This window comes from Pavona decussata, unplaced genomic scaffold (genome assembly GCF_977016875.1).
Source record: "Pavona decussata unplaced genomic scaffold, jaPavDecu1.1 SCAFFOLD_53, whole genome shotgun sequence".
Lineage (NCBI taxonomy): Eukaryota > Metazoa > Cnidaria > Anthozoa > Scleractinia > Agariciidae > Pavona > Pavona decussata.
Window position 1 is genome coordinate 4,961,850 of NW_028145475.1, and position 111,267 is coordinate 5,073,116.

At 38.1% G+C, this 111,267-nt stretch overlaps 11 protein-coding genes across 11 annotated transcripts in view; 7 read left to right on the forward strand and 4 right to left on the reverse strand.

Moving 5' to 3' along the window:
* LOC146480653 (exosome complex component RRP42-like) overlaps window positions 1–10,819 on the forward strand; it is a 14,855-nt gene extending 4,036 nt beyond the window's left edge. The window contains exons 2-8 of the mRNA XM_085109832.1: window positions 2,668–2,841; window positions 6,015–6,109; window positions 7,453–7,618; window positions 8,376–8,446; window positions 8,517–8,637; window positions 9,481–9,636; window positions 10,041–10,819. Of these exons, the coding sequence (XP_084965958.1) occupies window positions 2,683–2,841; window positions 6,015–6,109; window positions 7,453–7,618; window positions 8,376–8,446; window positions 8,517–8,637; window positions 9,481–9,636; window positions 10,041–10,148 (876 nt within the window). The 5' untranslated portion in view covers window positions 2,668–2,682 and the 3' untranslated portion in view covers window positions 10,149–10,819. The remainder of the gene's footprint in view (window positions 1–2,667; window positions 2,842–6,014; window positions 6,110–7,452; window positions 7,619–8,375; window positions 8,447–8,516; window positions 8,638–9,480; window positions 9,637–10,040) is intronic.
* A 2,524-nt stretch (window positions 10,820–13,343) lies between these two features.
* On the forward strand, window positions 13,344–22,608 carry LOC146480654 (putative tRNA N6-adenosine threonylcarbamoyltransferase). Its single transcript, XM_085109812.1, has 13 exons — window positions 13,344–13,556; window positions 13,673–13,733; window positions 15,830–15,888; window positions 16,349–16,620; window positions 16,955–17,004; window positions 17,159–17,237; window positions 17,924–17,989; window positions 18,524–18,557; window positions 19,053–19,109; window positions 19,903–19,929; window positions 20,074–20,122; window positions 20,559–20,657; window positions 21,477–22,608. The coding sequence occupies exons 1-13, from the start codon at window positions 13,442–13,444 to the stop codon at window positions 21,520–21,522; spliced, it is 1,014 nt and encodes a 337-aa protein (XP_084965938.1). The 5' UTR covers window positions 13,344–13,441; the 3' UTR covers window positions 21,523–22,608.
* A 4,360-nt stretch (window positions 22,609–26,968) lies between these two features.
* On the reverse strand, window positions 26,969–37,627 carry LOC146480655 (uncharacterized). Its single transcript, XM_085109811.1, has 10 exons — window positions 37,201–37,627; window positions 37,015–37,085; window positions 34,931–35,183; window positions 34,515–34,639; window positions 33,215–33,340; window positions 33,037–33,112; window positions 32,613–32,724; window positions 29,772–29,880; window positions 28,133–28,997; window positions 26,969–27,407 (listed from the first exon to the last, which is right to left on the reverse strand). Exons 1-10 carry the CDS (start codon window positions 37,436–37,438, stop codon window positions 27,112–27,114), a joined length of 2,271 nt encoding a protein of 756 aa, XP_084965937.1. The 5' UTR covers window positions 37,439–37,627; the 3' UTR covers window positions 26,969–27,111.
* A 6,741-nt stretch (window positions 37,628–44,368) lies between these two features.
* On the forward strand, window positions 44,369–45,734 carry LOC146480656 (histamine N-methyltransferase-like). Its single transcript, XM_085109814.1, has one exon. It carries the CDS (start codon window positions 44,400–44,402, stop codon window positions 45,294–45,296), a length of 897 nt encoding a protein of 298 aa, XP_084965940.1. The 5' UTR covers window positions 44,369–44,399; the 3' UTR covers window positions 45,297–45,734.
* A 3,744-nt stretch (window positions 45,735–49,478) lies between these two features.
* On the forward strand, window positions 49,479–55,778 carry LOC146480657 (SH3 and PX domain-containing protein 2B-like). Its single transcript, XM_085109871.1, has 2 exons — window positions 49,479–49,817; window positions 52,374–55,778. Exons 1-2 carry the CDS (start codon window positions 49,487–49,489, stop codon window positions 52,730–52,732), a joined length of 690 nt encoding a protein of 229 aa, XP_084965997.1. The 5' UTR covers window positions 49,479–49,486; the 3' UTR covers window positions 52,733–55,778.
* A 65-nt stretch (window positions 55,779–55,843) lies between these two features.
* LOC146480658 (ubiquitin-conjugating enzyme E2Q-like protein 1) lies at window positions 55,844–56,999 on the reverse strand. Its single transcript, XM_085109862.1, has one exon. The coding sequence runs from the start codon at window positions 56,784–56,786 to the stop codon at window positions 56,040–56,042; it is 747 nt and encodes a 248-aa protein (XP_084965988.1). The 5' UTR covers window positions 56,787–56,999; the 3' UTR covers window positions 55,844–56,039.
* A 137-nt stretch (window positions 57,000–57,136) lies between these two features.
* On the forward strand, window positions 57,137–85,243 carry LOC146480659 (tonsoku-like protein). Its single transcript, XM_085109815.1, has 22 exons — window positions 57,137–57,421; window positions 58,311–58,406; window positions 59,600–59,763; window positions 61,249–61,556; window positions 62,503–62,674; window positions 63,062–63,179; window positions 64,033–64,178; window positions 64,520–64,675; window positions 70,016–70,141; window positions 70,879–71,092; window positions 72,030–72,112; window positions 72,773–72,862; window positions 73,655–73,727; window positions 75,010–75,173; window positions 76,411–77,586; window positions 78,229–78,427; window positions 78,840–79,001; window positions 81,703–81,857; window positions 82,394–82,577; window positions 82,907–83,076; window positions 83,739–83,896; window positions 84,417–85,243. The coding sequence occupies exons 1-22, from the start codon at window positions 57,391–57,393 to the stop codon at window positions 84,760–84,762; spliced, it is 4,491 nt and encodes a 1,496-aa protein (XP_084965941.1). The 5' UTR covers window positions 57,137–57,390; the 3' UTR covers window positions 84,763–85,243.
* Window positions 84,775–89,242, reverse strand: LOC146480660 (proteasome assembly chaperone 4-like). Its single transcript, XM_085109886.1, has 3 exons — window positions 88,996–89,242; window positions 88,130–88,205; window positions 84,775–86,056 (listed from the first exon to the last, which is right to left on the reverse strand). The coding sequence occupies exons 1-3, from the start codon at window positions 89,221–89,223 to the stop codon at window positions 85,938–85,940; spliced, it is 423 nt and encodes a 140-aa protein (XP_084966012.1). The 5' UTR covers window positions 89,224–89,242; the 3' UTR covers window positions 84,775–85,937.
* Window positions 89,243–89,338: 96 nt separating this feature from the next.
* LOC146480661 (uncharacterized) lies at window positions 89,339–94,450 on the forward strand. Its single transcript, XM_085109818.1, has 2 exons — window positions 89,339–90,984; window positions 93,025–94,450. Exons 1-2 carry the CDS (start codon window positions 89,553–89,555, stop codon window positions 93,453–93,455), a joined length of 1,863 nt encoding a protein of 620 aa, XP_084965944.1. The 5' UTR covers window positions 89,339–89,552; the 3' UTR covers window positions 93,456–94,450.
* A 3,617-nt stretch (window positions 94,451–98,067) lies between these two features.
* Window positions 98,068–99,967, reverse strand: LOC146480662 (ATP synthase F(1) complex subunit epsilon, mitochondrial-like). The gene is made up of 3 exons (XM_085109890.1): window positions 99,848–99,967; window positions 98,315–98,454; window positions 98,068–98,217 (listed from the first exon to the last, which is right to left on the reverse strand). The coding sequence occupies exons 1-3, from the start codon at window positions 99,877–99,879 to the stop codon at window positions 98,195–98,197; spliced, it is 195 nt and encodes a 64-aa protein (XP_084966016.1). The 5' UTR covers window positions 99,880–99,967; the 3' UTR covers window positions 98,068–98,194.
* LOC146480663 (nuclear envelope phosphatase-regulatory subunit 1-like) lies at window positions 99,950–105,973 on the forward strand. The gene is made up of 6 exons (XM_085109887.1): window positions 99,950–100,036; window positions 100,131–100,202; window positions 101,526–101,593; window positions 102,947–103,059; window positions 103,672–103,726; window positions 104,312–105,973. Exons 1-6 carry the CDS (start codon window positions 99,976–99,978, stop codon window positions 104,345–104,347), a joined length of 405 nt encoding a protein of 134 aa, XP_084966013.1. The 5' UTR covers window positions 99,950–99,975; the 3' UTR covers window positions 104,348–105,973.
* The last annotated feature ends 5,294 nt before the right edge of the window (window positions 105,974–111,267 follow it).

Below are 111,267 nucleotides of genomic sequence, written 5' to 3' on the forward strand. Positions count from 1 at the left end.
CTACACATGGCTATACATGGCAATAAATGGTAATACACGGCTATACATGGCTATACACGGCTATACGTGGCTATCCATGGAAATATATGGCTATCCATTGCTATCAATGGCAATACATGGCAATGTACGGCTATACACGGCTATAAACGGCTATACATGGCTATACATGTCAATACATGGCTATACATGGCTACACATGGCTATACATGGCAATAAATGGTAATACACGGCTATCTATGGCTATACACGACTATACATGGCTATCCATGAAAATACATGGCTATCCATTGCTATCCATGGCTATGCATGTCTATACACGGCTACACATAATAATACATAGCTGTAAGTCGCTATACACGGCTATATATGGCTATACATGGCAATACATGGCTATACATGGCAATACATGGCTTTACACGGCTATACATAGCTATACACGGCTATACATGGCAATACATGGCTATACATGGCTACACATGGCTATACATGGCAATACAGGGCTATACATGGCTATACATGACAATATATGGCAATACATGGGTATACATGGCTATACACGTCCTGATACGCGGCTATACATGGGAATACTTGGCAATACATGACTATATGCGGCTCTACATGGCTATACATGTCATTACATGGCTATACATGGCAATAAATGGTAATACACGGCTGTACATGGCTATACACGGCTATAAATGGCTATACATGGCCATATATGGCTATACATGGCAATACATGGCAGTACACGGCTATACACTGCAATACATGGCTATACACATCTATACATGGCTATATTGCTACACATGTCAATACATGGCTATACATGGCTACACATGGCTCTACATGACAATACATGTCAATAGATGGCTATACATGGCTATACACGGCTATACGCGGCTATACATGGCAATACATAGCAATACATGGCTATACATGGCTATACATGGCAATACACGGCTATACATGGCTATACATGGCAATACTTGGCAATACATGGCTATACACGGCTATACACGGTTATACATGGCTATACATGGCTATACATGGCAATACACGGCTATACATGGCTATACATGGCAATACATGGCTATACATGGCAATACTTGGCAATACATGGCTATACACGGCTACACATGGCTATACATGGCAATACATGTCAATACATGGCTATATATGGCTATAAATGACAATACATGGCAATACACGGCTATACACGTCTATACGCGGCTATACATGGCCATTCATGGCTATACACGGCTATACATAGCTATACACGGCTATACATGGCTATATATGGCTATACACGTCCTGATACGCGGCTATACATGGCTATACATGGCTATACACCGCTATACATGGCAATACATGGCTATACATGGGAATACTTGGCAATACATGGCTATACATGGCTACACATGGCTATACATGGCTATACACGGCTATACGCGGCAAAACATGGCAATACATGGCTATACACGGCTTTACATGGCTATACATGGCTATACATGGCAATACACGGCTATACATGGCTATACATGGCAATACTTGGATATACATGGCTATACATGGCAATACATGGCAATACACGGCCATACATGGCTATACACGGTTATTCATGGCAATACATGGCTATATGCGGCTCTACATGGCTATACATGTCATTACATGGCTATACATGGCTACACATGGCTATACATGGCAATAAATGGTAATACACGGCTATACAGGCTATACACGGCTATACATGGCAATACATGGCAGTACACGGCTATACACGGCAATACATGGCTATACACTTCTATACATGGCTATATTGCTATACATGTCAATACATGGCTATACATGGCTACACATGGCTATGCATGGCAATAAATGGTAATACACGGCTATACATGGCTATACACGGCTATACACGGCTATACACGGCTATACATGGCTATCCATAGCTATACATTGCTATTTACGGCCATACATGATAATATATGGCTATAAATCGTTATATACGGTTATATATGGCTATACATGGCAATACATGGCTATACATGGCAATACACGGCTATACATGGCAATACATGTCAATGCATGGCTATACATGGCTGCACATGGCTATACATGGCAATACATGGCAATACACGGTTATACATCGCTATACGCGGGTTTACATGGCAATACATGGCTATACACGGCTATACATGGCTATACATGGCTATACATGGCTATACATGCCAATACATGGCTATACATGGCTCTACGTGGCTATACATGGCTATACATGGCAATATATGGCAATACACGGCTATACATGGCTATACATGGCTATACACGGCTATACATGGCAATACATGGCGAAACACGGCTCTACATGGCTATACATGGCTATACATGACAATACTTGGCAATACATCTCAATACATGGCTATATATGGCTATACATGACAATACACGGCAATACACGGCTATACATGGCTATACATGGCTATACACGGCTATACACGTCTATACTAGGCTATACATGGCAATGCATGGCTAATTACGGCTATAAATGTTTATACATGGCTATTCATGGCTATACACTTTTAGCTGTATTTCATTACCATTATGATACACTTTGCTATTTTATTATAATTATGATACACTTTAATGACCCTACTTAAAGTACCTACCAAAGTTTCAATCAACATGGCGGACGCCATGCGCTCTGTGTTTGAGCGAACGTTTATAGCTGGTGGAATTGAACAAGATTTCCGTTCAGATGGAAGGTCATGTCAGGATTATAGACATTTTGAGGTAGAAACTGGAATCGTGTCAAACACGAGTGGATCTGCGAGACTTCGCTTGGTATGAGACATGAAATTCACATATTTTTCAGCTGTATTATATAAATGCATGAGCTGTAAGCCAGGCTGTATTTTATGTAGGTTACGCCGAAGATCTTTGAGGTAGTGACGGGCGTAGAAAAATGACCTTGGCTTTTGAAAACTTATGCCTTTCAAATGAGTGTTTTTGAGTATTCCACTTAGCACATAATAATTGCATTGTATTAACATTCATTTTGTAAATGAATATATTAATAAAGAGAAGGTGGGGGGGGGGGGGGGGCACATCTAGGTTAACTAATATTGTGCCCCTTACTACAATATTGTTGTTATTATGGTAAACTGGAAGAATAGTCAATTTTTATACATATCCATAAGGAAGAAGATACACTAGTAGATAATGAAATGTTGTTGTGCAAAAAAATCCAGGATCATCTCTCCCAGTGAATACAGGTAAGGGAGCGGGGAGACTGGGGGGATGAGCTTGTGATGGCGGTCTGCACATCATTTCCCTGGCATAGGCACTTTGGTGGATACTTGGCGTAGAAGTTCGAAACTCTTTGCGTATCTTTGGCATGGGACGTACAGGGAATACGCCCTGGGCTGTAAGATAGCCTCCCATGCAGTCGTTTTTAGAGGATTCTTATTACCCTTCTCCCCACAAATACCTGCTTACTGGAGTTCAGCATTCCTTTGCCATCGCTTAGCCAATCACATTTTACCTACCAAAGTCTAAGTAAGATCTTCACTTTATGTTAATGGCCTCCCACACAATCGTTTTTAGGGGAGTCATATTACCCTTATGCCTACAAGCGTCTGTTTGTTAGAAGCCTGTGTTCCTTTGCTGCCCCTTGGCCAATCAATTTTACCTTCCAAAAAAAATTTAATGGGTATCTTCAGTATTCACACTCCCATATAACAGACAGGTCACATGGCTCCAGGGACTAAAATTTGTGTAAACTGGCTCCCATCACTAAAGAGACTTTTATAACCCCTTCACCTCCTTACTTAGCCAGCTCTCTTGGGGATGGGGGCGGGAGGGGGAAAGTAGGAGAGAGCTTGCAACGATGTCTTAGGAATTTTCATTTCTGCGTTGAATTTTTCAACGCAAAATGCTGATTGGTGGATATTGAATTTGGTGCTTACGTCATTGCTCTTCGCGTGCATCGTGTTGACAACACAAAAATGGTGGCGGAGTTTCTATTTGTGAAAGTTGCGAGAATTTCTCTAAATAACTTAGGTTTTCTCTGGAATTAAAACCTGAGCAAAGTCAAGCTGCCAATGCTTTACTTCAAAGTAGCGATGTTCTTGCAGTTTTACCTACGAGATTTGGGACAAGTTTGATATTTCAACCTTTTGCAGCAATTGAAAGTCTAAAGTCTAACATCAAACAATGTTAGTTGTTTGCTCATTGCAAAGTATCATTATCGATTACTTGATCGCAGAAGCAAGAAGAATGGGGATGCCTTCCGCTTCGATTGCCGATATTTCAGATGGAGAGTCAAGGTCGGCCAAATTTAAGCTTTTGTTTGGGGTTTGGCTCAGCCGAAAAAAATATGAACATCTTTCAGCTTATGCCACAAATTAAAGCTTTCTGAATATATTGCCTCAATTCCAAGTGCTTCGGTACGGCGTTCGCAGCGAACTGCCAGTTTTTTCAGAGCAACGTTCTTTAGAAGCGCAATGATTTCCTTTTGATCTGGCACTGTCACGTCTGCTTTGCTACTCGTTCACAACATCACAAATTTCACACGAGTTGAGTGTTCCAATGAAACCACATTGTCGATATTGAGAATTGCGTCCTCATTCTCAGAGACCCGGCTGCAAAATTGAGATCCTTCCGATTTCCTTGCACTGCTTCTTTTTTCCCTGGCCGGACTGTGTCAAGTTTTCGACATTTTTTTATGTCCAGTAGTTTTGTGGCGTTGACACTGCAGTCGGCAAGATTTGCTTGACCCTTGGGACGACATTTGTGACCTCAACCTTTTGGTCAATCGGCTTTTAGTGTACTCAAAATTAAGGACGGTGCCTACTATTGTTACTGCGCATACGTTCTGCGCATCTCAAGATACTCGGGTTTCCTATGTGTGGGGCCTACTAATACAGGAATATTTTTGCGCGGCTTAAAAGTACATGGAGAAAGCAGAACTTAGCAAATGCTTTTGGTATCTCAAAAGAAAATTGGGGGTAACCATGCATTTTTCAGAGATAATCAAGCTTCAATTTAGGAAAAAATCCCATACATTGCTTCATATTTTGGCGCTTTTTAGCAATATTGTTGCTTAATTATCTCTGAAAAATGCGTGGTTTCCCCCAATTTTCTTTTTGGATTCCAGTAAGCCTTGCAAAGATCTGCTTTTCCCGCATAGTTATAAACCACACAAAAATACTTCGGTATTAGTAGGCACCGTCCTTAAGTAAAATCCTTCACTAAATTTTCTGATTTTTGTCTCACTCGGTAGGCATACTCGATCAGAGAAACTATAGTTTTTGTCAGCAAGGATTTACTTCTTTCGAGGTGTATCTGATAACATTGTACCTTTCACATTTGTTTACGTTGGCTATCGTTCCCGGTTTGCGCTGATTGGCCAAATTCTGACAGCTAGGACAGCAGGGAGCTGCGGGAGTATTGGGGGCGGCATTTAAATTCCTGAGACATCGTTGCAAGCTCTCTCCTCTTTCCCCCTCCCGCCCCCACCCCCAAGAGAGCTTGCTCGCAGGCTACAACTTACTATAGTCAGTTCATTTGGTATTAGAGCCTCCACAGATGAGCAAACTGTTATCTATAGCTTTTTAGTTGTTGATAACAAAATGTTATCAATGATAAAACATCTCTCGTGTGAATCAAGTGTGTGGAAACGCATTCCCGAACACTAATAGTTGTCAATTCAATTAACTTGTCAATTGAAAATAGTCGTCAAAAACAATTTGCCTTTTCTGTGGAGGCCCTTAGAGAGCCCACAATTCACATCAACACGGCCACTGTAATGTAGGCACCTTCATATATATTTAACAATGATGTACAGTGTATGACACAGTCTGTCTTCCATGTCTATTTTAAAGAGGATGGTGTGAATCCCTGTTTCGTGGTCAAACATAACATTACCCACTTTTGTGATGAGTAATTAAATTACTGCTATCTGATTGATACAATCCTGGTTGATTGACCAAGATACTTTTGGTTTTATTTTCAAGTCCAAAACAGATATTTTGGTTGGAGTCAAAGCAGAAATAGGAGAACCTCGTCTGCAGACACCAAACCAGGGATACATTGAATTCTTTGTTGACTGGTATGACATTTTGCTCTTTGAGACCACTTTAATTTATAATTTTTTTATATACATATAATGGTAATTTTTAAAGAGACAGTTTAAAAACTGTCTCTTTTTTATGGGTTCATATTACAGAGACTTCTCAATAATGGGTAATTTACATGGTTTGAGAGGGAGCAAAATTGAAGGGCTTTGTGCATAACCCATCTGTGGTGCATTTCAGATTGTTTTTTTATTGTTTTACCTCAATTTTGCATGTGGCCATGAATCTCCTTCAGGAAATGACTGTTTTCCAGTGTTTTATCCACTGCTTTGCACTTCGTTTTGTGATTAAAATTGAAATCTTGCCCATGGATAATCATAGGTTTTTATTGCAAATGAAGTGCAAAGCAGTGGATAAAACATTGGAGGAACATATCCTTATTGTAAAGGCAGTAGGGCTTTTTGTCCTGGCGTAAAATCACTCTCCTGGGCGTCTGGATCGGGTAGTGCATGCATAAATAATTATTTTCAACATCCAATCCAAGATAGCATGACAATCACAAATTTGTTTATTTAAGGACGGTGCCTACTAATACCGAAGTATTTTTGTGCGGTTTAAGACTATGCGGGAAAAGCAGATCTTAGGAAGGCCTATAGGAATCCAAAACGAAAATTGGGGGTAGCCACCCATTTTTCAGAGAAAATTGAGCAATAATATCTCTAAAAAGCGCCAAAATATGAAGCAATGTATGGGATTTTTTCCTAAATTGAAGCTTAATTATCTCTGAAAAATGCATGGCTACCCCCAATTTTCTTTCGAGATGCCAAAAGCGTTTGCTAAGTTCTGCTTTCTCCGCATAGTTTTAAACCGCGCAAAAATATTCCTGTATTAGCAGGCACCACCCATAGGAAACCCGAGTATCTCGAGATGCACAGAACGTATGCGCAGTAACAATAGTAGACACCGTCCTTAAACACGTTATCCGGCATGAAGTGTCTCTTCAATCATGTAAACATGGAATGGAATCTCATCCCTTCGTGTAAATATATCATACAGGTATGAAACTTGCACCCATGCAAGTTTTCACATGTAAACACTCCCTTACTCTATCCTGTTATGCAGTTAAGGTGAAGTCAAACTTGAAAGTTGAATTTTTCCTTGTAACCAGGGTCTATCACTGGCACTCATAATGCCACTATGCTTGAGCAATCTCATCTGACTTGGCATAAAATTTACCTTATTGGACAAACCAATTAATTCAATCAAGTAGGTTTTTGTTCAAAGAAGTGACCATTGGGTGTGTTATTCTGTACAATTACTATAACATAATTATTGTGAGTGAACATTGAATTCATTTTTTGCGATGTTCTTTCCTCAGCTCAGCAAATGCTTCTCCTGAGTTTGAGGGGAGAGGAGGAGAAGAACTGGGATCCATGCTGGCAAAGACATTAGAAAGAGCCTATAATCACAAGTCTGCCGTTGATCTGGAGTCTCTGAGTATTCTCCCTGGAAAGCAGTGCTGGGTTTTATATATTGATGCTTTGGTAAGGCAATCTGTAGGATCCTACTTTATCCAGTAAGATTTTGTAGGAGCCTGTTAGAACTGCATGCATCATCATTCAATTAGGGCTGATGTGGCATGTAATGGCTTTTCTGAACCATCTGGATCAGTTCACAGGTTGTTGTACCTTGCTAGCAGAGGCCTCTTTTCCATTTTAATCGCTGAGGGGCGCAAGGAAAAGGGACGTCTGTCTGCCCTGGGTCAAAACGGACTATGCTGAGCACTTGCCACGGTTACCTAGCAACCAAACTGTCATGTGATGCCATGTTACTATGTGGGCTCACTAAATGACAGCGGAGTAACTGTAAATGAATGCAAGAGAGACAATGGGCTCAAGTCACAGTCAGCAAACAATACAGCCGGGAGCATGCATTTTGTAAGCGTCATCCATGACTACAGACGTCGGTTGAATCAAAGTCCGTTTCGATCCAGGACAGAGGTCTCTTTTCCTCGCGCCTGTCAGTTCAGTGAATACAACGGAAAAGAGACCTCCGCAAGCAGGGAAAGGTTGTTGGTTTCTGGTATTTTACTCTTAGAATCACTGATAGTCTTCTTACATGTATGTGAAGGTTCACTAATTAAAACTGTTTTTCATATTTAACAAAATGAATCCTCATCCTCTTGCTTCTTACTTGATAGAAAGGGTATGGTATTTAATAAGTATCACCTTTATTATTATTGTTTTCATCAACCTGTTTGTTGTGAAATGTTGTGCTAAATTGAGAGTTTTGTTCTGTTAGGTGTTGGAGTGTGGAGGAAACTTGTTTGATTCATTGTCTCTGGCAGTTAAAGCAGCTCTTTTCAACACCAGGTACTCTTTTTTACTGAAACAAACGGTTCAAGTCATTTAATCAAACTCACTCAAACATTTTTTTTCTTAGAATTCCAAATGTTACAGTTTCAACAGATGAAGGAGATGTGGAACTAGAGATATCAGATGACCCACATGACTGCAGAAGGCTGGACGTGACTTCACTTCCTGTAACTGTCACTTTGAGCAAGGTATAGAGTAAAGGGTCTGTGTATAGAGTCATTATCATAACAATCAGATTCCCAATCTCAAGCTTAAGTGTCAATCACAGCCTCTTAAAATGTTTTGTAGTTTTAGGCAACGTAATAGCAGTATACCGAGATAATAAATAAAATAATTGTTTGTCTCACAATATTGTCTCATTTAAGTTGTAGATCGCGGCATTTCCACTACTTACTGCTAGTCTTCATCAGACAGCGAGGTCGACTGATCATGCTTTAGCATTTATATCACTAAGGTTGGCTGTGATTGGCTGATTTCAATCCTCACTGTTCAGGAAGAAACTATCTCCTCATCTGTCCACAATAATGCTCCGATCTCCTGTTGTGTTTCTTGATTGTTAGTATTCAGTTATCCGTAATTTCTATTCTATTATCCTAGCCCTGTAGCCAGTGGTTTTCTTGCAGTGTGGTGGCCCGCGACAAAGCCTTGAGAACAGTCAGAACTGTTCTTCTTGCAGCTTTGCTGCTCATTTTCGAAACTCTGATGCTGGCCACCGAACCCCAACAAAACCACCAGCTATGCAGGCTACGTTATCCCTGTTGATGTTGTTAGTGTGTAGCCTGATGTGGATGACTTCCTTGACCCTGCATGTGTACCAATGTAAGTCTCAATCAATAAACTTCATCTCATTCCAAAGTGGCCAGTCTTATTGGTGTGCTCTGAAATGGCAGGCTTCTGGGTGGAGGCAAGTCATATATCCCTCTTGTGCGCTTTTGATTGGATAATTAAGAATATTATATTAATGTTGTTATCATCATCATCATCATCATCATCATCATCATTATTATTATTATACTTTTTTTTGGTTTCAGATTGGTCATCGTCATGTGGTGGACGCCAGTCGTCAAGAGGACGCCTGCAGTGTGGCTCAGCTGCTGGTATCAGTGAATGGTGACAACAAGATCTGTGCAATGCAGAAGGTTGGCAGTGGGGCCCTGGATCCAGATTCTATATTTGAGATGATTGAGGTTGGAGCAGTAATTTTATTTGCCTTTAATAAGTCAATATCACTAATTTTGTATTTCGCATTTTTAACGGTTTATTAGCATATGATAAGAATTCCATGTTGACTATATGATTATTAAATAACATTGTTGTCCTTGCCATTGTCAACCTCATTTTTCAAGCCAGCAAGTCTATGTATGTCTTGTTGGTGGTCAGACCTGAGGGATAATAAGTTGATGGTTGTGTTTAACGTGGTGATAGATTTGGTCATCATTGTTGTTGTACAATCCGTCAAAACATGTTTCTTTCTGCTTTTGAGTATTTGTTGTAACCTTATAAAAACCCCTGAATTTGTTCCTATGGAAGGCGAATGCTGATTTTAACTTTTTGTTCTAAATAAAATTGTTTTTATCTTGTTCTTCGCCAGACTGCGCGTGATGTTGGAAAAGAATTGAACAAAGAACTCTTGAAGGTTCTAAAAAAAGAGGAATCGGCATCTAGTTCAAATAAGGAGAAAGTTGGTTTTCTCTTATAGCGGAAAAAGTCAACAAAAACCTCAAGAAAAAGAACTCCAAATCTTTGGCGACCTTCAGCGACCATCAGATAATAGAGGTGTGCCAGGACCTCAACACCTACGGTGTGAGGAAGCCTTTGGTGTGAGGTTTGGACGCCTTAGATCCAGAGGGCCTGAAAATGATAAAATCCTCGCATTTGCAGAGGATGTCTTCGCTCAGTGTGTTCAGCAACCGGGTCAACAAGGAGAACTGTCTTCACGGTGTTTAGCAAGTAACTTCAAGAAACAGACAGTAGTTTGTGTCGTCACAAATTTTCTCGTCATGACAATGTTGCTATTTGAAGAAAGACCACAAAATTGTCATTTCTTCTCTGGTTACAGTAATTCTGTGCCTAAGAAAGGGAAAACTTTTAAGAACACCCGAAATAGTTCTTCGTGGTTGAAATTTAGTTCACTTTAATCGATTTTCCTACTTGTTTTGAAAACTAGAAATGCAATGTCGTACGCAGTGGTTTTAGGTGTTTGTAGTTTTTTCGAAAAAAAAAACCACAGACAATAATTATTAAAGCTGTTTAAGTCAACGCGACATTATAATTTAAAAATTATATAAAAGAAAGCATATTGTAAACGTTGTTTAATAGAATTTGTAGGATCAAAAGCCGCCTGGGTAAACAACCTTTAAGAGTGAACTGAGGGTATCTTTAACACGTTTGATAGGTACAAAGTCCAGTTATGATCATTCAGGTAATTTTGGATGGCGACCTCCAAATCACATCGCAGTGATCTCGCGGCAAATATAAAGTTGGATTCATGCCAAATCACAGCTCACAACTGTTATGCGGAGCCAGGAGCCCAGTTGCTCCCTTCCCCAACTACTTAACAGACCCAGAGGACCATTTCTCTCCTCCTCCTCCGCTCCCCTCTCCTCTGCACGTTGCCATATCCACGTTTCGCGAGGAGATATCAAATTAGACAACAATATACTTCAGGTACGCTTTCTGTTACTGTGAGGCTTCATCAGTCCCCGATGTTGATTAGGTTCTGAACACCTTCCCACCTTCCGTTTTAGTAATAAGCTAGTTTAGAGGCCAGGTGTGACAATAGAGGGTCTGGATGGGGTACTGGAATCTCGGCCATCAGTTAAACTTCCGGCCCTTTCTCAGCTATCAATTAACCCCATCTACACCCTCACAATAAGGCGACCTGTACTGTTTACAATGTCTTACATGGTCGGTCGAGAAGACAAAAGAACGAACAATACTCCTTGCCCTAAAAAACAATGCAGCCGAATGTTATCAGGATCCAATGGGGGAAAAAAAGCTTTTGAAGGGTGCAGATCTACTGCTGTTTCACGGTGGTAGATAGTGACAGTAATGTCTTACCCTATCGATTTTTTACAATAACTGTCCAAATTCCCGCGCGCTGATTGCCTCGTAGCTATTGTCTATAAGAGTACAGCCAATAAAAATGACCTCAGATGTAACGCACGCGCTTTCTCAACGAAAAAAAATAGCCAATTCCGCTCGTACTTTTTCCATGTTATTGTAAACGACAAATCGACGGCAGTTTTCTATGGTCTATACACTCATAGACCATAAAATGACGCCATAAATTGTCCAAAACTTGGCAGTGAACCCACTCGCCTGCGGCTCGTGGTTCCACTTGAGTTTTGAACATTTTTTACGTCATTTTATGGTCTATAAGAGTATAGACCATAGAAAACTGCCGTCAATTTGTTAAATCCTTTAACAGGTATGTGTAAACAGGGACCCAACTTTGAAGGAAATCTCAAAATTCTATAATTTTTGCCCGATCCTCTAAACCAGTCATGCTGGGTCAGCACGTGGTAAGGGTGCATTCACACTAAACAAAAGAGAAGAAGAAAAACAATGGAAAGAAAAACTGAACGAAAACGAACAGGAAATGAAAACAGTTTAAAAAAGAAACTGGTAAACCGAAGACTGAGTGAGAAGAGATCGGGGAAATGAAATAAGAAAAGAAACCTGACAAAACAAAAGATAAAGGAAAGTACGAGAAACAAGGAAAGACAACGAAAAAGAAGAAAAACGAAGGGAAAGTACAAAAACTAATATAAATCAATATAATGCGATATGGACTATGTTGGTGATACCAAACGACATATCGACATCTGTATCAACGTATTGTCCGACACCACACCAACACCGAGTGGATAAACTATCTTCGACTTCGACAGTATCGATATAAATTCGACTGGCTGCGTGTGTAAGATATGATAAAGAAACTAGGCCATCTATGGACGTGCAATCAGATTTAATTCGCCGAATTATTTCAAATAACTTTCCTCGCATTAGAATGCCTCTATAAAGTTCTTAATCTTATTCATACTCAACGTCATCTCAACATTTTTATTTGTTTTACTAATGATGTTAGTGCATAAATGTTGTTCTTGGAAGGAAGAAAAGTAGAAATGAAAGTAAATGAAGAGAATAAAGAAAAAAGAAAGAAGAGAAAAGAAGAGAAAAGAGGAGGAACAGAAAGACTTAAAGGAGAAGAGAATTAGGAAAAAAAGAGAAACTGAAAATGTTTCAGTAAAAAAGAAACGTACGGAGCAAACTATTTTCAGTCACCGTTTATGCCAACAGACCAGGGACACCCATTTAATAGGGACCAAATTTTGAAAAGGAGTGTACTTTTGAAAAGTGGTTCTGTGTTTGGAAGGACCACCGTGACAACGGACTCCCTGTAGTAAACGATCTAATCAGCAACAAATTGTAGAACAAATCTGAATGCAAAAAAGAGCAAGGCTGATTTATCGGTCAGGGAAATTTATTTTTCCAATGATATTTCGAAAGGTGTGGCCTTTCTTCTTCAGGGTATTTTACTGAACTGACCCTATGGCAAAAAACGTTACAATTTAAAACACAAGGGGATGCAACTGGATACGGCCGTAATAACATAAAGCTAAAGCAACAACTGAACAAAAGGTTGCAATTTGAAATTTGAAAGAGTAACTTGCCTATAGGCGTCAACAAAATAGCTAATGTTACAACGTAGAAAACGAAAGCGTAAAACGTAAAAATAAGAAATTTGAGAAGCAACATGGCATTGGTCTGGAGAATGAAAAGAAGGAAAAGACGGGAAAAATCATTTTTCCCGTCTTTTCCTATCCATTCTTTCTTTTTTTCAATGTGAGTTACCCGAGTTACCCATATTCCATTGCGCAGGGATGGAAAAAAGACTGGGCACTGGTGGAAAAACAAGATGGCGGTTTGAGAGTGATTGGAAAGCTTTTGGATATTTTCTGCTTCATCTTTCAATTTTGAAGTCTCACCATGACAATTGCCATTGGATTTGAAGGTAGCGCAAACAAACTAGGCATTGGTATAATCAAAGATGGCGTTGTTCTTTCCAATGTGCGAACTACGTACATCACACCACCCGGGCAAGGTCAGTGCGCGTGGGCAAATTTGCGACAAAACAACTATTTCTACGGCTTGTAATTTCAAGTGGAAGACATTATTGTACTCTTCGAGTTAATTTATCTATGGGAAATCTCGTTGTAGGGTTCTTACCAAGAGACACTGCAAAACATCACCGTGAAAACATCATTGATATTTTGAGAAGGTAAGTCTTATGTACTATACCTGGGTACCGGCATGAAAGGAAGAGGACTTTGAAAAGTTCCCATTTGCCCCTCTTGGAGGGGGACATAGAGTAATCGAAGTTGAGAAATTGCGAGAGAGTCATCACAAATAAAAACGGCACTAAGGTTACCCTATACCTTCAGAGGTGTTCCGCATCCAAGCGATGTAGCGCGTCCAATTTAAACTGTAGGTACCTGAACCCCTATATCAAATTAAAGCTTATAGAGCTGGCTACCAAACTATAACAAGAATTTTGAAATAAAATAAATTGTCGAATTTTTCACGACCTCTAAATGCGAGCGTCCGAATCACCTTTTTACAGCGGTTACCAATAACACGCGACCTACGGCATTCAAAAGAGTCGGATAAAGTTGCGTTTGGTGGACGTCAATCAAAGAAAAGCCGTTGAAATTATTTTGAATTCTGACAAGATTCCAAGGTAACCATGCAAGAAACTAAGAATTTTATCTCGCAGAGAAGGTAAACTTAACATATTTAAATTGATTTTCCAGCCCGATCAAGCGCAAATAAAAGGTTTCAAAAATTTCGATTTTCACTGCACGTGATAATTTGCTCACTTGTACGCATCGCTGATTTAATTGTCAGGTGTAGCGATTTCAAATGTTTCATAAAAAAATACGACTTCGTCTAAACAATGCGCATTTTTTAGATAATCTGTCTTGGAAATCAACTTTCATAAAGTTTACCATCCGTCAGTGGATAAAACTTTCAATTTCTTCGTTCTGTTGCCTTGAAATTTTCTCGGAATTCAAAACAATTTCAACGGCTTTTCTTTGATTGACGTCCACCAAAACGCAACTTTATCGGAGTCTTTTGAAGACGATAGGTCGCGTGTCATTGGTAACCGCTGTAAAGCTACAAGTCAAAGCGAATTATGTTTTTTGCTAATTTAATCTTCTCCTCAGTTTCCGGACCCAAAGCTCTAAAAAAACGTGTCTGTAGAACATTTTCGAGATAGGCTGAAAAAAATAACATATAGAGTGATCGTACAAAAATCGCTCTTGGAGAAAAAAATTTCGGAAGAAGAAATTCGAAGAAACCTTTTTTGTTGTTTATATGTTAAACTAGCTACTGTCCAAATTTGAAGGCAAACGAACAAATTCCCTTTGAGTTTTAGCTCTTTGAAGTGGCTCCTCTAAGTGAAAAAAATTGATTCCAGAAAACAGCGCTAAAAATTTGGCAATTCATTTTATTTCAAAATTCTTGGTTTAGTTTGATTGTCAGCTCTTCAAGCTTTAATTTGATATAGGGGTGTAAGTGTCTACAGTTTAAACTGGACGCGCTACATCACTTGGACGCGAGATACCTCCGAAGACACCTCTGAAGGTGTAAGGTAACCTTAACAGCCAGGCCATTTGACGTGTGCAGTTAACTCTTGCATAATGGACACCCTGCTATTAAGGACAGGAGCTTAATCCCTAGCTGAAGCTACAAAGAAATGTAAGGAAATAGTCCTCCTGCTATTACGGACTCCCACTACTACAGAAATGTGGACTCTTCATGTGGTCCCAAACTAACATTTTTATTGTTTTACTTTTGCCATGTATATTATTCCCCTTAATATGGTGGCATTTGTCGTATTATCAATGAGAAAACTTTAGAACTGGATTCTTATGTCACAATTTTTGCTTTGGTGAACAGGATGTGAGAAGGGACTGAGGGAGATGAAGGAAAGAAATTATGCATTATCATAATCAACCTTTATCACAGTAATTTAAAACTTTGATGTGGGCCAGGTAACAGAAAACCACTGAAACTGCTGGAAAGAGCAGCTTAAAATTTGCAAAAGGTCAAGTTTGAGGGACAGTCAAGATTGTCTTTTAAAATAGTGAAGATGTAGTTCCACCAATTCAGGGATTTTTGCATCTACATTTGTATGAAGAAGGACAGGCAAACTTTGCCTGTTTCCTTACAAATGTCCATCAAATGTTCAGTCTTAATGAAACTATTAATATCTTCGCTATTTTAAAAGACAAGACTCTCAAATTTGGCAAAATTACCTGGCCAACATCATAATTTTAAATTTTCCTAATGAAGAATGATTTCTTCTTTTAGATCTTTGAAAGAGGCAAACATTACACCCCAGGAGATTGATTGTGTCTGCTACACTAAAGGTAAATATTACATTGTTGTCAATTTAATCAAGTCTGAGATCAGCCCATGAAATAATGGTAGTGACACCCAGGCTTTTCTCCATAGTCATGTGTCTTTGCTCCATTAGAACATTAAGATGAATTCCAGAAAATCCAATATTAACATCTTGATATTAATCATAAACATGGGGAAAACCAGTAAGGAGAGAAGTCTGTAGCCAGCAAGCAGACATAATATTATTTGGCAACTAACTACAGTGAAGGTGACTGGTTGCCCAAAGTTGTCAAAAGACGGCAGATATGAGAGACCTTTTAATTTTACAACAGGCCATTTTCCTTCAAGAGCAGGCTTCATTAACACCTATACCTCATACACCTATCTCCAAATCTCAAACTCTGATTGTCCTCTCAGAAAATAATGTCTGCTTTAATATTTAATGTATGCTGTATTAATTTATAAGAGCTTGTTTGTTATCCCAAGGTCCTGGTATGGGAGCCCCTCTAGTGTCTGTAGCAGTTGTCGCCAGGACAGTTGCTCAACTATGGAAGAAGCCTATAGTGGCTGTCAATCATTGTATTGGACACATTGAGATGGGTCGACTTGTGACGGGTGCAGTTAACCCTACTGTCCTGTATGTGAGTGGCGGAAACACCCAGGTCATAGCATACTTGCAGCGACGCTATCGTATATTTGGAGAGACTATTGATATTGCTGTTGGCAACTGTCTGGATAGATTTGCAAGAGTGCTTAAGGTACTGTTAAAGACAATAATTAAGTTTGCATCTTTAATCTTTTTAATTTGTGGACTTAAAGGTTTTCTTGATGGTCTGTGGCATTCATCACCATGCAAACTTTGAAGCTCCAAACTCAAGTAATGAAATTGCATTTTTCATTATCATCATTCGTTGCGGGAGACTTCTTAGAGAAGCTGCAAGTTTAATTCAACAGGATGTTAAGTTATTAAGGTTTCACTAATTTAAACAATTTGTATTTTATGCTAAATTTTGTTGGTGGTGATTGTGTTGCCCAGTTTTTTATTCATTTTTTGCTTGTCATTAATTCTATGTGTTTACTTTGTGTACTTAGCTTTCAAATGATCCAAGTCCTGGATATAACATAGAACAAATGGCTAAAAGGTACAAAATATTAAACAAATGAGTCAATCAATAAGTAAATAGATAATTTTTCTATTGTCCCAATATTATTGTATGCATTTTATAATTCTTGCAGTTTGACGTAATAGGGAATAAAATGTTAAGTTCTGGTTTATTTTGACATATTTTTTCGCAGGGGAAAGAAGCTTATTGAATTGCCTTATACAGTAAAAGGAATGGATGTGTCATTTTCAGGAATTCTGTCATACATTGAAGTAAGGATTTAGCTATGATTATCTGATTAAGATTTCTAATTCAAGTAGTTGATTATCACTGAAATGCCAACAGTTTTAACTCAGCAGTGCACATTACCTACTGTCATTATTATTCAGACTTTCAAAAATGCAGAAGTTTCAGGGAGAGAGTTGATAAGATTGCCATTGAGAAAAGGATTTGTGATTACTTATTTCCTCCTCTCATAGAGAGGAATAGAGCTAGAGATTAGATGCCTCCATTTCACTTAGTGCTTTTCAGTCCTTTTCCAAGACTGGTGCAGTGCACCGAGGTAAAACAGAAGGGGTTGTGGCTTTTGAAAGAGTTAGCCTGATATTTTGTTATAAAGCAGCTGTCGATTGATTTAATAATCAACCCATCCTGTTGTTTGGCCACAGTGCTTCTCCATCGTACTATAGGCTCCCCTATGTTGCGTAAATTCCTGTCAGGTGTCTATGGGTTCTAAACGATCACAGTAAAACTAACCTTACAACTGGCAATCAGTGGTTTTGACTTAATAACCAAACATAGACCTTTCAGAAGTCTGGGATCTCAGATTACTTCATTTTTGTGTAATCTGCATTTTGATTACCAATCGTAAACTGCTGTACAGTGTATCATATTGTCAAGATCTGTTCATTGAAAATAATAATATTTAAATAAGTTATGGTGTTGTTTCATTTGTCAGAGCATGGCTCCTAAACTGCTGGCCTCTGGAGAGTGCACACCAGAGGATTTATGTTTTTCTCTTCAGGTAAGAAGTGTTTGCTAAAATCATGGCCATGTTTAAAATAACAATGAGGTACAAAAGATCCTTGAGATTAGGGTGGCACATAGGAGATAAAGTAATTGAGAGCATTAGATTTCCCCACTGAATGTGTTATGGTTTCAGATCACATACTTGGATATCATGACTGCGTTGATTAGGTAATTACTCAGGGCCTAATGATGAAAACTGAGATATATTCCCTACAGCTTACAGTTTGTTTAAGCACCAAGTGTTGCATAGGATACAAAGGGGGGAGGAAGGTCTGCCTTGATGGCTGATTCTATTTTTAATAATTATTAATAGTTGAAATGTGCTTGACTGTATGCTTATGACAGGTACCTTTTAATCCAAATTGTCACTTTAGGAGACTTGTGTGTTTGTGTCAAAGAGGTGTTAATGTATGGTAGTCAAGGCTATTTGTGGGTCCTTCAGTCTGCCATACTGTAAAATTATTTAAGGTTTGTGTACTGGTCATTTTTCCACTTTAATTGTTTCCATTCTGATAATTTTTGTTCTCAGGAAACAGTTTTTGCTATGCTGATCGAAACAACAGGTACTGAGTTCTTCTTCATGTTTGTTGATTTAGCTTGCCTACAGGAACTAGGTAGCTTTCCCCACACGTTACTACAGACTGCTCCCTGGGGGAGCAGGGATGCCACAGTGGTAAGAGCACTCACCTCCTACAAATGAGGCCTTGGTTCGATTCCTGGACTCAGCGTCATGTGGGTTGAGTTTGTTGTTGGTTGTCATTCTTGCTCCACAAGGCTTTCCTTCGGCTACTCCAGTTTTCCCCTCTCCTCAAAAATTTCCAAATTCCAAATATTTGACCTAGAGAGTGTCCTCAACTAGTGCTCTGTGCTAAAGACATTCATTTGACACTTGAATAAAGTGATATGTTTATTATTTTAGGCAGCTATTTTGTCATCATTTTGATGACTGATGGTTAGTAAATAGCCACAGCTTTAGCCAAAGAGAGGTCACTGTTCACAGACTCATGGAGGCTATTTGCACTAAGCTTTATTACTTGACGTATTTTTTTTTGTTGCAGAAAGAGCAATGGCTCACTGTGGTTCAGATGAAGTTCTCATTGTTGGTGGAGTGGGATGTAAGTGAATCCTGTACTCACTGCTAGATGTACCCTTGTTCTATGAATTCATGACTTTAGGAAATTTTGGGGTGTGCAGGTTGTCTAAAAGATCTGATTCAAGTCAAATGGAACCAGGAAAAAGGTTGTTAATTTATTGCATCTTCCAATATCATTGACCAGGACATAATATTGTACTTATACAGGTACTTATAATAGGTTGTTTTGATTTAATGTTCTCAAACTCATTAAAACAAAGGAAATCACTACCGTGAAGGAGGTTTCGAAATGTTATCATAAAATTTTGTGAACTTTTGCTTTGAATTTTTCCAAGAATTATCAATAGTTTGAGAAGCTATATCAAACACTGGAAAGATTTCGAGTGTTTCCTCCTATTTCCAAACGCCTCGAAGTTGGTTAAAAAAAACTCGGCTGCACCTCGTTTTTCCAACCTACTTCTCGGTGTTTGGAAATCAGAGGAAACACTCTTCCTCGTGTTTGATCTATTACCAGAAGCATTGATTCTCAAGTCAAAATAAACTCAGAAAAAACTCTGAGTCCTGCCAATGGGAGTTGTTTGACTGTGTAGTTTGGATGCTTTGCCATCAAGCTATGTGGGTCTTGTGATGAGCGATGCAATACATGTGTATAACTGAGTTCAAATGTGTGACACATGTTCCGCTGAACACCAAGGGTCAAATGCAAGAAAATTTTTTTTAAATTTTATTTTGACTTGAGAATGCTTATTCTTTGATTCATTTATCCAAGTCACCATCTCACTTATTGTGTGTTTTTTGGATTATTTTTTCATTAGGTAACAAGAGATTACAAGAAATGATGGGTAAACTGTTACAATATTATAATATAATTGTTTGAGGCACATGTTTCTTCAAGGAAGACAATAACTATTTAAGTGTTGATTTTTTGTGGTTGTTGTTGTTGTTTTTTCTTTTGTCCATTAATGTATCTTTTTTGGGTGTTGCAGGTATTATGGCAAAAGAGAGAGGAGCCAAACTTTATGCAACTGATGAAAGGTAAATGTAATGCTAGGTGTCAAGGGATATGATTTAGGCTATCCTAAGGCTTTTCTTTGCTACATTTAGAGTGGTCAATTGGTATGTCAGAATTTTTAAAAAAGCTTGAAAAAAACGGAGCTCAGAGCGGTCTGAAACCAGGAGGTGCAGTAACCCAGTGTCATCTTTCATCATGAGCTATGGCCTCAAAACCAAGATTGAATGGCAAAATGATCAATGGTTTGGCCCATGTATTTCTGGCACTCTATACTAAAAGCAAACATGGGTGACTTTGCTTAATCCTGTATTGAAGTATGTAAGACAGTCTTTTTTTTATTAAGACCCCACACAAGGGTATTATGTGAAGTTTTCTAAGTACAGGGTGTTCACTAATACAGAGTGTTTTGCTGTTATGTAGTTCCTTTTAAATATGGGTTAATTTTTGTTGTTTTTTTAGGTTTTGTATAGACAATGGTGTAATGATAGCACAAGCCGGCTGGGAAATGTTCCGATCAGGTTATGTCACTCCCCTGGAGGAAACCACTTGCACACAGAGGTATGCAGAAATTTTCATGCATTTTGGAAGATTTGTAGCCTGTGAACGCAAAGGTGTTTCTGGCTGTCGCTTGACAGCCGGAAACAAACAAACACCAAAGACATCACAGAACACAGGTCACTTGCACTCAAAAATATATAAATAAAATATTGTAGTTAGTTTACAGACATATTAGTGATGCACTACCAATGTCTTTCTCTTCCACAGATAAATACTAAATAATTAAATAATATATAAAATATTATAAGATATTTCAGGGTTGCATTTAACAGCAAGTTTTATGCCTGAATCTATCTTCAGGGGAGCAAGATGTTTTTAGTTATTTTTGACAGAATACATTCAAATAGAAGTGGTTGAAAACTTCATTTTTAGGTCACATTTCAACACAATACACTGTTTAAGCTATGATATTTCATTAAAACATTCTCCAGAGAAGCATGCCCCAGGCACCCCCAGAGGCTTGCACCTTTGGAGCTCACAAGTCAGTTGAGCTGTGGAACAAATTTCAATAATGTTGCATCTGTTATCTCAATAGTACCCACATCCATGTGCGGTGGAGACATGACAGTTGAATGTATAATTTGAAAACTGAATATGTTGAGGAACCTGAGAATTTACACTAGCTAGTCAAGATGTTAATTAAAACTTCTTTGTGGGAAGGCAGCCCATTTCAGCAAAATACTGAACAGTTAGAAACACATTATACTGTTTTGATGTTACCAGTAGTGATTTTTAATAAAAGCTGGCTGGCTTTGGGGGATTTAACTCAGCTTGTTTTTTCAAGTCTTGTACTAAAGATACCTGTCATTCTTTTGACAGATATAGAACAGATGAAGTTGAGGTAACTTGGAGAAGTGACAGTTGATGCTAAGTGCAACATTTGAGAGCAATGTACAGATATTTTGTAGACCTATAAAATTGAAAACAAGTAGCATAATGCACTTCACGCACATACTTGAGATAGACACAAAGTGGCCACTGATATTAAGCATTTGACGTACATCTTTTTGTCTTGAAATCAAAATTACTTCAGGTAACCCCTCTTTTCGCACAGAGACTGGTTATCGTGTAACAAACTTAGTTACAAGTTTAATGTTTGAGCAAAACACTAAATAAACAAGAGTCAGATAGCTAATAAGCTATTTCTTGTTCATTTAGGATTTTGTTCAAAAATTAAACATGCAGCTAAGTTTTAATGTTAAGGCAATAAATGCGCTTACACTAGTCTTGTTGAAAACCCTTCTTTTATTGGCATTTTCTGTCAAGATGTTTTTCAAAATTAATGTATAGAGTATTTTCACATGACGTCACGGCAGCCATGGTGGTGTCCCAAAACAAAGAAATGGCGGCCATGTTGGTGTCCCAAAGTAAACCTCTGGGAGTTGAACTCTATTTTTAGGCAAATACTTTCTTTTGTTTCAGTAAACCAATATGGCCGGTAGTCACGTGAATGAAAACAGTCTATTTTATGCTTATTGGAATTTCTACTGACAAGAACTTAATTAGGTGAATTGTAATAAATTAATTTTGTTAGGTAGTAACAGGAGGTAGTTTTCGAATATTAGCAACATGATACACTGGAATGGTTTATTCCTACAGTCGCTTTAAAACAGAATGTCTGATAGCATTCCAAAAATGAATTAGGATCTAAAAGACTTTGTGGATCATTCATCACAAGATTTTGATTTACTTGAAATGAAATCATCAGTGAGAGGAGAGCTAGAAAAACAAAGCTAGATAAGTGAAGTTCAATCTGTAAAATTCAAACAGTCAAGTCTGTTCTCAGTACTTGTGAAAGGAATCTCTAATCAGGAACAGACAAGCAAGTAGATAGATAAACACAGACCAGGTCCGGGATGATGATCAACCAAATCAACCCTTTTGAAATAGAGAATGATACAGTTACCTGTATTTGCAAGATACACAATTTCTCTTTAAGTTTTCAACTCTCCACACTACGGAAGCTCAGAGTGAGAATTTACACAGGGACCCCACAAAGTGAAATGATGGATTGATACCTCTGCAGAGACCACTCAACTGATCCCTTGAACCTCCAACAACCCGGGCCCAGTTGTTCAAAAGTCATTTAACGCTAATCCCTGATTAAAAATTAACCAATGTTTTCATCTCACTTGTTAAAAATGATTTTAAAAGGTAATGTTAAGCTAATGGTAAAGAAAAGTTTAATTCTAAATTAAGAGACAAAGATCTTTTTGAAGAATCTTTATTGATCAGTAATTAAACTCACGTTAATCCAGGATTAACTTAATCAGGCTTTGAACAGCTGTGCCCAGATGTGTATAAAATCCACCTTATAATGCCCCAGCTCAGCTCACTCTCACAAATGAGTGTACAGCTATCTGTAAGTGAAGTTGATCACCCGAAGAGAAATGCTGGTCACTCAGGTAATGGAATGGGAAATTTTGAAGGCATTGTTCCACAAAATTTTCAAACATAGACATTGTGAAAATGCTATGCGTTACTTGAAGAATTGTAAAGGGCTAATGTACAACCAGGTCTTCAAATTTGCGTATTCCTTCTGCGAACTGTCTGGTCTGTCGGGCCAGTTCTGACAAATGGAAAGCACAGTCTTCTTTCAGACATCTCATGCAATAGAGGGACACTGCCAGTGTTCTGCAAACTGCTCAGTAAATTACAGTCATCTCATAAAATGTTATGATTGTTAGTATCCTAAAGGCTTAAAACTAAAATGTAACCAGTATTGAAATGCAGGATTATTTAATACAATGTCATATTCACAGTCAGGAGTCTTTGTTATTTAAATCTACTTTTATTGAAGTTTTTCTCCTTCTAAATTTAGTAACTAAAAGCACCTGCTTGTACAAAATACTTCACCTTGATAAGCCTGGTATCAACAGGTGAATTCTCCTGTTTGACCTGCATGAATTTCTTCTAAATGATTTGGAAGAATTTGTTTCACCATCAAGGCACTTCAAAACATAAAGACCTCAAGGTTATTTACATTTTTAAAACTAGTCTGATTGAAATTAGTCTTGTCACAAGTATAATCCTACAGTATTTGGTTGTCAACAGTTAATTCTGTGAATCTTTTTTTTGCAAACAAAATACTTTTTTCATGAGGCACTGAGTAAAACGCGAGGTATCGCGAGGTATGTAACCTTACAGTAGGGTACATGTGGATGAAACAGAAATCCTATTCCACATCAAATATTCCCTCTTTGAGTCAAAATTACAAAAATCTATACCAGACCTTTTGAACTGTTTAAGCCCCGATATCAACAGGCATATTCTCCTCACTGTACTGTCTCCATTTCTTATCGTACTAGTTGGGAGAATTTGAATTTGAAGACATTTCATTGCGGTGATCATTTCCATAATTATTCCTCACGACCTGTACGTTCGATGAAGAATTGTTGGTCACTATTGAGGCTTAAACTCAACCAGTGGTTGCATTTTGCACCATTAGCAGAGAAATGACTTTCACTGGCCAAGTTTGGAACTGTTAAAGGCCTGAGCCAGGTTGCATAAAGTATTTTAAGATAAACTTGTGCGAGTTTGCTGCATTCCAAAGGTTTTTCTCTGCTCTTTTGTGTTCCTTATCCCCATTAAACCATCTTTAGCGGAGTGATCCATGATCCAGAAAAGCGCTCAAGAAAATTCTTTGGAATGCAGAGAATGATTGCAGAAATTCCCTCTTACCTTAAGATGCTTTATGCAACCAAACCCTGGCACCTGTTCTAACTTCATAAAAAACAGCAGTCACCCTAAGGTAAGCAGGACTATAAGAACATTCACCAAATTGGAATTCAGAAAGTATTAAAAAAGAAGCATTACTACACTAATTCTTACTAGCTCATACCTAGCTATCCATATTAAAAATTATAAAACTTTAATCATTGTACAAAATATAACTATTCAGCAACAAATAATTTAAGACTGAAGTAAACCTCCATCCAAAATTTGCGCAACAAAATTAAAATCAAGGTAACCTGTTACCTTGGATCAGAGACACTCAGAACACAGCAGAGTGATGTCGTTAATCTATTATACCCTTACAACGCTTCACTATGGGCTCTGAAAACAGCACCTTTCTCATAGCAAATCTTACTTGTTCTTCAAAAGCTCAAAATAGAAATTTCCCTTACTAATGTCCTACATTTAGTTCGTTGATGCGGCTTTGAACATCCTGATCATACTGCTATAGTTAATTACCCACTCCAGAAACTGTGAGAAGACTGGTATAAGTAAGAGATCGTGGGATTGTTTGGGTAGACAGACGGACATGGCACCAACAAATGAGTGCATTATTTGGCATTTTCTCAGGGTAGCATAGCTCTAAATAGTTTTCACCTTAATTAAAGAGTATTTATACAAATGGCAAGGGGGTTAGTTTCTAAAAAAACTGTGATGGTGCATCAGTGGGCAGTAGAAACAAATGGTTGGTTTACAACAGCACTTTAATTTCTTTATGGTGGCCAATTTCCCTTTAGTTATCAACTCCATTGATAAACCAAATATTTATTTCCTATACAACTGACTGCTGAGTTTCTGGTTGGAGTGGGGAATTAAAGGGTACGGGGCAAAAAGGTGTTATTTATGTTTCTGCCCTCAAAACAAATCACTTCAAATTTTCAAACTTGTGAAACAAGTTTGAATGAAAAAAAAAAGCTGTTCTTTTACCATTCCCTTCATTTTCTTATAAAACAATCTTAAGCTAAAAGGAAGAAAAATACATCATTGTGTAAAAATTGTTGAGGGAAAATTTCTTAAAAACTCTTATCGTTCCCATGAAGTTTATGAAGTCCAAAAATGCTAGGTCACTTTTACTCCTTGCTCCATGTGTTTTTTAAAACAAAATTAAAATACCTAGAAGTAAGAAAATACAAAATCTGGGGCCAGGTTCACAAAGCCCATCTATTGTTGGCATAATAATAGGTCACTGTTAAGAAACAATACTTAGTATAGATCATAACCTAGCAGGGCTATGACAATCCCACCCCAGCAAAAGGCCCAGTTGTTCAAAAGCCGATTAACGCTAATCCCCGATTAAAAGTGAACCGAGGTTTCCATCTCACTCGTTAAAAATGTTTTTAAAACCTAATTTTAAGCTAATGGTAAAGACAAGTCCAAAGTCAAAACTGAGGGACAAAATCTTTGGAAGAATCTTTGATGTTTAGTCATTAAACTCAAATCAAACTTCACGTTAATCCAAGATTATCTTAATCGGGCTTTGAACAACTGGGTCCAGGTCTATAATTGGAGCAATTAAAAGCTATCTTGGATATTTACATTAACAAACTGTTAGGCTACCCTGCTCTATCTTTCAAAGTTCATCAAGGCATTTTTTTGTGTGCATTCTGTGCTTCCCACCTCCTCCACAAATTTCTCTGCCCTCTCTTTCTAAATAACTGACAGTTGATTCACTTTTTGTTACTTTTGCATAGTACATGTACCAATGTTCTGGGAAAATAACAAACCATCAAGATCATGGCTGTACTAACTTGCCGCTTGACCTTGGCAGAATTTTGTAACATCCACAAAACCTTCTGTATGGACAACTTTCGTCATGTTTTGTACCACATCCAGCATAAGCTCTCAATTTATTGGTGTTTTAATGGACCACTGCTTTTGCCATCCATTGAAAACAGTTGTCCAGGAATTATGCTTCCCATTCAGATTGTAACAGCTCAGTTCCATCTTCTGCAACTGTGGCAGTTAGATCCATTTGACACTCATTGGTCCTCATGGGACCAGATTCAAGTATTGTCTCTTAACAATAATAATATTGCTTGCTGTTAGTCTAAAAAAAGATTTTTTGATACATAACAATACGTAATAGGATACTTAACTTAGTAAGGCTTCGCCAATCTGGCCCCTGGACAATAACTTCTAGAATTTGTTCTGAAGTCGTTTAGCAAAATGGCAATGAATTTAAACCACCTCTGACACATGTTCACAAGCCACTAGACTTAAAGTTTGCTCCTTTCTTAATGATTTGGTTAGAACTGCTTAAAGGCTGGTTTTCACTAGCGACGGAGTCGGAGTCGTAAGCGGAGTCGTAAGAGCGCTTATGACCTAGTGAAAATCAAAAATCGGAGTCGTAAGCAGAGTCATAAGAGCGACGGAATCGGAGTCAGAAGAATCAGAACGTTTCCATTTTCTTCCGACTCCGCTTAAGACTCCGTCGCTTACGTTCCGGAATCGGAATGCTGTTTTCACTAGATCATACGCTCTACGCTTCTGATTACGACTCCGACTCCGATTCCGACTTCGTCGCTAGTGAAAACCAGCCTTAATTGAGCATCTCCCAGTGATTCCTTAATATTGACTTTTTGCCATTCAAATCCATGACCACTCACACTGACTTGAGTCCTCACACTCTGTCTTGACCTTTCTCTTGTAAACAACAACACTGTACAACACACCACTGACAAAAGATTTCCTGCAGTATGGCAGTTGTCCTATAAACTTCTCACATGAGAGCACAACATGACTTTTTGTGTTGTTCTACAGTGACGTCGTTCGGCTGTGTAAACCTCTTCTTTGGTTCGTCCGCCCACATCACATCATTGTTTTTGTTGTTTGTATCAGACGTTTGTTTAGTGTGAGTCGTCTCATTTGAAACCTCAAGTGTTGCAGGTGTATTATTTGTGCTGCGCTGCGCTGGTTGGGGCGTGGTTGGTTTGGGAGTGTACTTGGCATTGACTGCTTGGGAAGATAGCTTGACATCTTCTGGTGACACAGCCTTTGAAGCCTTGATATCTTTGGCTGTGGTTTAAAATCAATAACATAAAAATAAATATTGATTTATCTGATACTATTGCTACCAAGCCCATCCCAGGTACAACTTTTAATTATTCATTTGTTTTAGTAATACAAGTCCAAACTTGTGCACCAATAATTTTGGTCTTACTAATGTTTTCATGTTGAACTGGAACAAGAGCACTTAAATGGATGACTAAACCCAGCATGCCTGGTACTTACCATTGGTCGTGTCACTTTCAAGTTAAAACAAATGGTTAAAGTTTCATGGTTGAAATCACCTGTAAAGTGGCCACATGATTTCAAAGTTTAGGTAACCAGAGATCAAAATACAATTTTTCCACCAGAACTAAGAAATGCAACAAAAAATGCAGCATTCAAATTTGACTTTATATCTCAGGTTTGAACATACTTTTGACAAGATAACGTTTCAATAAAGTATTACAAAGTGTGTGAGCTGTGAAGAACCCCTAAAATCTGACAGAAATTAAATGAAATTATATTTAGAGTTTAAGTTTAAGTGCTAAAGTGAGGACATACACGTACATCTTTATAGTTTCCCGAGCTTGCTGTCTTGTGTAGGAAAACCAAATTTCCTTCGCAGGGCAGCAAGCCCGGGGAGCTAAAAGGGTGCATGCCTTCACTTCAGCAATCTTCAAATAATTTCATTTACAACTTTTTAATCATCCTTATTCCTGACTAAGAAGGTAGGCACAAGGACAGTGACGTACCCAACTGATTAAGAGCTGCACCAGTTATTTCCTGTGAATCTCTGGACTTCCTTTTAGAAAATGAATCAGGATATCCTGAAGTGTCAGACGGTGGGGCCTGACTCCTCCCACTTGTGCTTCCAGAAGATCTGGGCACTGGTACTGGTGCACTTGTGCTTCCAGATGATCGTGGCAAAGGTACTGGTGGTGCTGCACGCGCCTTGGTTGATTTAGGTGCTGCGACAGGCTGTTGAGTTGTGTTAGCATTGGAACTAAGCTCCGACAAAGGCTTAGCAGCAGGAGTCCTTTGCACATTTTGTTCACTAACTCCTTGAATGGTGTGACTACTTGTGGTATTTTCTTTTGTTGTTTGTTGTAACAATCTTCGTGGTGGATCTGCTGGTAGCTGACGACGACCAGAAGAAGGTGACCGAGGAGGTGGACATGATGGGGGAGTGATTGTCTCTGACAGTTTAGAAGTTGTTGTTTTTTGTTCCACATGCTCTTTAGTAACAATCCTGCTCTTAAACTGATTTGTTGTCTCAGCATCTTGCACCGCTGCTGCAACCTCTCTTCCTCTAGTTGCAGGTTCTCTAGATTTTACATTATTTGTTTCGTCAGCCACAGTTTTGTTCTCCCTTTCCTGACCTCCTGATACCTGCACTTTGACACCTATCACTTTTGTTTCAGTCTTTTCCTTTATCTCAGAAGTTCTTTCGTATTCCCTTGATTTAGACATTTCAGTCACCTTTGTATTACTAGGTAGTGGCGTTTTTTCCTCTTGATGCGTCCTTCCTGGCAAGGAGGCCTCTTCTTTAACTTTTACACTATTTTCAGGTTCTGTATCCACTTGATTTGGTTCCCCATTTGCTGTTTTCTTGTCCTTCTAAAAAGTAAGAAACACAGAACAATTGTTTGCTACTTATCATCATCATTCAACTCTCTGAGGTTGGGGCGCAAGCAGCAACTGTGCTCCAAACTTCACAGTCCGGCATAACGTTCCCAAGATCTGTCCTGTCTATTTATAGTCAGTGTTTGTTGCACATAAACAGTATTTCCGAGAATGAAAAGAACCTTCAAATTCCTCTCTGTAATGTCCAGCAATTAAATGGAATGTTGAACATTTCTCTGGAAATCTTTCCGAAAAAGACAAATTAACTGAACAAAAACAATTAAAGATACTTGGGAAACATTATTATTGTTATTTTTGAAATACTTAATGTTGTATTAGACCATATGCAAAAATGGCTACCCTTAAAATAATCTTTTGTACATATTCAAAATAGCCTCACTAACATCGCTTGGGATAATAAATTCTTTAGAGTTTTGATCTCAAAAACGAGCTTAGTGAGGCTATTTTGCATACGGACAAAAGAACAATTTTAAGACCACCGTTTTTACATACGATCTATATAAAGGAAAATTCATAGCTTTATACCATCAATAAACTAGGAAAATGTCTACAGCAGCTCTGAAATCTTGCTGGCAATGATCAAAACTGACAGAACTGACATGACATACTGAACACTGGGATTAGTAATAAATGTTTAATGTTGACTACGGGGACAAGGGTAATGCAAAACATTTGGTCCCAAAACAACGTGTCACACCCCCTTGGGCAGATTTGTTGTCCAAATGTATTTAGTCTCAGTAGTATTACCGTGATAAGGAAGGCCAGCTCAGGGTGTTGTCGGAGAATTGCCTCCGCCTTTGCCTCATTCTGAGAAATTGAAATCTTCTCCTTGAGGCTTGACCGTTTCACAGACAGCCTAAAATAATAAAAAAAGAGCAAAGAACAAAGGATGTAACTGTCATGGTTTAAAATTTTTCAAACCAATTTAATTTTATTTTCCTTTGTGCAGTATTCAATATAATAACCCAAGACAAAGGGAAATAAAAATCCAACTGGTTTGAAACTTCTCAAACCAAAACAAATTTTTAACCACAGCATAACCATTAGGACAACAATAATGAATGCACTTCACTGTTGCCCCTCAATTTTGATCATGCTTTGGCAAATATCAGATTGGAGCCAGTTTGAAGAGTAGCGCTTTTGACAGTGTAATCTTGTAACACTTGAATTTGGTCAAAAGATTGAAAATCAACAGGAGAATGAAAAAACCACAAATAAAATTACTTCATTTAGAGGAAATGAACTAACTGAATGTAATTCTGTCAACACAACATTAACAGAAAAAATTCTTTAAATTTTTGCAGTTAACATCAAGGTTGCTTTAATTAAATTGTTTAGATACAGAATTAGTAAGTTAAAACTGTACTGTTTTCTCTTTAAACAAAATAGGCAGTCTCAGACTGCATGTGTCTACTGCAGTACTGGTATAGAAATGTGATATAAAAGAATTGAAGAAAAGGGAAATAAGGCTGAAATGAAAACGAAGAGGGAGGAGTGGAAATAGGATAGAGATAAAAAAAAAAATGGTTGTAAAATGTTGCACAGAATACTGGTTAGAAGAGATTAAGCTGGTATCGTTTACCACAAACATTTTGTATGAAGAGAACTGTAACTTTATTCTAACATAAACAATATATTTTTTACAAGAACTGTCCAAATTCTCGCACGCTGATTGGCTCGTAGCTATTGTCTATAAGAGTACAGACAATAAAAATGACGTCAGATGTAACGCGCGCGCTTTCTCCATGTTATTGTAAAAAACAAATCGACGGCAGTTTTCTATGGTCTATACTCTTATAGACCATAAAATGACACCATAAAATGTCCAAAACTTGACAGTGAAACCACTCGCCTGCAGCTCGTGGTTCCACTTGAGTTTTGAACATTTGTTGTCATTTGTTGACGTCATTTTATGGTCTATAAGAGTATAGACCATAGAAAACTGCCGTCGATTTGTTAAATATAATCTTACAACGTGAACCACAACTTTGTACTAAAAGCAATGCAGCAAAGTTCTAAACATAAAGTACTGAAAGCAAAGTTGTAATCTGAAACGTAGGCATAAAATGCAACAGAAACTATTAATTAATCTATACTGAACTTATGAATGGCAAGTATCATTCTTTAACCCTTTGACTCCTGTCGTGTTTCCATAGTTTTTGCATAAATTAACTTTTTCCAAGAGCGGTTTAAACGGAATAAAATGCGCAGTAGATAAATAAATATCGTTGGCTTCCAAAGCTGACGTAAAATAATATGGTTACCTATTAATCATTTGCCGAAAAACACACTTGAACGCAAAAATATTGCCAAAATTCATGGCATGTTGATGAAGACCTTTGGCATATGAAATTTCAACCTGCTTATGCAAATTGTCCTTGATTACGCATTTGTCGCTTCTCAAACGCATATATGAATTGACAAAGACACAAAAATCAACAAAAAGCTTTCTAAAAAAAACATTTTATTGAAATAAACGATGCATTTGCTATTAGAGGCAAAAAACTTTCAGTTTTTATGCGTGCGTGCAAACACGCACGTAAAATTTGAAGGCACTCCGTGTTTGTTCAAAGCGATCACTCGCAGTAAATTCAGGCACGTTTGCGATGAAAATTACAGAAGTTACAGAATTCTGGTTCAAATCATCACTTAAACTATTTGTAAAAAGCAAATCAACATCGAAAAACATCATTTACCGTATTGTTGCCATTGTCCTGATCCGCAAATACAATCGCTTAGATCTCGGTCAGTCGAGGATTAGCGTCGGCTTTCGATAGTATTCAATTTGGGATTCCTGTGGCATTTACACTCTTACACTCTTTCACTCTTTCACTCAACCCGATGACATAGTGTCTACGCTTCTCTAGAAGCCGTAGACACAACAAGGTTGGTGTTTGCTTGACAAGTTGTAGAAAAGAGTGGGGAGTATTCACTCTCAGATGCAAACATTAGTCCATCAACTGATATTACCTTGAAAGTTTGCAGACCATTAAATTGTGACCATTTAACCCAGTTAGTCCAATACTGACCAGCGAACATCTAGTTTCCCCTTTCAAATTATACACTACTTATGCAAAAAAAATGTACTGGACATGGCAATACAGGTTCATGATCACTAAAAACCAAATTCTCCCAACTAGTTCTATAAAAAAATTTATGAAAACAATGGGGAGAATAATTATTATGCAGGTTGATACTGGGGCTTCAAGGCATGAATGACAGCCATTAAGAAATACCTTACTGCACTCAGAAAAAGGCTGTGTTCACTTTTCAGTTTATGGATTAAATCTTAAAGTGCAATGTTACACTTCAATAATAGCTGTTTTAAGAGCAGTACCTAACTGTAGTACTGACTGTTTTATGTGTGGTCACATGGCGGCTATTGTACTTTTGCGGTCTGTGGATGAAATCTCAAGTGCAACCCCCTAAAAGAAAGCTGCCCCTCTCTCTCTCCCTGGGACATGAAAAGGAGAGACCCTGGGAATGAGGTTGAGCTTCCCTATGGCACAGTTCAGTAATATAATTTTGACTATTGAGATACTCTTGGGAACAAAACTTGGCTAGATCTTTAGTCAAAAAATAACTTACGATCTGGAATTGTTTCTCTTTCTTTTGTTGTTCTTGACTTTAAATTTGTTTGTCTTCATTTTGTTCTTTAGGTCGATGATGAACTGTCTTGTGTCAGGATCCTCACATAAATCTAACAAACAGAGAAATATGAATGAATATATGCAATTAATTTTACCAGAGTCCTCAATTCAAGAAAACATTAAGACGGGGGAGAAAATTATCATTGATAAGTATTTCTTTTAAACATGGATCACCATTAACTGCAAAAAATAGAAAACAGTGGGAGGAGGGGGATCTTCCCCAACTTCTTGGGTGGAGTCACCCCTTCTACTTGGGATGGGTCCAAGTGTCCCCCCTCTAGAAAGGTATTATTTTGAATGACCATTCAACAGTCATTCACATACTAAGAACCAGGCTTCTAGCCAGAAGTCTAATTCCATACCTAATGGAGTTTCCCCATAAGGTGTTTTACTATCCAGCTCAGCTCCATGTTCTACAAGTAACTCAATCGCTTTCTCCTGCAGATGTACAAAAAATTAGGCATTATTAAGAATGAGTTCCTGATCAAAAATTCAAATAAAACTGTAAAATTGCTAAATCCAATGTGAAGGTTTTTATACATTTCCCCAGCAAGCTGCTGCATGAATCGGCTTCCAGCCATCCTTATCCTCAACGTCCACTTCAGCATCATTGTCGAGCAAGAACTCCAGTACTTCCACATAGGCATTAGCTGCAGCAATATGCAACTGAAGAGACAATAACAGCAGACAATAATCACTAACTGGCCCCACTCAAGTAATTAATAAGTACCGGTCTCTCTCTCTATCTCTTAGTCCTTTGAGCCCCCAGTGGGGCATAAGTAGCGGTAGTTCTATCATAAATATATATGGCTAGTCCTGAAACAGCAAGACAAAGTCCACTGAAACAGAGTTCATTTTGAAAGCTATTTTCTGATTCTTCTTTCCCTTCTTCATGCTGTTCTTCTGTTATATACTTCAATGCATTTTTCATAAAACATTCACATGCTGTGCACATCAAGCTTTCTCCATTCAGGCCGGTTATCTACAACTTTTCTCCAGTGATCAATAACACCACCAAATTTGAGAGCACTTTCACAGGTGTCTTTGTATCTCAGTTTACGGGAACAACAGGTTCTGCAAATAAAGACCCACCCCCAAAAGTATCAATAAAATCTGATGGCTGTTTTTTAGTACACAAACCCCTTCTGATGGCCAATATATCAAACGATAATGCCTTTGAAATCTTGAGGACAATCTTTCAGCCAAGGGCATAAACATTAAACATTTAACAGTTTACACTTTCTCTTTATTTTATAACCCTCCATTTAATTTTTGAAATGCACACACTTTAAGGTGAAAAAGATAAAATGCGCAAGCTGACTCATTACTGTGACTAGATTAGAACACTTACCGGTATGTGAGGTTCTTTGTTTATTATTATTATCATTATTATTATCATTATTATTATTATTATTATTATTATTATTATTATTATTATTATTATTATTATTATTATTATTATTATTATTATTATTATTATTTCTAAAAAAACGGGCAAAAATTAATCCTGAAGGTAAAAACTGTCCTAATGTAACACCCCAAAACATGACACTCAATTTCTAAAATTGAAAAAAAGATGTATGTGCTTGGTTAGACTAAATACAGGCATGTTACAGTCATTGTATATAAATATATATGTTGTGGTTTAAATTTTTCAAGCCAGTTTAATTTTTATTTTCCTTTCATTACCATAATCTGAGACAAATGGTTTGAAAATTTTTACACCAAAAAAAATTTTGAACCACAATATATACAAAAGTATATGTAAAAGACCACAAGGATAAGTTCAGGGTTTGTGTCATATTTACAGACAGTCAAATATAATAATATTGAAACTTACAGCTGTTGCACCTTCCATATCTTTGATCTCCAGGTCCCTCCTCTTTTCGATGGCATCTTTTATGTCTTCAAGCATCTGCTTTTCCTTCAGCAGGACTAGTTCATCAACTTTACTTTTGTCAAAGCCTGACAGTGTAAAGACAAAATTAATTTACCATTGCTAAATGTCACAGTAATAGTTAATTGCATTTGATGTATCAAGAAAGAACACACTCCTAATACAGATTGGAGTCAAGATTGTATGGGACAACTTTGATTGAATGAATGGCATCCCCTGCAGATTTTGGAGCAGTGGATGACATCATCACCAACTTGGCAAAGGAGCAAGAGCCTGGGATCAAGGTCACCTGGAGCACTCCCTAATCTTCGATTATAATTACTAGTAATAATTATATTAATAACAAAAACAACCATTACCATGTTTATCCATTTCTTCAAACAAGTAGTTTTTCAAATCTTCATCATCATCTACCAAATCTACGGGCAAATCCCCATCTGCATTGATAGCAACAACACTGGCACCATGCTCCACCAAGTATTCTACCATGGGAGCATTTCCACAAGCTGCAGAAGCATGTAAGGGAGTCCACGACTCTCGGTCTCCTGCGTCAATATTGGCTCCATAGTCTATGAGGAGTTCTGCTATGTCATCACACTCATCAATGCACGCCTTTTGAAAAAATGAAACTTAGCTGATTTAAACCACGCCTTTTGAAACAATGAAATTACAAATATCAAAATTTTGCTTTACAAACTAAGTCTTTTCTGTTTCTTGTTTCTCACAGGAATGGTTAACCTAGCCAAACAAAAATATTGCCCGATCACAGGTTATTTCTGGAAGAGCTGAGATCTTTCCCACACCAATCTCCTTGAAACAAGATTTTTTTGTGCTCATACAGAAAGGCTGGCTAGCACAGCTGCTTGGTTTTGCTAACTCAATAACAAGATCCCATTAAAGGGTCTTCAACATATTCCAAATTTCCCCACTTAACATCTACAGGATGTTTAGGTTAGAGCCGCCTTCCCTGTCCTTAATATCCACTGAGAATTTCACTGATTTTGTCTAGCACCACTTAGTAAATTAAATACATGATGTATTATTTAGTAAGTGACACAGGTATACTCGAAAAAAAAAACCAAGTGCTCCTATCAGGAGTCGAACCTAAGACCTTCCTTGAACGTAGTTTAATACATCATTCCCAGGCTTAAAATATTCCATCACATTTATTCCAAATTAAATAGAGTTTGGAAGACTGATACATGCACATGGAAACAAACTATATTATCTGAAATAATATAAAGAAGTGTTCTATGTGATAGAAGCCTGACAGTACCTCCCACCTGCTTTCTGAAACATTTTTGTATTCAAAATTATGTTCAAGCTAATTATTTAGGACTTGCAGTTGCTGGAAATGCCTTTTCTAGCTATTCACAAACTTGTCCTTACTGCCCCCCATCCCTTCTAAAGGTCCAGTGGACACTAAGCAGGGAATTAGTGACTAGATGTGTTGAAGGCTCCTAACCATGTGACAATTGTTTCCCTTTAACATCCATAGTCCACCTAAATAATCACACCACTTTCATCTCAATACAACTGGGTTACATATAAAATTATATGATTGTTGTCTGTTCAGATAGGAAATAATTTCCTATCTAAACAGACAACAATAAAAATTATTTTTTTTCTCCCTCTAATGGTCTAATCTATTTATAGAGTTCACATAAACATTTAAAACCAACAAAACATGACGAATAACATAAGAAAATGCATGCGAGAAGTATGTAGACTGCCATGAATCATATTATTAACCGTGCATTTATCAAGTGCTACCATCCAATATAAGTGAGGTCAGCTGAACATTTCTCATTCAATTCTGAATTGCGAGCTTATTTGCAGTGATTAATTACATGACAACGATGTGTCAGATTTGCAGCAAAACATGCAAAAAATTAATACCGTGGTATAATATATAAGTTGTTACTTTATCGTCCCAACTTCACGATGCAAAAAAATTACACTGTAATAATAATAATAAAACTAGGATGCAGCCGACCGAAAAAACCCGCAAAATATACAAACGCATATGCATGGTTTTCACTTGATCACGGAAGGGTATCAGAATTGGAGAGAATATTTCGTTGATACCAATTCTGTATAAATCAAAGTTATCACAAAAATATTCAGTTCTAACTTGATTATAACCACACAGTAATTTGTTTCAATAACACGACACTGTGAGAAAAGGCATATAAACGTTAGACAGAGCAGAAAAATCCAATCAAAGTGGTTTAATTAGTTTTCTAGTGAAATTGAATTTTATATAATAACGCGATTTGACTCAATAGTAAAACAAACATCAGGAGCTTTGACAGTCAACCTAAACAAACATGGAGTAGTTTGGAAAATAGTTGTCAAAATATGGCACTCTGTCGAGTCTTGGTTGTACAGTAAACGCATCAGATAGACGCAAAGAAAATCGATGAGTTACATGTAAACTCACTTGATGAAGTGCCGTGAGACCATCATCATTCGCTAAGTTTGGATCAACTCCATAATCGAGCATCCTTTTCACTGGATAAGAAACATCAATAATTAAAACCTCAGTTATGAATTAAAAGCCTCAAGACAAAACTACCATTAGACAAATAAACTCCACGAAACGGAGCCCGAACTTTGTCGCACAAACCCTCTTCAACATCGCCTCGCGAAGCTGCCTCAAGAAGGATTATTCTCGGCTCGAACTTCACGGGTCTTGCCCGCACAGGTTTCTTTTTCGGTGGTGGTGGGTCAAATTCTTTATCCTTGTCCCTTTCCCATCGTTTGAGCTGCTGAGATCGGCGCTTTCTTGCGAGTTCTAAGCGGTCTTGTACTGACAATTTCTCGACCTTCGGAATTTCAGCCACAAGTTCCAAGTGATCCGCCATGTTTGAGAGCGTGTAAGACTAGCGAACGACCTTCAAACAGCGGATTTGCTACAGTTTCCTAACGTAACATTTTACCCGTTAGCCTGATGAGTTTAGGACGAATCCGACTACGAAATGCCGCGACCTAAACACAGTGATGTCTGGAAAGATTATGCAAATTTTGTATTTAGTTTAAAGGCGAGCCTAGTATAGTACAATGAATTACCGCTTCCCATATAAGGAGTGGACAAAGGCGAGTCCCATTTACGTTTTACAACTTCCGGTTCATCAGCTCCTGATCTTTGCAATAATTTATTACACGAAAACAGCCCTTCCTTTATTTCCACTAAAGCCTCTTTGTTGTATAGAAAACTAACGTAATAAAATTGTGATTTGGCTTGTCGAAGACACTCTTTTTCATTTCTGTGATTTAAATTAAAAGATCAAACATTTTTGGTAAAAAAATGCACCAATGTAAATAGAAAAAAAACGATAAAAAAGGAACGTGCACGCCTTGATTCTTTAATTCATTCGAAAAATGCACCTTTTTTGGACTAAATTGATATATTGCTTTTTTTATTAAATATCCTCGATTTAGCTTAAATTGACATTTTACATTAACCCTGAGAATCGGCCGCAGAAATTTTCAATACCTAACGGAAAACAATATTGATTCCTTTATCACAAGGAAACAGCTGCGTATGAAAACGGAATTTGCACGGCAGGACGGACAGCAGGTTTTACCGGAAGTCGTCATAAATGTGCCGCGTGACCAGTGGTGCGTGACAGGAACTTGCGACACTTGACAATATTGAAGCACTGACATGCATTAAGTCAAACTCAAAGAAATCATTAACAAACTTTTCCACAGCGAAGAGGACAGAATCGCCATGACTTTGGAGGTATATCACCGACAGATCCCGGTAACTACCGCGCGATCAGACTCCAACAATGAGTGCTAGCTGAGTTGACACAAAGAGCAATAAAAAAGACAATACGCTTTTGTTTTGGGATCGTTCTTAATCTTAACGGTGTCGTGTGGCGGAGCCACCGGCTTTTTGGATTCATTTTCTAGAGAGAGTTCATTTCCTACAAGAGGCTTTGAAAGGATTGGCCAGGATTATACCAAATCTACGAAATAGCGAGCGTCGGGCGAAAGCGCAGCTAGCGCTTTTGTTTCACCCATCAACATTGAAACAGTTGAAAGAACAAGTTGCCTCCCTTCAGTTACATGTATATCCACGCGCTAGAATCCTGTGGGTGGAGGAGTACTTATTTGTTGTTGTTGTTGTTGTTGTTTGTTCGTTGGTTGGTCTTGCTTTTTTTGTTTTTGTTTTGTTTTGTTCTGTTTATTCCAATAGCCGGCAAGGCAATGATTTGCTCAGTTTTCATAAGGTACGCGTTCAACCATTCAATAAACACTTTTACCCGGCCTATGGATGAGGACAGAATGTTTTGTTTTGTTTGGACAACATGAACAACATCATTGTAATTGAAGAGACAACTCGTGAATGCAAAAGAAACCTTGCTGTCCCTCTGTTCAAGGGGTTTCGATGTTAAGGATGTGGATAACAATATACCCGAACGCACGCAAAAGGGCAGAACATATAAAGAAGAGAACGATAATGACGACGACGAGGAACAACTTATCGACATCAGAACACGTGCCAGTCCAACGTTTGTATATCGGCATCGCGCAATCAACAGCAACAACGTTAACAAAACAGAACAAGGACAAACTAACAACTCCGTTTTGTCACAAATGCCGTATTCGATAGGCATGCCTTTTTTCTCAACATTTCCATGGATGATGCGGTGCAATCTCTTTTTTTCAGTAAAACGAAAGGTATGCCGGCGCATAGAATTCCTTTTCTGAGTTTTGCTTTTCGACAACAGGAATTATTTAAACAAACATTTTATTTTTCTCTTTTGCCCATGAGTGGGAACACAGATTGTGTTTTAATAGATTCCCTGATCTCTTGCCTACAGTGATAAATAAATGAATGATGAGCACAGACTTAGTTTGTTCTTTCTAATACAGTGTGAAGAAAAAGAACAGTGCTAAACAAAGTGAATGATACTCATTCCCTGTATGTTTTGGTAAGGAATAGTTGGTTTTACCAACTGCGCTGATAACCTGGTAATTTGGCCACCGAGAACTGACAGAGAACAGAGAATGAGGACACTGATATTTTGCTCTTTTACACTGTAAAGGAAAACCAATGCAAAAGGGAAAAAAGAAATAGAAACTGAGTCTTTTTAGGTAAACTTTCGATACGGGGAAGGCCGCTCTTGTCTTGTTGATCGTGATTACCTATTGCTAAACAAAGTATATTTTCTGGAAGTTATTCAGTACTTCTATGATCACCTCACGCCTCATTTACCTCTATTACAATTATGTTATTTACAACTACAACTTACAAACAAAACAGGCGAACAGAAAAAGTTTTTGCAATGAAATATTTTCATTTTCCACTGACGCTTGGTAAAAATTTTAAGACCTTTTTCGGGTGTTCCCTTTCAGATTCAATGCGCCGCGACGATGTAACCAAACAGTTATATCAAAACAAACTGGACAACAAACAAGAAGTTTGTACAAACAGTTGACAACTTGACACTTGGATGATCGAAAACGCTACTGAAGTATGGACAGGGGAATGGCTTCCCACACAGTCGCTCATGATCACCTAAAAACGACTGCTTTAGGAGACTAACAGAAGAATGGAACACGATTGAAATCTATGTTGAAAAACAAAATTCGAGGGCCAGCTCGATTAGAAAGGCTAGAAAGACATGTTGACCCAAACAACGTTCAATAACTGAACAACAACAAATGACAACAAAAACAATTTATTATAGGAGAAGACTTATTACTTATTAAAAAAACTGAAGTTTTTCTTTCTGCCAGACATGTTGGAAGTAGGATTTACTATTTGAAGTAAATATTCGGTATCTTCACGCGAGTAAGGGACCGATCGTTTATTACGTCCTACCCCCCTAAAAAATCTTTCAAACAAAAGTTTTACCCCCCAACTGCAATGACAGTTTGAAACTTTTACCCCCCCCCCCCCCCCCCCCTCATGGTTGACCTGGTCGTTGAATTGCTGAGAAGGTCCTGGGCACAACGCTTGGTTACATGCGGAAATCGCTAGCTCTCTGACTCTGAACTGGCAAGAGAAACAATCAGAAGTTAGGCGAAATTCAAGTAAGGGAACGTACCTTAGATCATCTCTTTAATGTCTTGATAATAACGATGTTTTGTTATTGCTGGCGTCTCTTATTCAGTCAGAACACAGAATTTCAAAGCAGCTCGGGGTTTGAGAGCAGTACAAGAGCATTTGATGTATGGATGAGGATATATAGATTTTGAAGAAGCCTACCATCTCTATTCATCTTTAAGTCAATTTTTTTGCCCAGATAAACAAGCCTTCAGAGATAAACTTCTTGTTGAAATACACGGTTGGCCTGTCTATGTCATTACTCAACTTATTACGTGCAAGATCTTTGTCGCTCTGAAGAATAGTAGCGATATGGAGAAGTTTCTAGTCGATTTTACCAACTCTATGATTGATAACAAGAATAATTGCCAAATACATTTAGTTGGTACCTTTTGTATGTCTTAAAATTTTAACCCCTCACTTTTCGTACAAGGTAAAAGATTACCCCCCCCCCCCCAAAAAAAAATAGAGCTCGTTTAAAAAAATTACCCCCCTCAAAAACCACCGCTCCCCCCCCCCCCCCCCCCAAGGACGTAATAAACGATCGGTCCCTAAGGGTTTCAGAAGAACAAAGTAGGCTGACTGACAAAAAGGCGAGTTGTCCTTGGTAAAAAAACAAAAAACGTCAAAAGTGTGTTTCAGAACCAGCGGAGCATTTATTATTATTTTCTAGTTTATAGTAGTGGTGAATTTTTATTATATTTTTAAGAAAAAGAAGCAATTTTATTTTCAGTATGGTTTTAATTGAATATTGACCGCTGGTCTAGAGAGACGCGGGCTCTTGGAAAAGCGTCCTTCCGCCGAACTTCCGCCTTCATGAGTTGCTGCAACGCACGAGAAACTATGCGGCTTTATTTGGACGGCAATATCGCCCAATTTGACTCCCTAGCTGAATCAAAGGGGTTTAAGCTGACTCACTACGTTGATGGTCTTACCGGTACAATCTTTGATCGAATCAAAGACTGGCAAAACCTACTTCAAGGTCGTCTGAAGGCCGATGGAAAAAGCCTAATAGAAAAAGCCCGGCATATTGTCGAAGATGTACACTTGACGACAGAATATGAATGGGATGGATACCATTGTTTTATCGGTATCCGAAACAACCATGCTGTACTGTATTTCATACCAATAGAGTCGCATGAGACACACTACAATACAAGTGGCTGGCATCAGTACAGCTCCTCCTTCGAAGTCGATGTTATGCGAATTCATTTGGCCTATTCGGAGGACGATTCCACTCGATATGCTGTTTACATCAATACGCTGACGAGGCAGTTTGAAAATGTTCGTTTGTTCCTCTGCTGTAATATTTTGACTAGCTTCAAAGCGTTGGAAGTTTTGGCGTACGTAACCGCCCTCCAGCTAGGTAACTATCGAGAGTTAAGGCTGGTTTCCATATGATCGCAGATCGCAGATCGCAATATGGTCTGCGATCGTCTGCGATCATATGGAAACTACTTCTGCGATCGTCTGCGATCCTGCGATCGTGATCGCAGAAGATAGAACCATGTTCTATCTAAAGGCTGGTTTCCATATGATCGCGGATCGCAGATCGCAGATCGCAGATCGCAAACAATCGCAATTGATCGCAGACGATCGCAGGAGATAGAACATGGTTCTATCTTCTGCGATCGTCTGCGATCACGATCGCAGGATCGCAGACGATCGCAGAAGTAGTTTCCATATGATCGCAGACGATCGCAGACCTTATTGCGATCTGCGATCTGCGATCTGCGATCCGCGATCATATGGAAACCAGCCTTTAGATAGAACATGGTTCTATCTTCTGCGATCGTCTGCGATCAATTGCGATTGTTTGCGATCTGCGATCTGCGATCTGCGATCCGCGATCATATGGAAACCAGCCTTTAGAATCAGACTGCTTGGAGTTCACAAAAGCAGCTGCCAAATTGGCCGCCCAGCAGTTCGTCACAGAAAGAGAGTTAGCTAAGTCCAAAGTCAAGCTCGAAGTGCAGGTTACAATGGATCTAGATGACCTCACCATCACCAATTTTAAGAGTGAAGCTCTGTCTCGACGCAACCTGGCATCAAGGCTTCCAGTCTTGGTTTCTTTGGTTTCGACGCAGTCTCCCCTGATTCAGGCGTTTCTTGTCTCACTGCTTGTTATGACATTCTACCATTTCTTCATCCGTTACACGATGTAAAACGAGGGGAAAAGTAACGGAGATTTTGACCTTTTCTGGTGAAAATAGTTCAACAGTAATCCCCGAACACTGCCGGCAGAGAGAAAGAAATCAACTGACTTCTTGCAAGGAACAACTCACGATCTGTTCGAGTGCATTTTGGAGACGAAAAGGCGTGAACTTGAAAAAAGCTAGCCTAACTTTTTTCAAGTTGCAATCCATTACTATCCAGACCATCCATGGCCAGACACAGTCATCGACATTTTTAGTACAGTGGGTGGTAATTTATAACGAAGCTGGACGTTCTAGGTTTCTGTCTTAGCCCGAAGAAAAGTTTAAAATAATCATCTATGGCATAGAGAATGAAACACGAGTGTTTTACTGACATCACTCGAAATATTATAATGTTTTAACTTGTATTTAAAGTTGGTCTTGTACACGATGTGTACGCTTGATCTTTGAAACTCTCCTTTTCAGTAACTTGAATTTCTCAGTGAAGAGAATATTCAATTAGTTAGCTAGTTAAAAATTCAAACAAACTCAGCATATCTTTCGCTTCCTCAGAAGAACATTAACGGCATGCCGAGTCAGTTTGCCTTTTGTTCTTCCACTTACATGGTCAGCATTTTCTGATGTCTCACAAATTTTAAACCTAGTTTCCTTTCAAAGGGACTTTCCTTATACTCGGTTCGATTCCTGCACTCGTTGCGAGTTGGTTGTTGGGTCTCGTCTTTGATTTATTTTTATTTACAAGTTTAACAGTGTACCTTAGTCATGGTACTTCTTTCGTTTTAGCGCAGCTGTGCGTAACTTTTTATTAAGAAACCTCTTGTAAAACAAAGAGCTGTTGTACCGGCGCATATAAACAAAATAACTCGAGTTATGATTTGAAGTGAGAATAAACTTGTGGTGGTGAAACGTTTGGCTGTTCTCTGCTGTCAAAGAGTTCAAGTTTTCGTGTACCTCAGAAGTTGTGACGGGCTTCGTTACCGCGCAAGTGAGTCGCTCTTGAAAGAGCGAAATGGTCAAAGCCCATTTATCCAACCCTGTTGAAAATCAGAATGATATCACCATCCTCTCCACTCCCCTCCCCCCTTGCTCTCGGAATTTTAAGGGGTGCACACACCTACGAATTCTCAAAATTTCCCATCTTAGGCTGAAAAGCATAAAAAAGTGTATCTTTAGACCAAATGAATGAAGGGGTTAATTTCGAAAGAAACTGTAGTGCTACCTTGGTGGGGAGTAGAAACAAATGTTTGGTTTATCAACAGAGTTGATAACTAAAGGTAAATTGGCCACTGTAAAAAGATTCAAGTGTTGATGTTACGACCATTAGTCCCTCGTCAGGAGCTAATTCGGTTAGCCTGCATGACAGTTGCTGAAGGAGGAGGGAGAGGGGGGCGAGTGATGAGCACCGAGCGCTTGAGGGACACGGCTCCCCTTCCAGTGCCCCTACTCCTCCCCTTCCAGTCGAGCGAGGAAGAGAGAGGACCCTGGGAACGAGGTTGCAAGGGCGTTGCAGATCACATGATCGAGGGTACAATAATAATTGCGTAACCGATTTTTAATTTCGATCACTGGATGTTGCAGCTCTTTGGCAAGTGTGGGAAAGATAGAACCATGTCGTCGTTTGTTTCCATGGGAGAGTATTATCAGAAAAGTTTTGATGCATTTAAGAGAAAAACCGGCCAATTCTTCAAAAATGTTCAGATCATGCGAGATCACATGCCCTCGATGATTCAAAAGATGTTTCATCTGAAACAAGAGCGCGCCTATTTCAATATCTTGAGCGTTGGAAGTGGAATAGGCGACGTGGATCTGGAAATTTTGAAAATAGTCAAAGATGAGCTACACAAAAGCCAAGGCTGTCATAAAATGAAGATATTCAACCGAGCTATCGATCTTAATAAATATCCTTGCGACCTTTACAAGGCTGCCATCAAAAACCTCAATGATGAACAAACAGTCTTTGATGTTCGGCAGCAGAACTTTGAAGAGTATATAAAACAATTCACCACGGAACAGGCGAAGTTCGATATTATTCATTTCATACACAGTATTTACTACGTAGATATTGAAGCGGCTTTGAACCACTGCATTGAAAACGAACTAAATGACGAAGGACTCTTGGTTTTCATAGTGGCAAGACCGCCGGATCTTATTTGTTCGGTTCGCGAGAAGCAACGCTTTCCAGATTGGCATGGAAATCCAGATGAGAAAAATCCAGAAAGCTACAGTGAAACTGTGGGGAAAATATTCGAGATTGCCGAGAAGCATGGCTGGAAGCATGAAGTCTACACGGTTAATTATTCTATCGACGTTACTGAGATCTTTGATCCGCAATCAACCGAAGGCAATCTGCTGCTCGATTTCATTACTCACACGGAGAATTTTCGCGGCAGAGCAGATAAAAAACTCATGCAAGAAACGCTCGTGCTGATTGAAGATCTCTCAACTCTGAAAGATGGGAAGTGTCTTGGAGAAATTAAGGATTCGGTTGTTTTCATCTACAAGTAATCAAATACATAATCAAATTCTTACTAACGTCATGTATGAGTGAGGTGATTCACTGGCTATGTCTAGGAAGGACAATAATGAGATAGTATTTCCACAGAATGAACTGTCACAGGCACAATAATGAGAAATAAGACTTATCTGAGACTTAATTTAGCCTGAATTAACTTTTCCTAAGTCCTTATTCAGCAGTCAAAGACCCAGACCAATTCGGTAGATCAGTCACTGCAGTTATGTATAGCTCCAACAAACTGAGTCAATCACAGCAGAGAGTCACTGATATGTACTAAAAAAGGACAAACATGGTATAAATATATTTAAGAATTCGGGGAAATACCCACGTTTTGTAGTCAAGCTAGTCCAGCAGATCGTATTGCATACAGTCTCTGAGAACCGGAACAAAATTTTACAGCAAAAATACATTTGAATGGGTTAACGGTGGCAGCCTCAATTCCGTCCAAATGTTACGAGATATATATTTCGCGTTTGGCAAGCGCGTTTCAATTAGATAGCTTTGCATTTTTAACAGAATACATAATCAGGTAGTAACCATAGCTTGTATGTTTTGAAAGGAACATTTGATCGACTTGTATGTAACCACAAGAAGTGAACATTCTCGGTCGCATTTACAAATGTAGTGATTTACCGTTCGATCTGTACGATATATTACTCGTTCTTCGCTTTTGCTGCTTCATATTTAGCTGTTTATCTTATGTAATTTTCGCTTTTAATCGTTCGCTTTCATATTACAAACCAGTATAGCGTTTTCAAACAAAAGCTCTGATTTTAATTTATTCTAATTGGACATAGTTGAAAATGACCCCAGTGCCTCAAATCGATTGCGATTAGATGAAATCAAAGAGAAATTGGAACTATTATATGAAGAAAAGTAAAACGAATCATTGTACGTGCAAGAGCACGCTGGCATGAGTATGGTGAAAGAAGTACAAAATATATTTTTTTTAAATTTAGAAAAGAGAAATCATGCCAAAAAACACATCCGAAAATTGTTAATAAGTGGCTCTCTAACTACTGACCCACATCAGATACTCTCCGAACAAAAGCGCTTCTATCAAAATTTATACAAAACTGATGATTCTGTAGAAACATCAGATGTGACAGAGGATTTCTAAATAGTTTAAACATTCCTCAGCTATCGAAAGAACAAAAGCAATCATGTGAAGGAAGCATCACTATCGAGGAATGTAGAACAGTTCTAGCAACGTTCCAGAACAACAAATCACCAGGAAACGATGGTCTACCTATCGAATTTAACAAAATCTGCTGGGATCTTTTTTGTGAGCCTTTCGTTGACTGCGTTAATGAATCATTTGAGAAAGAAGAAATGTCCAACTCCCATTGGCAAGCGGTAATCACTTTAATAGAAAAGAAAGGAAAAGACCGCACGCTAACAGAAAATTGGAGGCCTGTATCTCTTGTCACTGATGTAGATGCTAAGATAATATCAAAAGTAATTGCCACTAGAATTAAAGATGTATTACCCTTTATAATCCACCATAACCAGACTGGTTATGTTAAAGAGCGCTATATTGGTGAAACGATAAGATCGATTTTTGATATCATGGATTTAACAGACAAAGAAAAGTGCCTGGTCTGCTGATATTTCTTGATTTTGGAAAAGCGTTTGATTCTTTAGAATGAAACTTCTTGTTTAACTGTCTAAATGTCTTTAACTTTGGTCCCAATTTTAAGCGTTGGATTAAAACCTTTAACAAAAATATCACGAAAAGTTGTGTAATAAATAATGGATTGTGTTCGGACTTTTTTGACCTCACACGTGGTGTCAGGCAAGATGATCCTCTTTCTCCGTTTCTCAGTTTCCTTTTGGCTGTTGAAACGTTAGCGATTGCCATTAGAGCAAGTGTGGAAATAAGAGGAATCGTAATCAATCAAGAAGAAACCAAACTTCTTCTTCTAATTTTCTGATGTCTCACAAATTTTAAACCTAGTTTCCTTTCAAAAGGACTTTCCTTGTACTCGGTTCGACACTCGTTGCGAGTTGGTTGTTGGGTCTCGTCCTCGGTACGATAAGTTTTTCTCCAGTACGAAGTTGTTTATTTATTTTATTTATTTCCATTTATAAGTTTAACAGTGTACCTTAGTCACAGTAGTTCTTTCGTTTTAGCACATGCTGTGTGCAACTTTTTATTAACAAACCCCTTGTCAAACAAAGAGCTGTTGTACCGGCGTACATAAGCTACTACTCGAGTTATGTTTTGAAGTGAGAATAAACTTGTGCTGGTGAAATGTTCGGTTGTTCTCTGCTGTCGACGAGTTCCAGTTTTCGTGTACCTCAGAAGTTGTGACGAGCCTCGTTACTGTGCAAGTGAGTCGCTCTTGAAATATGCTTTAACTCCTCGGTTGGTGAAAGTCGCCGAGTTCCGTAAAATTTCCGTTTAATTTCTTGGATGAGGAACGTGTTCTCTGTTTACGGTGGCCAGATTACCTTATCAACTCTTTTGATAAAATTGCCCAAAAATAGGAAAAACTACAAACGTAAAAACGGTCCTCTCTTGGAAGCCGTCTATTTTTTGCCGAAGATGTTAGGAAGAAGTCAACTTATGGCCATCATGGATCGAATGTGGGACATCACATCTTTTAACTTAAGAAATAGAGGGAGTAACTTGCATCTTTCCCTTACCAAATATTTCAAGAGCAGTTCTAGTCATTGCTAGTGAGGTGGTGCTGTGGAGTGTGGAACAGTTTGCCAGAACATCGGACTGACTGACAAGTAACTTCTGAGATTTCACACGGTCATCCCTCGTAAAGCAGGGAGTCTTCTTTTAATCACTCAGTTTTCCTTGGTCAGGTTCTTGCAGTTATTCTTTGCTTTGTTATTATCGTGGTTTGCCTTCTCTTCGGATTGGTAAGATGGTGGCGTGGGTTTTGCTTAGCAATGGTAGAGCAAGGCCGTAGCTAAATCAATCTCGATCAAGTGTAAAATCGGACAGGTATTTTTAGAGCTTACAGCAATATTTCCGAGGTTTTGTTGAGTTGGTACAGATATCTCGGCCTTAGTACAATAAAGAGGTATCGCTAACTAACTGAATTAGTCTATTTCGTGTGTAAAAGTTGTCTTCAGTTGGATTTTTGGTTCAAAGAAACATTTTTCAATCCATTGTAAATTTTCGAGTTAGTCTAGTACCGAACAAAATATATAACTCAGACGGAGCGTAAGGTTCCATCACTTACGCAACTTTTGTTTCATATGATAAATGACCTCAGGGTTAGGAATGTAATCCGTCCCACGATGAATGAGCAGCATCCATAGGACACCTTAATCATTCCTTGTTCATTGTGGAACGGTTCCACAATTTAAGGCGCCTAAGAGCTGATAACGAACGTTCACAACTGATACTTCCCATGAGTGGAGTCAGAAGAATGGCGAGGCTCTTGTGAATGGCTGGAAATGTCTGAGGGTCAGAGGCAGACAAAGCTGAATTTGCATTTGCAGGCCTTTCTTCAAACGGCATGTTTTCATAATTTCTTGGGTCATTAGCGCGCGCTTAGCGTGTGGGCATTGAAAACATAGTCTTTTTTCCTATATGCTGAGCCTAGTCAATTACTTAATGGTTATTTCCTCCTAAACGAGCATGGTGACCTTCTTTTTTATCTCGCTATTTTAACTTACCTATTATCCTCTTTATGTTTAAAAGTTTTTAGAAAAATTTGACGGCAGAAAGATGAGTTATTGCAAGAAATTCGAGCTTGCCCACCACTCGCGTGCATAAAATAGTGACACCAATAGTGACACCGAGGACTCGCACGCAACCGCAAGAAACGTTTTGGGTCGATAATGCTTCATATTTTGCTTCCCCGCCAAGAAATTCACCTTTAGTTGCCAATTATGCTTCATATATTCTATCCTGATAACGTTTTTCTAAGCATGGTAAGTTGTGCATGCCAATAACTGATCAAATAAACTCATTTTGGGAAGCGATTATATGGGGTAAATTGAATGAATCGTAGCTCCTTCGCGGACATGGTGACCTATCTTTTTTTATTTCATTTCTCGAAATAGTACATAGTAGTGAACAATCACAGAAAAGTTTGAGAAAAGTTTCGCGACAACTTTTATTCCGCGGGAATCTGGTAATCAGAACACTGTAGTCGTCACATGTGTGCCACGTGACCCGTGGTGCGTGACAATATTTGTCACTTGAACCCCGGAGATGTTTACGTGGTCAACTAGGTCAAGTCCTCAAAGAAGCTACTTTTACTACGACATCGACAACGAACTTTTAGACAGTGACGAAGACAAAATCGCCATGATTTATGTCACTGCTGCGCGACTCGATTCGATCAAGGAGCGTTGGGTCGATAAAAAGAGTAGAAAAACACAATACACCTTTGTTGTGAACCTTGAGTGGTCGGATGGTTCTTCAAGTGTTGTGTGGCGGAGCTACTCAGATTTCTTTGAATTTCAGTGTCGGCTTTTGGATACATTTCCTGAGGAGGCGGGTTCCGCAAGGGGCTTCGTAAGGATTATACCATGTCTACCAGGTATATTTTGGTAATCCATGGGCCGACACGGGGAGTACAGTTAATTGATGCGCTTTTGTTGATCAAAGAACAGGACAAGTCTCCTGGGTTCTTGTAAGACCACGCGCGCGCGCGAAAACATCGCGTGCGAGTAATTGTGCGCGGGAGGGTCCGTTGGTATGCACCTTGTGAAAGCAAACAGCATGACGCAAAAACAATCCGAACAGGCGAAATTTTTATCCAGTATCACTAAACGCAGAAGTATTTCAGTCTTTTGTAAAAATTGATGAATGTTGGTGAGAAGCAGGGGTGGAGTCTTTTATATCCACCCACTAGTATGTATAGCACTTGGGCTGCATCTCTGCTGAGTAAGGGTGTAATAATTAATAGCCCTTATCACGGTTTCCGACGCCATTTTGACAAGTAGGCAAACAGGCTTGAAATAACAGTGTTTGTGTGGAAATGCGATGTCAAATAATTTCGTAAAACATCGCTTCTGAAAAATTCATGAATTGGAAACTTGGCACTAGGAAAAGGATTTTAAGAAAACAAATTGGAGGGATGTAGCTGTGCCAGAAAGCATCCAGTCGTGTTTTGAACTTTCCATACATTTGTCTGTATAGCGAACCAGCCGTGAATTGCTACTTAAACAAGATGCCTATACTGGCATGTACGTAAGATGCTGGGGCTAATTCATTTATTCCAACTGTATGCTTCGCTGATTGATAAAACTATCCTTGCTAATGGAATATTTTGAGTCACGAAGATCGTGTTATGTTGTTTCCCTTGTGTTACGCTACAAAGGCTCTCACCGGAAATATCGGAAATTCCATTACGATGACGTAAGCTTCTCAATGACCTCTTTTTAGTCTCCCATCGCGCGTGGTTCGGGACTGTCAAACAAAGCACGATTCTTTAGCCAGGAACTCTCCAATTTCCACCGTTTTAAATGTCGAGTACTTCTTAGAAGTTATTCTTTCGATTTACCGCTTCAAAATGGTGAAATTTTTGTTTGAAAACGGCACACTTGAGTCCACAACATGTTAACAATATGGCGCCACAGTTTAATCTAGTTTTAATGAAGAAATCAGATGATGCGTTGACGTCACACAGGTAGGGGTGAGTGGGTCCCCTCCCTTGCGATATAAGCGACAAGAATGGATTTTGATTGGCCTGGTTCTGTTGAAGACAGTCAGAACAATACATCCTGAGTAGGAGAGGGGAGGGTTTAATGAATAAATTAATGTACAGATTTGTGGCTACGAGAAAGAAAAAAAAAAAAAAGAAATCGACCTGTTTTTAGACACTTTTTTTTTTGTTTTTTTCCTGTTTATTTAGACACGGTATGCCCCTTCAGGGCATCCCGCGTAAATAGTTTGCAGGAAAAAAATTGGGGGAAATGTTTGGAAAGTTCAAAACACGACTGGATGCTTTCTGGCACAGTTACATCCCTCCAACTGTTATTTCAAGCCTGTTTGCTCACTCATCAAAATGGTGTCAAAAACCGTAATAAGGCCTATCATTTATTAGGCAGGTTATTACAGTAACTTGAGTTTTTCATTTCAGGGAAAGTATGATTTCAGGGTTGGCTATTATTTACGAAAATAGGGTATTTGGTTAATTAAGGGTTTGTTAGAGGTGGGGCTGGGGCATATGGGACTTTTCTCCTCCCCATTCCTCTTGCTCATGCAGTTTTACTTTGTCATCACACAAACAATTGTGCCAACTGTGCCGACAAAGGAGGGGTGAGATGGAAATGCCAGGAGCCTCTCTATATATCAGCATTGTGAAATGAAGAACCACATCTTAAAATATTTGTTGCATTCTTTTGCATTCAGTCTCTTTATGGAATATTCATAGAATGCTTAACAACGGTTGTTGATATACCAAGCAAGACCTGAAATATTTCCCAGCCACTACCTTCTCATCAATGATCACACTCCAAAACCTTTTTCTTGCTTTCTAATATATGATTAACAAACCTCTGTTGAAGAAAAGTGCATGGGTAAGGGTTGGTTGACAAAGATTCAGGTTGAAGAGCCTAATAATAATATTTATAATGGAGCAACAATAAAAAGCATTATAGAAAGAAAGAGAGGCCAGGATGAATTAAAGTGTGCAAGAAAAGTTAAACAAATACCGAGGATATACTCCTCAGAAGTTTTAGTTGGAGTGTTCTGTCTGGTTCTTCAAACCACAACTCATTAGCTTATATAGGTTAAAAATTATTTATCTTGAAACTTACTATCTTGGAAAGAAACCTGTTTCCCTTACATACTATTGAGACTAATAATAGGGATAAAAAAATATTGATAAAATAATTTTATAGCCCACAAATATTATAGCTTTACAGTTTCTGTAGGGATTAACCTAATTAACTGATTCTGGGGTAGCAGCCTTAGCAATTTTAGGGAAAGGAAAAAATTAAAAATTGTTTTAAGCTGAAGGTATAAGTTATAACCGAACAGCCCCTACCCACCCCCCCCCCCCCCCCCAAAAGAAAAAAAATTTAAATAAAATAAATAAATAAGTCAATGGCACAATTTAATGTAATGGTTTGATTCACTTGAATTGCAGGGAGAAAACTTTTTAGGAAAAGTGACTTAGCTCTTGCAGAGGAGCGGATGCCAGCAATTGCGAGTTACATCAAGGACTTGATCAAACTTCCAGCTAAGATTTCACAAAGTAGTGTCGTGGTTTCCTTTTTCCAAAGGAAGCAGAGTGATCCAGAATGTTTTCAACAGTTTCCACAAAATATCAATAAATTAAGTGAGCGTGGGAACAGTTTTGAGTCACAGACAGAAAATAAAGAAGGTGTATCACAAGAACCTGTAGATAATATAGTTTTGTACAAGGATGGAGTAGATAATGAAAAAGAAACCTACTTGAATCCCACATTTGAGGCATCAGGAAGCTTGAGCAGGGACAGATGTTGAGTGAAAAGGAAACAGCCTTACAAAGCCAAGTGGTGTCAATGGCCTGAAAAGAACTACAGTTTGTTTCATTTCAAGGAACTCAACAGCTGATTCACCTTGAAGAAGAATAGGCCATTTCCTAGTTCCTCCAAACCTCATGGCTAAGTGCAAAGCCTTCATATGAAAAATTAGTTTTGCCTGCGTATGAATGAAAACTTGTTTTCATATGAAAAGCTTTGCACTTACCCTCACTTTCATGAGGTGCAAAGTGACCCAGAAATGGCCCATTCTTCTAATAGATCACTGCATCCATGTTGCCCATTTTGAACGTACCTTGTAGACATAACTCATGTATGGCTAATGACTGTGAAATTACTAAATAAATCTCACGAGGCAGCTGGTATATCAGTGCATAATACCTAACACTGAAAAATTGTGTGAAAAATGAAGAGTAGGCCACTTTTCAAATAATCTTTCAGCCAACTGCATTATCATCCAATATACCAGCAAGCCAAATTTAAAAGCAGTTTGTTGGTCTCTAATTCTTCAAACGTGAACTTCACATGTTCCCTAATCTATGTCACAGCTCTGAGAAGAACCGAGAGAAGACTAGGTAAGTGGTGAGCCAAAATGGCAGTAAATCTGAATGTTTTCTTATTTCATTTTAAAATCGTGTTTGGGCAAATCACAATATTTTTTCGTGAAACATCTTTGAGAGACGTGTATATTCAGTTGAGAAAGTAAGAAAATTAGATAATAGGCACTTTAACAAATACAGTCATGAAACAAAACTATTAACTACACCTGTATTGACTAATCACAGCAAGCAAGTCTTTGTAGTTGTGTGCACGTGACAAACTAGCCTGCGTAGCAGTAGTTTCCATTTCCTTTAAGCACGAAAGGCGCACTCTTACTTTTTTGCTCCTTTTTGCCCAATGCCCTCACTCGTCTTTCGTGCTTAAAGGAAAAGGAAACGACTGCTACGCAGGCTAGTGACAAACTGATTGCAGTAACAAAGTACCGGTAATTAAAGCATGATCATTCTGGAATATACCCCTGAGAAAGACTAGTCTTGGTAATATAATGTGACATTTCGACAGTCTGAGAGGATGTCATCAACAGAGTCACTTTTCTCTTGACAATTTCACCAAATACCCGTACAGTCCTTCTCAGGACTACACTCTTCTGGATGATCATATTTTACCTACTTATGATACAACTCCTCAGTTCAAACCATTTACAGCCAGGATGTGAAACCTTGTCAGATGCCTTGTACTAAAGAGGAAAAGTGGTACATAATTCTTTAGATTATAATGTACTCCCGTGAAGGACTAGTTTTGATGACATAATGTGACATTTCAACAAGCTGAGAGGATGTCGCCATCAGAGTTACTTTATTCTTGACAATGACACCAAATACAGTCCTTCATTTTTGGTGACATAACATGACATTTCAACAACCTGAGCGGATGTCATCATCAGTCACTTTTCTCTTGACAATTTCACCAAATACAGTCCTTCTCAGGACTACACTTCTCCCGGATGATCATATTTTACCTACTTATAATACGACTCCTCAGTTCAAACCATTTACAGCTAGGATGTGAAATCTTGTCAGAAGCCTTGTGCTAAGAGGATAAGTGACACATTCTTCAGATTAAAATTAAGATATTTTAACAGTTTTACACTTGTTTTTTTGTCACAGAAATAATTTTTTTTTCGTTTCCTTGTTATTGTTTATTGTGTTTCAAACTGAAAACAGCATGAAAGTGAATACAAAATAATATGTATGCTATGGCTCACAAGAGTTTCAGTTCTGTTCTCTTAATATCACTGTTCAATAGAGGACATAGGTAATAAAATTAATATTATCATTGCAAAGGAAGTGACTGAGAAGTCATTCAATTAACCTACAACCACCCCTGTGTTAGCATTTGTTTGACCGGCTTCTCAACATTATTTTTTGAATATTTAATTATTAACAATGTTTTTACTCAGTTAACATTAGGGTTTCATGAAAACACTAAACAATAGTAACTACCTGAAAATTACATTGATGCACCATACCAAGATTTTGAACCATAAACATCACCGATACCTTCAGGTCACCAGTTTAATTTATCTTGTTACAGAATAACCACCTAGTAAGCCAAAAAAAAAATATCAAGACTGGATTTCTGCAGTTTATACTTTCATGAAAAAATTTACATTTCAACAACCCACCAGTAAATTTATTCAAAACAATTAACTTTGCTGATGGATTTCTTCATTCATATGCCGACAAAAAAGAATAGAAGTGACTAATTACATCCCCTTACACATCCTGTCTTTAAAAACAATCTTGAAATCAAATGCATCAAGCTTGTTTATAGTCCGGATGATGTTTCTCTCAAGGGTTTTTTTTCCTGATTCAAAATTCTATTTATGTTGTTGAATTGAATTGGAGTTACTTCATTTCTTTTTACCTCAGACCGTAGAAAAGACAGTTAATAAAACCTTACAGGTGACAATTATTGTGATATTTGAGGCAACTTTCCTATGCAATAGTGAAAAGAAAAATTACGTCCACCATTAGTCTAACAGCTTGCTAGTTCACAATTTGGAGCAATCTGATATGCTTTGATCATTAGCTTGGGGTTTTAAAAACAATTTGAATTCCTAGCTTGCTTTTGAGATGCAACAAAAGCCAGGAAGCTGAATCACCTGTCCTTCTTCTCTGAATATACCCCATAACATCAAAATCTTGACATGATACAAATGGCCTATTTACAATCCGACTGCAGCTTTCAAACAGTAAAAAGCTTTTTCAGAAATAGCTTGAATCAATCGTAATTTTACCTATGCATTTCTTTTTACAAATTACATCAAGCATGCATTAAAATATTGTGCTTTTAAGGAACAATAACTTACAGATGGAATAATAATGATTTGTAATCCCTTTTTAATCAATGCACTGCCTAAAAATAATTACTTTTGAAGGGAAATAAAGTAAAACTCCATGATTTCGAGTATTGGAGAAGCAAAATTGTTAAAAAACCTACTCACACCTTCCTAAGTTCCTAGCAAATGCTGAGTGTTTACAATGCTAGCCCCCACACAAAACAACCCCAAATGAGAATGCTAACTCAGTAGTGACTTTTTAACACAACAATGCAACAAATTTATTTGCAGAGAACAGGAACGAAAAAGAGCCCAAGTATGAAAAAAAATTTACGAATGCAAAGAATAAAATTTTGTCAATTCCTACATCCATTGATTTCATATGATACCGCGATATTCTACTTGAAATTGACCTTGAAATTAATATTTTTCCTCTTGCTAAACCCAGCTAGCCTTCCGCCTTTGGTGGCGTTACCCACCCATATTTTTCATGTGTCTTAACTAATCGTTTGTAAGCTGATTCGGCCTCTTTCTTAGAAAAAGCCTTTTTAGTCGATTTGTCGATTCGCCCTTGGCCTTTCACCACGGCCGCGGAAAATTGTAACACAATGGCTTCAACTGTATAAGCACTGCTCCAACCTTTCGGAGTTAACAGTTCCATGCAGATCGCTCCGCCATCAAGCACAAATCCACCTTCAATTCGTGGCGCTGACACTCTCATAAAGGGAGGTGCAAATGGAAAATTCTCTGGAAACGTAATATTCAATAGAATGAACTTAGTTCCGGTTTCAACCATGTCCCTGTAAAGCAAACTGTCCGTGTCGATTTTGTATAATTTCACGTTCCATTCGAATAAATTATCCTCCACAAGTTCTGCCGAAAACAATTTGCTATCACAACGCATGGTGACATCGTGAAATTCTTTCATAAGTCGTTTTGATCGGACCCTTTGAGCGTGAGAAGAAGACATCTCGCCCACTTCGTTTGTTTTGAGACCATTGCTCCCTTGAGATTTCGGCGGATGTGAGTTATTCAGGTGTCTGGTTTCACTACTGTCTTGAGTTTGATTACTAACATCGTCGTCTTTCTTTTCGTTTTTGTGATTGGAATCTCCCTTGGCCTTGCATCCATTCTTGTCAGTCCCCTCACCATTCCGTGATTCGCGTCTTACGAGTTTTCGAAACACCGACGCCATTTTGAATGTCCGTATGTAAAATGTTACGAAAGGGATAACCAGCTCCGTGGTGATATCACCTTTGAATGAGTTCGGTAAAACAATCTCAAACAGCAATCCTTGACTCCACGTCACTCTCAAACTAAATTCTAATTCATTCCTGTTGTGCCATTTAAATAAACATAGAAACAAAGACGGCCATATATAACCTTTCGACGATCGCTCCTTCGTTCGTCAACAATAAAATTCTTGCCGTGGAAGCCTTGGAATGGTGGGATTGACGCCCGCGCAAAGCCAGCGGTGTTTCACGTAAAACCATAACGAGGCTAACTCCCGGTCAAGGAATCTGGGTACGAAATAAACCGCGAACAACCCGCCATTTTCGAAGAAGTTTGCTAAAGCTACAATTGCACATTTTAGTAACTGTGTTTTTACCCTCTCCGGGATTTAACAACAGGCACAGAGCACTAGAACTACAATACGAGTTTATGGGTTCACAGAAAAGTGGAAGAAAGGCTGAGGAAAGAAACGTGTATGTTAATCTTAGGGTTGCTTTTTATCGAGTACGATTTTAAAACATCCTTCGATTTGACGGAAACTGCATGATTCCTGGTGATTTTTGCAAATGGAAGCAAGCTTTGAAAGGGAGCTTAAACGTACGTATTGTTTATTTATGAAAATTATTTTGCAGTATAATCTTACATCAAAGGTTCAATTACCGAATTTTTTTTTTTTGCCATTATATTGCTAAAACCAATCAAACCCCATTCTTGGGTTCGATTGAATTCAATTACCGTAATGTATTTCCTCTGTTAAGCCCCCGCTCCTCCACCCCCCCCCCCCCCCCTTAAAGATTAAAAAAAAGTGTAGATAAGCCCATATGATCCGACACCCCCCAGGGAGCTTAATAGAGGAAATCCAGTTTCAGTTCCATTGTTTTACTTTGGTAAAACTTCCTTGCAGACGTTAACACTTTCCATATGGTGTTGAGACCAAAAAATGTTTCAATTGAATGGTGAACTTGTGACAGATATGAATCCCCACTTCACAATTATGTTATGACTGTCACTAGTTTTTCAAAACCACCAGCTTAAAAAAAGTGCCTTTTCCATGGACTCTGAGCGTGAGGTTGTTAGGATCTCGATCACAACTCTTTTCCTTCTTACCATTGCTCTCAGAAGAGATCAGAGATTATGATTTCTTGCTGTTTATTCTTGTTTTCAAGGTCGGTATAGACTGTTCACAGTCCCCCTATTTTTCCGTGGGATTTTTGACACTGGTAGGCTTCGATGGAGCTGTCACCATCTTGGTTTGTAAAAGCAAGCACAATCTAACCCCCGCTCCGCTCCTCTCGGTAGTTCAGACACTCTCCCAAGATCGCGCCCGCTTTTGCAAACCAAGATGGCAACAGCTCCATCGAAGCGTACCAGTCTCAATAATCCCACAGAAAAATAGGGGGACTGTGAACAGTCTAAGGTCAGTATGATTATGTCACAAAATGACAGCTTTGTGATGTACATGAACATTTTTCTTTAAAATTGCTAGAACTCAAAAGGCGAAAACTCAAAGCTCAAGAGAAAGGAGATTTAACTGAAGAGGCCAAGCTCTGCAATGCTATTGGAGAATTACTTGCCCAGTATGGTATGAAAACTATTATTACAAATTATTGTGTTTAAATGTACAACTTTGTGTTGGAGAAATATAATGATTATTATTCAGTCATCTGAAATTGTACCTACCTATATAGCCTAAAATATGTATCCCCTGAGAAGAAACAGGGATAGCCAATTTTAACAGCTAGATTTGACTTTTTCTTTTCTTTCTTTTTTTTTTTTTTGCTTTTAAAATTTTTGGTGAGGCAAGGGGATCTGGCTCCTTCCATCACCCCAGTTACAGTTGGAGAGGAATGCCATTTCATAATGTTTGAAATGATTTGAAAAGGTCACAATTTTAGATAGTTTGTGAACTGGAAGGGTAGCAATTAAATCCAGGTATTACAAAGGGGAGCAAAAGTTGAACAAACATTCCTGGTAAAAATTAGAATTGAAATTTTCCATTGCCAACAATGATATTGTAGGGGATACATTCCTGGGTGTTGTTTATCGTTGCAGTATAGGAAAGAAATATAATGATTTTCTGTTTTATGTATGTGAAAGGGGTAGTAATAATATTTTTTATTAATAATAATAAATTATTTTTTGTTCTTATTACATGTATTTTTATTTAGCGAACCAGCCAACCACCTAATGCTATGAAAATGAAATAGATAATAAGTACATTATGACAATTATCGGAAAAAATTTCAATGGTTAGAGCATCCTGACTAGTAACTGGAAGGTTGTGGGTTCGATTCCTGCTGGGGCTCCGAAATTTTTCCCCGAGAATTTTCATCATGTACTTATTAAATATTTTTTGTTATTGTGAAAATTAAAACTTTTCATATACGTGAAGACTGAAGTAGACACATTAGAACTAAAACTCCAAGAAATTGCTTCATTCAACCCCAAAACTGCCTAAGACACAATCACCAAAACACGTTTACACACAGGCAAATTTTTTATTAAAAAATTGTTCTCCATTATTTTTATGTGCAGATAGGAAACATTTTTCTCTGCACATACATGTAATCCTTACAATATTGTTGTTATGCACTGGTTATTGCAAAGCTTAAAATTACATGAAGCTTAGAGTATACATTAATTTTATGCTTTTAGAGCTTTGTGTGCTTATACCTTTGTAAAATCAAGTCTGTATGCCAATTCTGAGCAAAAAGAGCTCTCTACAGCATACCACTCAATCTGAATGGTAAAATGTTTAAATTTATGCTGATTTAGGATACTTTGAGAAGGCTGTGAAGGAACACACCAGGGAGGTGCAGCTTTCTGAGGCAAGTCAGGATACCATCGGAACTGCCATTGCTCACAGGAAAGTAGGAGAATGCCTGTGTGCATTGAAAAAGTACAAGGAGGCCCTGTTTCACCAAAATTTACATCTTGAGGTATGGGATTTCAGCAGAAATGATATGTATTAAAATTTGGATCATTGTATAATGCAATTGCAAGGATCTGATTGGCTTAGCCGCCATGGTATATGCAGCCAGCATTAGAGACCATTAAATTGTCTTCTGGTTGTTCTTCAAAAGTGAAATCAGCATGATCTAACAATATTTCTTGATTGTTTTTAATAATTAAAAACTATCCCACTTACACTGTCATGTACCTTGTTGGCTATCTATCACCTCATATCTAATGCGCGCTCAAGGACTTGTGTTATTGTTAATTATTAAATAGTATTAACTAGTAACCATGTGATAAATTATTATTATTAATTATTGTTGTCAGACATCTGCTGGTCCACTGAAATTGGTTCTTTAATATATTTGATACAATGTTGATTCTTAGCTGCTGATTTTAAAAAAAAGTGATCACTTGATAATTCACTTGATGGCAATAAATCTTTCCTGGATTTTTATATGCCTTGGCAATAAATCTTTCCCGGATTTTTATATGCCTTTGCTTCAGCAAATCCCTGCTGATCAAATGTGACAATTTTGTTGACCATGAAATTGGTAATACTGAACTAGCAATCAATGAAGTTTTTCTCACTGTCATTTCTAATGACCAGTCAGCAACTACATGTTCACAATCACTCATTGCAAGGTCCATGCTACCCATCTTGCAGTCAATGAAATTATTGCAATCACATGTCTTTTGAGCACTCTTTAAATTAATGGATGATACCAGTGGTGCTTGTTAATCAGACTACAAAACAGGCATCACTTCACTTAAATCACTTCATTTAAGCGTCAGTGTATTTAGCACAGCACACCAACTGGGGACACGTTTCAGATCGAGTTGGAATTTAGAAGTGTTGGTTTTTGAGGAGCGGGGAAAACCGGAGTACCTGGAGAAAAAACCTCCTGGAGCAATGACGAAAACCATCAACAAATTCAACCCACATATGACGCTGAGTCCAGGAATCGAACCCGGGGCACATTGGTGCGGAGTCGAGTGCTCTGACCACTACGCCATCCCTGCTCCTCTGCATTTCAACCGACATCTGGGAACAATTTAAGCCATAGGTCAGGGCCCCACCAGGAGCACTAAGACTCTTGACTGCATTGCTTTTGGGATCTGAGGATCACAAACACTGTAGGGCCTTCCACCATTAAAGGTTGCAATCCTGTTATTGGCAGTTTTTTTCCTTGCTGTCAAGAAGAAAAGAACTTGTATCATATTACAGGACTACTACTGAGTCTTATGAAAGGGTCAGGTCCATTATTTTGCTTTGACTTGTGCTGCTAATTTGTTGATGAAATCCCAAAGTGTGGCCACTCACAGAAAAGTTTAATAATTTAGAAATACACTGTACTTTACTTTGATGCTGTTAATTTTCATTTGTTGGTCAGAATCTTTGTTGTCGTGAGCTTGGTTTTCCTTAGAAATTAGATGATTTTGATCTTGTATTATGTTGTTGTTTGAAGCTTGCACAGTCAGCAAGGGATCTCGTAGAGGAACAACGAGCATTGGCCACCATTGGGCGTACATGGTTTGTTCATTCAGATGATGCAATCAGCCCTGATGAGCAGGAAGAATGTTTGTTGGAGTCACAAACAGCTTATCTAAAGAGTCTGGCTGTCTGCGACAAACTGCAGGAAACTGTTCCAGGGAAGGATTTGTTGGAAATGAAATCAAGACTGTATTTGAACCTTGGTCTCACTTATGAAAAGGACTCCCAGGAAGACTCCTCTAGAGCCAAGCGTTTTATGGAAAAGGCCTTGATCATTGCAAGGTAATTTTGGTTTTGTTGTTCATTGCACACTAATACTAACAGTAAAACCCCACTAATTCGAACTCGGTTAACTAAAACTCCCAGCTAGCTCAAACAAAATTGATTTCTATTGGATTTGACCCCAATTTCTTTTGTCAGTTATTTTCTATCAGCTAGCTTGAACTAATAATTTTACTTTCCCTTGCCTCAAATTTACCCTATTACTCGCACTCTATCTTGAAACATCAGTTGGTAAACCTCAAAATATCAGAACATGGCTGATTGACATGTCAAAATCTTTAATCTTTATTGATAAGGTGATTGTAACGTATGGAAACATCCTTAACCAAACCTCAGCAATGGGTTTGTCCTTTAACCCTAACTAAACTGGGCTTTTTTTTTGTCTTCTGAGGGCAAATTCTGCCCTCCCCCCCCCCCCCCCCTACCCTTCCCTCCATAACTTTGCAAGTATCAAAATCTATGACACTGAGACTTGGAGGATGGATAGTACATGCAAAGATGTCTCCTTTGAGGTCTGCAATGCGAATTGATGACATCATATGATGTTGTAATTAGGCAGCCCTCTTGGATCTGCCATCTTGGATTTCTAGATTTTCCCAAACCTTCAGGAAAGCGCCAAATTGAACGAAAAGTAATCAAAACCAATAAAGGAACACTAAAATGAGCTAAAAACAATAAAGTTACGTTAAGAAAAGTGATTTTTCCTCATTTTAAAACAGGGATTTTCTTAAAACTGCCTGTCAAAAATTGGCTCCCATGGTAACATCAAAGTCAATGAACACTAACCGACCACATGCAATTTTTCCCAGATAAATTTCTGAAAATTTTCTGAACTTTCAGGGAGTTTGCTCAAATATTGAAAAAGTAATTTGGGCTCAAAATCGCAGCAGGCAGTATTTTGGAAGACAAAAGGTTGATTTTTGTCAAATTTATTACACTTGTCTAGAGACCAAGGACTGAAGGATACAGAATATCGGTGTCTGTTGTCTATTGGGGGAGTTTACATGAAGTGTGACGAGGATGCACATTCTCTGAGGTGTTTCGAGCAGGCTTTACAGGTTGCTAGACAGGATAACAACAAGTTCCATGAGGCAGATGCTTTAGACATGATGGGAAAGGTATTTCCTTTAAAAAAATATGAGACTTGATTCAGCTTTACACAGGCTCACCATCCTGAGGTTTGTGTGATAGGCTGTGCTATAAAATGCCCAAGTATATTATACATTTAACCTTCCTTAAGGTAATATTTAGGGCCTTTAAAACAAGTTAAAATGAAGTAAAACCACTCAAAAATAATAAATTGAGTTGAACATTGTTCTTTATGTTTTTTAGTATTCCAGTCTATCTTCATTTTAAGCTGGAAAAAAAAGGCCTAAATATTGCGTCACTTTTTGTGAAAATGCCTAAAGCAAGCTCCTGTGGCTGTACTTCAGAAAAAATGGTATTTCAGCCTGGACACCTTCCCATTAACTAGTCACCTTTTTACCTTCCCTTTCATTTTCTAGGTGTTTCTCAAACTGGGAGAATTTTCTGCCGGCCGTCTTAATTTAAGGAAAGCATACAAGATCAGTAAGGCCAAAAGATCAGATGACATGGAGGAACTTAAATCCAACTTAGCAACAGGTAACACAACTAGTTTTACAAAATTGTTTGCTCTACTGGCTGTAAATCAATGAAATCAGTGACCATTCAGCAGGGGACATAGATCTTCTATAAGATGTTGCTTGCTTGACTTCTTTTTGAATAAACTACTGCATTATTTTTCAACACAATGTAACATTGTCCAAACATTGTCATGGTGCACTCAATTAATTTGTCCTCTGTACACGACAGATATTCCATGCTATGTAATTTTGTCAGAATATAACAAACAAAAACCATTTGCCGCTTTCTTCGATAAAAGTGTTTTGTTATCAAGGTGTTGAATAATAAAACAATTATCCAGTGCTTACTCTTGTGGAATATTGCCTGATTTTAGCCAACTCAGCCTAGGTGATATTCAGCGTCATTTCACATGATAATTGTTAAATGTGTGGAGAATATTTCCACAAGCCTAATTTCTAAAAAACAGAGGTCATACCCAGCATTCCAGATAACTTTCAAAGTCAAGATGTTAATGAAGAATTTTGAGGGGTCAATAGCCCTGATTCTCTCTAAATCTTCTTAAGTTTACCATTCAGTTTGCCAGGTCAAGAACCAAACTTTCTTGGGTTTTTGACCTGAGACCCCTCTCTTATCCAGAACACTAGTCTTACCACATCATGCCAATTATGTCAATTTCACACAAGTAGACAGTGATAAATGTTAAGCCCACTTGTTATTACATAATGTAAATCTTTGGATGTTAGCTATGCTAGAAATTATTATACTCATTCTGTTAATTTTTTCATATTGGAATAGGCTTTTAAAGTTTAATATTAACATTGTCCCAGTTTGTGAACTTAAGGTCGATACAATGTTGAGCTTTTCTTTCCAGCTATTAAAGGGATCAAGTTTCAAAGAAAACATGCAAAACTCTCAGAACATTTGCTGGATGAACAGATGAAAATATTGGACAAACTTGGTGACTTGTACTGTCAGGCAAAGGCTTACCATAAAGCTCTTGGCTGCTATAAGAAAGAGGTATTGTGTTATGAATACATTTTTAAAATGAATGCGTAATACACATTTATATTCTTTCTATATCACAAGTTTTGTGGCATTAGTCTCAACTGTGTTGTAAAAAATTGGAATGTACAGTTACTATTCAGTGGTACCCTTAGAATGTACTCCAGTAACCATATACTTATAACTCCATCAGTTAAATGTTATGTAATAACTTGGTAAAAAAAAAATTAAACGTGAGGCTTAAATTTGCATATTATAAAGTTTGGTTTAAATTAATAATTGATAATTTGCATTCTCCTAGAGGGAATTGGGAGGTGCGGGGCAAACTGATACCAATACATTTTATCTTCCTACAGCTTGAGCTGGCTAAATTGGCAGGAAAATCACACAAAGAGCTCTCACCCATCTACGTTTCCCTGGCTATAACATACTCTGATCTCAAATGTCCAGCTGATGCCATCAACTGTTACATGGAAGAGCTGGAAACTATGGAGGAAGACAATTACAAAGAGGTTGGTTTTCTAATGCATCTAATTAACCATTAGACATCAATGTCAGGGTTGCCACCAGCTGAAAAAAAGCAATTCACCAGGCCAACTATCAAAGTCAATAGCAACTACAGTAAGAGCAAGGTGTGTAATATTGTTTTAAGACAACCCAGAGGCCAATCTATTCAACAAAGAAATTTGGTAAAGATTGTTCTCAGGTACTTTTCTACAATTTTCTCTGCTCACAACCACGAGAATGGTTTCCCAATGTTTTCCCAATGGTCAGTCTCTGGGTTATACAGTACAGTTTCTGGCAAAGGTACCACCTATGATATCTACAAATGTCAGTTTAGACCTTAACTTGGCAATTATGGTCCCATCTCTTACTGGGATGTGTTGATTTCTGGCTGTCGTTGCCTTCATTGTGTTACTATCAACGTAAGGACACCGAGCATCAACACAACTCAACAACTTTAATGGCGGCGAGCAAAAGACCACGAGGTCAGATTACATAACAATAAATCACGTGATACAGAAATGCATGCTAATTTATGCAGTATCACAACATCTTCCCCTTTGTAAAAAAAAGTGTCTTACTGAGCCTTGTAAATTGCGACTGAGTTTCTTAGCAAAATAAACAACAATGTTCAAAATAAAGTTTCTAACAAAGTATACAGTTTAAGTTGCAAAGTCCGAAAACGGGCTGGTGGTTTGACAGTACGACCACTCCTTGTAACAGTTGGAGGGGATGCAGCTTCCACATGTTCAGCAGCAGGTTTCACAACAAGTGGGGGGTCTGTTTGTAGTACTGATTGTAGAGGCTCAGCTACTGGTTTTGCAACAGGGTGGAAATCTGACTGCGGCACTGATCGCAGCTGTCGGCGATTTCGACGGTAGGTTCGACCACCCGATACAACCACATATGAACGGGGGCCAATCATTTTCTTGCAAACAGCTTCTGACCAGGTAGATTCTTTTGGCCTCTTCATCCTGACAGTCTGTCCAGGTTGCAACTCAGGTAATGCTGTACCTTTCAGGTTGCAGTAGAAAGCCTGCTTTTGCTTAGAGTTGATCAGTTTATCTTGCACAACCTGTGGGAGAACTGACTTAGGCTCTAGTTGTTTACTTGACAGCGGTAACAAATTGCGTGTACTCCTGCTGAACAACCTTTGTGCTGGGGATGAACCAATTTCCGTAGGCGTGTTACGATAGTCTAGGAGGGCAAGATAAGGGTCAAACTTTCCATGCACGGCCTTCCTCATGATGTTTTCACAGATTTTTACCGCACTTTCAACCTTTCCGTTACTTTGGGGGTTCCGTGGAGAGGAAGTGATGTGTTGAAAGTGCCAGTCACTTGCAAACTTTGCAAACTCTGCAGAAGCATATTGTGGTCCATTGTCAGAAATGACGATTTTCGGAATTCCATGCCGGCTAAACTGCATTTTCAACTTCTCAATAACAGTTCTGGAATCTGTCACGTTAAGCTTATCCACCTCGAAGAAAGAAGAATAATAATCAACAGTAATCAGGTACTGCCGCTGATCAAACAAGAGCAGATCTGTGCCAACCTTTTGCCAAGGCCTTGATGGAATTTCATGTGGCATTAGTGGTTCTCGAGGCTGTGCTGGCTTGGACAAGTTGCAGATATCACACTTGAGAATGAAATCTTTTAACTCAGCATTCAAGCGCGGCCAGTAGAACACTTCTCTGGCTCGTCTAAGGCAGCCCTCAATACCAAGATGGGACGAATGGACCTTTTCCATCATTTCCTTTCTTAACTTGGCAGGTACAAGGAGGCGCTCGCCCTTGAACAGCAAACCATTTTGGGCTGTGATTTCATCTCAAACTCGGAAGTATGGCTTGACCTCAGCTGGAACTTCATCTAGGGTTTTAGGCCAACCTTCTAGGACATTGGACATGAGGATCTGAAGGATGTCATCCGAGGCAGTGCCCTCTTTGAATTCCTTCAGTCGTGCTTCTGAAATAGGGAGATCCTCCACAAGTACTATCTCCTCGAGCTCATTGCAAAACTCGGTCTGTGAAGGAGGTTCGTCGAGATAGGCTCGAGACAGGGGATCAGACATTACCATCAAGCTTCCTTTTTGATACTTGACATCAAGGTTGTAACGCTGTAAGCGAAGCAACATCCTTTGAAGACGCTTGGGAGCAGAACCAAGGTCCTTCTTTAAGATGGCTTCAAGGGGTTGATGATCTGTTCTAACATGCACCACATCTCGACCATACAGGTACGTATCAAACCTCTCACATGCAAAAACCATGGAGAGAAGTTCCTTCTCAATCAGAGCATAACGACTTTCCGCTGGAGTTAGAGCTCTTGAGGCAAATGCAACTGGCTGTCCCTCCTGAAGTAAGGAGGCGCCAAGTCCACTGAGAGATGCATCACTTTCAATTGTGACTTCACGATAAACATCATAAAACTTCAACACTGAAGCTTCACAAACAGGACTCTTGATACTTTGGACAGCTTCATCATGAACAGGCAGCCAACACCATTCAGCATCCTTAAGTTCCAGTCGCCTTAATGGCTCGCAGAAACTTGACAGATTTGGTAAGAACTTTGCTAGGTAAGTAACCATGCCAAGAAATCTTTTCAAGGATTTGACATCTGTCGGGACAGGCATGTCACGTATGGCACGAACTTTGTTTGGGTCAGTCACAACACCATCCGCTGAGAGTAAATGGCCCATGAATGGTACACATGATAGGCGAAGCTTAATCTTCTGAAAATTAAGTGTTAGATTCAACTCACGGCATCTTTGTAGAAAGGCGGTTAAATTCTGATCATGATTCTTCACTGCTTCATCTACCGTGTCTCCAAATCCATAAACAAGGAAATCATCAGCAATTACTTCAACTCCTTGCAGACCCTCAATGGCTTCATGCATCTTCCGCTGCCATATCTCAGGCACAGAACTAATGCCGAATGGCATCCTCAGCCAACGGAAACGGCCAAAAGGGGTATTAAATGTGGTAAGGTAACTGGAGTTCTCAGTCAGTTTAACTTGCCAAAAACCACTTTTGGCATCCAAAACACTGAAAACCTTGGCATTGGTGAGACGAGAGGTGACATCTTCCACTGTCGGTAAGGGATAGTGAGAGCGCTTAATTGCAGTGTTCAAATCTTTAGGATCCAAACAGATGCGAACTGATCCATCCTTCTTGGGCACTGCTAGGACACTGGATACCCAATCAGTTGGCTCAGTAACAGGAGTAACTATCTTGTCAGCAACCATCCTGTCAAGCTCTGCCTTCATTGCTTCCTTCTTAGGAACAGGCACTCTTCGTGGGGGGTGAACTACAGGTTGCACATCCTTGCTAAGCTCAATGCTGTATTCTCCAGGTAAACAGCCAATACCTTGAAACACATCAGCAAAAAGGATTAGTAGTGGATCCTTTGTGACATTCTCAGAAACTGCTGACTCTTTCTTTGGAGCTGCAACTACATTATTGACAGAGGTATCATCACCAGGTACCATAATCTTCACAAGACCCATGCCTTGGGATGACTTCAAACCAAACAAAGGAGTAACATCTTGATCAACAATAACAAAGTTAAGTTCATGCTTGCTAACTTTATGAGCCACTTTCAGCCTTGCAAAACCAAGAGCCTTTCGCTTTGAGCGATCGTGCATAACTAGTGTGATGTCTTTAGGAACAATGTTAGCTTTACTGTAATCTTTTTTTGCCCTGATGTAATCCTGTAGTGGCAAGATATTTGCAGAAGAACCAGTGTCAATTTGAAAGGTTACTGATGCTGAACCATTCAAAGTAAGTGAAACAAGAGCTTGATCTTTACCACTGACACTATGAACGTAAAAGACTTCTTCTTGTTCGACCATGTGAACTTTTGCATCTTCAGACTTGCTTCGGCACTTGACTGCAAAATGGCCTTCTTTACCACACTTCTTGCATTTCTGACCTGAAGCTGGACACAATTTCCTTTCCAGTGCATGTGTACCACCACAAAACAAACACTCTTTAATCTTGGGAGGGTCCTTGCTGGGAGGTTTGCGGCGCGGAACTTTCCCGCGCTTGGGTTTCGACCTTTGCCCCACTGCATTAATATCTTCCTTAGCTGAAAATTCTTCTGAGATTTCTGTCACTCGCGAGTGAGTAACTTGACTTGCTTTGATAGTTTCGATGGCTTTATCTAGGTCGAGGTCTCGCTTTCCAAGAAGCTTTTCACGAACTCTGTCATCCTTCACACCAAGAATTAGCCGGTCGCGAACGAGCGATTCACGAAGTGCGCCAAAACCACATGACTCTGAAAGCTTCATCAATGCAGTTATGTAACTATCAAGCGATTCATTTGACCATTGCTCACGTTTGAAGAAAACATATCTTTCGTAGGTTTCGTTACATGCAGGGACACAACGCTCCTCGAACTTTTCCAAGACCTTGTCAATTTTTAGAGCGTCCGACGAGTTTCCCCATTGAAAGGTTTCGTACATGTCCATTCCTTCTTTGCCGATCACATTTAACAACGAAGCCACCCGAACTTCCTGTGCTTTCTTGTGAATGCCAGCCGCTAGCTCGTAAAACTTCCATTCACGACGAAATGATTTCCAATTTTCTCCTTGATGCAAACAGTCGGAAAGATTCAACGGCGAGGGGATTTTAGCGGTAGTACTAACAGCAGCCATGTAAAACGTGCGACGATCCAAACACACTCGAACAAAAACTATAGACTTCAGTGAGCCTACCAATAACGGACGAAGCGTTGGACTTGAAGACTTCCAAGCTAGGAAGTGAACCTTGATAATTTGGTCTAGATCCCGCTCTCTGACACCATGTTACGATCAACATAAGGACACCGAGCATCAACACAACTCAACAACTTTAATGGCGGCGAGCAAAAGACCACGAGGTCAGATTACATAACAATAAATCACGTGATACAGAAATGCATGCTAATTTATGCAGTATCACAACACATTGTACTGATATGTTCATGGGTAGTGATAGAAGCTCCAGAGGTACCTTCATGATCTCACATACAGTCTCATATTCATATATGAAGCTCCACAATTTGTTGTGAGACAGTATGTGTAGTTTATAAGCACTGTAAATGGTTGGAACCAACGAGTTACGTCGTAAGTACATAAATATATGATCATCCCGATGAGTGTAGTCCTGTGAAGGATGGTTTGAGGTGACATTGACTGATGTTTCGACAGCCTGAGTGGAAGTCATCATCAGAGTCAAGTAAATTGTGGAATGTCAGTAGATGGTATAAATGTTTCTGGTTATTGAGTGATTGGTCAATGAAGGTGAGATGTTATTGGTCGTTTGTCAATACATAAGCACCTTCACTATTCTTTATTTCTCTCCTCTCATTTACAGATGTGTGAAACATGGTGTAACATCGCTTATGTACATGAAAAGGCAGGACATGACTATGAAGAAATTAGGGGTTCTTATCTCAAAGCTTTGGAATTTGCAGGGCTATCAGGAAGGCAACAAGCTGCGGTAGGAATTCCTATCTTAGAAATCAAGACCAGATTTACGAACACTTTCTTATTGAAGATGTATTGTAACTATTGTTTGTTAAACAATAATTTTTTGTTGGCATAACAATAGGCTCTTGTTTTGAGGCAATACTTAAGAGGCATCTTAACTTAGGAGGGCTTCGCACTTTACTGCTTTGTGCAAAGTCTAAAGTTCTTTGTTTCTTGAGACCTTCACAAGACAGAAATAATATTTTTGGTGGAATGTATGTCAAAATGTTTTAGTTTAATTTTATATTTGTGAAAGGCTATTAATCTCCCAATGACTTTCTTTCTGAAGAAAGTTGCAGGAATGCAGTCCACAGTAATAATAAGAAAGTCCTTTTTGAATTTTAATTGCGCCACGTCATGTCATCTTGATCTTATAATTCACTCTCTGTAAACTCTGGAAGTTAATGCCTTCTTTCATTCCATATCTTTGTGGCTTCTTTGCTTTTCATTGATTGTGTAGCAGCTATTAGGTTGCTACCATGAAGGAAATATGGTAAGAAAGAGCATGACTACTGATTTGCCAAACATCAAAACTGTGAAGTATGGTAACCAATCAGCTAATGTAAACTCTGAGTAACTTGGCAAATCATGCAAATGTCTCCATTTAGTGGCATCATTTTAACATATATCTGTCATCAGGGCCCATAAAATCCGAAAATAATACAATCTTCTGTATCCAAATTACCTGCCTCCTTATCGTTTTCACAGCTAAGGGTTTGGAAATGCTTGGCTGACACTCAGAGGTTATTTGGCCTGAAAGACGAGTGTGCAAAGTCACTTGAAAAAGTTACAAAGTTTCAATGTCAGTTTGGTGTTGAGGATGATAGCGATGATGAAAGAGGAAATGACAATGATGATGATGATAATGATGATGAGGTGAAAGAAGCCTTGATTGAAAGAGAAATGCTTCTTTCTGATTCAGGTGAGTTGAGATGCTCTTATTCAAAACTCCTCAGCTGTAATTGTTTGTTCAAGATGTGCGGAGTAAGTAAGTTTCTCTTACGTTGATAGCGTAGGGAGTGGTTGCCCAATCTTTGGAACCAGGGGCTCATGTAAAAAAACGCTTGACTATTAAGAAATTAAAAATAAATGGTTGATATACATTAATTCGATTAAGTACTTATTTTAACTAATTTAAACTATTTCTTAAGTTAAAAATCCTTTGTACACTCTGTCTTTAAAAATTGAACTAAAAGGTACGGAAATAAGTAAATACATTCAAAGGCAGTTCTTAAGTTGGCACCCAGTGAGCCTTAAGTTTTTCAATTTCGATGAAAATTGTGCCAGTGTGGAGTGAGCTTCATTGTGAACAAAAAAATTGATTTAAGATTTTGCATCATGTGGTAGGGCACAATCAAATACGCTATTTTAAGTTGTATTTTAGATTAGTTTTCAGTATTGATTAATTTGTTTTTGTAGTTAGCGCTAACGTTTGTTCTGTGCATCGTGTTTCATTAAAGAATTTTAAAAAAATCATGTGTTTGGGCAATGGGAGTGGCATTCCAGTGACTCAGTGATCCAAGGCGAGATTACCTACTATAAAAATCCAATTCTTTTCAGAGTATCATTTCACAATTAGTAGGCAGTCTTCGGACTGTTGTCCATGACACAATTACTTCCAAGAATAACACCCAGAGAAACCAACATGAAATAGCAAAGAAAAATATATGAATGGTCCTATCTTTGAGGAAATCTCTCTAGAAGGACATGTCTCTAAGCCATGCTCTGTCAAGTTGGCTGCTCCCTGCATTTCTGCAACTACATGTGAACGCTCTTCAAGGCAGACACCTCTCTAAAAGGGCCAGGCAGAGCTGGTCTGTGTTAGAGAGAGTTCATTGTGTAGTTTCGTTTTGTTCCAGATGAAGATAACGGTGATGATGAATATGAAGGAGATGGTCCTAGAAAAAGAAATAACTATTCAACAAAGACCAGACGGAGTCAGGTAATGATAAACGATCCTGACCACCAATGATCATCTCCATTTGTTAATACCAAAACTATCAGAGTATATATGTTCATCACTCTGACCATTTCTAGGGAATGGGGGCTATTAAATGGAAGCTTAGGTACGATGTTGCCACTCAGCCTAATAAAGCCTGACTCTCGGTTCAGGTCTGTTCAAAGCAGAAATCTTTTCCTTCAGGATGCTTAGTTCTACTGATTGCATGAGCTGGGCTGGCTCAGTTTAAAACACAATGCAATACAGTCCAATACAACATAACATAACACAAGACAAGACATGACAAGACAATGGAATTTATCAGTTCCTTCCTATAAGGAGGGATTCTCTGAGATCTTAGAACATGCTATTTCTATTAACATTACATCCAACTTATGATGATTCCACTTATCTGCGATTCCTATAACAGAACTGAATCAACGAGGAGTATTTATTTACTATGGGCCAGTGTTAGTACGGCATTGTATTGTTGATACATGTTCCCTTAGTAGTTTTCCCCTCTTAGTACTCTGTTATGAAGGCGTTTTTAACATAAGGCTCCTTGGTACAAATTCTAACTTGGCAATTTGATTTCTTTTTATAAGCTTATTAAGCTTTTATAAGCTTACAAGGTTAAAGATAATTTTCCATCTTTCTTGGCAGCGCAAACTCGTTAATGAGAAAGGTGAGACGCCACTGCATGAAGCCGCCATTGCTGGAAGTTCACAGCGTGTGAAAGCACTTTTAGAAAAGGTAAGCTTAACTGTACTATGATGAGTCTATAATTTGATTTAGTGGCTTCTGTACATTGTCATTCCAAGTTTGTATTGCCTGCCTTGTTGGCTTAGAAGTCATTTAGGGCGGCTTTATTCTGTGACGTTGCGTATAAGCAGGCAAGCGTCAAACAGGGACAGCTAAGAGAAGAACCTTGGCACATAAAACACACAACTCGAAGGTTTTAATGAACTACTCAAACACGCTTACATCCGGGCTTATATGCACGGGTCTAACAAACTTTATGTAAGACAAACGAAATATCGTCACATATTCCACAAGACAGATGTTCATTTTACACATAACCCAGAGAGATTAAGAGGAAGTTTTTGTAGCTGTCACGAAAGACATTGGTGTCAAACGAAAAGTATATTCCTACCTAATTGAACTAGGGTTCTACTAATGTGATATTTAAACGATACTGTGTTTCTTTTTAAAGACCGGCTTTTGATTGTTGTTATTGGTAAACAAACATGCGCGTGAAATCAATGGCAACACTGGGGGAGAAATAGCAAATACTATCCAGAGTTTAATTAGCCAATCAGAGGGCACGAAAAACACCATAGACTGCTTCGGCGTGCTAGTAATAAGGGTTGGGTTACTTAACTTCTTTTACACGTGAATGAAAATCTCAGTACAGCTCATTTGTGACACCAAACTTTTGCACCTTTCATCGATTGGAATTTTTGTTTAATACCTGTGTCTGTGGTAAAAAAGTTAAGCCTTATAAGATCTGAAAAGGTTGTTTACTGTGCATTTTAACTCTTTCAGGGAGCTGATGTAAATGCCCGAGATTACTGTGGGTGGCTTCCACTTCACGAAGCTTGTAACCATGGACACGTAGGTTTGTGAGATCTAAAAAATTAGTAAAATCTTTGTTCAAAGGTATGACTGAACAGGTGTTTGTTTTTTTCAATATTTAAGTCCTAAACATTATTGGCCTCGAACTTATAGGCGCATGCAAAATGGTACTAATAAAGTACTTACAACCATGAGTGTGTTTCTTCATGATGTCCAACACCGAGAAAGGAGTTTAAGAACATAAAGCAGGGAAGTGTCTTAACACTCTCTCGAGTGTCCATATCTCTTCTCCAACAAGCTGTGAAGTTAAGAGCACACGGACAAATTATATTATGATAAATTCCCAAAATATGTGCTCATAAAGATTGGGTATCAAGACCTCTAGCGCAACATTATTTTCTTTGTTTGAACTTGATCACTTTTTGTTAAGTTTGAGAAATCTTTGCAGCTCATAGTCTGAAAACATGCGCCCTTTCATAACCTCACTGTGTGCAGTTCCCATAAAGAAACATTACGAATGTCCTGAAAACAATAAAATACTGTTGACGTTGCACTTGTTGTTTACTGACAGGTCATAATTCTAAATATTTAGTTAGTACTTTGAGGAGGCTGGTGATAGATGTTGTAGCATTGTACTAGCCATGTGCCAACGTAAAAATGGAAAGTACTTTTGATATTTAATCTTGTATTTGCACCCTGATTAAAGGGGAAGTATCATGGGGTTTTTCGTATCTTTTGTTAAAAATGATGAAATAAGACCTTCAATCAGCTGCCAAATAATTCTAGAATGAGGAGAGGAAAGAAATCGACTCAATTCTTGAAATGAACAACTCGTGATCTGTTCTAGCGCATTTTGGAAACAAAAATGCGATAATTTGAAAAACATTAGCCAAACACTTTTCAAGTTTCAATCCATACCGGCCTACCCTGTCTCTGGCCAGAAGCACTAATCGACAGTTTTATTGCACTGGGGTGATAATTTATAACAAACTTGACAATTGTTTCGTTGTTTCTGCTGACAGACAAACATTTTTGGGTTTTGAAATGACAGCAAATTTGCGTGATACTTTCCCTTTAATATTGCGTATGCATGAATTTCAAGCCTTTGTCTAGTTACTCACCAGGGAAAAACGCTAATAAAAACGCCATGAAAATTACCAGCGTTGAGAGCAATCTGAATCACTGAGAAGCGAATTCAGATTGAGTGATTTGACTGAGAAATTGTCACTTAGTGATAACTCAAACATTTACTCACTGGGTTCATTGAAATTACATTTTTTACGGTATGGTTGGAATTAACGCGTATTTACCAATCCTTTCTCTAGAGGTTGTAGAGATGTTGCTGGCTGCAGGATCCAATGTAAATGATCAGGCTGGCGAGCACTGTTTTGGAGTGTCACCACTCCATGATGCTGCAGAAAATGGCCACGTTGAAGTAGTCAAGCTTTTGTTGTCGTATGGGGCATCCGTAAATGTCAAGGATAGCAGAGTAAGTCAGAGTGTGCTATGGTAAACGGTTTGAAGTTAAAAATCTGCAGTTGGTCCACTGTTAGGGTGGTTGTTAGTCCTGGGTGTTGTTGGTGGCTGGCATGAGCATAAGAGTTAACAAAGTCAATATCATGTTGGTATAAATGGAAACATAAAATGGAAACAATTGGGAACTCAGTGAATTCAACACAATTTAGTTATTTTAATTGTGGAAGCAAAAGACAACAATAGAAGCCAATTTGAGTATTAGTTTGAGCAAGGTCATGTTGACTAGGACCAGGGCTGCTCTCACCAGATTAGAGACCAACTTTAAAAGTTTAAAGAATGTCATCTCAACTTATACGAAATCACTACTACTGGGCTAGACTATGGTGTTGACAAAGGGAGGCTTTCCATGTAGTTGTCTTGTGTGTGTTCTTTAAGCTCTTAACGTTGGTTTTGTTGTTTTCATGATTGCACTTGCTCTGTTAGCATGTCTGCTAAGATGGTGTTCGTGTTCTCTGCCCCCTCAACACCAGTTGTGATGCCACCTCCTCAGAATGCCTTCACGTTTTTTCTCTAACGCGAAATTGTAAATATTTATTACACATCTTTATGCTCTGTTTGGTCCAGAAACACGACAGGGATGCACAACAGCAAGACGATGGAGCTCTTTGGGACATACATATTTCAGTACAAGTATACTTTATTGACCCACAAAGTTCCAGCGGCACACAAACTGGTTTATATGGAAGTTATGCAGAAAACATAATAAAACAGTGACTTGCAAGATCATATGATAATGAAAGTTTGGATAAATGTTGCACGTCAAGAAAAAAGGCCTTTGATGTTCAACAAGTTTCAATGCTGGTGCTTTTTTAGATCCCTTACCCCCGACCCAGACTTATTAATGAACTGATAGTGGCCAAATTAGTCAATGAACTATATACAATTGTTACTATCTTCAAATTTGTGGTGAAACAAAGCAGTCTCCTTTCTCCTTTGAAAGATTGTAAACTCCCATATTTTGCTCGTAACCCTCGGCCCTTTCAAACGTCAAAGGAGTCCTTAGGAACCTTGGGGAAATTTCAGAAAAATTCCTGGTCTTAAATCAATGGTCAACCAACTTGAACCCACAGAGTGAGAGGTGACCATTGTGTACATCAACTACATGCTTACATCAGTTACGGTGCTAACTGCTTTATCTACGTTTCATTCTTTTCTAACTCTGTTATTTCTGTTATTCATTCTGCGGTTAGGGACGTACAGCTTTGGATGCCACACTTGAAGTTCTCAAAATAAATGTTGACAAAGAAGACGATGGTTACACGAATGGACGTAAGCAGGTTGTTAAATGTCTTAGGAGGTACAAAGAGAGAGGTGGTGATGTTGAATTAAGAAGAAGGAATCTCATTCATGAAGACGACAAAAAGGATGATGAAGAAGGGGAAACTATGCCAAGCACATTACAAAGATTTAACGAAAAGTTAAAAAAGAAAGAACATGAGAGATTACAAAGGATGAACAGTAGCTTCTGCGAAGAAGATAGCGAAGAACTCGAAGTGTTTCCACCGAAGGAAGTTTATGAACATGGAGGATTCACAAACGAAGAGGAAGATGACGATTCTCAAGAGAACCAAAGTGACGTTGTATTGTCTTTTCCTTCCTCACATTCTTCGACAGAAATACAAAGCACATTTAACAATCGTACTCAGCCAAATGGGCCACAAACAATACAGAGTGCTCGTTGCATTTCTAGTGAGGGTATTCAGACATTTTCTGATGCAGGCGACTTTGAAGGAGATGATATTTGTGATGAAGATAGCTCTTATGCATCTATGGACTTAGGGAATGAAGTTGAAATGGTTAATTTGATCGATGAAAATCGTGTGAATGCATCAAATTCATCTTACATTGATCCTGTGACAGGAGTGAGAACTAGTAGTTACTCTGCAGAGCACGTCCCATCTCTTGTTACGGAGAAAACTGCAGAATGGCTTGTTGATGATGTTGGACCAAGAACTGCAAAGCGTAAACGCCCAGCAAAGCAAACAAAGCTTCCAGGTTCAACTGAACAGAGGAAACGTGCCCCAACATCTGTGCGACCTGTCTCTCGATTGAACCTTAGTAAATCAAAACCTTCACGCCCAAAACAAACGACATTAGTCGTATCCAAGGAACCCAGAACACATCAGAGTGCAATTTCTGCCCCTGACTCATCTGTAAATGTTATTTCAACTCCAGTCATTGTCAGACAAGATGTTGTATCTACGGCCCCAGCAGGAACCTCTAGAATTAATACCCCTAATTCACAGCACAATGTAGCACCAGGAGGGACCCCACCCATGCGTCTAAGGGTACGAGTGCAGGATAGGTTGTTTCTTATTCCTTGCCCTCGGCAGGAAAGCAAGAATATTGGCTGGTTGGCTGAACAGGTAGATCACAAAATAATTTTTTCTCTCACCTTCTTGACGTTATTTAGTGGAAGACTTCTGTTCATATTCTTGCATTTTTTTAATTAAAGCGGAGCTGCTGATAAGGCTTGACTTACTTCTGGAGTACATGTTTTTGTTATGGTCAGGACTCACCGTGGGCAAGAACTGGAGAGTTGCAGAGACAGTTCCCCTCGTATGACCTCACCTTTTATGAAACGTTCTGTTGCAGGGACAATTTTGTTTCTGCTTCAGGATGCATGAAATTCAGCTCATGAAGTGTGAACAAAATGACCCAGATTTTCAATCTCACATCGTGTGCACTGTTCTCCCAAAGTGTCCCTGTTACAGAATGGAAATGACCCTCATGCCCTTGCAACGTGCCTCCTATGGAGTGCACATGAAGGGCCCTGTACCTACTTCATATCCCTGCTTCATGTCCCATAGTGTGTCACGACCTTTAATGTTTTTACCCTTGGCTGGGAACAGATCACTGAGACAATTTTGCTTTTCACACCAGCAATCTGGGCAATGAAAGAGGAGCCATCTCTTTTATTACTGAATTGTTTGTAAAATAGCAAAAGCAAGGCTAGAGTGCTGAATCAATCAAATTTCTCAAGTGTTTATTTCTCATTGCCATTTCAGGCCTCCCTTAGGTACTTCTCTTCTTTTGGCCTTCGTCCTGTATTAGCCTTAAAGACAAGTGAAGGTGCATTCATGTCGCCAGAAGACAAAATAGTTGATGTGCTTTCCACTAATGAGGAGGTTGTAGCTTCTGTGGAATCTTGGGATTTGCCAGCTTTGTCTGAAAGATATCAAGATGCATGTGTCAATTCCAGTACACGTAAGTCAGTATACAGAGGTAGTTTCTTGAACTGTTGGTTTACCACAGTTTCTCTTTGTGATCAGAGCAGGAAAATATGTTTGCCTGTTATTATAACCCTTCTCATCTTGATTGATGCATATGTCTCGTATTTTTGATACAGTTTTTTCTTAAGAAATTAAGGCACTTTGAGTCATAGAATGATCCGAGAAGAGCAAATAATCACTGTCTACCTTCAGAAGGTCGTGAATGTCCATTCGATATTTTTATATTGAAAGTTTATATCAGAATGGGTAATATTAAAAAACCTTTGATTAAGTGACTCTTCCCCGAGAAGAGCAAAAACAAAACATCGCTGATTCTTGTTATCCTTTTAAGAACTAGAATTTATTCCGGGAAGTGCTTGTTTTTAATTTACTTTATATTTGTCTAGCAACGAGACCGGACATATTATCTGTCCTTGAAGCTGATCCTCAACTCTCAAGTCTCACTTTATCAAACAAGGCGGTACAAGATGTCCATGTACTACCGTTGTGCAGAGCCCTCCAGTGTCACGACATCCTGACCAAGCTTATGCTGCCTGGTAACAGGATAGGTAAGCGTGCTAGTGAACACCATTGTTTAAATTCACTGTTCCAAATTGCCACTTAACCTTCCTTTGAATCTTGAATGGTCACTCTTGAAAGGATATTGTCCGCAAAGTTAGAATCACATTATAACATTATACTGCTGGATAGAATTGAGAATCAAATTAAAGTAATTTCGCAATTGCTATCTAAATCGAAGTAAATCCAAATCTTTGTTTGTTACTATGCTATGTAACTGGTTAAGAATGCGGCACCTTCTTTCAGAGGCAAACCAAACCGATTGTTCCTTGCTTGCACAGTTTGCTTACACGCTTAGTGCCATGTATTCTTCCATTTGCTTCAAGTTCTGATTGGTTTATTAGGTTATGCCTTGGTGGAGTTTGGTAACAGTGATTACTTTGGTTTTGGTCTTACAAAACTCATTTGAAAGAAACACGTTACGCAGCACTATAGAAAAGGTCCACTAAATACTCATTCAAAATTAATTGAAGGGGTGCACAGAATAAGGCCCTAAGTGACTTCTGACATAAGGTCAAATTCTTCTTTCGTTTCACAAATGAATACCAGGCAATTTGGAAGGAGAATGTTGTAATTTATCAGAAGTCACTCAGGGCTTTTTTCCAGGCACCCCTTCAATAGACCATTCTCGAACTGCTTTGAACCTCATTATTAAAGCGAGGTTAAGTGCAAAGTTTTTGTTTTGAAAATTAGTTTTCATTCATATGCAAACAAAACTAATTTTCATATGAAAAGCGTTGTACTTGGCCTCGCTTTTATAGTGAGGTTCACAGCAACTCGGAAATGGCCTATTGAAATGGCGAAAGTTCCACTCAGTAATAGAATAGTCACACTTACGCATTTAATCCACGGCAAAAATTACAATTGCATCAGAAGGGAAAGAGTTAATGTTCGACATGCATGCCAGAAATTGTGACTGGGATCATAAAAGAGGACCACTTGTTTAATAGCAATTGCCAAATTACTGTGTCTTGTCCCCATGAAATAAAGTTGTTATCCCATCTATCTTGTGTAAATCATTTTTGACTAGTGTTCTTTCTAGATTTTATATGCGCTTTTGTTGCTATTGTCATGTCTGAATAATCATGAGAAAAAAAATGTTTCAAACACATACAAATTATTGTAAACGACCAATGTAGTAATCAAATAAAATTGTTTGAAAAATTAGAAAAAAAAATTCAGAAAGTGGACTAGTAATTATTGGAGTACATTCGCCAAAACAAGCTAGTAATTGATGAAATCAATGTTTACTGAAATGGTTATGGATATAGTTACTTTAGAATGTATCTTTTACAGTGCCAAGTAAGTAGTGGTAGTTTAATAGTACAGTTGTTGTTTTTTTTGTTTTGTTTTTTTTTTTTTTGGTTTTTTTTTTTTTTTCAATTAATATTGTGTCGTTTGGACAAAGCCCAACAGATGATTATTAGTGATATTCAGGAAATAGGCTCGCATTTAAGAAAGTATGTTATAAAGTGGTGGGTAATATATTGACCAAATAGCCTAACGTTTTGAGCAAATTAGTGCAAAGATCAGTTAATAGTCAAACCAATGAATGAGTTACACCCTACTTAGCTTGGGCTTTTATGGTGTTCCTGGGCCGGGGGGGGTGTCTGTTATTCCCTCCTTAACTTGAAGATCATTAACGCTAAGATAATGAAACTTTGAGGGTACATAGTAACTACAAAACGGTTTCCTTTGAGCTAGTTTGAGGTCCTCAAAATGTTGTGTCAATGTCACAGGACTTGGAAATTACGTCATGATTGCTGAACAGCCGCCATCTTTGATCTGCCATCTTGGATTTGTTGATTTTCCTTCAAGCTCAGACAACTGTCAAAATGTACTCAGATGTTACCAAAACCAATAAAGAAAAACCAACATGTTGTAAAAAGGAAAAAAATAATGAAGAAAAGGTTCATATTTTTCATTAAGAATATTTTTGGACAACGTCCTCATCAAAATGTGGTTTCCATGAAAACAATGCACTCAATTTAAGGAAGTGTGAAAGGGATTAGAGAACTAATATCGGACATCATGATGTTGTAATTATAAGGAAATTGTTCAAGAAACATATTGCAGTTGAGAAAAAGCTACTAGTTATGCCCTTAGTGTTTCTAAGTGTATGCAAAACTAAGGAAAAGTTTATCAAAATAGCATTTCAAAGTTAGTCCTAGATAAAAAGAAGAAGACACTGCGTCTTTTTATACCCTTTCGACAGTTTTGTAGTGTGTGGAAAGAGTTTAAAGATGTTTGTGCACGTTTCTTGAACAGTTTCGTGGCCTTCGTGATGGAAATTGCTTGGAAGCTTTTGAGAAAAACAACAGTTGAGGAAATAAGCCAATAAGTAAAATACTCAAACAGAAGAAAGATCCTCGCAGTTACTATCTTACTACACAACTTAAGCAGTTGCGAAAATTAAGACTGAAAGAAATTCAGGCTTGAACGGGATTCGAACCCATGACCTCTGTGATGCCGGTGCAGTGCTCTACCAACTGAGCTATCGAGCCAACTGGGAGCTGGTCATATTGTGAGTTCGTAATATACCCTTGAAGGATGAATAAATAAATGTAAATATATGAAACATATATTTTGAACTGTGGATGAAAGATCAAATAGAAGAAATATGTTGGTGTTTTTGCTAACTGTTTAATTATTTCAATAAAGTTGTTGATCAAGTAGCTTTCATCTAATTAGGTGACTCTGGTGTTCAACATCTTGTATCAGCACTCCCCACTGTCCCCTCCCTTGCCGTATTGGACTTGTCATCTAATGGGATAACTCAGAAGGGGCTATCCTATGTGGCCAGTGCTTTGAACGCCAGGGATTCTACAAGGTCGGAAACACAACAGGTATCAAAACAATAAATTTTCTTTTGCATTCAAACAGTGATTAGCGTGTTATTCACTTTCTATTTGACGTAATGTAACAAACACTCGAAAAAGTGTTTCATGCAATTACAAACACCTGCTGCTGCGCGTCTTCAACCTACTTCTCGTCGTTTGGAAATCGGATGAAACACTCATTCGAGTGTTTGATGTAGCCTCTAGTACCATGAATAATTCTTGGAGAAATTCAAAGCAAACATTTACCAAATTTAACGATAATTAAGATCACATTTCCAAACCTCCTTCATGGTAGTAATTTCCTTTGTTTTCTCTTCATAACTTATCAGTGGGTTTGAGAGGACCCGGTAAACTAAGAGCCATATGCTATATTTAGTCTATATTATTGTCTCGTCAATGTATATGTTTCAAAAATGACACATTGAAGATGCTTACTTTGGCGGACTTCAAAGACATTTTTAACTCGATCAATCTAAATAAAGTAAACTCTTCAGTGTCTAACTCTATGGAAAGAAACGACTTGATGCTCTTGTATGCTGTAGGATGCCACACTACAGAAACTTGAGGAATTCAACATCAGCTACAACTGGTTGGGTGACAGTGCTGGTAGTTCTTTGGCTGTTATTCTCAAAGGGTGCCCGATTCTGAATACTCTTAGAGTGGACTCCTGTGGTCTAACAAGTCAAGTTGTTGCCCAAGGAAAAGAGTTTGTTGAAGCTCTTAAAGGTAACGATTTTCTTGACTTAACTGTTTCAAAAAGTACGTCAGTTATTAAATTATTACCGAAATGAAAATAGGTTTCAACAAGCTAATCTTACCGAGAGTGAATCGCTAACAGCAGTCTTCAAAAAACTGCAGTAGATGTAGCATCAAAAAGATCAGATGCAACAAATGTAAATAACTTAAAGATTAGAACTTGGTAGAAAACGAGGGACATGCATCATTAACATTGCAGTCCTATTCCAGATTCTTGGACCCCAAACTTTGCACGTATCTATACCTTGCAAAATGTTTTCTGTATCGTGAAATATTTAATGTGCAATGTTGTTCCCTAGCTTCTCGACTATTGCAGCTGTCTGTGGCATATAATCCCCTTGGTCCTCAAGGAACAACAAACTTAATAACGGCTCTTCCATCTGAATCACTGCGTCATTTTAACATAACTTCATCTCTGGATGAAAAAGGCAGTCAATCGGCTATTCAGAGTCTGGTGGAGATGATAGAGGTATGTGATTTCAAATCCTTTGAAATAAAGTATGTCATATCTTGTAGTCCTGTTTTATTTTATACGATAGTCGAGTGAATGAAGAAATCAGCATGCCCAATTTTCTGCCTTGCTGGGGAAATTCCCTCAAACAAGCAAGTTTTCTTAGAGATCAACAATAGTTGATGATGTAGTAACGTGTTAGAGTGACGTCATGATTTCCAAACGGTAGCCATCTTGGATTTCCCCTAAACGTCAGAAGTTGATCAAAACTACAAAACTTTGACTGTGTCAAACTGTATAATTATGCAATTTTCTCCAAGAAGTTTTTTTTTCTCAATTCTGTGGTTTTCCTTTTCATCAAAACGAACATTTTTTTATTTCAAGAACTCTGGAGTTTATTTTTACCGGCTACCCATTATAGCTGATACACGCTCCTTTTTAATTAGTTTTGACAGGGCAGCTTTAGCTTTAATTGAAACAACTTTTACATAATTTGAGAATTGTTTCTCTGGTAATAAATCCAAGGGAGCTTCCAAGCTGTGCCCCTCGATAAATAGTGGTTTCCTCTTTTAGTCGCTCGGACTGTGATGTGTTTATTGCACTCTGCGTGCGTTGTAAGACAGTTGTGGGTGCATTTCCTTTTGGTCTTAAGTTTTGTGATTTCATTGTTTCCATGATAGAGTGGCACTATCCTGTCTGATCTGGTTCTTGGGGACTGTAGCATTGGCGATAAAGACTTGGAGATCCTACTGAAGGCCAAGCATATGTTCTCTGGACTACACCATCTGGATTTGAGTTGTAATAACATTGGAAATGATGGGATTTTAATACTTTCAAGGTCAGACTTAACAATATTTTGCCCTTTTTTCTGCTCTCCTGTAAACTGTTTTCAAGACTAAATGAGGACAATGCAGATCGCGTCTATTTTTTGACACAATTAGAACATGTCAGAATTAAAGTTAGTACACTTTCATGGGTTCCTTTTTATGTAGTTATTGCCAGCACTAACAATAAATTGAACTTTATAGTGTCTTTAGTCATAAAGGGCCCAGTCAATCAGAGCAAGTTCTGGGACAGAGTAACCACAAGGTCTGGGATGACTGGTTAAGTTTGGAAATTTTTCAGAGTTTCTTGAAGGTTTCTTAGTTCCAGTCTTCCCATTTTCTGATCGAGGTTTCAGGACAACCCCACAATCAGCAGAATAGTGCTGGTGAAGAGAGAACGTGACGAAAGGGTCTTGTCTAAGGATCAACACTAGAGTGTTTGTAAGGAAGGTTGTTCATGCTGGGCTCCACCCTGTTGTTTTGAGAACAATGAGAATAATTTTATTGAAATTCTTCTTCAATCTTATTCCCTAGACTTGTGAAAGACTCCAAACTGTCAGTTCTCACATTGGCTGGAAATGGAGGCATGGGCACTGCTGGAACAGAGTCGCTTCTTATGGCAGCTGCAAACAGCAGAACTCTTCACAAATTGAATTTATCAGCATGTGGAATAAAGTCCCCTCTTAGCAAGACATTCTTTGATTCTTTGAAAACAATAGCTTCTCAAAACATTGAGGAAGGTTGTTTAAGGGAACTGAACGTATCTTATAATCTGTTAAGTATTGAAGATAAAGAACAACTTGCAGAGGAGTGGGGGGAAAGCTGTACAGGCGAATCTTCAGTTTGTTTGGAGAACAGCCTTTGTGTGTTAACAAAATAACATACCACTTACTGTGAATGTCAGTAGGTTCATTGATTGTAAATAGTTATTTATTGTAAATAACACGTTCACACTTCAAAATATGGAGTGTTCCAGTGTATAAGTTACCATACTCTGCTTCTTTTAAAGTAATTATCACACACATACGTTTGGATGTCAATGGAGTTATGGTAAACAAGAAGAGGTTTAGGCGAACAATAAATCATGTTGTGAGCAAAAATAATAAGCCAAAACAAAATGTTTCTATTATTTTGGCATGTGTTTTCACACAATGAAGTATCAAGGTCCAGTTCTTTCACATTATTACTGTAGTGATAATTTAAAAAAGTGTATTTGTTTCCATAACGTTATGGTGAATGGCTTTTACCAGTCAGTGCAGGGATGTATCTCATAAGAGGAATTGGCAAAGGATGCTTAATAAATCTAAACACACCATCTACTTATTCTGAGTTCTAAATAAAGCAGAACTTGATATGATGAATTATTGTTATGTTCCTTTACTAAGAAGATCAAGCATTCAATAATATTTCATTATTATCATTATTTAAAAAGACACTACACCTTGTTTCCAAAACGTAAAACAAAAAACAACTTACTACAAAAATGGTTCAAAAAACAAACAAACAAACAACCAAATTAACAATAAAAAGCTCATTGAAGTGGTTCTGGTTGCACTGAAAGAAAACACTGGATTGGTTGATCAATCCCTCTTTTTTATCTAACTTTGATTTTACTTGTAACATCAGTTTACCACCTGATAAAGGATTCAAAGCAAGACTGAAAATCTCACAAGGGCTGAGTGAAATAAGGTCACTCAGACAAACAGGGCCACACAATTTGCTCACTTCATCTGGTCCATCAGAGGTTGTCACTTGACTGATTAGTGCCTAATAAGCTGCCTGGACCCCACTGGGTGGCATAGACATTGTACCAGAAGTGCCACCCAAAAACAGCTCAGGGTGTGGGTATCTATTGGAATTGTTTAAAAAACTGAAGTTTTGTTTGCTTCCAAAAAGTGGCAGGAATTGTAGCATGGTCATATATTAGAACCCCACCCCAGCTCTGAAGCAATAATTATTATCTGCTCTCATCCAGGCTTGATTTGTTCTGCAGAACACCCTGGCTTCTCTGATCTTGAAAAATACGCTCTTTTAAGGCCATTCAAACTGAGGTCCTTAGAATTTTTGAGGTTTGTCTTTGATCTCTTGGTTGATCCTCTGTTCCACCAGGCCCAGCAGCATGTCTTCTGTGGGTACATTGTAGCTCACAAAGCACTGCTTGTTTGTTTTCTTGGCTGATGAAAAAAGAGAACATCCACGTGAATGATTTGTGCATCAGGAGGTTGATGTTGGGAGGGGTACAAAATAAAGAGAAAATTAGATGCAGAGTCCATGGGAGGTTTTTTCAAATATACTTTTTTATCGCACTTAAAAGAACATTTACATAGTATTACATATCATACTATACTTACATACATTATGTCTTTTTCTATTAACACTACTACGGTATACGGCGGTATACTTACGTACATTATGTGTTACTTAGTACGCTATCCCTACTTACACATACATAATATATTAGACTGCTTAATGAGTCAGACCATGCATACAGACCAGTCATACATGCATATTCCTGCACTCAAACACATACTCATATACAGCTGTTTCAACAAAGGTTGTCGAAACATAGCGTAAAGACGTACGCGACAATGTCGAAAGGTAGTCTGGGAAAGAAAGTTTTACAATACAATTGTAAAACGCAGTTAATGGAACCTGACGCCCTTAGCCCCGGGTGGCATCTCTACGTACTTTACTTTAGACTTATCACTGTATCATTGTCACATTAGTCAATAGTCACATTGTAATATGTTGCGACATTGTCTGGAGACAAGTTAGTTCGCCTTTTCTGTATGGCTAAACCAGTGAATGGTGCATTCATGTCGCGTTTGCTATGATGTAAAGTCTACCATAAGCATAGTACAACCCTGGCCATTGGCCCTGACATTGAACGCTGTCTAGCTTTAAATGTGCGATAGAATGTTCTAAGTCACACTTGGTTACGACGTGGTTTTATCTACTGTTACGCTGTAAAAAATGTACCCACCCTCCCTCCCTTTGGGGGTTGATCTGTGATATAACAAATAAACTTGGGGATGCCTATCGGCGTTTGCGCTTCGGTTAAGTCTGCGTAGCGACTTCCCCAAGCTAAGTTCTCTAGTTCATTTCAATGACTTTTGGTAATATTGACCTGCCAATACTCCGGTACGACCCAGCAGCGCTGGTGAGATAGGTGAGGCATGATAGGTCATTCAGTTAATTAGGTTTGCGCGTTGCTGGCCTAGATGGCAGCTCGTAGCGCTCTAGTTTTGCAACCTGCCAATACTCTTCTTGGAGTGGCGCTGCTGGCCTAGCTGTGCTGCTGTTGCAGTGCGTTGTTGTGTTTTGTTGTTGTTGGCCTAGGTGCAGCTGGAAGTGCCAAAGAAGTGAGGCCTTAAAATGGTCACGCAATAAAAGTCGCCAGTCACGCCAATCGCCGAGCGGTGTCCCCCAAATTAATGCCAAACGTGTCTTGTGGTCCTTAATTTAGTTTATTACTCTACGTTTCATTAAAGCTTGTGTGTTTGGATACTCTAAACGGAACAGTGACATTAATACCCAATAAATTTCAATGAAAGCTCAGAATCCATATTGCCCGCCATCTCAAGTCTTCACTGTACGGTGAACTTTCATTGAAATTTATTGGTCAGGCTATTTTGAAGAAATTTGAAGGACTAGAATAAAACTTATCCTTCAAATAAATATTGGTACATTCCTTTTACAAACTGACCACTGGCTGGCAAGTTCTGACCCAGGTGGGGTACTCGGGTATAAACATGACGGGGGGTCCGACGGAGCCTAACATTTTGAACCCAAAAAAAATACATGCACCTTATATTGTGCACCCAAACAAATACAAGACTGGAGATTATTCGAATCATGCTTTTGGATCTTGCGGGAACTTTGGCTTGAATTGCATAAGAACTATTAGCCTGACGGAAATTCAAACCCAAAAAAATGCGCAGATTTTTTAGACCCCCAAAAATACATGGTTAAATGTTCGACCCAAAAAAATACAGAAGTTGAAAATTTTAGACCCAAAAAAATACATCGTACCCCCCCCCCCCCCCCCGTCATGTTTATACCCGAGTATCCCCCCTGGGAGTTCTGACTAATGAAAAACGCCCTAAAATCCACCACAGCCCTGTACCCCCTAACTGTCTGAGAACACAGAAGAATTAAAGTAACCAATGGAAAAATGGTGGTCCCAGTTGAAGCTCGGTCATCTCTGTACTAGTTGTCCAGTGACAATTTTTCTGAGAAGTACTTACCAAGCCTTTGCGCAAGTGTTGATGAGCTCAGGTCAGCTTTATTTCCTAACAAATTTGCAACTGAGGGCACTGAATCCTGTTGGAAGAAAAGATATCATGAATTTGACTTAACAGTTCTAGGTTTGGACATTTTTTTTTTTTTTTTTTTTTACTATGCCAGTTACACCTCAGACATCTGGCTCTCATTGGCCAACACAGCCCTCACCCCAGCCATTCAGTTTTCTCACTAAGCCCACAACTGTAAAATGATCTACCGGTATTCAAGTAAATTTGAAAAGTAGATGAAACAACAAACGAATAATGTCACTGTGCACGGGATACTGAAAGCAAAGCTATGACAGGGACAAATTATACAACTGTCTGAAATTGTAAGATTACAAGTTTTGAAAACCAGATGGTGCACACTCACAGACCCTGGTCCCCTAACTAGGCACCTTTGCACTTGTAAAGACTCTGTCTGTAGACTCTAAATCCTACATATTTTTGGATAACATCAGTTCATTTGAATGGTAGAAGGTTTCAAAAGTCAAGGTAATTTTTCTTCATGCCATTATGCCCGTGAGGCAATCTTATGCTAGGTACTACCTGTCTTGCGCGGCTTCATGCCAAAGACAATGATCATGTGCCAGTATGGCTACGCTGAGCGATTTGGAAACCCACACCAAAGACCTTCGGCGTAACCTACATAAACTGCAGCCTGGCACACGTGTGCACCTGAGCTGGTCCCCTATGGGGGTGGGGTAAGGTAGTCACCAGCAACAAAAACATTCGTACGTTGAAAAATCCCCCCCTTCTTTTGGAACCAAGTAGGCGAACTTGCACTGGTATTGAAGGGCGTTGAAAAGTTTGTTTTAAAACATACTTACATATTTTGTACACATAGCAACAGCTAGTGAACTCATTTCAGAGGAGTTTCCAATCCAAATATACAAACTGTCCGTCATTTTGAGAATTTGAAAATGAACCTTTTGATCTAGAAGCGTGTCTGAGAATGTATGCACTGTAAATTTACATTCTGCCGGTTTGGATTCATCAGAAACTGCAGCGTTGCTGCTGGAAATTGAGTTTCCGTTCATGTGAAGTTCGTCCGCCATATTGGAGATCACGAACCCGAGAATTATCGTAAACTTCCGGACAACTTCGGTAAACTTTTGTTTGTCGTAAATCGTCGTAGTGATTCAATACCAGTCTTTTACCGCGAAAAGCCGGCGCGATGAGCAACCATATTTGATTTTGTTTTAGGGGGAACTAGGAAATTGATTGAATATTCTTGGGGGAAAATAACACCAACCGGCGATAAGCCAACTTGTGAACGCCACAACCAAGGCCTAATTTTCTTTAGTTTGCATTTCGCTGAGTTTCATTCCTGTACATATAACAGAAAGACTGTGAAAAGTTGGAACACTGGCTGCCAGAAGTGGACATGAATTTTTGTGATCATCAAGGCCCTCTCATCGCAGATATTGCAGCGCTTGTCTTCTCCTTTCTCGAGGTTTCAGACAAGCAAACAGCAGCCCAAGTCTGTCGTTTCTGGAACAGAGTTTCGTATTTACCGTCACTATGGCGTGATGTTATAGTGATTCTACCCTTGGACTCTACTGAGGTGCTCGTGAAAAGTCTGCACAGGCGTAAAATAACGCGGGTAAATTGTTCAAGGGCCAACACTACAGATTTGTCAATTCTTTTCTCCAATTTACCAGAGATTACTCATCTTAATTTGGGAGGTTGCCCTCAAGTGACCGAGCTATTTCTCAAAAGAGAAATTCCTAAATTGCATGAGCTACAACATCTTTCTTTTAGAAGATGTGGGAGGTTGTCTGACAGTGTTTTGGAAGCATGCGGTCCGCACCTTAAGAAACTCAGCAGTTTCACTCTAGAGGACTGCGATAATATAACTGAAGCTGGCTTCAAGAGTTTTGTTAAACACCTATGTAATCTAGAAGTGCTGGACTTGACATGGTGCGATGGACTCACAGATGGGTGTCTAAAGACACTGGCAATCAATTGTCCCAGACTGTCACGCCTAAGTTTGAGAGGGTGCGACTGGGTGACTGTACTTGGGGTTCGTCACTTGGTGGAAAATCTCAAAGAGTTGACAGCACTTGATTTCAAATGGAGTCAAGGAATCAATGATCTCGCTGTAGAATTAGTGGCTAAGAACCTTCCTGAAGTTGTTTTTTTGGATGTGAAGGATTGTCCTTTTGTGACCAGTGATGGCATCAAACATGTAACAAAACATTTGTCCAAAATAAAGCACTTGTCATTTGGTGGTGGTGATCATATGCATTTTGCAAACTCTGTTCAAGACATTGAAATCATGTTCTTGGATATTGCACGGCTTACGGAGCTCAGATGTTTAGCATTTGATTTCTGTGATGGTATCAGTGATTCTGCAATGCACACCGTGATAAAAAGTTTACCAAACCTGAAAGTACTCGATGTGGGGTATGTTGAAACCATCAGTGACAACACTGCTGATTTGATTGGCTTACACTTGCAGAAGTTAGAGTCATTATCACTGAGCAGTCAGAAGCTGGCAGATAGAGGTGTCACCACAATTGCCAGCAATCTAACGCAGTTGAAATCACTTGACCTGCGGAACTGTGAAATAAGCAACAATGGTATGGCAAGGATGGCTCCATTTCTAAGAAATTTGAACTCATTAATTTTGTCTTCCCATTCCAAGCTAACAAATGTGGGAGTAAAGTACATTGCAAGCTTTGTGACAAATCTCACAAGTCTCGATTTGATGGATTGTTGTGGAGTTACAAATGCTGGGGTTGGGATTCTCGCTTTCAACTTGACTCAGTTACAGCAGTTGAATCTGTCCTACTGCAAGCGGGTCTCTAATCAAGGTATGTATAGATCAGGTTTGCATTTCTCAAGGCTCCCAAAGAGCTTTCGGGCCTGTAAAGTAATTTTCTTAATATCCCTCTCTACAGATTGTAGGTAAATTGTTTTTTATACAAACTAACTCAGTGTGTTTCCTAATCTTTTAAAATTATCAATAATTGAATTTTTGATAATAAATTGTGTGCATGTAAAATATTTTTTTTGGGTCCAAAATCTTTTCAAGAGTTTGAGGATTGCATGCCTGGCCCCGGTTGTTCAAATACCATATAACTTTATCCAGTGAATAAATTGTTATCCAGCAGATAAACCGAAGAGTGACGAATTAAAGTGATGGGGATGTGCCAGGATTTTGGAGTTTTTTGTATTTAAATTAAAATTTTGCCTTTTTGAAGATTAGTTTAATTTACAATATCAATTGTGAGTGCTATTCTTGTTTTTTCCAAAATTCCAGTTATCTGCAAATTCAAATTTCAAAATGTTACTTGACTGTATCTTTTGAGTGGACAGACATATTTGTTTAAACAAAATAAGGCGATAAAATGTAAATTAATTATTAATTTACATTTTATCGCCTTGCACGGTATATATTAAGTTGTCAATTCCTTTTCTTTTCACTTGAAAATGATGACATGGAGTCATCGAAACGTAGTGTAAACCTTCTTTCGCTTATTTTTATCATTAGATGTTAAACTAAAATTAATGTAATCTTATTCGTGTTTGTTATAGGAAGTTTTTTTAGAAGTGGTCATTGAATATGCAATACATGTAACAAGAAAAATATAACTTGCTGCCAACACTGAAAAAATAAAAACTTACAGTATTTTAGAGAATAGCAAGTTCTATGTAGTTGCTAAATTCAGGTCAGCTTTTTAATTACTTAGAGTTTCTGTTAAGGTTTGACAGGAATTTTCATTTTTTTTATTGACAAATTTGACTGCCTTGGTCTTGGGCCTCATTTTTACCTGCAGCACGAACACATTTTGTAAAGTGCTGACAACAACAAAATCTTTTGAATAATTTGGAAAGAGATGTGATGTTATGTTTCAAGCCTGGTGAGTAAATGATAGAGTTTTTTGTCCATCAGTGACACAGGTATACTCAGAAAAAGAAAATTTGAGTTCTCCTATCAGGAGTCAAACCTTTGACCTTCCGATTACTAGTTTGAATGCTCTACTACTGAGTTACAGGAGACTCTTGGGAGCTAAGGCCATTAAACTAGGTTCATGGGACAAACATCCTGTATGCTGCTGCGATTTGAATGTCAATGAGTGTTATACAGCTATTTCAATTATCATTGTCGGAACAAACTAAAGCTAAAAGACAAGACTGCAATGTTTTGTGGGATTATTTTTTATGAATAATTTTATCAAAATCATCCCTGCACGTGCAGGTCATTGTACTGCTAATTACAACCTATTGTTTTCTCCAGGCATGACTGATTTTGATGAATTTATTCATAAAAATCCCCCGTAAACTTTCGGTCTTGTATTTTAGCTTCATGCTTTCATCCGACAACGTTAATTGAAATAGCTGTATACACTCAATTGCAAAAACATTGACACCTAAAAAGCATAAACCATGAACAGTGAGACCCAATGGATTTGTGGGTAGTGTTTAACAATTGGCCCTTGTTGGCCAACTTGACACTTAAGGAAAGCGTGGACAGTTTCCATCATTCACCACGTGCAACTAATTTTGGTTATTAACCGTCGCACAAGAATAAAATATTATGCAAATAAATTTAGTACACTTATACCCATAAAGCCATTGGGTCTCATTGTTCACGTTGTCAACGTTTTTGCAATGGAGTGTGTATGAAAAGAGAGGGGATGTTATCTTTTAAGCCTGGTGAATAATGAAAGATGTATTTAAATGAATAAAATAATAATAATTTATTATTAATGATAGGTGTATTTTCAGTAAATATATGTAGGTTCAACTCCTATTGGGATTTTCTTTTTTCCAAGTATGCCTGTGTCACTAACTGGAAAAAAAAATTGTTACCTTTCTCATCTTTTAAACTGTTTTCTTTTTTTCAACAGGTCTTTTTGAGGTTGGAAAATATCTGAAAGAGCTCAGACAACTAACTTTAGACCAGACCAAGGTAACAGACGCAGGGTTTGTTTATGTCAGCCGACATCTTCCCAAGCTGATTTCTCTTGGTGTCGAAGGATGCAAAATAACTGATAAAGGTTTGATCAAAGCAGCAGAATCTCTCACAAATCTAGAGGAGCTTGATCTTGGCTCAAATCTGATCACAGATGTGGGAATTCAACAAGCCATTGTGCACATGAAGGGCTTGACCGATATGACACTAACAGGCTGTATGACAATCACTGATGCAAGCATTGAAAGTGTCATCAAGGGTATGCCTTGTTTGACACATTTAGGTATTGAGGGATGCCTTAACATCTCTGAAGAAGCTGTGGAGAGACTGAGAGAATTTGCAAAATCAGCTATCAGCTTCTTTTGAAGGTTTTGCGAAGACTTGCCATTCATCCTGGGGGGAGGTGGGTACTTAAGTACATTAGTGATGGAGATGTGCAAGTTAGACCTTTTGGGGTTTTCAATTAGCAATTTATTGGAGACTTTTTGGGAGGTGCAAAAAAGATTTTGGGAATGATTTTTTGAAGTTTTTATGCAGAAAATGTGTTTTAGGGGCTACTGTCAGTGCCGCAGGACTATTTTGGTCCCAGTTTAGCCTAATAGCACTTTTTTTTGGGGGTCCAACAACTTGACCTCATTTGCGCCTTCCCATCACTAATATGCCAGCAATGTAAGCCCCCCTCCCCACTCCCCAGCATGTCACTATCAAACCCAAACATCTGTTGTTTTTGTGTGCACTAGCTATCTTTTACACCTCCTCAGCCAATGTTTTGGCTTTAAAAGTGAAAGGTAATGAGGTAGAGTTGGATTAACATGTGCATATGTGAATTGAAAAAATTAAAAGCAAAAGTTTCAGCTTCTTAAAATTAGTTATTAACAATAAGTTCTCAGAAAACTGACAGTAATTTATAATTCATGACAGCACGTATCTTCAAACTGAATTCAATATTGGTGATCAAGTTTCCCACCCCCAGGAACAATAGAGAATATTACTGTTCATAGTCTATCTAGAGTTCATTGGTTTTGTTCTCCTAATATGAAAAATTATTCGTAAGAGAAATATTTTAAGTACTAAATATAACTTCACAGAAAATAAGGTTAATAGAATTGGATTGCTGTATTTACTTGAAAGCACTGTAATGCATATTAAGTTTATTTTCTAAGTTGTGATGCAACACTTATACGAGGGCCACATTTTTGGGGCTAGGGGCTTATTACATAAGGACATAAATACAACCTCTTGCTCTTCTAGTTGAAACAATAACAACAACAAACTCAATTTAAGGTGATTCCATTGAATTGCATTATGCGTTCTTGCTATGCATCGTTTTGTGCATTGTTTGGCACTCATGCATCTGAAACATAGCGGTTTTTCCTTTACACTATAATCAGCCAATTACACAATCATTTTCTGTTAAGAAAGCATAGGACCTTTCTTGTCCTCTCAATGTCAAAAATGTTTACAAAAAATTGACGTTAAAATGAGTCATTGACAGATAGACGAACTTACCTATCACTAGCAGGCATGAGAATGCACCTGGAAGTGACATTTATGGTACAGTACATACTGCTTCACATTGTGCTTCCCTGCCAAGAAAATTGTCTTTTATTATGCTTCATACACGCTAATGTTTCCTGAAGTTCTGCCTTATCTATATAATTCCTGTTTCAACCAGACATAGCAAGAACAGATCAAATAGACTCATATTTGAGGTTGTTATGGAGTGACTTGAAAGGATCGCAGCAAGCACAGTAACCTATACTTTTTATTGCAGGTTTTGAAATAATAGTCATACTATTAGTAAACAATCACAGAAAGTTTCAGAAAATTTTTACAAGTTCTACTTCAAAGGAATCACCTTAACATGACATCCGGCTTGTTACTGTCTCTGTAGTTGGCTTAAGGACGGTGCCTACTATTGTTACTGCGCATACGTTCTGCGCATCTTGAGATACTCGGGTTTCCTATGGGTGGTGCCTACTAATACAGGGATAATTTTGCACGGTTTAAAACTATACGGAGAAAGCAGAACTTAGAAAGTGCTTTTGGTATCTCAAAAGAAAATTAGGGGTAACCATGCATTTTTCAGAGATAATTAAACTTCAATTTAGGAAAAAAATTCCCATACATTGCTTTATATTTTGGCGCTTTAAAGAGATATTATTGCTTAATTATCTCTGAAAAATGCATGGCTACCCCCAATTTTCTTTTTGGATTCCAAGAGGCCTTGCTAAGATCTGTTTTTCCCGCATAGTCATAAGCCGCACAAAAATACTTCGGTATTAGTAGGCACCGTCCTGAAAGCAAACTGTATGTTTTTTTGTTATTGTTGTTGTTTTGTTTTTGTTTTTAATTTTTACTTTGATTCTCTTCAAATAAATGCCGCCCTAGAACTGAAATGGATTGAGTAAGTGCAGTGCTGTTATTGTTGCGTGCGGCCTTTATTCAAGGGCTGCTGTGAAATGTTGTGCATTGATCTCTGCTGGAGGCACATCAGAAAACTGGGCTCATCCCATATTTGGGCCTTCACTCAGTCTGACAAAGGAGTAGAAACATTTTTTCAATTCAATTATTTTTGTATAAAAACATTTGTTTTGCTTCATTTTTGGACTTAAGCTCGTGTTTTGTTTTCCCAAACAAAAACAAAAAACTAAATTATAGGAGTCTTTTGTAGTATTTATTTGCTAGGAGTGAAAATTGTAATAAGCAAGGGGCTGGAGTTAGATTAAGATCACAGTGAACTGAACACAACAAGATCTTTATGATCCTTGTGGAGACTGAAATTAATATTAAACACTTTCCTTTTCAATGATCATAGTGTTTATACAAGAGTGTTAAGCATAACTTTGCATTTTCATGAGAAAAACTTTGACTGTTATGACTTCAGGCCAGCATAGGCATCACAGACTCATCTGTATATGCTAATGGTAATTTTATTGACTACAAACAGAATTCAGCAAAATGGTGCCTGTTGTCTTCTAGCTTCTCTGCTAGCAGAGGTCTCTGACAATGAGAAGGAGACCTCTGCTAGCAGGGCATCTTCTAGCATGTGAGAGCAGACACCCTTTTCAGCTCGTGTCATCTGCCACAGAAGGAGCTCTTTTCACAGCAGGTGAAACAACAGTTGGAAGAGGCTACATGTAGTTGTCTTCGTGAATCTGCTGCAGAGCCAAGTAGTGAGAAATTTTATTAGTTGCCTTTTAGGCTGTGATGCAGTGGTTAAATTTGAGTCATGAGAGCTGTGTGATGGCAGTTTTATAAATAGACAACCAAGAAATGTAATAGCTACATAGCAGGATTGTGAAATCCTGTTAACATTCAATTCACAGAACGATGAGTAACGAAATGCATTATCACAGCAAAAAATGAAATCAATTCCAATGTATTTGGCTCCACAAACAGACTCAAGATACACAACCAGCAATAATATTAGCATATACAGTTTAAGAACAAATGTGTGGGTTCCCAACAAGACCACCATGAATTGTTCACATTAGACTAGTTTGAAAATTAGGTCTGAAATTATTACCAAAAATTATGGTTCAATTAATTATTAGAGAGTTATTGCAAAGGGTAGCCCCTTGAACTGTGGTGTGACTTTTTGATACTTTGTATTGGTGCCACTGCTGAAAACTACATTCAGCAAAGAGATTTCTTTTTATAATTAGCTGTGCAGAATTTAAGGATCAGATATATAGGTATTTAAAAGATAGATATTTGGTGTACGAGTCTATTGTTTTTAAAAAGTTAATAAACTTGACTATTCCATAAGAACTTACACCTGGCCATGGTTTGAACCCTTAATCTTCATCTTAGACTGTTCATATTCCCCCTATTTTTCTGTGGGATTCTCGAGACTGGTACGCTTCGATGGAGTTGCAGCCATCTTGGTTTGTAAAAGCGAGCGCGATCTGGGGAGAGTGTCTAAACTACCAAGGGGAGCCGGAGTGGGGGTTAGTTGAGTCGGCGAGGGGGAGCAAAAGAAATTTTCCCGCCGCCTCCCCACTCCTGCTTCCCTTGGTAGTTTAGACACTCCCCAAATCGTACTCATGCAAGATGGCGGCCGCTCCGTTGAAGTGTACCAGTCTCGAGAATCCCACAGAAAAATAGGGGGACTGTAAACAGTCTACCTTCATCTTAAATCTGCAACACCACTGCGCAAGGTGCTCCATAATGCAAAATCCCTCTCTTTTTATTTATTTATTTTCGCACAAGCTAGAGGTGAATGGCCCAAAGTTTCTCAAATGAATCGTCATTGGCAAAAAATGAAGGCAATTTAAAGAAAGCAGGAAAAAAAACCTAAAGTTCTATGTTAAGGCTTTTTCTGTTTTATTCAGATTGTCCTCAATTTGGCATAAGGCCTAGCAGTCTTTCAATTTTCCACCAAAATATTGCTGTCACTATGGACTAACGTTTGGGAAATGATCTATTTTTGGATCAAGGTCTGATCTGGATTTTTGAGCTGATCTTGGATTTCCCAACAGAAATATACCTCAAATGCCAAACGGTTCAATTTGACAGTGATGGGCGCAGGGCGCAGCATCAGACTTATGGGCAAAAAGCTGGTGCTTCAGAGCCTGAGCACAGTTGCATAAAGCATCTTTAGTTTTCTGTAGCTGGCCTTTGAAAAGATTTCCTCAAGCACTCTATTGGATCACTCGATTGAAGGCAGTTTACTGAAGATGGGAACACAACAATAGTGTGAGAAATGGGAATGGCTGCAGAAAAATTTCACTTATCTAAGATGCTTCATGCAGCTTGGCTCTGGTTTCTTCCACCTCAGAAATGAAACTTTGCTGTTCATTATGTCTATCCAACCAAATGTATAATTGGATGCTGGCAAACTGTCAGAAACTCAATAACCTAGAGAGGAATTTACTACACAATGGATCTCCCCTCGTCCCATCTTGCTGCATGGGGCACTTGAGAATGGTAAGCCTTCTTCACTTCACATTTAAAAACATGATGCAACACAAGCTTTTATGACAACATTTTATTCACAAACACTGGCTCCAGTCACTTAAGAAGTCCAGGAAATATTGAAATCCTCAAACATGTTTGGATCATCTCAAAATGGAAAGACAACATCACAGCACAAACATCACTCAAAGTCCCTGAGAAATTGATTCTGTGGAAAAATAACACAAAAAGACATTGATTATAGGATTCTCAACATCATACTCAAATAACAAACACTGTGTTACATTAGGACAGTTAATACTCACTTGCTTCTGAAGCTTGCTTGCCACCTTCCCACTTGACAGTCTTCATCAAGGATTCTTCACGTCTCAGTGCTTCCACTCGCAATTCTGGCTTCAAACATCTCCTGACAAGTCTCGCACAGATGGTAGAGAAATTAAGATAACTGTAGGGATGGAAAAACATAAATTACTTGAGTGGTATGGCCTTCCATCCAAATCATGCCAAATTTTACAGATTTACTGTGTATTTGAACAAGGCTGTCAAATGCCCAAACAAACAAAGGCCGTTTGCAGCTGTAAGATCAGAATTAGCTTGTCAGATAATTTACATTCTATTAATTTTTACAACAAGGTATTTCAGAGGTCCACATATTTTTATGTGCCCGTCACAGCCACCACCACTCTATTTTATGGAAGAAGAGCTTTTTCTGTGGATGGTCCTATACTATGGAACAGCCTTCCTAACAATATTAGAGAAACTGAATCTTTAAGCACCTTTAAGAAGCAGATCAAAGCATTTCTTTTTAAACGTTCTTTTTAAGAAGCTTTTTGACTCTTTTATTATTGTTGGATTATTTTTCTTGTAAATATTTATCTTGATTAGTTATTCATATTATAGTGTTTGTATATTTTAGGTGTTACTGTTATCTTTTATTTTCATGTATTGTTATCACATATTTTACACGTATTATTATTGTAAAGCGTTATTGGTTTCTTAGTAGAAATAACGTTACATAAACAAAGATTATTATTATTATTATTATTATTATTATTATTATTATTATTATTATTACTATTATTATCATTATCATTATCATTATCATTATCATTATCATTATCATTATCATTATCATTATCATTATCATTATCATTATTATTATTATTATTATTACTCTCTTTCACACTGACATTTTTCATCAGTGGTCACAAACACAGCCAGGCTAAGGTAAAAGAAAGAAGGTCAATCAAATCTCATTGAAAGAACAATATTTGTGTTATCTTTTAGTCATTTTCCAACCCTAAAGAACCCATTACCCTTGCTGTGGTTGCCTGCCGTAACTGCCAGCTGCCTAAGGCCTAATGACAGCCTTGAAAATCTCATCACATAACAGTATACTCCAAAGAGTACAGTCAATGAAAAGTGCATTGCATGCTTTTAAAACCCATGCTATATGGAAATTTATGTACCATGGCAAAAGTAAATGTGTAAATTGAGAGATCATCAAATCCTCCTCACTGCAATGATTGGGGAAAATTGATTTCAACAGGTGTGAACACAGTATGCTACATGTATTACTCCAATAATCCAATATAAATTACATTTTTTAGTTTATAATTATCTATCTAAGGATTCAAACCCTCCAAATTTTAAACTAGGCCCCCGTGGATGTAAGCTTAAATTTATGCCTCGCGAGGCAATATCATTCAGTTTAAAGTTCGCAATAAATATACTCGTTTCTCACAAACAATCAATACAGAACGATCGAAAGGTATCTCATCGACATTGCAATCCCTTCTAAACGACATAATTACAAAAAAAAAAACAGTAAACTGAACCTCAATCCGGCTTGTCTCCAATACGACACCATCTTGGACTCTCCGTCTTTGCAAAAGCGCCTGCTCTGATAACGGTAACTGCTGTTATAGAATACTGCAGGCTCAAAACCTACCGGCAAAACTAAAGCATGCGCAGTCGAGTAGGAAGAAATGGAAGTTCTGTAATGGCAAACCAACAAGTTACCGAAGGTAAGCTTGTGACCTGCAGACTTTGTCTCAACATTTAAATCTACCTCAAAAATTGTATGAACCGAGAGCTCACCTACATGTTTCTATGTTGCAGATTTGAAAGCATTTGAGCGCAGGCTTACGGAGTATGTATCCTGTCTAGGTCCGCAGACAGGAAAATGGAGACGTGAGTTTCCCCTTAGAACCCATATTTCTGCTCGATCGAAGGTTGTTTTCTTCTCCCTTGATTTCAGACAATGCATTATTTCTGGTCATTGGTTAATTGAAATTCGCGGAAAAATATCAGGGGCTCAAAACTGATACTTCTTATTCCTGTGCATATTTTTGTACGTTAGTTTGTGGCAGGTTAAAACTCGCACCTGTTGTAATTAATTGAACTTATGTTTAAATTAAGTGAGTGCTTAATTAAGCTTATGGTTAAGCTTGTTTCTCTCTCAGAGGCCTCTTTTTAATTAGTGATCCGGTACGGTTTACTGCAGTGAATAAATTGAATTTGTATGCACGGATGCCTGGTAAATTATTAACAATATTAATTTCACTGTTAATTTGGATTTGTACTAGACATTTCTGTTTTAGAAATTTGAATCATTGAATCTGTGTTTTTCAATCGAGTTTGTATTAATTGTGGATGAAAACTGTGAAACTTTGATTCAACTTTGAACACTAACCATTAAATGAGAGCTTAAACTACAGGAAATGTAAACCTGGACATTGACAGAGCCTCTTGACTATTTTCTTCAAAAACCGTATCTCTGATATTTAGGGAACTTTGTTATAAAGGGGTTTGTTATTTCGAGGATCCACTGTAAGCCCACTTTCTCTATTAAACCCCCTCCCTCCACCCCCACCCCAGTTCTAATCTGAAGAGGCCCCTTGCACTGAGAAGTCATTTGATCCATGCCCCCCACCCCCACCCCCCAAAAACATGATACATTGAATTAGTGATGATACTAGAAACAGAAAGAGCACATCAAAATAATTATTATTGTAGATCCCAAATTTGAAAGAAGCATCATCAAAAGTAGAGATTTTATGGCAGTTTGAATTTTCAATAAATTGTTTGTGAGCAATATCAAGCTCATTTCAAACATTTCTTTGGTGACATGTGCACATGCTTGCCATTCACGTGGGAAACTAACAAAGAATAGCTTGATACATGTTATGTAAGTACAGACAACAAAATGACTCTTACAAGACATGTTTGAAATCAATAATATTGTAGTAATATGTCATTTTGTACTTTTTAAACAATATCTGCTAATAAATAGTACAATGTACATGAAAGCTTATATTAATGGTGGAATAAATAAAGCAGACTGTGACTTTGAATAGTTAACACCCCCACCCTTCCCTGTGTGACACCTAAAATTTAAAGCGGAAGTATGGATAATAATTTGTTTTCTCTGCTTTCTCTGTCCTCTTTTTAATAGGGCTCTCAGTATTCAAACTTTCACTGTAATTTGAATGAATTTTATTTTTTTTTTTGCAGTTATTCTTGTTATCTCATCAGTGGCTACAGCTGCTGGTGCATGGGGACTAATTACAGATAATCAACATGTAAGTATATACACTGAAAAAAATCAGCTTAATTATTTCCATATGCAGGAGACCCAGGAGCAGAAACTTTCGGTGAAAACATCTTGAGACAATAATGCCCTCAAACTTGAGATGCAATAACCAATAGCAGTATATTGAGGCAATGTCCCCTAACTGGACACTGGTGAAGCACTTGCAACATGCCAAAAAAAAAATTTCATGAGGCTTGATTCTAGCTTCTCAATTTAGCAAACAAAGACATATTCCAGCTTTTGCTTATCTCTGCCAGTGGAGAGAATTGGCAGCCAGAAAAATGTCTGCATTTGCAGGTTATTGTTTGTCCAGTTAGGAGGCATTTTGGGAAGACGATGAGAGGAAGTTAAGTTTTGTGAAATCCTTCCTGCATTTGCACTCATTACTGCTTTTTAACTTTCCGTCCCCCCTCCCCTTTACCCTATATGTAATAATAATATTATTATAATAAGTAAGGCATCATTCACACCTATGCATACATGTTTCAATATTTCATAAATGCATGTTCTTTTATCTGTCCCAAAAATCCCACAGTAGTTTGCATATTGTTTTCAGCAGCCCACACAAGATCAATGAATTGATCATTAAATCCCTACATTGAGCCTGTGTCGATCATCTGCCAAATTGGGTATTTGTTTTCTTTTGTAGCTAGGTTTTGGATCCTGTGACATCAACATTCTTACTATTCATATAGAAACACACTTTCCCCAGATGGCATTTTTAAAAATATCTACTTTGGAAAACCTTTTCAAAAATATACATAATTTTATGATAATTGTTTTGGTTGTTTATAAATACATGTGAATAGATTGCTCGAATATTTCAAAAATATGCATTTGTAGATGTAATGATATTGGTATGGATGTAGCCTAATATCAAGGAAAAAGTGCAGCTCATGAATAATACATTCCTAACAATTTTATACGAAATGAGAAAGTATCACAGAAATGCTAATGAAACTGAATGGGGACAGCCTACAAAAAGGAAGAATTGGCCTGTGTCTTTATATGATGTGCAAGATTCACCCTGGCCTGGTTGCTCTTAATGTGGGAGAATACACATCAGTAGCATTGCAGCTTCTTTTTAAATTGACCAGTTAAAGTGCAAGAACTCTGGATAGTGAATCAGCATTGTCAGGTTTCATGTTTGTGGTGTTAACTTCACATCACATGGTTATTAGATATAATTGGGCATTTGAGACAAAACCAATCAGAAAGTTATTGAACAATAGTAACAATACAGTATGTATTAGGGGACAGCTGATACTTGACATAATCAGTTCAGGACTATAGAAGTATCCTGTACACTGCTTACAGACCTTTATTTGTCTGTTTTTTTCAGCATCCTTCATTATTCCAGTATTTGTTTCACCACAAGTTATTCACCTTTAGCTGCTGTAACTTGTTCATTCTATTTATGCTTGGAATTCACAGAAGAGTTATGGCTCCACAAATGTATCCTTTACTGCTAGAAAAACTAAGTGTAAATTATTTAAATATAAGTAGATTGGAATAAATGTGATGGAATATTTCAAGCTTGGTGAATAAATGAGAATGATGTATTAAGTAAGTGACATAGGCATACTCGAAGTGGTAGAGCATCTGAACTAGTAATCAGAAGGTCGTAGGTTCAACACCTGATAGGAGCACTTGGATTTCCTTTTTTTCCGAGTAATAATTGCTTGTGTCACTTACTGAATAATACATCATTCTTGTTTATTCACCAGGCTTGAAATATTCTATCACATTTATTCCAATGCGCATATGCCACACATGTCATTCCAATCCTAGCAGTATGCAGGATGTTTGTCCCATGAACCAAGTTTAATGGCCTTAGCTCCCACAATTCTCCCTTAGCTCAGTGGTAGAGCATCCGAACTAGTAATCGAAAGGTCTTAGGCTCAACTTCTGATAGGAGCACTCTGGGATTTTTTTTTCAAGTATGCGCGTGTCACTTACTGAATAATAGATTATTCTTATCATCATTCTTATAAGTAGACTGTTTCACAAAAACCATGATACTGGTAATTTTAATGATTTGTTGTACACATCTTTGACTGATCAAAGAATTTTAGCAAGAACAAGAACTGTTTTAGAGGATTACAACATGTCCTGTGATGATGTGAGTACCTTTCTTTCTTTATTATTATTATTTTTCAATAATCTGAGACAGACAGGTTTCAGGATTAGTTTAGTGAAATGTCTTTAAATTAAGAAAGTTTGAATCATCTCAAATATTTGACTCATCTCAATGCAACACAATATCATTATTTTCATAACACAGCCACTGCATAATTCAGTTGTATTCCTCTTGGAAAACTCCTGCTACTTGGGTGTCCATAGAGAAGAGTTTTGTCATGGACGAATAAATAGTCTCTTGCATAGAGAGGGAAGAGACAATTATTATTTCATTAAAGTTTAAAGTTTAACAGAAAATTGCATTCATGGATTGACACATCCACATCATACATACAGGAATAACCAAATATATAATCATATTTGAAAATTTGAGGTGGATTTTAAGAGTCAATCAATGTGTTAAATTAACTGAAATTTGGCCAAGATTTCATTTGATGAAGTGAAAATGGTACATTTCTCTTCTCTTCTCTTAAGTGGGATTGCCTTAATTTGAGGAATTGTCTTTGTAATAATTTTCTTTCATTTTCTTTTATTTCTACAGTACTCATATTTTTTTCTGATTTTTCAGAAGGGAAGACTTATTTTAAGACCAAGACCAACATGACAAAAGCTGAAAAAGCCTGGTTCTCACCGGCGACGGCATCACAAGCAGAATAAAAAAAGGAAACACAAGCATGCACATAAACACTAAACAACAACAAACATGAGGACCAAAGTATTCTTATTCTCAGCCTGAGTGTTTATGTGGATTCTTGTGCTTCCAGTTCTGTCACAAGTGAAAACTAGGTTAAGGTATGGTTTTGTAGAGGCATATAGAATTGTGAATCTAACAATCACTTGGACGCCTTGGTAAAAAGTTGAAATCCAAGAGCATTGTTCCATATTTTTGAAAGTTTTCACAACGGGGCGTCAATGAAAAATATTTTCATTTATAATAAATATTGTAAATGATAAAACAGATATGGATCTCTCCAAATTGTAGTAAGAGATTGATTTACTTTGGTCAGTCAGTTGGCCAGCTTTATCAGAAGTTTGACCAGGGTTGTCTTGTTTACCTTTAATGCTGCAAGGGTGGACTATTGTGTGTATTCTGAGACTCAGTATTACCAAAATTCTTATCCTGACAAAATGGATGTGACGCGAACTCATTGAAATCAGATGTTCTGTTTGTTCATACTTCAGGTTTTCCTGAAATGATTTTCAATATTTAGATGCATAGCTTTGTAAGACCAGTCCAGTAGTTAATTAGTCATCGTGATAGTACCTTGACATTGTTCTTTAAATATTGCAAGATACAGATTCAGCTTAGACTGAACTAATAAGCACCTACACAGGAGTTTCATTAAGGCTTGGACAGCAGGCAAATTGATCGTCTGTAAACACAACTTTGGCCAGTTGCCTTTAACATCTTGACTGACTTTTTCCATAAAATGACATACTCAAGTCAACTCTCTTGCCCGCGTGAACTAATCCCTTGCCATCCTGTTCAAAATCTTAATGAAAAACCTGCCTATAGCAATTTTTTTCAAATTTGGCATTTCATGGTGTACTTTAGTTCCAACAATCCTGGGGTTTCAAGTAATATATCAACATGGGGAAGAGTGTTTCATTCATTTTCCAAACATCTACTTCAAAGTCTTTGGAAATCAAATGAAATGCTCTTTTGATGTAGCTTCTCAAACCATTGATAATTCTTGGAGAAATGAATTCAAAGCACAAGTTCACCAAATTTTATGACAATAAAGATTACATCCAAACCTCCTCCACTATTGTGGGGGAGGTTTGGAGGTTAATGTTTTTATTTAAAATATTTTTATTTATTATTTTTTTAATTTTGTCAAGGGTTATCAATGATTTAAGAAACTTGATACATAAAAAATAAATACCTTGCATGTGTGATTCAGCGCAAGTGCTTCTGGAGGGATATAATAAATTTCTACAAAACAAAGTATGCAAATTAATAAAAAGTTGTCCGGCATTTGACATATATAGTCTAAGTAGGGTCGAGAAGATAATGTGTTCCATAGGCAATTATATCGAAGTTCTTACAGAGCGTCGAAATAGTAGTTTAACTTCACTTGGCAAAATCAACTTATGTTTAGTTAAATAAATTGATATTTACGTTACTGTTTAATATGGTAATAATGACCTATCTTGTGATTTTACAAAGGTTTGTGACCTTTATTTTGCAAAGTTCTGCAATAAAATTGACTGTAAATCGAGAATTAAATTTTGTCTTTGTGTTGGTTCAAACTGACTACAGATGGGTAGAATGGTAATAATGGATTAAAAGACCATTGGTCCACTGCTAATACATACGAATTGCGTCTATAGACATCATTTCGAAGTAGACACGCAGTTAGGGTCAGAGAGATACAAAACCTTCATTTCTACCTTGACATAAGTGAGCACTTGCCTATGGTCCCGGGTGTCCACGACTGTATTCATTACTTTGATCATTTCCTGTGGGAGGGGTCGACGGAGGCCCTTAAACCAAGACCCGTTGATTTTCCACAGGAAACGAAAATGGCCCCGTATGATCGATGCTACAAGAACTAGCCTTATACTTCAGAAACTAGATAAGTTTAAGGATTCTATCCAAGGAAACGGAGAATTTTGCAAAAGATTGGAAGGTCTCGACAAAGCCCTGGTGTCAACCCTTCGTGTTCCATCTTTTGTTTAAAAAGTCATACTTTCTCAGGGTTTGGGGTTCCCGAAAGCTGCGATTGACCGGTACCATGGGCCACACGTAACATACAGCAGATATGAAGAGGTTCGTATTCAGAGACCGCTTGAAGACTAATTTTGTAAAAACGAATTTTGTTTGTTTGTTTGTTTGTTTATTTGTTTGTTTAGGTCAGTCGTTTCCAGCTCTCGTTTACCTTTCCTTTAGCAAATTTTATGAACGCTTCCGGAGGAAAAAAAGAAGGGAGATGTTCATTTATCGAAAAAAGAGACAAAAAACCTGTTTTGCCGCCCAAATCGGGCTCAAAGTTTTTTTAGGGGGAAATCGTAAGGGAGGTAACATAAAGAGGATAATCGTTTAATCAGCACTTTTTGTAAAATTCGCCATACTTAATGACACCATACATCGTGAACGCATAACCTTAACCCAAAAGGGGCCATTGCTTGTAAAGGAAGGTGATCATAACACAACAAACCAAACCCGGGGAGATTCCGACAAACCTATCCAGGATCAGAAGTTCTTTCTGTACGTCCAAGCAACAACACGCTCTCTGATTGGTCTAAAGCCATGGTCTCTTAAGTCTATGGAAACCAAGTAAATTTGCATAGGTTATTTACAAAGGAAGGAGAAAATGTTTTGCCATGTTTCTATAGAATTAAAAGCCATGGTAGAACTTTTCGAGTTCTCGATAAAACAGCAATCACAACAGTTATTCCGCGGACTTTTGCTCGCGTTACCGTGGTAACACAATATCTTTTGATTTCTTAAATATTTCACAGCACAATTTAAATTTCCTAACAAACAATGCAAGAGACTTTTCCCCAACAAATATGTGATTTGTCGACGAATAATAAATTTGTGAATGTCTAATCCATATTCATGGATTGCCACGCCGGTCGCTGCAGGGCATGTTCGTAAAACCATGGCGTCTTCTTGGCTTGCTCGAGAGCAATTTAACCAAATTCAAGATCAAAGAACCAAGCATTGAGGATTTCTACAGAAGGAAAAGCGAACTATCACCCTTGAAAGCATTGCAGTCCTCTTGACGGTGAGTGAGTATTATCAGAACATCATGAAAATAGCAAAAATGTCTCGCAATCAATGAACAGTTTGTACGAGAGTCTAGTGTTGTTTCGCTAAGAATACTTTATGGGCTGAACTACGATATCGTTGACCTCCAGGAAAGGGGTGTTTTTACTATACTGGGATAATTATTTAAGAATAATTTTGACTTCTAACTTTTTAAAGAATTCCATTCAGTGTTGAAGTTTCAAAACCTACAGCATAAAACAAGCCTTTGTGTATATGAATGAAAATCAGCATAATCAAATCTGATGTGATAACCACCAAATCTACTGTTACTATGAGTAGATTCAGGAGCCATAATTCCTGGTTATGGCTTCTGGGATATTCGAGGGAGCAGTGAGCCACGCGATCAGTGGTGTGCGCGCGAGAAGAGTCGACTTCCGTCACGTTTCCGCGTGTGTGCGTGCGTGCGTGCGTGTTATAGTCTCAAGTGGGTTTTGAACGCTCAGAAAGAAATGCCAATCATAGGATAAAAAAGGGCGTCATTCAGTAATCTAAGCAAGCTGTGTTTCTTGAGAGGATGGGGAAGAGAGAAGGGGGGGGGGGGGGAGGGGAAAACCCCTCCTCGAATTTCTTTTAGATTAAGGGAGTCAAGGGCTCGTGCAGACTGTTATGATAAGGATATCTCCATGAAATAGTTCGCTGACGGCAGACCGCAGAAAACCATAGAAAACCATAGCCGCTTTGATTTGACTTTGAAATACCTGCAGGGGAAACATGTAACCAAGTGGCTTAATGACGATCCGATTGTTTTCTTCTCATGTTGTCGGTCTTGTCGTGTTTGCATATGATTTGAAGTTACACTGATATATCCGACTGTGTACAGTCGAGTGTTTGAATGAACTGAAACCCGACTTTTTAAAATAAGCTTATCATTTTATGTGTTTGTTTGATTTTAGACTTGGAGGGATCAAACTGGCTGTGGTTTGAAGCATGTAAAGTACAACCAAGGAAGGAGTGAATGCAACTTAAAGATAAACAGACTTGATAGTTAAAACTTAACAAAATTCCCATAAGAACGGTGGCTGTGTTTCATAATACGCCCGGTCTAGTATCACAGAGTAGTACTTTAGCCAACGCGGGGAAAGTATGTCATTTTTTCCTCTGAAAAGCCAACTCGGACTAGCTATCGTTAAAGTCTCTTTCGAATTGAACTGAGTTTCTTCTGTGGTTCCACTATGCGCAAGCTACCATTCTTATAATAACGTACATTGAAGATCACGTCAGGCTAGCATTGAACAATCACTTTAGTTCCCCCTTTAATTATTTGACGCGTCTGTCACGCCGTGTTAAAGGGTTTTGTTACGCTATTTTTGGTATCAGAGTGCGAGTTTGATTTTCTTCACCTTGATTTTTTAACAGCAAAGCATTTCAGCGTAGAATGATTTGAAAAAGGAGTCAGGATGCTCAAGACAAGATTGAATCAGATTCCATGCTGATGTCGAGTCTAAATTAACTGATGGTGGCATTTTGTAAGATCACTTATAAACAAAATTTTACAATAACTGTCCAAATTTCCGAGCTGATTGGCTCGTAGCTATTGTCTATAAGAGTACAGACAATAAAAATGACGTCAGATGTAACGCACGCGCTTTCTCAACGAAAAAAATAGCCAATTCTGCTCGTGCTTTTTCCATGTTATTGTAAAAAACAAATCGACGGCAGTTTTTTATGGTCTATACTCTTATGGACCATAAAATGACGCCATAAAATGTCCAAAACTTGGCAGTGAAACCACTCGCCTGCGGTTCGTGGTTCTACTTGAGTTTTGAACATTTTTTGACGTCATTTTATGGTCTATAAGAGTATAGACCATAGAAAACTGCTGTCGATTTGTTAATCAGATGATAAAATCACAAATTACGTCATAGATGTCTAAGAAGTCGCCATCTTGGATTAGCCTTGAGTTTTCCATATCAGAATACTGAGAACGCTACAGTGAATTTAAAACGCCTTAACATAAACAAAGAAAAATTTACTTGTGAAACAAGGGATGCTTGAAATTATCGTGGAAAAGTTCAGGTTTGTGTTTGAAAGGGACTTTTTTCTGGTCTGCAGCTCTATTTGTTCATGATTTTGAAAAATTACAGCTTAAGAGTTTCAAATTACCACAAATAGTGAAATTGAGCGTCAAATTAACTCGCTACGTCAGTTCAACGATTCTTTCAGAGTCAAAATATGCTGGATATGTAAAAAAAACTCCAATTTTACAGAATATCAGGGCAATAAATTGGGAGGATTGATTCTGATACAGTGTGTAGCAAATTTATGATGAACTACGTACGAGCTCTTCAGTCAAATTATAATTGGCCCAAATAACACTTCAAGTCACTTTTATACCATAGTTGGAATTTCTAACAACACCAAAACAAATACCACAACAGGAACCTCGTTCCCAGGGATTTTCCCTGGTAACGAGGTTGCCTCGTTCCCAGGCTCCTCTCTTTTCGTCCCTAGAGCAGGAAGAGAGAGGGCCCTGGAAACGAGGTTGCCCCAATAGCTGAAAGGACTGAAAATAGCGTGACCTTGTCAGTTCTCTTTATTTTTGTGTCTTGTTATACAGCTATTTCAATTAACGTTGTCGGATTAAAATCAAGCTAAAAGACAAGACCGCAATGTTTTGTGGGATTATTTTTTATGAATTATTTCATCAAAATCATCCCTGCACGTGCAGGTTATTGTACTGCTCATTACAACCTATTGTTTTCTCTAGGCATGACTGATTTTGATGAATTTATTCATAAAAATCCCACGTAAACTTTCGGTCTTGTCTTTCAGCTTTATGCTTTGAACCGACAACGTTAATTGAAATAGCTGTATACTGGTTGGTTAGTCTTGTAAATCTCGAGTAAGTTAGTGAGAAACATTTGGGTTACTGAGATGATGACGTTCAATGTTTGTCTGTGGTTTTGATCTTTATAATCCTTGTAGTCTTACAACGAGGTGGAACTTTAAAAAGGCAGTACTGGCCGGAAACTACACCACAATAGCAACATTGTTTTTTAACTTTGTTCGTGATGGAACCGAAATAAGATATTTTACTTAACTTAAAATGGCCAAGATTCAACATGAAAATGCACTATAAAAGAGAATTAAATCCGATATTCGTTCGAGCAGTGTTAAATGATAGTTAGCAATGTCGTACAACACAAGAAAAATGCGTTTTGTATCTAATAATGTTAGATGCTGAGCCTTTATGGTGGACAATATGTCGTGCAGTTGGTTAATTTGATGATTTTTTTCTAGTCATAAAATTCATCTACCATCTACTAAATGTTACGCGCAAAAATGAAAAGTCGTAGTTTTGTCGTTTTGATGGAAATTCAATTACATTGTTCCTTTTTATCTAAAAATGTTTGCGATTTTAAGGAGGCTTACAACAATTTGTTTTTAGTTGGCGTACATGCTTTGAAATCAAAATTTTGGACAGACGACAAATTTTGGTTTTCTTCTTTTTTCCATGCAATAGTTGTTAGCATAACGTAAGGAAATCTGTGGGAGAATTTTGGAAAAAATCCTAGCTTATATGCAAATCTTTCATCACTTGATATAGTTTGCAATCTGTTCGCGTAGTTTTTTTTTTAATCAACAACAAATTATAAACTTACACTGTTCATTTCATACACTTTGATACAGAATACATCTTCACAGTTTTGTTTGAGAATAGAATTTATTCTTCTTTTTTCCATGCAATAGTTGTTAGCATAACGTAAGGAAATCTGTGGGAGAATTTTGGAAAAAATCCTAGCTTA

Excerpts from the sequence above, each read along its gene's own strand:
- LOC146480662 (XM_085109890.1), bottom strand. The coding sequence starts at position 99,879 with ATGGTGTCGTATTGGAGACAAGCCGGATTGAG. Across the intron at positions 98,455-99,847 it reads TGGAGACAAGCCGGATTGAG|TTATCTTAATTTCTCTACCA; the intron begins GTTCAGTTTACT and ends CCATCCCTACAG. Across the intron at positions 98,218-98,314 it reads CAAGCAAGCTTCAGAAGCAA|AATCAATTTCTCAGGGACTT; the intron begins GTGAGTATTAAC and ends ATTTTTCCACAG.
- LOC146480659 (XM_085109815.1), top strand. The coding sequence starts at position 57,391 with ATGGAAGCAAGCTTTGAAAGGGAGCTTAAAC. Across the intron at positions 61,557-62,502 it reads AAGGCCTTGATCATTGCAAG|AGACCAAGGACTGAAGGATA; the intron begins GTAATTTTGGTT and ends ACACTTGTCTAG. Across the intron at positions 64,179-64,519 it reads TTGGCTGCTATAAGAAAGAG|CTTGAGCTGGCTAAATTGGC; the intron begins GTATTGTGTTAT and ends ATCTTCCTACAG.
- LOC146480658 (XM_085109862.1), bottom strand. The coding sequence starts at position 56,786 with ATGGCGTCGGTGTTTCGAAAACTCGTAAGACGCGAATCACGGAATGGT.
- LOC146480657 (XM_085109871.1), top strand. The coding sequence starts at position 49,487 with ATGTTTACGTGGTCAACTAGGTCAAGTCCTCAAAGAAGCTACTTTTAC. Across the intron at positions 49,818-52,373 it reads GATTATACCATGTCTACCAG|GGAGAAAACTTTTTAGGAAA; the intron begins GTATATTTTGGT and ends CTTGAATTGCAG.
- LOC146480655 (XM_085109811.1), bottom strand. The coding sequence starts at position 37,438 with ATGGCGGATCACTTGGAACTTGTGGCTGAAATTCCGAAGGTCGAGAAA. Across the intron at positions 37,086-37,200 it reads GCGAGGCGATGTTGAAGAGG|TGAAAAGGATGCTCGATTAT; the intron begins GTTTGTGCGACA and ends TTTCTTATCCAG. Across the intron at positions 32,725-33,036 it reads TTATGGGGAAACTCCATTAG|ATTTATGTGAGGATCCTGAC; the intron begins GTATGGAATTAG and ends TCTGTTTGTTAG.
- LOC146480661 (XM_085109818.1), top strand. The coding sequence starts at position 89,553 with ATGAATTTTTGTGATCATCAAGGCCCTCTCATCGCAGATATTGCAGCG. Across the intron at positions 90,985-93,024 it reads CAAGCGGGTCTCTAATCAAG|GTCTTTTTGAGGTTGGAAAA; the intron begins GTATGTATAGAT and ends TTTTTTCAACAG.
- LOC146480654 (XM_085109812.1), top strand. The coding sequence starts at position 13,442 with ATGACAATTGCCATTGGATTTGAAGGTAGCGCAAACAAACTAGGCATT. Across the intron at positions 18,558-19,052 it reads TATGCTGATCGAAACAACAG|AAAGAGCAATGGCTCACTGT; the intron begins GTACTGAGTTCT and ends TTTTTGTTGCAG. Across the intron at positions 20,658-21,476 it reads GAAACCACTTGCACACAGAG|ATATAGAACAGATGAAGTTG; the intron begins GTATGCAGAAAT and ends TTCTTTTGACAG.
- LOC146480663 (XM_085109887.1), top strand. The coding sequence starts at position 99,976 with ATGCGCAGTCGAGTAGGAAGAAATGGAAGTTCTGTAATGGCAAACCAA. Across the intron at positions 101,594-102,946 it reads TAATTACAGATAATCAACAT|CATCCTTCATTATTCCAGTA; the intron begins GTAAGTATATAC and ends TGTTTTTTTCAG. Across the intron at positions 103,060-103,671 it reads AGAGTTATGGCTCCACAAAT|AATTTTAGCAAGAACAAGAA; the intron begins GTATCCTTTACT and ends GACTGATCAAAG.
- LOC146480656 (XM_085109814.1), top strand. The coding sequence starts at position 44,400 with ATGTCGTCGTTTGTTTCCATGGGAGAGTATTATCAGAAAAGTTTTGAT.
- LOC146480660 (XM_085109886.1), bottom strand. The coding sequence starts at position 89,223 with ATGGCGGACGAACTTCACATGAACGGAAACTCAATTTCCAGCAGCAAC. Across the intron at positions 88,206-88,995 it reads TTGCTATGTGTACAAAATAT|GATTCAGTGCCCTCAGTTGC; the intron begins GTAAGTATGTTT and ends TTCTTCCAACAG. Across the intron at positions 86,057-88,129 it reads AACACTTGCGCAAAGGCTTG|CCAAGAAAACAAACAAGCAG; the intron begins GTAAGTACTTCT and ends TTTTTTCATCAG.